This window comes from Peromyscus leucopus, chromosome 8b (genome assembly GCF_004664715.2).
Source record: "Peromyscus leucopus breed LL Stock chromosome 8b, UCI_PerLeu_2.1, whole genome shotgun sequence".
NCBI classification, from domain to species: domain Eukaryota; kingdom Metazoa; phylum Chordata; class Mammalia; order Rodentia; family Cricetidae; genus Peromyscus; species Peromyscus leucopus.
The window spans coordinates 924044-1062908 of NC_051086.1; the positions used below are offsets into that span (position 1 = coordinate 924044).

General features: G+C 52.4%; 5 protein-coding genes across 10 annotated transcripts in view; 3 read left to right on the forward strand and 2 right to left on the reverse strand.

The window, feature by feature from the left end:
* Positions 1-2967: 2967 nt before the first annotated feature.
* On the forward strand, positions 2968-59204 carry LOC114710637 (coronin-7). Of its 3 annotated transcripts, XM_028894869.2 has the most exons (28): positions 2970-3147; positions 5785-5881; positions 6965-7039; positions 12097-12167; positions 12609-12792; positions 13435-13511; positions 23156-23206; positions 30103-30189; positions 30641-30723; positions 50270-50324; positions 50662-50719; positions 50790-50935; positions 51011-51103; positions 51258-51389; positions 52010-52136; positions 52696-52871; positions 53367-53475; positions 53583-53669; positions 53750-53892; positions 53965-54069; positions 54358-54443; positions 55400-55541; positions 55627-55716; positions 56711-56827; positions 57071-57206; positions 57816-57907; positions 58381-58467; positions 58585-59204. In XM_028894869.2, the coding sequence occupies exons 1-28, from the start codon at positions 3088-3090 to the stop codon at positions 58588-58590; spliced, it is 2772 nt and encodes a 923-aa protein (XP_028750702.1). In that variant the 5' UTR covers positions 2970-3087; the 3' UTR covers positions 58591-59204. The 3 variants fall into 3 exon arrangements, 2 of the variants coding, with proteins under 2 accessions (XP_037057102.1, XP_028750702.1); XM_037201207.1 differs by lacking the exons at positions 58381-58467; positions 58585-59204 and having other exon boundaries at positions 2969-3147; positions 57071-57211; positions 57816-57904; XR_005090400.1 differs by lacking the exons at positions 57071-57206; positions 57816-57907; positions 58381-58467; positions 58585-59204 and adding an exon at positions 56538-56628 and having other exon boundaries at positions 2968-3147; positions 56711-56799.
* Positions 35074-45576, reverse strand: Vasn (vasorin). Its single transcript, XM_028894870.2, has 2 exons — positions 45416-45576; positions 35074-37718 (listed from the first exon to the last, which is right to left on the reverse strand). The coding sequence occupies exon 2, from the start codon at positions 37707-37709 to the stop codon at positions 35688-35690; it is 2022 nt and encodes a 673-aa protein (XP_028750703.1). The 5' UTR covers positions 37710-37718; positions 45416-45576; the 3' UTR covers positions 35074-35687.
* A 1740-nt stretch (positions 59205-60944) lies between the features above and the next one.
* Positions 60945-68334, forward strand: Pam16 (presequence translocase associated motor 16). Its single transcript, XM_028894875.2, has 5 exons — positions 60945-61051; positions 66711-66795; positions 67558-67694; positions 67913-67978; positions 68168-68334. The coding sequence occupies exons 1-5, from the start codon at positions 61049-61051 to the stop codon at positions 68252-68254; spliced, it is 378 nt and encodes a 125-aa protein (XP_028750708.1). The 5' UTR covers positions 60945-61048; the 3' UTR covers positions 68255-68334.
* A 573-nt stretch (positions 68335-68907) lies between these two features.
* On the reverse strand, positions 68908-89769 carry Glis2 (GLIS family zinc finger 2). 3 transcript variants are annotated; one of them, XM_028894873.2, is made up of 8 exons: positions 89706-89744; positions 78729-78806; positions 75765-75986; positions 74618-74790; positions 73671-73847; positions 73455-73588; positions 73254-73375; positions 68908-71537 (listed from the first exon to the last, which is right to left on the reverse strand). In XM_028894873.2, exons 3-8 carry the CDS (start codon positions 75934-75936, stop codon positions 70747-70749), a joined length of 1569 nt encoding a protein of 522 aa, XP_028750706.1. In that variant the 5' UTR covers positions 75937-75986; positions 78729-78806; positions 89706-89744; the 3' UTR covers positions 68908-70746. The 3 variants fall into 3 exon arrangements, with proteins under 3 accessions (XP_028750706.1, XP_028750705.1, XP_037057103.1); XM_028894872.1 differs by lacking the exon at positions 78729-78806 and having other exon boundaries at positions 89706-89769; XM_037201208.1 differs by lacking the exon at positions 89706-89744 and having other exon boundaries at positions 73254-73372; positions 78729-81125.
* A 33513-nt stretch (positions 89770-123282) lies between these two features.
* Positions 123283-138865, forward strand: part of Tfap4 (transcription factor AP-4) — a 17055-nt gene continuing 1472 nt past the window's right edge. Inside the window, exons 1-6 of one of the 2 annotated variants that reach the window (XM_028894859.2) lie at positions 123283-123705; positions 133339-133504; positions 133587-133685; positions 134049-134219; positions 135347-135487; positions 136907-137059. In XM_028894859.2, coding sequence (XP_028750692.1) covers positions 123617-123705; positions 133339-133504; positions 133587-133685; positions 134049-134219; positions 135347-135487; positions 136907-137059 — 819 coding nt within the window. In that variant the 5' untranslated portion in view covers positions 123283-123616. The remainder of the gene's footprint in view (positions 123706-133338; positions 133505-133586; positions 133686-134048; positions 134220-135346; positions 135488-136906; positions 137060-138865) is intronic. The other variant, XM_037200821.1, reaches the window with a different exon arrangement.

The window sequence follows — 138865 nt, forward strand, 5'->3', positions numbered from 1 at the left end:
TACAAATCCCAGCAGACCACACGGCGTCAGTTTCGCAGATTCCGGCATGCAGCTTGCGGCTGCCTTCCCTTGACCCTGAAAATTACATCTTATTGCGTGTTCTCTCAGAAAGCCTCTGCACGCGTTGTCGGTTGCAGTTTTTCTGTGTCTGGTTTCCTCGCAGCAGAACTTGAAGCATTCCTCTCCATCTTAAGTATGTTAGCCTTCTCCAAACCTGTAGCAAGAATCTGAGTATTGTAAATGCCCGTTATGTATCACGCAGTTACTGTTTGTTATCCCCGTTCTAGAATATGTTAGAGCAGACCCGCTATAGAGGAGCAAACTGACTTCACAGGACAGACTTCTTATGAAGTAACACCGATAAGTGCTACCAAAGCAGCACAATTATAAGCATACCAGTGTCCTAGATCTGTTTCTCAAACATGTAGGGCAGGGGGAGGATTGGACTGTTAAACTTTCTGAGCCATAATGTCCCGAGCTGGACTTTGATGAAACGTGCATTGAGTACAGATGGAGTATCCCAAGTGGCACGAACATCGAAAGCTGCCAGACATGGTAGCACACACCTGTAATACCATCACTTGGAAGATGGAGGTAGGAGGATCAGCTATACAGCAAATTCGATACAATCTGGGCTACCGGAGATCTTATCTCAGAAAACAAGGAGAAAATTGTTGGGTCCAAAGGAGACTCCAATTCCCCAAACTCCAAAAGGTAGTGCAAATATCCAAAAATGGGTTCAACCTGGGCATAGGAGAATTTCTGGTGGTTAGATAAAAGCCAGCAACCCCGGTGCTGCTGCTGCTGCTGCTGCACACCTATAATCCCAGTGCCTGGGAGGCAAAGGCAGGCAGATCTCTGAGTTCAAGGCCAGCCTGGTCTTCAGAGCAAGTTCCAGAACTACACATACTATGGAGCAGTCATGTTATCAGTTTATACAAAAAATAACTAAAAGCTTGTATCTGAAGATGTAAAAGTATATGCTTAAGCCTTAAATTTAGAGTATATAATTGAAGAGAAAGCTAGAAAGCTAGACTGGGCCTGGTTAGTTGTGAAAGTTAAATTTAAATTTTCACCACCCTCCCAAATAAGAGGAAGGTTATGATTATCAATGGACACACGGGGACACACACACACACACACACACACACACACACACACTGTCACTTTTTACTCCCAGTATTATCAACAAAATTTGTGTGTATGTTACCTTGGGTAGATAACCATAGTCTTCACCAGCCAAATTCTCAATGGATTCTGAGACTCAAAGGTTAAAAAACCACCAATCAAGCAAAGAATAGTCACCAAGCTATTGTAAAATGAAGGACAGCTGGAGAGTTTTGCTAGAGAGTAGAAATCAGTTATGTGAACAAAGAACATTTTAGTGAAACAAGGAAAAAGGTGCAGGGAGTGAGAGGTGGGGGAGAGAGTTTGTATAGTGCATTCAGCAGCAAAAGTATTTCAATGTCTCCAGCACAGTGGTTAAGAGTATGAGCTTGCCTGGACAGTGGTTGTGCATGCCTTTAATCTCAGCACTTGGGAGGCAGAGGTGGGCAGATCTCTGAGTTTGAGGCCAGCCTGGTCTACAGAGTGAGTTCCAGGACAGCCAGGGCTATGAAGAGGAGTCAGCCTACTCAAATCTCAGTTGAGCTGTATGTCCTATGGCAACTTCATCTATGCTTATATTGCCCAGGCTAATTTCAAACTTGTGGGCTCAAGCAGTCCTGCCACCCACCCTTGAAAATAACTGAGACTACAGATGTATACTACTGAGTCCAGCAAGAATTACTTGTATTCAAGCTAGAGAGATGGATCAGCAGGCAAGAGCTCTTGCTGTTCTTCCAGAGGATTTGGAGTTTGATTCTTGTATCAGGCAGCTCTTGACAACCTGTAACCTTGTTCCAAAGGTTGCAATGTCCTCTTCTGACCTCTACAGGCATCTTCACCCATGTAGTGCACATACAGATGAGTGGGCAGGAATACACACATAAATAAAAGTAAATGGCTCAAGAGTTAAGAGCACTTGTTCTTGCAGAAGACCCAGGTGTGACTCTCAGCACCCACACGACAGCTCACGACTGTCCATAACTCCAGTTCCGGAGGATCCAACAATTCTAACTCAGATTCTCATGTTTGCAGGGCAAGCACAGCTACCCGACGGCCATCTTCCCGGCCCTGCTCCCCCAGCCTTTTTTTTTTAAATTGGCTATTTTTTTTTATATGGGCTCACTTAGCAGCTTTAGGCTGTCTTGCAAACTTACTATGTACCCCAAGCTGGCCTCAAACCTAGCAGTGGTGGCACACACCTATGACCCCAGCCCTCAGGAGGCAGAAGCAGGCAGATCTCTGAGTTGGAGGCCAGCCTGGTCTACAGAGCTAGTTCCAGGACAGACAGGGAGGGCTACACAGAGAGACCCTCGATTAGAAAACAAAAAACAAAGAGCGAGAGAGATTCTCAGAGTAAAGGATTCTTAGTAGTCCTTATCCCCTCAGCCTGCCCTTTCCAAATAGTGATTTGCTGCAAGCTCTTGATCCAACAGTGCAAGGCCTAGTGTGACAAAATCTGCCTTCTTGACTCTGCTCCACCATTAACACGCTTATGGGGCCAGCTGCTTATCCTCAGTTTCTAGTCTAGTTAATTCTGTCTGTCCGGCTACTTGAGGAAGTAGATAGTGGGACAGATTGCACACAAGTCATTGAAAAGCCTCAGGGACTAGTAATACTGCAAATCTAATCCCAGGGCAATCTGAAGTGTGGTCTCTTAAGTACAGGACAGGGGCAGCTCACATGACCTCCTACTGGTGCTGTGGTCCCTCAGGCATCAGGGCGTGATTTCTCAGGGCGGCCTGGCAGCTATTGGCTGAGAGGTGAGGCTGGCGGCAGTCGCACGGAAGAAGGGCGATTCGGGGGCGTGCCCAGATGGGCCGCAGGCGCTTCCTATTGGCTGGTAGCATGTCGGGGCGTGTCCTCCACAAACTGCGGGCGGGTGGGGCTGCAGCCTGCGGGAGTCCAGGGTAGCTTCCTTTCGTGCACCTGAGAGCTGACACCCCTAGTCGTCGAGGCTGCGCTCACTCTGTCCCAGCCGCCATGAACCGTTTCAAGGTGTCCAAGTTTCGGCACATGGAGGCCCGGCCGTCCCGCCGAGAGGTGAGCCTGGCCCGCGGACCCCGCTCCCTCGCTCCTGGTCCCAGATGACTGCCATCCTCTTGTGCGAGCCGGCGCACTGCACACCCTGGGCTGCAGAGACCCTCCATCCGCCCCGCCCCGAGCTTTCCACCCGGAACCGCTCCCTTCAGCTGAGTCCCAGAGTCCAGGCCGCCCCTTCACTGCCTAGAGGACAGAGTCCGGAGATCTAGTGACGCGCCCTGGCCGTTGGGTGATCCGGGTAGGCCTGGCCGGTTTGCCTTGCCCTGGGACCCCCAGGAGGCCTCGCAGCCCTCCCAGCCACCTCCAGGCCTCTGCTTCCGGTCGGCCTTGCTGGGAGCCAGGCTGGGAAACTGCAGAAGTGGGGCTTCTCCTTCCTGCTGCCTAGGATTGCCTCTGCCTGGGGCCAGGCTGTGTAGAGATGCTCCCCTTCCTTGTCTCAGCGAGAGTGAGGGTGTCATCTGGGGAGGAAGCCCCTTGGCCAGGCATGCTTCCTCCCTTGGGTTTCCGCCGCCTCTTCCTCCTCTGCTGGCGCAAGCTCTTCTCTTACTAGGGTGATGCTGCTGGTGGCAGTTGGGGCCTGGAGAAGCTAGAGCAGGTGGATCCCACAGGAAGAGTCGAGAAGGACAGCATGTTTGATGAGTATGCTTCAGAGACCAGGCCGGCCCCGGCCTGTCTCCTCTGTTATTTGGAAAGCCTGGAATGTATTCGGATAAATGAGCTTAGGAATTAACCTCTAGTAACCTGTCAGTAGCCCAAAGCGAATTATGACAGCCATGGTCCATTTTCATTCTCTGGACAGTATCCTCTCTGGACTTACTGTGTGCTGCCCAGCTTCTCCAGCTAAAGCAGTGAACATTATGGCATTTCCCCTCCCCTGTGGCACTTAACAGCCTTAGGAGGAAGATGGCCAGCAAGCACAATATAAGTGCATTGAAGAACGCACGGGGGTGTGTGGGTGGGCTATGATGTAAAGTGGTGAAGTCGTGGTTAGCCCTACTGGAGTGGAGAACACTGCCTGGGAGGTGGATTTCGACTGAGGCCAGAAGGGTAAGAAGTAATTAAAAACCCCAGGGGGAAATGGAAAGTGGACCCAGGGTGGACAGAGGGCATTAGTTAGGCAAAGTATGGGGACGGATGAGTACAGGGCAGTCCTGCAGAGGAAGAAGTTGGGTTTTGTTATGAGTACAGTGTGGAGCCATTGAAAACTTGAGAGGAAGTGTTTAGTATTTCTATTAATTAAGACCATTACTAGGAGTGCAGTAATTACTAGTGGAGGGGTCTGGGGAGACCTTCAGGGGCTTCTTCCAGTGTGGACCTCCATCCAACAAGTTAAACAGACAGGCCCATGGAACTAGGGGCCTCAGGCAGAGCTTAAGACAGTTTATGTGATTGGAGGTGGGAGGGCAGGCTGTCTGTTCTCCATTGCAAAGCTACTGCCTGTCACTGTACAGTAACCGTGAATCAGGAGGGCAGTGATGTGTAGTGCTGATGTTCTGCTGGGTGGAAAATGGACGATAAAATAGAAATTTAGGTGGTGACGTGCACAAGCGATCGCGGGTGCTTTGTCACTGAGGCAAGATGGATCTCAGAACACTGCTTTGACATCAACAGAGGAAATGGGGACCTTGCTGATCTCAGTTGCAGGACAAGTGCTCTTCCTCTCCCCCACATGTGGGGGTGTTCACATCATTGCCTTTTCACTTGTCTAAAGGAAGAGCATGTTCTGAGGAAGCAGGTCTTTACCCTCTCCCTGCTGAGTGTTCGTGTTCTCAGGGGTCCCTGGGAGAGCCCTCAGCAGAGGATCTGCAGAAGCCAAGCCCGACTTCTGTGAGCTTGTCTCTTCTTTGTCACCTTCTCCATCTCTGAACTGAAATGTTCCCCCCACAGACACATGCACTTCCTCCTGACAGCTTCCTCCTCCTTATTAGGGAACTGATTTGCTAAATAAAATCACCCTCCTAGCTACTTAGGTTATTCCAAAAACATTTGGTATTTTTTTAAGGGACTGAGTGGGACAGACCCAAAAAAATCCAATTCCATATCCAAAGAAATACTTCTCTCATGGTGCAGCTTTAAGGTGGAGTCCCCTAGTTCTGAGGAACCTGCGTTCTGTGCATCCATGAAGGCATGAGTTTGATGTCCAGAACCTAGGTGATGATGTGTGCTTATAGTCAACACACACCTGCACAGACGGGTGGACATCTGGAGCTCATTAGTCAACCAGCCTCCCTGAATTTGTGAGTTCTATATTCTGGGTAAGACGCTGTCTCAAAAACCAAAGTGGGACCAGACAGTGGTGGCACACGCCTTTAATCCCAGCACTTGGGAGGTGGAGGCAGGTGGATCTCTAGGTTCGAGGCCAGTCTGGTCTACAGAGCGAGTTTCAAGATGGCCAGGACTACACAGAGAAACCCTATCTCTAAACAAAACAAAGTGTGTTGGCTCCTGTGGAATTACACTACAGATTGTCCTCCGGCCTCCACATTCACACACACACACACACACACACACACACACACACACACACACACACACAAATACACACCTACAGAGAAGATGGAGTTTCCTGTATTATGGCCCTCTCTTGGCACGAGCAGAGACCTGACACTAACCATGTTTCTTATTCTTCATTTGCAGGCCTGGATCAGTGACATTCGTGCAGGAACGACCCCAACATGCGGGAACCACATCAAATCAAGCTGCCACTTGATTGCCTTCAACTCTGACCGCCCAGGTAGGGAAGTAAGCATGGGAGAAAGATTCAAACATTGTCACTATAAACAGGTGAGGAAGAAGGGCAAGCTCCATCCACACTGGAGAGCTGGAACTGCCTGGGATGAAGGGAGGGGCAGGCCTTAGACGCCTCTGCACTGGTCAACATATAGCAGTCAGATAGATTTTGCGTAGTGAGTGCTTGTAAATCATGACGGTTATTCTAGCCAGGCAGGAAAGAAACCAGTGCTCCTGTTTCAGCCATCCGCACAGACAATTCCCCTCCTGTATTTGGGCCTTGGGTAGCTGGGATTGATCATAATGAAGATCTGAAAAGTCCTGTGCCAGGTGTGGTGCGGCACGTCTATAATCTCTGTGCTCCAGGAGGCCAAGTCTGGAAGATTGTGAGATGCAAGCTAGCCTGAGCTACCTAGTCCCCATCTCAAAGAAAAGAACCAAAGGAAAAAAATCTTTAAAAACCAGAAAAAAATTAAAACCCTGTGTTAGTTGGGCCTTCCTTGGCTGTTTGTGACAACACAGACAAACCAATTTAAGCACAGGATAAATACCTTTTTGGCTGACTCGGGACTTGAAGCGGAGATGGATCCAAAGGTTCCTAAGTGCTCTCCACGCCCACTTTCTTCCCCCACCCACTCTCATCTCTAGTTTTTTCAGAGAAGGGCTCACATTGTAGCCCAAGCTGGCTTCTGCCTCACAGGATTCTTCCTGCCTCGGTCTCCCAGGTGCTGGGATTATAGGTGTGAACCATCTCACTTGGTCTCCAGTTTTTCTCTTGATCCCCCCCACCTGGCTTGGGGTGCTGGCTTCCTTGTCTGGTGAAGATGGAAGGGATAGCAGCTGACAGCCCAAAGCTGACCTCATGTGATCTGCAGCGTGAGAAAGAAAACCTCGTTGTCCAGTGTTCTGTACCCAGTGCAGATAGTTAGGTTGGGGAAGAATCGAGACCCCTTCAATGTCAGGAACAAAAGTGACAACTGGTAGAGGCTTTCACGTGGTTTCAAGACTGGCTGTCTTGAAGTCCTTTGAAGGGAGGTAAGTGGCACCCGTGAAGCTCAAAGTCAGAACCGCTGTGTTTGTTTAATAGGTGTACTGGGCATCATATCTCAGGAAAGCCATGGGGAGAGCAAGAGGCACGTGGCCTACCTTGGCTGCCATTCAGGTGAGTGGTGCTTGATCAGGGAAGCCTGGGGCCAGCAGCTCACACATACTTGGTCCCTTTGCCTGTGGCTTCTTGTCCTCACTACGTGTTCTGCAGTGTAGGTGGGGTCAGAGGCTGCACCTGGTTTGGGATTCTGGCCTGAAGGAGGGAGGTTGGATGTTCTAGTTCATCAGCATGGCAGGAGAAGGCGGTATCAGTCCTGGGCTCCAGATCTCTTATCTGAGAACATGGGCACACACACACACACAGACAGACACAGATAGACAACTTTGTGGCTCCTAGCCCTAGGTTCTCTGGAGTCCAGCAGGACGCCTCTCATTTCCAAGGCCCCTTCCCAGCCAGGCTGCTAAAAGCCACGCAAGGAAGTGGCTGTGCTGGGCTTCAGGGTGGAGATGGGCCATTATAAAGGGCTCTTGCCTGCTGCAGCTGCTTCTGGGGTCCCCAGCAACCTGCCTGGCAGCCTGCCCACGTTGGGGAAAGTTTGCCATCCTCTAGGCATTGGTCTAGCTGGCTTTGTCTCCAGAGCTGTAACCCTATGGTCTAGATCTCTCTTGTTGAAGACCTGGGGTGAAGGAAGAGGATAAATCCTTGGTCCTCAGGCAAGATAAGGAAAGGGAGAATTGAAAGGAGGGGTACTGCTCAATGTCAGAGTTATGATGGTGACGATTAAGGTTATTAATAATAAAAGCCAATATTTATGTATAGTCCTCTGGGTGTTTTCTAATCTAATTTTTTTTTTTTTTTTTTGAGATAGTGTTTCTCTGTGTACCTCTGGCTGTCTTGGAACTCACTTTGTAGAAATCTCCCTGCCTATGCCTCCTGAGTGCCTGAGTTAAAGGGGTGTGCCACCACATCTAGCGCAATGTAAATTTTTGTTGTTGTTGTTTTGGTTTTTTGAGACAGGGTTTCTCCGTGCAGTTTTGGTGCCTGTCCTGGATCTCGCTCTGTAGACCAGGCTGGCCTTGAACTCACAGAGATCGGCCTGGCTCTGCCTCCTGAGTGCTGAGATTAAAGGCGTGCACCACCACCGCCCGGCAATTGTAAATGTTGTACAATTTTTTTATGCGTATGGGTGTTTTGCCTGCATATATGCGTACCACATGCATGTCTGGTGCCCGAGGAGGCCAGAAGTTGTCAGATTCCTTGAAGATGAAGTTACAGGTGGCTGTGAGCACCATGTGGGTGTTGGGAATTGAACCTGGGTCCTCTGAAAGAACAGCCAGGGCTCTTAACTGCTGAGCCATCTCTCCATCCCATTAATCCAAACTTTGAAAAGGATTTGAGGTGTCATTTGGATATGTAGTGCTTGTTTTAAGTGAATAGTTGATTTTTGGTTAGATTTTGTTTTGTTTTGTTTTGATGTGTATGGTTGTTTTGCCTGCATATATGTACCACATTGTTGTAGTGCCCTTAGAGGCCAGAAAATGATGTTGGATTTTCTGGAATTGGATGTAAAGATGGTTGTTAGCTGCCAGTTTTTTAGATAGTTGTGTGTACCAGCATCCTGTTTCTGAGCATTTCTGTTTATCTAGATCCTCTATGGTTAGTAGAAACCTTGGCATAGCAGTCCTAGGCGGCCGTCATTTTACTCCAGTTCTAAAGCAAGGGTCTGCACATTATTCTCATGGCCAAAGCCATTCAAGGTTGACAGGAAAGCAGGCAGGAAACCCTTGGACCACAGCCACCTTGCCCAGCTTATCCTAAGGTAGCACATCTGGCTGCACCTCCAGTTGTGGGAGGCTCCCAGGATTCACCCCACAAGTCTCTTTTTGGCTTAAGCAGCTGGAGTTGATCTCAAAATTTTTTTTTTTTTAACAGGGGGCGGGGAATGTGGTACAGGATGAACCAGAGCCAAGAGGGAAAGCATGGCTGGTGGTCTGGGATAGAGAGGAAATATGGAGGGTAGCGGGGAAGGATGGGGCTGCGGATGGGACAACAAGCCGGCATCACCAATGCAAGAGGCACCACTGCTGTCCCTACTGCTTGCCTTGAGGTGCGTGAGACAAGGAGAGTGGGGTGGACATGGACAGGCAGCCCTTACAGTGACTTTGGTCTGGATTTCTAGCCAGCAGGATCAGGCAAGAGCAGGCAGCTGGCATCTAACAAAGGAATGAAATATGGTAGTAAAATCGAGTCACAGGATGAGTCCTTGCACACATAGACCTCCCTGACAAGTTCTCACAACAACCCAGCAGTTAGTTCTGCAGTACCTTCCCAACTAGAAAATGAGGACCCCAAGACGCAAAGGGCAAGAAGCCTGCTCAGAAGTGCACAGCTAAAAGGAGAGGGCTGCGGTTAGTTCCTGCAGCCATGCTTCAGAACTGCCTGTCAGTGTGCGCGCGTCACTGTGGCATCGTGTGCCTTCCCTCAGTCGGAACAGCAGCAGGTCCCATGGCCAGCCCTACTACCCACATCTCAGGCTGTTCCAGGAGCCGCCATTGCTCTGCTCCTCTGGCTGCTAGGTGGCCCAGGCAGGCAGCCTCCAAAGGCAGGGCAGTAGCCAGGGTCTAATGTACCCAGGGTCTTCCATCATCAGCACTTATGTGGGCCAGTATAGCACTTAGTATCTCTAGGGCAGACTTTTTTCCCTGTACCTCCTTAACCTTTATATACGTGTGTGTGTGTGTGTGTGTGTGTGTGTGTGTGTGTGTGTGTGTGAAAGAGAGAGGCAAGAGGCAGTGTTGAGGTGCACATGTGTCACAGCATGTATGGAAGTCAGAACAGAAGACAACCTTTAGAAGTTATGTCTCCTTCACCATGGGTGCATTCTAGGGCTCAGACTCAGGTCATCAGGCCCACTTGGCAAGTGCTTTTATCTGCAAAGGCATCTCACAGACCCAGTGTGGGGTATTTAAAATTACTGCTGATCTAGGGAGATGGTTGAGCAGGTAGAGACACTTGGTTTTTGTCTTTTTCCCCCAAGACAGGGTTTTTCTGGTTAGTTCTGGCTGTCTTGGAACTCACTTAATAGACCAGGCTGGCCTCGAACTCAGAGATCCACCTGCCTCTGCCTCCTGAGTGCTGGGATTAAAGGCATGTGCCACCACTGCCTGCCTAAGTAGAGGCACTTGTATGTAGAGAAGCTTTTTTTTTTTTTTTTTTTTTTGGACAGGGTTTCTCTGTGTAGCTTTGCACCTTTCCTGGATCTCACTCTGTAGACCAGGCTGGCCTCGAACTCACAAAGATCCGCCTGGCTCTACCTCCCGAGTGCTGGGATTAAAGGTGTGCGCCACCACCGCCCGACTAGAGAAGCTTTTATGCAGGCTTGATGGTATTCATTTGATTGTTGGATCTCACAAAAAGACAATAGTGAACTTATTCAATAGTGTTGTCCTCTGATCCTCACATGCTGCCTTGACATTGCATGCCTGCATATTCATACACATACACCAACTAAAATAAGTGAATTCAAAATATGTATGTGCAACCACAACAATGCTTAAAATTAGGTGAAAAAACAAGTATATGATGGCATATACTTTTTTCTTTTTTTTTTTTTGATTTTTCGAGACAGGGTTTCTCCGTGTAGCTTTGGAGCCTGTCCTGGAACTCACTCTGTAGCCCAGGCTGTCCTCGAACTCACAGAGATCCACCTGCCTCTGTCTCCTGAGTGCTGGGATTAAAGGCGTGCGCCACCATCCGGCAGTGGCACATACTTTTAATCCCAGCATTTGAGAAAAAGAGATAGGAAATCAGTTTGAGGTCATTCCCTACAATATATACAATATATCAATCTGAGGTGAGCCTGGGCTACATAAGACTATCTTGAAAAAAGAAAGAAAGATTAGAAAACAGATTTCTTACATGTTACAACAAAAATTGATCTCAAAAAACACAAGAAAGAGAGGCTGGAGAGATGGCTCAGCAGCTAAGAGCACTGGCTGCTCTCACAGAGGATCCGGGTTCAGTTCCCAGCACCCACAGGCGGCTCACAACTGCCTGGAACTCCATTCCAGGGGAACCTGATGTCCTCCTCTGGACTCTGGGTGCTGTATGCGTGTGGTGTACGTACATATACACTGTAAGCAAAACATTCATGCACATTCAATGATAATCAAATTTTTTAAAAAGCAGAGAGGGGGATCAGAGAGGTAGCTTAGCACTTAAGAGCACTTGTGTCTCTTCCAGAGAACTGGGGCTCAATTTCTGTCACCCATGTGGTGGTTCACAAACATCTGTAATTCCAGTTCCAGGGGACCTGACATCTTTTGGCCCCTGTGGGCATCAGGCATGTAAGTAGTATACAGACATCCATCCATTGGCAAAGCATCCATATACCCTATAAAAATAAAAATTAAACATAAAAAAACAGACACTGGTCTAAATAACTCCATACTGCACTGTGTGATTCTGTGTTAATGTACAAAGTAAAGGCCATCAGACATTTTCTGTAAAGTTTAAGGCGGTGTATGTGTGTGTGTGTGTGTGTGTGTGTGTGTGTGTTAAGATTTATTTATTATGTATACAATGTTCTGTCTGCATATATTCCTACACCCCAGAAGAAGGAATCAGATCTCATTATAGGTGGTTGTGAGCTGCCATGTGCTTGCTGGGAACTAAACTCAGGACCTCTGGAAGAGCTGCCAGTGCTCTTAACCTCTGAGCTAATTCTCCAGCCTGGCAGTGGATGTTTCAGGATGCAGAGACTATACAATTTCTGTCCCAACTCCTCAACTCTGGGTAGCAGGTGCTTCACAGTGGCAGAGTGTGTGCTTAGCATACATGAAGCCCTGGGTTTGATCCTCAGCACTAAAAAAGAAAAAAAAAGAACAAAACCCCAACTGACCAGACCAAATAAAGTTACTTAGCTCTGCAGTTGTTGCTGGAAGCAACACAGACCACACAAGACATGCCAATGCATGTCCATAAAACACAGAAACAGCAGCCCAAGGACTCACCAAGACATGTGTTGTAGGAAGAGACCTACCTGTGTCTCTAGTGTCCAGAGGGAATGTGGCTTCTTAATGTGGGCAAAGGTGTGTCACTGCTGAAACTCTGGAAGGATCTTACTGGGTCTGAAAGGGACATTCAACAGATCCGATTGCTCCTCCATACAGATCTGGTCACTGACCTGGACTTCTCTCCATTTGATGACTTCCTCCTGGCCTCAGGTTCAGCTGACAGGATGGTGAGTGGGGCTGGTTGGAGGAGCTGCTTATGACCCCTGGACAGCCTGGAGTATCCGAGCCCTGGCCTCTGTTCATGCCCTTGCTGGCCCCGAGTGCCTGTTCAGGGCTGCTTTTGTGATCTGCCCTTACAATGCATGACTGCCCTGGGGAAGCAGGCTGGGGTGGTGGGTGAGGCTGGAGAGGATTGCAGAGCCATGCCCAGACTCAGGCCATCCCTGCTGGTCTCTGATCACACCTTCCTCTCCCTGGTTGGGCTCCCTCCTGTTCATGATGGGATATGTGGCTCCCAAACCCTAACAGGTAAGATGCCTTGACTTGTATTGTATCGGCCTTGTTTCAGCATGGGACCTTGCTTGCTAGGACCAGGATAGCTCTGGGCAGGCCCGACTGGAGCAGTGAGGCTCCTGGCACCTGGACCACAAACTTGGTCTTTCTTTCAGATAAAGCTCTGGCGGCTGCCAGGCGCCGGAGACCCCCTTCCCTCTGTGCCTGGCTTGGTGCTGGGTCCTGAGGAGCTGCCAGTGGAAGTACTGCAGTTCCACCCCACTTCAGACGGTGTTCTGGTGAGCACAGCTGGCGGGGCCGTGAAGGTCTGGGATGTGGCCAAGCAGCAGTCCCTGACAGGTACGGCCACTCTGGAGGGGCTGCCCTTCTCTGGCAGCCCCCGTCCGGACAACCCTACCCTTCTCTGTTGTTTTTAGTAGTGTGTGTGTCGGGGGGATGTTTCAAGGATGGGGTGCAACTCCGTGAGTGCTTGCCTTGCATTTCTAAGGCCCTAGGTTCCATCACCAGAAACCTAAAAAAAGAAAGGAAGAAAGAAAAAGTATGACAGGCATACAATATACATTCTAAAGCTTTGTAATAAATAGTATATCACTCTCCATTTCCGGTAGGCATCTATTGTGCTCCAAACCCCCAAATTGCAGAAAAAGGAGGGATATGGATGAGCAAAGGTGAGGGTAATGTAGTGGGGTATGTGTTAGAGTAAGCAGAAGTGAGCACGGAGAATGGGAGCCAGGCTGAGAAGCGGGGGATCTCAGAAGATTATTAAATAGAGGCATGTCCTGATGAGGGCAGGCTTAAAGAAGGAGGGCTCTACATGCATCTGTGGCATGTGTGGATGGAGCTGCTGTCCCTGCCCCTCCAGGCCGAAAGACCATCACTGCTGCTGGCATGGCTCCAGAGTGACCCCAAGGCAGGCCTACCCTTCTCTACATCCCTCGTGCCCTCATCACCTGGTGCCTGACCTTGGCTGTTTCCCTACAGAGCTGGAGGCCCACAAGGACCTGGTGCAGAGTGCTGTTTGGAGCCGGGATGGAGCCCTTTTGGGCACGGCGTGCAAGGTAAGCAGGCAGCAAGCAGCCTTAAAACTTAGCGTGGGGCTAGCATGGTCAGGGAGGCTTCACACCTCGTATGCTCTGCAATATGAGCCGAAGAACCCTGAGTCAGGATGTGTGTGTGTGTGTGTGTGTGTGTGTGTGTGTGTGTGTGTGTGTGTTTTGTTTTGGTTTTTCGAGACAGGTTTCTCTGTGTAGTTTTGGTGCCTGTCCTGGATCTCACTTAGACCCGGCTGGCCTTGAACTCACAGAGATCCACCTGCCGCTGCCTCCCGAGTACTGGGATTAAAGGTGTGCGCCGCCACCGCCCAGCTGGATGGGTGTTTTTGAGCTCCCTGCCCCACCTGAAGCTCTTTAAAGGGGCTTGAGGAAAGTTCCACGTTGCCTCCTGCTGGTCTGTGCTGTTTGGTTTTGGCTTTGTCTGGTATATCAGTAAAGCTGTACCAGCAGTCTGAAAAGTTTCTCCAAACAGCTTTCTATAACTTCCAACTTGCTTCAAGGACAGTACAGATAAGTGGGCAGTCGAGGCCTACAACTCACCTCTGAAAGGAACATGGTGCTTTGAACTGATCAGATTGGTAATAGGAATTTGACCTCGGCCAGAGGCTGAGAAGAGTTCCTTCCACGGGCAGGAATGGCAGAGTGACTATGTGTCTGTGGGACATCCAGAGACAGTGGCAAGCCTTCAGGAGTAAGTGCTGGTATTGTTGGAGTGGCAGTCAGCAGGCAGGAAAGTTAAAGCCAGAAGGGTGGGTGGTGAGCTGTCTCTGAGCAGAGTTTCCATTTGACACACTACTGTAGCCTCTGTGTGGACAGAACATGGCTGAGGTGGGCATTGTCCGCACTTCGTTTTGGGACTGCCATCAGGGAATGATTAAGAGGACTGTACTTGTTCCGGGCGGTAGAGATGGAGGCCATAGAGCTTTTGGTGGCAGATTGGATATGAAGAGCGGGGATTGTGAGTTTGGATCTTGGGTACCAAGAGAGGAGCCCCACACTGAGACAGACATGCAAGCAGGTCTTGAGAGTTGGAGACTGCCTTGTGTGAATGATCTAGACAGTACCGCTACCATGGTGCTTGGAGGTATATTGAGCTGGGGTACTTGGAGACATCCCAGCTTGTCTGGACCTGATGGAATCCTGAGCAGAGTTGAGCAGAGGATGGAAAGGGAAGTGCAGTTTGTGCCAGAGTCAGGGATATTCTCAGAAGGGAAGAAGCTAAGAGGATTGGGGCCTGGGATCCAGGCTGGAGGGGTCACCAAAGTCGCTGTGCACCAGGGTAGAGGAAACCTGGGGTTGGGACATTTTTGATGGTATCAGGGCCTGAAGAGACTTATGAAAAATGGCAACCAAGAATGATAGTGCATGCCTGTAGTCCTAACATAAGGCGGTAGAGGTCAAGAGATCAGGAGTTAAAGGCACACATGGACCATGTTATGAGTTTGAGGCCAATCTGGACTATATAAAATCCTTTCCTAGAAAATAACAAAAGGAATGGGGAGTCAGGAATGCAGGGATGGGGACCGATGGAGGTTTCAGGCCCTGAGTCCTTTCAGGCCCCTGGGCTATACACTTGAAGGGCCCTCACTTCCTGTGTTCTCATCTTCAATCTGCCATTTTTTGTTAGGCACATTGCTCAGTGTTTATCAAGTTTCCTTTCTGGTATTGCTCATTATTCAGTGAGTTCCAGATGCTGGCTTGAGCTCTGGAGATTGAAAAGTCATATGACCCCAAGACACACTCTGGTTAGTTTATTCGGGTTTAGCACTAGAGGATGGGAAATACTTCCCAGAATGGAGGCTTGGCCTTCATTCTAGAAAATGAGGCCTGGCTACAGACAAAATGGGTATCCCAGTCAGGGAACCAGCCCTGATGGCATATCACCTGAGTCAAGACCAGCCTCTCCTTCCTTTGAGAAACCTCTGTGCCCCTACCTCACTGATGGGATGGCCCAGCCCTTCTTTTTCTCTGCTCTGAGCCCCATTTGCCACCAGAATTGGATAGGAAAGACAAAGAATAATAGCCCAGTAAGTATGGACACTGCCTGGCCTGCTGCTATCTTTTTTTTTTTTTTTAAAGATTTATTTATTATGTATACAGTGTTCTGTCTGCACATATCCCTGCAGGCCAGAAGAGGCTCCATATCTGGCCAGAAAAAGGCGCCAGATCTTATTACAGATGGTTGTGAGCCACCATGTGATTGCTGGGAATTGAACTCAGGACCTCTGGAAGAGCAGTCAGTGCTCTTAACCTCTGAGCCACCTCTCCAGCCTACCTGCTGCCATCTTGCAAGGCAGTTAGAAGGAGAAAGCCAAGCCCAGGGGATTCATGCTAGTTCCCCACAAGGAGACATTTCCCCTCTAGACCCAGAGCCCAAAGCGCCAGGACAAGAAGTACGTGTTTCCCAGGCAGGTGGCACAATAAAGTTATGAACTTGTAAGGTGATCCCTGCTCCTCCCCCTCTTTTCCAGACCTAGGTGTGCCACCTGTGGGGACGCACCATCTCCTCCAGGCTGGCACCTGTTGGCACATGCTAGGACGAGTGGGTACCTTGATTATGTGCCCACTTCTGCCTTCCTTTGCTGGAAAGGTGTCTTGGGATCTCGGGTGGTACTACTGACCCTACTAATACAGTCCTGGGAGCGAAAGGCTACCCCTTGGGACCACAGGCTAGGTGGAGATGCCCATGGGTTTACATAGGATGCCAGAGTGTTGTTGGAGCGGTAAGTGAGCTCACTCCGTAAGAGAGAGTCAGCACCGCTCTTGACCAGAGGTTGTGGATCAGGCTCTGGCTTTGTGCAGTTGCTCCTTGTGCTGCTTGACTGGGCCAATGTGGCATGCCGCTTCCCATCAGAGGGACCTGGTTCTCGGTTCTGTCTTGCTGCTGCTGGTGAAGGGCAGGCAGCTCTGCCTCTCAGAGCACCCACGCTAACCCTAACTTCTAATGGCTGAGAAAGGAAACTAGAGACCACTAGAGGGCGAACGGGCACCACGGACGGTGTGCTTGGCCTGCTCTGAGCTCCTGGCAGGCCCCTTTGCCTGGCCTAGAACAGCCCCAAGCCTAGTCTGCTCTGAACCTGATTTGCGTCCAGCCTTAAACTGCTGCCCTTAGTGGCCCAGCCTTCTCTGTGAAGCTTGTTGCATGCCGAGAACAATGCTGCACTCCCAACTCCAGTGCCCTCCCTGTGAGAGGTCACAGAGCTGGTCAGTGGTGGGGTTAGCATTTGAATGTAGGCCTCCAGCTTTCCTCAGTAGCTCCCACCCTGCAGAGTGAGAAGTGATTTCTCTAGCCCTTCATCTTGGGAACTTTCCATCTCTTCTGTCCCGTACGTCTCTTGCTTCTGTTTTCCCCTGTCCTTAATCTCAAATTGTTCTCTGTCCTTTGTTGTCATTCTTCTGTCTGTCCTGTGTCTAGCTTTACTCTTACCGCCCCCTCCACCCCCCCCACCCCCCCCCGCCACATCCCCCCACCCCCACCCCCCACCCCCGTGTCTGATCTCATGTCATGTGGCCCCAGGGGTCCTGGCTGTGGTGCAGTGCTGCTCAGGGCCTGAGCCCTGGACTGTGCCTGAACAAAGTAAGGTGCACTTGGGCTAGCTTTTCCAGAAGAACCTGGGCCTCCCTGGCTGCGCTAGGCGGGCCTCGCTTCCCAGGCCTCTCCAGCCACTGCGTCTCCTGCAGCTGTTGCTGCCCATGGCCTCTCTACTCCCTCTGTCCGCTCCGTTATATGACTTCCCCCTTCACAGCACGCACTGGCAGGCTCCTACCTCGGCATCCTGCTTGTGCTTTTCCACCTTGTCTTGTGCTTGTCTTTTGCAGTTCAACTCAGGCTTCTTCCCGGTTTTCCTGTGACACCTCTGGCTAGAGAGTGCAGCTTAGCTGGGAACTTGGTCCTCACTGGGGCTGGCCATTCATTGTTCCATCCAAAGCACCCAGACTCAGGCTATGCACAGAGCAAGCATTAATTTGGCTTCCCTTATGTGTGGTCTAATTTTCTGACTGATTTATTTTAAATTTTTTGTTTGTTTGTTTATATATGAGTGTTTTGTGTGTATGTATATCTGTGTATCACATAGGTGCCTGGTGCCCTTGGATCCTTGGAACTGGAGTTACAGATGGTTATAAACTGCCTTGTGGGTGCTGGGAATTGAACTTAGGCCCTCTGAAAGAGCATCCAGTGCTCTTAACTGCTGAGCCATCTCTCTAGCCCTCTCAAAATATATTTTGAGATAGGGTCTCAGTCTGTAGCTTAGGCTAACCTGTAACTTCACTGTGTAATCTAAGTTGGCATCAAATTCAGCGTGCTCCTCCACCTCCACTGCTGAGTGCTGGGATTATGGGCATGAGTCACCCTTCTTGGCACAGTTTTATTTTTATTTAACAGACTATTTTAGAACTTTTATAGGAAAAATATAGCAGATAATACAAAAATTTCCCATATTTCCCCTCTCTCCAAATCCATTTCCTTTATTATTTTGTTGTTGTTATGTTTAAGACATTTGTTTTGAGGTGGGGGTCTTACTATGTAGCCCTGACTAGCCTGGAACTGACTATATAGACCAGGTTGACCTCATGGATTTGCCTGCCTCTGCCTCCTTAGTGCTGGGATTAAAGACAAATGCCCCCAGGCTCAGACCTGTTATTATATTTTTCAGAGAGTCTGTATAACCCAGGCTGACCCTGAATTTGGAAACCTTCTACTGCCTCAGCCTCCCAGGTGCCGGGATTACCAGCACACCCCACATTACCAGCACACCCCACACCTGCCTCTCCTCACTGTCTCTTGTACTGGTGGGATACACTGTGGCAATTATACAGTTGTTGACAAATTATTAGAAACTCAAGTCTAATTTTCGTTAGCTTGTTTGCCAGTATGCATACATGTCAGAGAGGGATATGTGTGTCCATACAGACCAAATGTTGGGTATCTTTTTCTGTTACTTTCTACATTTATTTTCCAATATATATTCATTTTCTTTTATGTATGAGTGTTTTGCCTGCATATTTGTTTTTTTTCTTTTTTTTTTGGTTTTTCGAGACAGGGTTTCTCTGTGTAGCTTTGCGCCTTTCCTGGAACTCACTTGGTAGCCCAGGCTGGCCTCGAACTCACAGAGATTCGCCTGCCTCTGCCTCCCGAGTGCTGGGATTAAAGGCGTGCGCCACCACCGCCCGGCTGTTTTTTTTTTCTTTTAAAATGATTTGTTTTTACTTATTTTTTTTACTGTCAATTTATTTATTTCTTTTTTCTTTTTTTTTTTCATTTTTTGTTATTAAGAAATTTTCTACTCACTCTACATACTACCCATAGATCCCATCTCCTCCCTCCTCCTACCTCCCATCCCTCCCTCCCAAGCCACCCCACATCCCCACATCGCCCAAATCCCCCAAATCAAGGTCTCCCGTGGGGAGTCAGCAGAGCCCGGCACACTGAGCCTAGGCAGGTCCAAGCCCCTCCCCACTGCACCAAGCCTGCGCAAGGCGTCACACCACAGGCACTGGGCTCTCAAAAGCCTGCCCATGCTCCAGCGATGGATCCCAGTCCCCCTGCCTGGGTGCCCCCCCAACAGTTTGAGCCGAATAACAGTCTTCTGTATCCAGAGGGCCTAGTCTAGTCCCATGGGGGCCCCACAGCCACCAGTCCGTAGTTCATGGGCTCCCACCAGTGTTTGCCTGTGTATTTGTATGCACCAAGTGCATGCTTGGTGCTCATGGAGGTCAGACATGAGCAATGGATCCCCTGCAACTGGAGTCAAGGATGGCTGAGAACCACCATGTGGGTGAAGGTTGTGGGGCATTTGTATACTGTGTGATGATGTATTGCTGTGATTGGTGTAATAAAAAGCTGAACAGCCAATAGGTAGGCAGGAGGTATAGGCGAGTTTTCCAGGGAGAGAAGGGAAGAGGAAGAGAAAGCAAGGCACTCAGGAGACACCAGGAAACACAGAGAGGAAACATGAGGTGCAAGATGGAAGAGAAGTCACGCTATGTGATGGAACATAGATTAATATAAATGGATTAATTTAAGTTATAAGAACCAGTTAGGAACAAGCCTAAGCTGTAGGCCGAGCTTTCATAGTTAATAAGAAATCTCCATGTTGTTATTTGTGAGCTGGAGACCCAAAGAAAAATCCAACTACAGGTGCTGAAAATTGAACCTGTCCTCTTCCACAGCAATCGGTGCCTTAACCACTGAGCCTTCTCGTCAGCCCTACCCCTGTTTTTTGTTTTTTGTTTTTGTAACTTAAAAAAAAAAGAGAGAGAGAGAAACAGGCATGGTAGTGCATGTTTTTAATTCCAGCAGTTGGGAGGCAGAGGCAGGGAAATCTCTGTGAATTCAAGGCCAGCCTGGTCCTACAGAGTGAGTTCCAGAACAGCCAGGTCTAATGTAGAGAGACTCTGTTTCAAGAAAAAAACTTACTTTGTGCTTGTGCTATGGTATACAAGTTGGGTAGGTCAGAGGACAACTTTATGGATTTGGTTTTCTCCTACCTTTACATAGGTTCCAAGATTCAAACTCAGATCTTCAGGTTTCCATGGTATCTTAGTTAGGACTGCTATTGTGATACACCACCACTGACAAACAAAAGCAACCTGGGGAGAAGAGGGTTTATTTCATCTTGTACTTCTAGGTCATGGTCATCACTGAGGGAAGGCAAGAGCAGGAACTCAAGGCAGGAACTGAAGCAGAAGCCATGGAGGACTGCTGCTTAGTTGCTTATATACTGGCTTGCTCTCCATAGCTTGCGTAGTCTGCTTTCTTTCTTTTCTTTATGTGTTTATTTATTTAACTTTATTTTATGTGCATTGGTGTGAGGGTGTCAGATCCTCTGGAACTGGAGTTACAGGCAGCTATGAACTGCCATGTAGTTGCTAGGAATTGAACCTGAGTCCTCTGGAAGAACAGCCAGTGCTCTTAACTGCTGAGCCATCTCTCCAATCTCTTGACTGCTTTATTGTACCACCCAGGACCACCTACCTAGAGGTGACACCACCCCTAGTGAGCTGGGTTCTTTCACATTAATCAAGAAGAATGCCCTATAGAATCACCTACAGGAAATCTGATGAGGGAGTTATCTCAAATGAGGTTCCTCTTACCATAACTCCTGCTTGTGTTAAGCTGACAAAAAACCAAACCAAACCAAACCAAACCAAACCAGCCAATCAGGATACAAGGTAAATGCCTTTATCTGCTGAGCCGTCTCATTCCCACCTCTTCCGGATTGTATTTATTTAGACAGGGTCTCACTATGTAGCCTTGGCTGGCCTGGAGCTTACTGTGTAGATCAGGCCAGCCTCGCCTTTATGGAGGTCCACCTGCCTGAGTGCTGGGATTGAAGGCATGTGCCGCTGTGCCCGGCCCCTCCGCCCTACTGTTTGTGACTGTCTCTCTCAGTGAACCCGAAGCTCACCAGTTGGCTAAACTGTTTAGCCAGTGAGCCCCCAGGTCTTTCTGCCTCCACCGTCTGGTGCTTGGATTCCAGATGTGCACTGCTGTGCCTGTTTTCTCCCAGGGTACTAGAGATACTGATAATGGTAATAACTCACTGAGCCATCTCCTCAACCCCACACTGACATTTCAACAATAAGAAATCTTCATATCTATAAAATGGAATATCCATCCATTTGTTTATATCTGTGGTTTTTCTTCATCAGCATGTTTTAATTTGCCTCATGTTTTGTTGATACATACTTTGTAAGATTTATTACTGAGCATTTCTGTTCTTTGGTGCTTATGCAAATGGTAATGTTCTTGGTTTGTAAGTCTAAGTATCATTTTTCAAAATATGAAAATAGGTGTCTGTGCTCATGGAAGCAAAGTTGAGCTATGGTAAAATATAAAATGGGAATGTTGGCCAGCTCCCCTTCCTCGCCCTTCATACCCAGCATTTACTCACCAGTCAAAGCTCAGTCCTTCTCTTTCCTTAGCAAACTCCCAAAGTGTACAAGAACACGGTCACTCAAATGGAGAGCTGTTTTATTTTGACAATAGTAGACCAGGCCACGTTGTCCTCATCTCCCTCTTTCACCTAATTTATTATGGCCAAACCTATAGATAGTGGATACAAACTCCACTGAATTGTTTTTTCTTTTAGTGATTGAACCCAGGGCTTTGTGTGTACTTGCGTGCTAGGCCTGGGCTATACCGCTAGGCATGTATCCAGCTTTCCAGGCACTTGTGCTTGTGCATAAAGACACCACACACGCACGCACGCACACTGGTGACCTTGCAGAAATGAGGACCTATGTATAGGACATGAGCATTTTATTCCAGGTGTAGATTTTTGTCTTTTCCCATCCTGGCCCTCATGTAATCTTGATCAGCTAGAGCATTGAAGAGATGGTTAGGGAAGATTAGTTTCTCTTTATCCATTCTTCGATCTGGGCTTGGTGGTACACATCTGTAATCCCAGTACTGAGGCAGCAGTGGGGTTGCTGCAGGTTCAAGGCCTGCGTGGGATACGTACACACCAAGACCTAGTCTCAGCAGCAACCATAAACCCTCAGTAGACTGAGGTCGGGGTTACTGAGACTAAACAGAAGGTTCTCTGTGTGTGTGTCTGTTCTGTGTGTGTGACTGTATGGGTGTGTGCATATGGAGGCCAGAGGTTGATTCTGGTGTCTTCCTCCATCACTCTCCACCTTACTATGTGTTTGTGTGTGTTATCCTGTTCATGTGGGTGTGTGGAAGCCAACGGATGATGCTGTGTCCTCCTTGGTCCCTATTTATTTATTTATTTGGGTGGGGGAACATGTGCCACGTGTGGCTCTCAGAAGACAACCTGTAGGAGTCCATTGTCTCTTTGCACCTTGTGGGTTTCAGGGACCAAACCCAGGTTGTCAGGCTTGGGGGCAAACACCGTTACCTGCGGAGCCATCTTGCTTGATCCCACAGTATATTCTTTTACTTTTTGAAATTTTTATGTATATGTGTGTTCTACCTGCACATATCTGCACCATACTAGTATAGTGCCCTCGGAGGCTAGTTGGATGGACTGGAGTTATAAATGGTTGTGAGCCACCATGTGGGTGCTGGAAAATGAACCCAGGTCGTCCAGCAAAGCAGCAAGTGCTTTTTAACCACTGAGCCATCTCTCCAGCCCTTCCCCACTGTATTTTTTGAGACAGTGTCTCTCTCTTATGGAACCTGGGTCTCGTTGATTTGGCTAGGCTGGCTGGCCGTGAGATTTGAGGCTGCTCCGGTTTCCATCTCCATACCCCCAGAGACAGGGCTACCGGTGCACACCTAGTGTTTCTGTGAGTGCCGGGCTCTAAACTCACGCCCTCATGCTTGCATGGCAGACACTTTATCAACTAAATCATCTCTCCAACCTCAGTGTGAAGTTTTTAAATGCAGAAGTATCATCATCATGTAAACCCTGCCTCAGAGGGAAAAAAAGATGTGGAGAGGGTGTGCATGTGACATCCTGGCAGATAACAGGGTGTCCTTGAGTCTAATCCTCTGGGAGTCTGGGAAGGAAGGGACCTGCCCTCCTATAAGAAGAAAGACCTCAGCTAGGGAAGTAGCATCTGGTCTGTGATGCCAGTCTGTGTAATATGGTACCAGCTGATGAGAGCCTGTAGTGTGAGAATCCTCCAGAAACCCTCAGGTTTTAATTGTATCCATTGGCTCTTCCTCCCTTCTTTTTCAGGACAAGCAGCTACGGATCTTTGACCCCAGAGCAAGAACCAAGGCCTCTCAGGTGAGTTATGTGTCCAGTGCTGGTGGGTAGTAAAAAAAAAAAAACCCTGTCCAGGACAAGGACTGCACAGCTCCAGCCTTTTGAGGGATCTGGTGGTGAGCGGCGCAGCTGCTGGTGCTGGGAGCTCTTTCTGAGACCTGATCTCTGAGTCCTGGGAGGCACTTAGCTTTGATCACAGGGTGGGACGCAGCCAGGCTGCCCACAGGCTGTCAGTGGAGACATTCTCTGACTTCAGGAATGTAATTTGAGATTTCAGCTTTCTCCCCTCCTTTGAACCCTGCTGTGTTTTCCTGGCATGGTCAGCAGTGACGAGCTACTGAGGACTCAGAAAAAATCCTCAGTCCAATATCCAGATCTTTTAATGGGCCGTGGGATGGACTGACTTCCCATTCCTGCAAGACCTGGGACTGTAGGTGTTTTGTTATTACCTCTGTCCTAGGTACCTGGAGTCTGTGTAGTCCTGACTTCCAAATGAGGCGGCAGGCACAGGGCCTCTGGACAGTCATCCATTCATTTCTCTAACAGAGACCCTGTAGGCAGCAGTCAGCTAGCCATACATATGGCCCTGTCCTCAATGATTGCTAAGGGCTTCTCTTTCCTGGAGCGCTTAGTGTCTGTCCTGAGAAACTGGCTTACAGATGAGGACTCAGTTTTACAATCAACCATAAGCAGATGGCCAGAGGTGGGGAGAGTTTGTTCTAGAAGTCATCAGAGAGGATATGAAGGGGAGACGATAGCTTGCTCTAGAAATCATCGAAAGGTCCAGAGGGGGGGCAGGCTACAAAGGGTCTGTCCCCTGGGCTGTGGGAAACCACCAGAGCGTTTTAAGCAGGAAGTGAGATCAGTGAATTTCTATCCCCCCCCTTCAAGATTTATTTAATATTTTGTGTGTGTGTGTGTGTGTGAGAGAGAGAGAGAGCCTAGGAGCACACATATTTACATGGGTGCCCACTGAAGACAGGAGATTGGACCCCTGGAGCTGGAGTTGCAGGTAGTTGTGAGTTACCTGATGTGGGAGCTGGAACTCAACTCAGGTCCTCTGGAAGAGCAGTAAGCACTCTTCACTGCTAGGCATCTCTCCTAACATCCCCCTTCCTTCTCTGCCTCCCACTCTCTCTTTCTCTCTTGAGTCAGAGTCTTACTGTATTGCCCTGACTGACACTCTATGTAGACCAGGCTAGTCTTACAGAGAACCTGCTTCTGCCCCTCCAGTGCTGGGATTAAAGGTGTGCACTACTATACTTGACATTTTTATATTTCTTTTACTTTTTTAAAAAGATTTATTTTAATTATTCTTTTTTTTTAAACATCTATTTATTTATTATTATATAGTATTCTGTCTGCACATATCCCTGCAAGCTAGAAAAGGGCACCAGATCTCATTACAGATGGTTGTGAGCCATCATGTGGTTGCTGGGAATTGAACTCAGGACCCTTGGAAGAACAAGCAGTGCTCTTAACCTCTGAGCCATCTCTCCAGCCCTATTTTTATTATTCTTTTAAAAATACTTATTTTGTATGTACAGTTATTTTACTTGCATGTTTGTGTACCCCTCATGCATGCAGTGCCCATAGAAGCCAGAAGAGGGCATTGTGTTCCCTTGGAATGGAGGTTACAAATGGTTGTGACCTGCCATGTGGGTGAAAACCCTGGTCCTCAGCTGGGCGGTGGTGGCGCACGCCTTTAATCCCAGCACTTGAGAGGCAGAGGCAGGCGGATCTCTGTGAGTTCGAGGCCAGCCTGGGCTACCAAGTGAGCTCCAGGAAAGGCGCAAAGCTATGCAGAGAAACCCTGTCTCGAAAAAACCAAAAAAAAAAAAAAAAGTGGTGTAAAAAAAAAAACCAAAAAACCCTGGTCCTCTGCAAGAGCAGCCAGTGTTCTTGACCACTGAGCTATCTCTCCAACCTCAACTTTTATTATTTTGAATTATGTATCTGCACGTGTGTCTGGGTAAGGCTTTGTTATGTGAGTGCAGATGCCTGCAGAGCTTGGAGGCATTGGATCCCTGGAGCTGGAGTTACAGAATTTTGTAAGGTGCCTGACATGGGTGCCGTGAAACTGGGTCCTTGGCAGGAGGATCATACAGAGTTTTGTTTTGTTTTGTTTGGATTTTGTTTGATTTTTCGAGACAGCGTTTCTCTGTGTAGCCCTGGCTGTCCTGGAACTTGTTCTGTAGACCAGGCTAGCCTTGAACTCAGAGATGCACCTGCCTCTGCCTTCAGAGTGCTAGGACTGCATTATGTACATTTAACCCCTGAGCCATCTCTCTAGTCCCAGGATTTCTATTTCTTTCTTTCTTTCTTTCTTTCTTTTCCTTTTTCTTTTCTTTCTTTTTCTTTTTTTCTTTTTTTTTTTTTTAAAGAATTAAGAAACAACACTTTATTTTATGGGCATGAGCATTTTGCATGTATGTCTGAGGCACCACGTGCATGCCTGCTGCCCTTATAGACCAAAAAAGGGTGTCAGATCCTCTGGAATTTGAATCACGTAGAGTTGTAAGCCACCATGTAGATGCTGGGAATCAGACCCCTGTGGGGTCCTCTGGACAAGTAGCCAGTGCTCTTAACAGTTAAGCCATCACTTCAGCCCCAGGAATTTGTAGTTCTCGATAGAACTAGAAGCTGATAAGACTTTTTTCCTAGGGGGGCATGGTGCAAAGTCTTGTTCCCTAGTAAAGACCTAGTCCCATCCAGAGTCCTCCTCTGTTCCCCACAGGGAGTTAAAGATGGCCTGGAGCTCTTGTACCTTCATCCTCAAAAAGCTCTTCACGTGGTACATTGTTCCTCTTGGGCCTGACTAGTTAGTTCTACTCTGTCTTGCTGAGGACTGAAAAGAGGCCCCATCAGATAGGTGAATCGAGAGCAGAGTTTGCCCCACTCTGGCCTTGTGTCCCCGAAAAGGCTGCTGATCTCATCCCACTGGGTCATTTGGATCTCAGGTCAATGAGGTGTGAACAGCAGGCCTTGCCTGATAGGCTTTCTCTGACCCCCAAGCTTCTGCCTAGAAAGAGGTACCCAGGTCTGTTTTAGGGTGAGGTAGAAGCCCCTTCTCAGGGTGCCTTGCCCAGGGTTCTGGGGTACACAAAGTACCTGCCCTCATGCCTATCAGGCATCACACTGAGCCAGCTCCTTGAGTGTTTTCTTTCTTCATCCCCCTTTGCAGTGGCCTCTTTCCAGCTTGCCTTCTCCCCCATTCCCCACCCCCCTTTTCCTCCCCTCCTACGCCTCCCTAACACCCCACAGAGGTGGTCTGTGAGTGAGGCTGAGGTGGAGCCGGTGTGGCTGCTAGCCAAGGGGCTCCAAGTTGTTGAAGAGTACAAGCAGGCGTTGAGGCTGTGGCTGGAGGGGCTGTAGCCAGGAGATCTGGGAAGAGCGTGGGCAGCTCCCCTGGCCGCTGGGATGGTGCCTGTGTTTGGCTCTGAGGCTATATGCAATGCGGGGGCAGCCGCAGGCCTGGAATGCTGCCCTCCAACCGGCCCTGCTCCCCCCAACTTCCGCCCAGGGCATCTGGCCCACACCTGGCTTCTATTAGGAAAACCACTGCTGACGGCCAGGGTGGTGTGAGCTGAGGGGCCAGCTCGGAGAGACTCCTTCTGAAAGTGCTTTCTCTGAGTTCCCCCTTCCTGTCTAACAAAGTGGGGGTGGGGTGGAATGTACCACTCTGATCCTACCTTTGCCTGTTCTGGGCCTCTCCTCATCTGGACCCCATGGTCCTCAGAGACCAGAGCCTGCACATGCCTCCAAAGTTGTCCTCTCTCCACTGTCCACTTTGGCTGTGTCTCTGGGCACTTGATCTTGGAGCAAGCGACCCTTGGGTGGCTCCCTACTGTATTTTATCCCTTACTTCGTAGGTATCTGCTGGTAGTTGTGGTTGCCTAGGAGCTTGCATACCTCCTGGAGAAGTTCCCTTTTCCTTAGAAAAGAGATTAGAGTTCCCTACCCTACACCGGGAGTGTTGCCATGGCATTGGAGGGGGATGTGACTGACTGCTCCTCAGCTGGAATGTGAACGTGCCACTGTCCCCTGGTTGTGTTTGGCTGGCGCAGCTGGACTACCGCCATTCCTGTTCTTTCCTCCAGACCAGAGATGGGGAGGATTGTTAGAGGACTGAGTGGCAGAAAAGACCTCCATGAGCATCAGTATGCTTAGTGACCCTACAGTTTAGGCCAGCCTTGGAGGTTTGCTGGAAACCGGAGGCATCTGGACTGGTGGTGGTCCCACCTCTGCCACCTATGATCCCAGGACCTCCTCGTGACAACGGGTCCTGGCTCACAAGGCTTGGGGACTTAAGGATCCCACAGCTGTATTATAGGTGATCAAAGCAGGCTGCCTCCTGTGTCTAGGCCCCTGGTTTCTCCATGTGTGAATGGGAAGAGAGAAGATGTGGACCAAGGTGCATTCTACTCTAGTCTGTCTCTCCCCATGGAAAGCTGCCAGTGGCAGCCGCCCCAAGCCTATGGGAGCTATAGAGGTTCTTGTGCTCACAAATAAGCACTAAGGGAACCAGGAATGTTAAACACACAGAGTTGTCCCATCAAAGGGAGGGATACATGACCTGTTTATCCAACCAGAAGTCTGGGAGCGGATGTGGTTAATAGCCTGATGACCTTTGAGCTATCTGTGTGGCTAAGACAACACCAGATCCTCCCCCAGACCCTTATCATGAGCTTGTCAATCTCTAGAACGCATCTTTATGATGTAGTCATGTCTTAAACTTTATTATATACACAATATTGATTTGATTATTACCAGGAAATTTTTCACCAAATTATGCTGTTCTTAAATATGTCTAAAATAAACTACTTGAGGTCAGATTCCCAAAGTTTGAACCATCACCAACTACTGATCGAGTTGTACCAAATCACCTTCTTGGCTCCCGTGGCTCATTGCTCTAGTGGCCATGGTAGTTGCAGAGACTCCTGCCCGGATTAGCCGCCTCCTTCTCCCTCCCTGCAGCTTCTTGGGCTCAGTCTCTATGCAGAGCTAGCTCTGTATGGATTATTCCATTCTAGCTCAAACAAAAAGTTACTTCAGTTACATTCTGTGCCCTGTTACCTTGTAAAAATACATATTTGCAGCTGGATGTGATGGTGCACATCTGTAAACCCAGCACTTGGGAGGCTGAGGCAGAAAAGCAAGTGTTCAAGACTGACCTGGACTATATGGCATGACCCTGTCTCAGAAAACCATGCCCCCCTCCCCTCCAAAAAAAAAATAAACAGGAAAACACAGGCACAGTGCTGAACATTCAGCCGATTTTAACGCCTAGTTCTTAGAGTAGCTGTCCAGGGGAAGATGTCATTGTGCTTTTCAGAGATGAAGAGGCTGAGGCACAGAACTCATCCAGGGCGGGGCAGTGGGGCAAGGGTGGGTCCGGTTCAGGGCTTCCTCGCTGAACCTCCGTTTGCCCCTCTGTGGCACTTGGTAGGGACTGCAGTGGAGTTAGTCTGTTCAGTCCGGCTGGCCTCCTGATGTGGGGCTGTCCCAGGGCCCGGGAGCCTGGTCTGCTGTTCTCCTAGCATAGCATATCCACATTGGGAAAGGAAGGATGCTCGGCTTCACCCCATTCCTGCTCTTTGAAACCCGGCCTGTCCCACCGTTGGCTCCTAGCACGGTTCTTGGCCCCTGGGAGCCTCGCTTGTTCGTTGGATGTGGATGAGTGAGTGACGTGTAGGCCGGTTATGAGCCATCTAGTCTCCCTCCTTCAGGAGGGACACACACGCTGGTGGAGGAGGGACAGCTCAAGTGACACTGCTGAGCCACAGTAGTGTGTCAGAGGCTGGCCAGTGGCTTGACCCTCGTCCCGACCCCCCAGCCCCTTTTACGTGGAGAGAGAAGGATGGGGCCCTAGTTCTCAGGCTCCAACTCCAACTTCCTGTGCCACTGTGGCTGGATGGGAAAGGAACAGTGAGAAAAGCCCCGTGAAGGACAGGCGGAGCGTTTCCAGTGGTCTCCCACGCTGGGGTCAGCCTCTGTGTGCTGGGGAGGGGGCCCTGGGCCAGCTTCTCCAAGCTGCTTCCCTGCCTCATTCATTCCCAAGGAGGAGATCGTGGGAAGTTTGGAGGAGGCTGGCCACATTTGGGGTGAGCTATTTTTGGTAACAGGGTCCTTGTCTCAGGCTCCAGGGGCAGGGTGACTGGGAGAGAGCTGTTTGCATTTCCTCTGGCCCATGGACTCCCTCCTGCCAGGGCCCAAGGGGGACAGGGCCATTTGCTCCGCCTGCTCTGTGAACTTCTTTTTCCTTTGGGGTGGGGGGGTCTCCAGCCTTCCTGTCTGTCAGATGCTCCAACACCCCGAAGGGCCAGCAGGGGCACTGCTTGACTCTCTCCAGGACGTTACCCAGAGCTTGGCCCCAGGCCCTGCCTCTGGCCTGCTGGCAGTGACAGGAGGCAGCAGTAATCCCTCTAATCCTGTGATTTGCACGGGGCTTTCCTCAAGGCCCGGTCCTTCCATGTGCACTCACGGTTGATCCTCCAGGCAGCTCCGAGGAGTGGGTGGCATGGGCACTGTAAGCCTCATTTATGAGTGAGAAGAATGAGCTGTGCAGGGGGTGTGCATTCCCCAAGTTCATACAGCTCTTGAATAAGGCCCCTCAGCTGTCAGCCTTCTCAGGGCACCTACAGGTGAGAAAGTGCTGCGGCCTTTGGCCCTGGAACACCAGCACTCTGAGGAGGAGGGAGGATGAACCTGAGCCTGGTGGCCTCTGGGTACCGAGATGCCTTCAAAGGTGGGGGCAGGGCTTCTTCCTATGGCACATGTGGCCTTCAGGACCTCTCCTGTTCTCTGTGGGTACTCCTACAAGTAGGCACAAATCGTCCCAGTTCCCAGCCTCTCGGGAGGTCCTTATCCCCAGCAGGGGGCCCTCATGGCTCAGCACTGCCTCTTGTCTCCTGCAGAGCACACAGGCCCATGAGAACAACAGAGACACGCGGCTGGCGTGGACAGGCATTCCGGAGCATCTTGTGTCCACAGGATTCAACCAGGTGTGTTTCCTCCGGCATTCACAGCAGTGCCAGCCAGGGACTTGTCTAGTCCTTTAGGAGCCTGCTTCAAGAAGGTTGGGTGAGGCCATTGGGAGGTGGGGTGCAGACAGCCAGTTCCAGGCCTGTCCATATACGGGCCGTGCAGCTGGGTCTCGGGGCCCCAGGGAATTGAGGACGTTAGAAAACTGGCAGATTCCATTTGCAGTAGCTCAGCTTGACCCCAGGAGCCATGGTGGCCCCAGAGGGACCAGAGTCCATGGAGAGAAACGCCCTTCTCCCTTGTCACCCAGAGGCTCTTAAAGGGGCCGGGCCTGACACGAAAACCCAAACTCACCCTCCTGTCACGCTGCCCCGCTGCTCTGAGGCAGGTGACCATGCCAGGCCGCACCCTCAAGCACTGGGTCCCAGGAGCAGGTGGACTCCTCTGAGCCTTTCTCTGGCTTCCTCACAGATTCGTGAAAGAGAAGTGAGGCTGTGGGACACCCGCCTCTTCAGCAGCGCCCTGGCCTCCGTCACCCTGGACACCTCACCTGGGTAGGACCTTTGACATGCTGGGAGCTGGGAGCCAAGAGTCGAGAGAGAAGGTGTCCAAACTGGCCATTGGTGACGGTCCCTGGCTGATCACTAGAGTGTGCCAGATGCTGAGTCTGGGCTGCACCTGGGCCCAGCACTCCAGGATCCCCGGCTTTTCCAGCAGGGGACGCTGAGGCAGTCTTAAATGGGCCAATGAGTGAACTTGTCCTGTCCTCTTGGGGCCCTGTCAGAAAAGTAGGCCCCTGGTTATGGGGCACCCTTCACTGCTTAAAGGTCCATTCAAGTGTGTTTTTGAATTTAAGGTAGGGGCTGTGACCTTGAAAATGTGTCATTGGGGTACAGGTGACAGGAATGGGCTTGCTTTTGCTGTGGATACTTTCACGGAGCTGAGGACCCAAGGACACTTGGGGTTGTGGTAGAAAGGTAGACACTGATGATGTGAGGCCATGGGGCAGGCGGCTGTGTTTGGAGGTGTGCGTTGGCAGGTACAGGTGGGCTTGGAGTCCACTGAGGGTTATGTAAGAAGTTTGCTTGGGACTTGCCTCACACATGTTCTTAGATAGCACAGGAGTATGTGGAAGAAAGTTTATGGCTATGCCTGGTGGGATGCCTGGCCAGGCCAAGCAGCTCTGTGTAGACATCGCCTTGGTCTGTAATGGCGTATAAACCAGTCACTAGCAAGCTGGCACTGAGGATAAGCAGTCTGCTGAATCTGCACAGCCATCATGAAGAGCTAAGACAATGGAGGCTCCGGGAGGGTCAGAGACTTGCCAGGCGTGGCTGGAGGGGAAGGAGGGAGGGAGTCCGTCCCTGCTCTGCACCTTTTTTTTTTTTTTTTTGGAGCTGAGGATTGAACCCAGGGCCTTGCACTTGCTAGGCAAACGCTCTACCACTGAGCTAAATCCCCAACCCTCTGCTCTGCACCTTTAGCTATGACTGATGGAAGGGCTGATTGGGAATCCTCTGGGTAGGCTGACTGGGGAAAACTAGAGACAGGAAAGGCCCTTGGCTATCATCCATCCTTTTTAGAATATATCAGAACTGAAGAATCTGAAGAATATATCAGCAGGACAAGGGCTTATCAGAGGTCCAGAAACAAGAGCATCATGTCAAGGGTCAGGGAATGTGGGGGGAGTTGTATTCTTTAGGCCCTCAGAGGGTGAGGTGTGGTCAAGGAGATAGACCTATATCCCACCCTTTAAAGTACAGGGAGAGACTGAAGTGCTGTTTTTGTTGGTTTGTTTTTTCGAGACAGGGTTTCTCTGTGTACCCCTGGCTGTCCTTGAACTCAGAGATCTGCCTGCCTCTGCCTTCCAAGTACTGGGATTAAAGGCTTGCGCCACCGTGCCCACCTGGGCAATATCTATTTTCTACATGAGGAAGGCAAAGCTGAGGCATCTTCAGGGTCAGGGGCTGGGTCTCAAGAGTGGGGGGCACTGCCCTGGAGGAGACAGAGGTGCTGGGCCTTGAGCTACTCAGCTAGCATTTATCTTGTGTCCCGAGGCCTGGCACTGTCTTTGCACCTTTTCTCCAGACCTACTCAAGCCAGATGACCTGTCCCTGCAGGCCTCCAGCAGAGTTGCTGTGGGTGTGAAGGGCACTGGCACCATCAATCAGGTACTTTTCACCCAGCACTTCCAGCCAATCAGACTGCACTCTCAATGGTAGTGTAGAGATGCTAAGTATCCCCTGTCCCCCGCTGGGCATCTCGTGCCTAGTGTTAGGATGGCCCCTGGAAGAGTTAACCATGCCCAGACCCCACGGTGCCACTGGCCAGGGCTGACCCTGTAATTACAGCAGTTAAGAATAGCCTCGAAGGACCAAGGAGGACTGGAATTTGTCAAATCACTCCCAGATGGGCGGCCCGCCCCGCATTCCTCCTCTCGGTCCCCCAGCCCTGGCCTATGCCCTGGCAAGCTGACACCCTTGGCATGGGACCTAGGACTCTCCAGCCTCCGCAAAGCTGGTGGACATTGATGCATGCCAGTAGCTAGGCTGTTCAGAGAGGCGGCAGGTCCCCATGGCCTCGCAGGCATACTGGAAAGCAGACCCCCCTCCACGCTTGAAGATGGAAAGTGTACAGAATGCCAACTCTGGGCACAGCCGTGGGGGAGGTTGGCAGCTGAGTCTACCCGCCACCCTTGATCTCTCTGTTACAGATTTTCCATCTTGGTTTAGGCAGGACAGTGTGTGCTCACAAGAGCTACAGGGCCCAAGGGTCAGGCACATGCCCTTCCCCTCCCTCCTCTCCCAGGGACCTTTGTCACGGTTCCCATCTCTGTCCTCCCCCTGCCGTTTTGGAGTGTCTGTAAGGATGCTTGCCACAGTGCAGAGTGGCAGAATGTTGCCAGTCGCCCTCAGGCCGTGTGGTGTGCTCAGGCTGCCACCCAGAGGGTTTTCCAGCACGTCCTGGGTGCCAGATCCCAGGTTCAGCACAGGGAGGAGGTGCAGGTTAGCAGGAGGTTCTGCGCAGTCAAGCGGTCCTCCTCCCGGGGTACTGAGGGGCTGCGAGTGTGAAGGCGGACGGCACAAGGGGGAAACTCAGCCCTGCCCTGTGGCTTGTCACCTCTCTAGACCAGGAAGCAGGTGTCGGGATCCCGTCCGTCCGTCCATCCGTCCTGCCGCTGTGAGCTCTTACTGCCGTTTCACATGGGGTGCCTTTCCTCTAAAAGGAGGTTGTTTGTCTTTTTTTGTTCTTGTTTTTTCGAGATGGTTTCTTGGTGTAGTTTTAGTACCTGTCCTGGAACTCACAGAGATCCGCTTGGCTCTGCCTCCTGGGTGTTGGGATTAAAGGTGTGCGCCACCACCGCCCGGCTGAAGTTGTTAGTCTTGGAATGTGAGTTTACGAAGCTCTAACAGTACACACTTCACACCCATCTAGCCTGACTTTGGTAGAATTATCTTCCGTGGAGGCTGCATCTTGGCCTGGTCCCCACCAAGGATGGGATGATCTGGAGACCTTTCCTGAGGGGCTCTTTCCTTTCTCTAGGCCTCCCCACCCTACCCTGCCGTCCCTCTAGACCAAGTTTGCTTTGCAGCAAAAACATTGACTCAGCAGTCGCCGCTCTTCAGCAGTGGCCCACAGGCCCACAAAGGCCCCTTTGATGGGGCCTCGCCACGCCTGCTGTCCTAATAGAACCCAGGCCTACAGGAAATCCACCTGGGCTGCTGCCGCCGCCACCGCCACCACCGCAGCCTCGGTAGAAAGGGGCCCCACCCAGGCCCCATGCTCCCACCTCCTGCCCCACATGACCCGGTCCACCTCCTCCCTCTGCCAGAGCCCTCAGCAGCCGCTAATTGAATCCAGAGCCTCTTGTGGCTGAGGCTGACTGGATGCTGGCATTGACACCCCAAACCACAGGGCCTGTTCCCCAGGCCTCGCTGGGCCTCCTCCTTCCCTCCAGGGGTGAGTCTTGGTACTGGGGCCATGACCCACAGGAAGACATTGATTGGCACTGGGACCTGTCAATGACTTGCTTCTTTCTGCCTTTGCTGAGCCCCTCCGTTCCCCCGGGGCCCAGCTCCTCTCCCAGTCCTAAGGGTAAAGGTAAATATGTCGTGTGGCCATCAGTTTTTAGAGCTGCTCACACCCAGTCCAGGCTCCAGCTGTCCTTGAATGTCGTCTTGCTGCCCCCACAGCCTGTAGTCTTCCTAGAAAACATTCCTTCCTTGGGGTTCCAGAATTGCTGGGCACATCCCCGGGGCCACCAAATCTGGCACCATCTGCAAGCCAGACAGTCTTTTGGTCCTGTCCTTGCTGCTAATGTTCTGTTCTGGCCTCCCCTCTGTCCATCAAACTTCTTGCCTTGGTGGATCCATGTTTCCCCCACCAATGACCTCCTTTACAGTGGGGCTTGTCCCAGGCAGTGTAGACAGCAGGAAGGAGCTGGGGCCACACATTCTTGGCCTGCTTAGGATTCTACGGTAAAGTCTGGAAGCCACCTGTCCTAGGATCAGCCATTATTAGGCCCTAGAATGAGGAAGCTCCAGGCTGTCTTCTCTAGTGAAGGCAGGGGTAGACCGCCCTTCAGAACACGCAAGGAGGACGTGACCTTCCTTGGAGTCCCTCTGCATCCATGTTTACTATGAGCCCCTTCCAACCTTCTACACAGGCACTGTGGCTCCTGCTGGCACAAGACTGGGACTAGCTAGGGTAAGTTGCCCTAACCAGTCCATTTTCTGCCCCACCCAGGTGAAGGTACTTACCAATGGGTCAGAGCCCATGGTTGGAGCTTTCTAATGGGTGAAGCTCTCAGCAGCAGACCTGCCAAGGCCCATGCCTGACCTGTGGTCAGTAACCATGGGTGTCCACAGAACACAAAGCTCATATACCCCAAACCCAACCAGAGAGACAGTCAATTCATTTTATTTTTTATTTTCTTACAAAAGGCCTTCATATCATCAATAGTCTTACAAAAACCAAAGTCCTTGTCACTGAGTTTGAAAAACACTTTCCCAGCATAAACGGGAAAAGATCTTTTATAAATACATTTAAAAAAGAAAGAACAAAACTAATCCATGTGTGCCCCGAGCACCTTCCTTTCCAGTTTCAAGTGTTCCTGCACTTTTGGGGCCGAGGCCACAGGCACAGTGCCTTCCCCACCCACTGCTTCTGGGGGCTTCCTTCACCAGTCACCAGACTCCATGGCCTGGGGAGCCCGACACGCCTAGCCACGTTACCAGCACATGGCAGGGCTCACACCCCAGGATTGCACACTGCAGAAGACAGCGGTGTCTGTATGGGACACGCTGCTGGCTGTGACAGGTCATCTGGGCTGTAGCAGCTCACAGATGCGATCCAGCCCAGAGGGTCAGGGGCTGGCTGCTCTCCCACGGCGCCCGCCGTCATGCAGATGCCCTGTGCTGCATATTGAGAACTTGCTCAGTGTGGCGTGTGGCGGCAGGAGGCTGGTGACTGAAAGCCTGGCCTCCTGGCTGCTCTCTCTCTCTCTCTCTCTCCTGGCTTAGATGTAGTGCTTAGCGGGGAGGGCCCCCTGAAGGCTGGGCCCTGGGTAGCCCATAAGGGGCACCTCACATTCAGGACCACCTGACAGGACCTCTCCACCTCCCTCTGTTGCCTTAGAGCTTGGCTCCAAGGGGGCTTTCACCCCCTCTAGTTCCAGGGGCCCAGTCCCTGGTCCCACCTGCCCTTTGTCCTCCGCCGCAGCCGTTGCCCTCCCCCGCCGCACACAGTAGGCGGCTCCTGCAGCGGCCAACACAGCCAGAAGGACAGCGGCCAGGGCAGGCGCGATAAGGAGCGGCAGATTGCCCTCGCGGGCCTGGGTGACTGGGGCGTGATTGGAGCGGACCGCCTGGGGGGTGCTGGCCTCCCCACAGGCCTCCTCACCTTCGGGTGTCCGCCCGGCTCCCAGGGGTGTGACACAGATGGAGTAGGTGGCGTTGGGCCGCAGCTGAGTGACCGTGTACTCTGCCAGGGAAGCAGGCAGCCGCAAGGTCACCAGCCGCTTGTCGGGGCCGGACAAGTTCCGGTAGGTGAGGCGGAGGCTGCGGAGCTGTACCGTGTCGCCCTGCAGGTAGCGCTGCAGCCCCACACGCACGGAGGTGGGGCTCACGGGCTCAATGCTGAGAGGCAGGGGCCTCGGGGGCCTCGGCGTGTCTGGTGTGGAGCTGGGCTTCATCCCGCGCCCCACTGGACTCTCACAGTACAGCCCAATGAAGCCCTCGGGGCACAGGCACTCCCGGTGGTGTCTGGCCCCCACGCGGCAGGTCCCACCATTCAGGCAGGTGGATGCTGGGCAGTCCTGGGGCTGAGGAGCAGGCCTCATGGTTGGTGGGGCCGTGGATGGTGAGATGGAGGCCTGGGTAGTTGGTTCTGTGAGGCTGGGCCATGTGGGACCTCGGCTAGAAGGCGAGGGTGTGGACTCCCTGATAGTAGGCCTTACAGTCGGGGCCGTGGCTGTGGTAGTGGTGACTGGGCAGCCAAAATCCGCATAATCCAGGTCCAGGAGCAGCCGGCCAGCATTCTTGGGTGGGAAGTGGCAGCGCGTCTCCTCAGGGCTGGCCAGCACCACGTGGCTCTCACGCACCCAAGGCCCAAACCAGCTCAAGGGGCACACGCAGTTGAAGGGGTTTCGGGCGGCTGCTAGGAGGCGCAGGCGGGGAAAGAGATTTGAGAGGTCACTGGGCAGGACCTGCAGGCTCAGGTTGCTCACATCCAGTTCCTGCAGGGCGGTCAGGCCGGCCAGGTCCTCGGGCCGCAAATGGGCAATGCGGGTATTGCCGGCTAGTCGAAGGCGCGTCAGGCCACGCAGGCCTTGGATCACAGGTGGCATGTGCTCCAACTGGTTGTCAGAAACATCCAGGTCGTGGAGGTTGCGCAGGCGGCCAAAAAGCCCCTCATCCAGCTGCCGCAGCCCCAGGCCAGCCAACCTCAGTGCCTCCACGTTGGCAGTATCCAGAACCCCGGATTCCAGGGCTGGGATGTTGTTGTAGCTGAGGTCGAGCAGCAGCAGGCGGGGCAGATGCAATGGAGGCAGCACCCGAAGCTCATTGTCCTGCAACTTGAGCTCCAGGAGGTGGTCAAGGGCGTCAAAGGCGCCAGGCTGGATGTGGCGAATGCGGTTCTTGCCCAGGTAGAGGCGCTCAAGGCGTCGCAGGCCGCGGAAGGTCTCATTGGAGATCTCATGCAGTTTGTTGGCAGTCAGGTCCAGGTTACTGAGGTTAACAAGTGGCTGGAAGATGCCACCAGGCAGGCTAGTGATCTGGTTCTGTGACAAGTCCAGGAGCTGCAGGCCAGGCAGGCCAGCAAAACTGCCCACATCAAGTGTGGTGATGCCGTTCTCAAAGATGTACAGGCCCACTGTGTCGGGGGGCACGTCTCGGGGCACCGTGGTTCCCTGGCGGGCAGTACAGAACACTGTCTGTGGCTGGCTGCACTGACAGCCGGACGGGCAGCCCTGGACTCCAGACGCCAGGAGCAGCAGGGACAACAGCAGGAGAGATGGCAGACAGCTCCTGGAGTGCATCTTCTGTTCCTAAGAGCAGAGCGTTTATGAGTCAGGGCTGAGGGCCGCCACATGAGGAAAGCCAGAGGGGAATTCTCCACTCCCCACCCTCAGATGCAGCAGATCCCAGAACTTGTGAGTCAGGTCCCTAGTGCCCCTGGCCAGTTTCTGGCCCATCTCTGTCATCCTTCTCTACGTGATCATATCATTATGGCATTGGTTGTCATGAATGAGCATCCAGAAAGCTGATACATGTAGAGGCTGGCTAGCTAGTACTAGAACCAACGGCCACTGGCGACAGCCCAGTGACATCAGTTTCCTCTCTCTGAACCCAGGCCTTCTTGCCCCAGCTGAGACCAGTCCCTCTAGCTGGCCGCATGGTCAGGGAAGGAGGAGAATTGTGGGTCCTGAACGCCCTCCCTGTAGAGTCTGGAGAGACAGAATGGCAGTCGGCCCGGGCGCGTAAGCAGAGAAGCTGGCTGTTGGGGCCGCTGGCCCCTGCAAAACACTCTGTGTCCCTCCCTTCTCCGAGTGAGGAGAGACCGCAGCAGGAAAACTTCACATGGAAACTATGGGACCCGTGTTTTTCCACTTGTGCTGTCAGACCTGCCCAGGGTGGGGGCTGTGGGCCGCCAGGATGTGGCCAGCGAGGAGGCTCCTAGAGGAGGGGTAGAGGCTGGCTGGCAGCCCTTGCTTGGCAGGTGTCCTTGTCTAGGGGAGAGGGGTGGCTGGATGAATTGAAACTCCTTTTCAGCCCCCATCATCAAAGCATGGATTGGAGATGAGGAACCCGTGGTTCAGGTGAGGAACAGTGTGATATCGTGACCCGTGACAGTGCCAGGCTAGACAAGTACATCAGGCTAACTCTTCAGATTGTTCTTGGGGATTCTGCTCTGGGCCAGACCCTTAGAATGAAGAACAGCACCGTCCCCCCAGAAGTGACAGTGGCCCACCCTTCCCACATGCCAGTACTTGCTCAGCACGCTGCTGCCTCCATTCCCTCAGCGGCCAATTTAGATGGAAGCTTCTTTTGTCGCCCCAGAGTCACAGAGGGGAAGGGGCTCTTGGAGGTACCAGTGAGTCTGAGCGGGAGCCCAGGGCTTGAGTATAGCCAGTGTGGCAGTGTCTGCCCCTGGGGCAGGCTCCATTCCCTCCAGAGCTCCGTGTCTTAGCCCATCAAAGGTGGGGCTCCTAATCTTATCCTGGGGTGAGAGAGGTCAACAGCTTGCTCATTTCACTCAGGCTCCTAGGAGAGCCTGAGGGCCACACCCAGGCAGTCCCCACCCTGGGTGTCCCAGAGCCCTGAACTTTGCATGGGATGCCAGGATGTCCCCAGGCAGGCAGTCCTGCTTAATGGCTGACAGTCCCTTCCATTCCAGGCCCCTGCTGCTGCTCACACAACGGCCTTTTGTGCTATAGGTAGCGCTGGGGCCTCCCTTTCCCCACGTGTGGCCACAGCAGGTAACAAGACCTCCACCCAGCCTGCCTGCCTTTACCACTACCCCATCTGTGGGTTCCCCTTTTTCAAAGCACAAGGGCCCCTTGTATGTGAAAGGGAAGAAGTCAGACTGGGTCCCAGGACAGGCGAGTTGGATGCCTGGGACTTTATGCTGGCTCTAAGTGAAAGAAAAAGCCGAGCTGCCCTGGTTGAGCCCACACGCCCCGTCTACCTTCAGTGCTGGGAGCCTTTAGGTAGGGTCTCACACTGAGAATTAACTGAGACAAGCACCAGAACCATGAGGGCCTCAGGATCCTACCAGCACCGTGGGGCTCTGCATCTAATGACCAAACGCTGTCAGCTGTACCCCTAGTTGCCTTACCCCCAGGATCTGTTCCACCCTCCTCAACTTGGAGGATGGCTGGTTTGGCCCGGCTTCCAGACACGGCCTTCAAATGACCTCCATCCACACCTGGCATCCATGTAGGGTGCGAGGGGCCTTCTCCTCAATCCCTCTTCTCAGTGGGCCCAGGGCAAGGTCAGGCAGGAAGAGACCCTACCCATGGCTAGCCTGGCCACTCTGTTGATTCGTCTCCCTGTGGGTCCAGACAGGCGGTCCTATGTTCAGTTGGCCAAGCTGTGAGGCCTCGGCTGGCAGCTGGGTACTTAGCACCTTACTTTCTTCTGTCTATCCTGGCTGTGGGGGCTGGGGTGGGCTGAATGTGTGTGTGAGGGAGAGGCCCCTTACTCTGCACTAGCAGCCGCTGAAGGGGAAGAAGGGGGAAGGGTATGCATGAGTTCTGATCATAGGATGGCCACTTGGCCAGCAGGGTGTAAGCTGGGGAATGCCCATACAAGTTGGTAGGCGAGGGAATGGAATTAAATCAGGAGGGACCGGGTCCTATGCCAAGAAGACCATACAGGTAATCCAATTCCCATTCCTCCAAGAATCATGCTAAGTTTCTTTGTCTGACCCCTGGCTCCACCCCTCCCAGCAAGGGGAGACTGAGGCAGAAGATGGTGCTAGAGCTTTGGAAAATTCCAGTTTGCAAGGTACAGTCTGTTGGCTGGAGAGAACAGTGTGGGCAGTCCTTGAAGGGAATCTGGATAGGGCAAAAGCTAAGCATGCTGGGAAAAAGGTGAAACAGTTTGGAGAGGCAGGCGATGGGCCTGACTTCAGGCCCAATTCTGTTGCGAACATTCCTGAGTCCTTTTCTTATTTATTGTTTGGTTGGTTGGTTAGTTGGTTTTTTCAAGGCAACTTACTATGTAGCCCTGGCTGTCCTAGAACTCACTAGGTAAACTGCCTTTATCACTACCCCATCTGTGGGTTCCCTACATTCCTTACAGAACTAAGGACCTGGCTCTTGATGTTAAACAGGGAGTTCTTTTCTTTTCTTTTCTTTTTTTTAGTGTGTAAGGTTGTTTTGCCTGGATGTGTATGTGCGGTACCTAAGGAGGCCAGAAGAGGCTGGAGTTACAGGTGGTTGTGAGTCACCTTATGGGTGCTGGGCATCAAATCGGGGTCCTCTGGAAGAGCAGCCTGTGCTCTCGACTACTACGCCATCTCTCCAGCCTCCAACAGGGAGCTCTTTTAATAAGTTCTGAAGACATTTAGCTTGTCTGGATCTGGGGCCTAGTGCCTGGTGTATGTACACGTGAGGATGGGTGGCTTCGCTAGAGTTGCTACTGCCCTGTGCTTTCAGCTGATTATGGTGGCTCTGACAGTACAGCGCCTTTGTTTGATACCTGATCCTGGTGGAGCTAAAAGTTGTGGGAAGAATTCTAGAGCAGCCCCTGGGGTCAGAAGGGAACAGTGATGAAGGGTCAGGCCTCCTCCTCCTCCTCCTCCTCCTCCTCCTCCTGGATTCCTCACCTACACTGACCTGATTCTACCATAGCCTGGTAGACAGAGGCAGGAAGGCCCAGCTCCCAAGGAGCCGGGATGAAGTGTTTGGGAGCCAGACCACAAATCCCACCTTAGCGTCCACTGGGGCTGCTCACAACATCTGCTTCCCAGAGCACTGGCCAAATGGCCAGTAAACATCAGTAGCCACTAAGGGTAGCCACCTGTACTCCAGGAGTCCTGTTTCCTCATTAGCAGGACCCACTGTATCACCTTCATGCTAATTAGAGACCCCTGGGCCCAGGTCAAGGCCACAGGACCAGGCATCCCTCCACTCTCAAGGCAATGGGAAAGTGGGGGTGGGGGTCCTTAGTTCTGTAAAGGAATGGAGGGGTAAGCTGTCCTTTGGCCCAACCTCCTGAAGCACATGACCTCCAGGAGGGGCTCTGTGAGTGAGGACAACTAAGGGCATTGGTCATCTAGCTCTCGAGGGCCCAGAATGCCCTCCACACCCAAGTGTGTGACACACTGTAGGCACCCACCCATACACATGCCTGAGGTCAGGCAGGGACGGGAGAGTGGGTGGGGTAGAACCCAGGCATTTGGTGAGCACATCAGCCCTGGAGCTGGTGCATCTCCCTGAGGCTAAGGCAGGCCATGTGCCCAGCGGGGTGGAGACAATTCAGACAGAATCCCCCCTCTTTGCACACTTCAGGGTAGGTACAGATAAGCTCTGCAAGTCTGACTCTCAGCTCTGGGCTCCCAGCCTCTGCCTCCTGGTGCTGGCCTGAATGGGCTCTACTCTGCTCGCCAGGCCTGGCAGCAGCCCAGCCCCAGGAGGCTGCCAACACCCCCCCCCAACCTCCTCCCGCAGGCGGGACTGTGCCGGCGGCCAGAATGGCTGGCTCCAGTTTCGCTGACGTGTCCGAGGCAGTTCTGGGCCCTGGTTGGGTCCATCCTGTCGCCCCGTCTCTAGAACACAGCAATCCTAGCCCAACATAGAAGATGGGCCAAGGGTCTCTATCATAAGTTCTTGCACAGAAAACGGGGGGCTGGGGGGCATAGCCCAGGCTGGCGATTAAGTCAGGGGATCCCAAGCCAGTTCTGTTCAGTCTGCTTTGTGACCTCACCCCGACTCCCTGGCCTCTTTTGGCTTCCATCTCTGCTTATAACTCAAAGGGCTTTTGCGTTTGAGCCACAGGTTAGGATTACCTAGGAAGCTCCCTTAAGACCTCAACTCTCTGGGCTGTGTTCATCCTTTTAAAAAGTCAGTTAAAGGAGTCTTCCTGTTGGGGAGAGCCAAGCAGCTCTGTTCCGAGGAAAGTCCTCCGGTGAGCCTTCTGCACAGCTAGAGAAGCTGTAAACAGGACAGTGAGGACATCGGCTTAACTGCTGTGTCTGTCCAGAAAAGGATTCTGGGTCTTGGAATATTTGTGGCCAGGGTGGCCTGTCCCCACCCAGGTGTCTTAAGTGGCCCTGTGGGTGACCCGGCTGCTGCCAGACCTGTCAGCCAGGGCAGATAAATCAGTGACTCAGATCAGTGTCTGGCTCAGGTGACCCCTTGGGTGGCAGGTGTGCCGTCTTCGGAGCCGGGCCACTTGTAGAGCAAGAACAGCTGTGGCCCCAGGAGCTGTGTGGTGGCTGTGGCCCAACCAGAAGTGGCCTAGCAGAATGCCACTGTCAGCACGCGGCAGGTGTGATGCCGCTGGGGCTCAGCCTCCTACTGCCCTGTCCCTGCCCAGGGCTTGGCACCCACTGAATAAGCTGTAACCCTGTAACCCTGCAATTAACCCCGAACCTACCAAAACACCTTAGTCACTGCAGAAGGCCATCCACCCCACGCCTCCAAAGCACAGGAGTCTCGGGGAGATGGGAAGGGAGTGACCTCAGAAGGGGTCTTCTCCTACTCAAATTCATCATGCCATTGTTCTACAAGTCACTCAGCAATCTTAGATGAACCCTTCAGCCACCGTACGGTACAAGAGGCCTCTTCTGGGGTCTACGAACTGGTCATTGAACCACACTTCTAACCCGCAGTTGTCACTAGTGACCAGTGGCTGTGGCTGAGGGCCAACAAGGTTCCCAACCTACCCCAGCCCGCTCAGTGCAAGCCAGCTCCCTCCTTAATGAAATCTCTCAGGCAGCCTCCAGGAATGCCAGAGCCTTATTGCATTCCCCAGGAGGAGTTGGCGTGTGTGTGTGTGTGTGTGTGGGGGGGGGGGGTTGTCCCCAACCTTGAAGAAGAACTGGCCTCTTGCCTCCCCCATCCCCCAAACCGAGGTGGCCTGGAGACTCCTCACACCCAGGGAGACTGGAATGAGGAAAAGCGGGGGAGGCCTGTGGCCGACAGCAGGCTTGGGGAAAGCAGCCCCGGCTGACTCTGGAATGTGGAAACTGATAAAAGGAAGGAGGTCCAGTCCTCCCCAGCCAACGCCAGACACCAAAGCACCCCTGCAGGCCCTGCTGCAGTCACGTGCACAGACACACACCCTCCGGGCCACACTCCTGTGTGCCTGAGTGCGTGTGTTCACACACACCTCTCCCTTCTTCTCCAAGAACACACACAAATTCCACAGCAGTGAGGGGAGCTGGTTTTCTTGGCAACACGAGGGCCTTGGGCCCCACAGCTCTGGGAGGGGCTCTGAGGGGTACTGAAGGGGAGCTCTGAGAGGGATGGCTGATCCCCTTCACACAAGGTTAGGACCTGCCAGTGGTCAAGAATGAACTGTCTGCCTGGGGTGGTGAGGGGGAGCTGCTTCCTGGTGCTGGCCAGAACCCCACTTTCCTGTTCTTAGAAGCTGTGTAGCACCATGAGGGCTCACTAACGATCCACAAAAACCCTGGCTCTTCTCTAGGACTGCCCAGCTAACCCAGGGATGGGGATATCTAGGATGGAAGTGAGAACCGGGGGTTATCTGCCAGAGGGGTCTAGCCCAGGAAAGCATAAGTCTTGGCTGTGTCTTGGGGGGCTCCTGTGCTCACCTTCTCTTCTGCCACTTCCAGAGGGTGGCATCCAAACGCCTGGGACACCAGCCCTCCACCCCATACCCTCTGACTCTGCACCCACAGATCTCAGGTGGCTGTTCCGACGACGTGCAACTCCAAAGCTTGGGGAGGTGGGGGCATCCAGTGCTCACCTCTTCCTCCCCCCCCCGGCTGGCGCGTGTACTCCTAGGTCCTTTCCTCTCTGGATGGGAGATGCTAGATAATGGTCTGGAGGGAGTCCAGCTGGGCTGCTCATTACCAGAGCCCTCTTCCTGCTTCTGACACACTGTTTACAGAAGTTCCTCAGGGGCTGATTCCCCTGGGAGAGGACAGTAAACTCTAGAGACTGCCCTCCCATCCCCCACCTGCCTGCCCCAGCTCTAAGGGGCTATGCTAACAGCTGGGTCCATACTGGCCTTCATTGCCCATACCAATGGAGCCCTGACAAGGCTCCAGCCCACCCACATCTCTGCTTTCCTAGCACCCAAAATCCAGCCTGGGGGAAGGGACCTTTTATATTTTGGCCAGTCCTCTTCCCTAAGGGCTCTTGGCCCAGGCAGGGAAGAAGCTGTCTTGGTGTCTCTTCCTCTCACCTACCATTAATTCATAAAGCAAGCAAGGGGATTCCTAGACCCTGAGGTTTCTTCTACCCTTCAGGCTCCACTCCTGGGATCCAGTGGAAGCGGTCAGCAACCCTAGTGTGGTAATCGTTAACTAATTGGGGGTGAGGTAGTGTGGTTGGCACCAATCAGCTGGCCTGCCAGTGGCCACAGGGAACCTCAGCAGTCTTCTGGCCCCAGAGCTTCGAGCCCAGGGACACAAAGGACTAGACTAGCTCTAGGCCATTGGGTCTGCAGCGGCGGCCAGCCCCTTCCCTGGGAGAGATGAGCTGCTGATACTGGAGCACCAAAGATTCTGGTCAAAGTCCATCCCTCACCTGGGGGCACACCTATCAGTCTCCCACCCCCACCCCTCTCTAGGGCTGCCAGAGTATTTGTGGGCCCCATGTGTGACAAGGCCCAGAGGACCCCAGGCGACCAGTCTGCACAAGGGCACCAGCCTGTCTGACCTCATGAGGGAAAAGTAACCAGACTACGGCTGGGCCATCCCCGAAAAGAGGTTTGATTCATAAAACTGGTCACGCCAGAGGGCCCAGCCGTGGGAGGAGGAAGCAAGGGAGGGGGGTGTTTATTTTGTCTACTCAGAGCCTCGCGGGTAGGTGAGCCATGTACAAATGCACACCCTGCATACCCTGGCTCTCCCGGGGGTCAAGGGAGGCCCCCGGGCCCACTCGGAGGGCGGGGGACAACCGGCCGTGCCTGCCCAGGTAATCGCCGAGGCCAGAGGAAGCCCTTCGCTCCCCCAATCGCAGTCCCACTGGAGAATGCGCGTGCTGGTGTGCAGGGCGAGTGTGATCAGCCCTGCCCGGCGCCCCCGCCCTCGTCCCTAGACACTCACCGGGAGGCGGCGGCCGAGGGAGCCGGGCGGTGCGGCCCACCGCCTCAGTGGGGCCTCGTCCTTCGCCTCCGGCCGGTCCCGAGGGGTCCGGGGTCCGGAGGCTGCGGCGTCCGCGTCTCCCAGCCCCGGGCTCCGGCTCCGGCTCCGAAGTTGTCTCGTAGGAGGCTGATCTTTCCTTAAGATGTGGGGGGTGGGACCATCTCTGCTGAGGGCGGGGCTCCTCCCCATTGGCCGAGGCGGGGTTTGGCCGAGCCTCCACACACTCCACACATACACACACACACACACACACCCCTCCGCTGAGCGGGTCATTGCTCCGAGCAGGCCTAGGCTGTACCTAGACACCTCTGAACCCCAGTGAGGAGAGATTTTTATTAGGCTGGTTTAAGTCGATCCTTAGTTTGCTGTGTGACACTGGACAGATTCCTGCTTTTCAACTGAAAAACAAATAGCGACATAAATTTTCAAGGGGTGACCATTAGGGTCAACGAAGATCTGGAGAAGCAGAGGCTAGGATAGTAAGGCCAGCTGGGGTGAGGACTTAGTCCCCATGACCAGCCCAGTCTGCCAAAGCTTAGGATTTTTCATACAAATCTAGATTTTTAGGTGTAATCTCTCAATGTACTATTGTTGGTAGCTAATCCCAATTTCAAAAGCTGGAAAGGCCACCCGAAGTGTTTCCAAGAGCCTCTTACATAAAGTCTCTTATGCTGGATTTGGGGTCCTTGTGTTCATGACAGCATCCCTGGTCACCTTCCCAGTTTTAAATGAAAGACTGAGACCTAGAAACAGATGTCTGCTCAAACCCCTCCAGTTACTGGAAGCTAAGCTTCAAGACCACATGTTTGGGGTGGGAGGTGGGGTTGGGGACTTCATCAACGGTAGGAGGGACCTGGGTGTTTGTTGACAGTGGCCCTTGACTGAGCGGGAGGGGCGGTGCCAGGGGCTAGTTCAGAAAAATCCCCTGCCTTGTAGGATTCCAGGAAAATGAACATTCCCCTCCCTTCCCCCTCCATGGTTTGTGGTTAAAATCATGCCTCAGAGCCTTTGGGGACCCAGCTCGGCTCCCAGATTTCACCGCTGTACCCCCTTGTGCCTGGCCTGTAGCCAAGGCCTTTGGCTGAGTCACACTAGCTGGAGACTCGTCTGGCCTCTGTAGGACTCCATCACCAGGAATGAAGGTGGTTGGGTCTGGTTATCAGGAGCTAATAAGCAGGGTGCTTTGTATTGTAAGTGCAGAGCATCAGCGCGCGCGCGCGCGCGCACACACACACCACTCTTGTGTAGAACTGACTCCAGCTGTTTGATTTTGTCTGTGTGGCAGGTTTGAAACTTTGAAACCATTGCCAGAACTGAAAAATCAGGTGGTTTCACATTAGAATGGGGTGTCCTAGCCTGTCTTGAACAGGAAGTCTTCTGAGGCTGAGTGGCACTGTCCCCTCTGGCCAGGGCTTGGGTTCACCAATTACCCTAGGCCCAAATGCTCTGTACACTAGGCTCCTTGATCACTGAGTGTTTGGAGTTAGCTCTGTCATCCAGCTCTCTGAAGACTGGGGTAGGAGGATCACAAATTCAAGGCCAGCCTGAATAACTCCACAAGACCTTTCTCAAAATAGAAGTCTGGGGTATAACTCAGTAGTAAAGCACTTAGGATAGATAGATAGATAGATAGATAGATAGATAGATAGATAGATAGATAGATAGATAGACAGACAGACAGATAGATTCACTACCAGCAGGAACACACAAGTGCTATGTGACTTCTAGTCAAACGGTCCCCAAGCCTCTCCCTGTGAACCATGGACGACCCTCTTGAGGCCCCATCCTCCCGGACTCAGGCAGCCTCCAGTGTACCCCAACTTGTCTGATCTTGTCTGATTTTTGCTCTCCGGATCCCACCCCTCAGAGCCCCCCACAAAGAAAGAGAGTGTGGGATACTTTTGACCCAGCCTGGGTGGCAGTGACAGATCCATGGGACCTGGACTGCTTTTGATAAGGGGCATTGCCACGCTGTCTGGGGTCATAGATGGAGGGGATACCAGCAGAGTTCAGAGCTGCTTTCCCGCAGCAAGTCTGCCCCTGTCCTTTCACAGGGCACCTGGCAGAGCTTAGGGCATTATCAGACCAAAGCCACCTCTCACCATCTAGTGAGTGCCACCATTTTCCTGTCTTCTGGTTAGGGACAGTCCAGGCCTTGGGCCCTCTCTGACTTTAGATTTGGGGTATACTCTGGACTGATGTCAGGTGAGAGCCCTTCAAGGTGGTAAGCCTAGAGCCCACAGCAGCAGGAAAGGTCCTGGCGATCTCCCCCTCCCCACTTGGCCTTCTGTCAAGTCAAGGTGTGCCTTCTGCATTCCAGACCCAGATACAACCTGGCTCTCTTCACCAGGCCTGGGGTCAGGCCCGTGCCAGCTGTTGACCGGTAGTTTTGGGTGCGCTGACCCCATTTCCCTGCCCATCCGAGCAGTGGGCAGCAGGATGCTCCTGCCTAGCTAGTAGAGATGCCCAGATGGCTGTGCCTGAGGCAAGGAGGGCTGACTGGCCTGACCTGTCAGAGGAGCCAGCCCTGCCCTCTGTGACTTCCTGCTCCTGCCACCCAACACCTGAGTCAGTGGGCAGGTGCTGAAGGGGCAGGATGAGGGGAGGCCCAGCCAGCCTTCTTCAGGAAGTAGTGTTAGAGAGCTGGTAAACTACCAGCGCCCCAGCGGGATTCACAGGGTTCTCCTGTTCTTTCCTGGGCCGTACAGCAGAGGTCATAACCCCCCCACACCAGGTCATTGCTCCCACTCTGCTCCAGGCCTGTGTTCCTTTGGTTCCCAATTTTCCCAATCTTTCCTTTCTTAGTAGTCTGTGTGAGCCATCTCGGGACCATCTTGCTCCCACCCCACTCTGTCTGAAGCACCCCCACACTGCTGGGCATGGTAGAACAATGCCTGGCATGTATAAGGCCCTGAGTTCTGTCCCCAGTTTCATAAAACAAACAGAAAGTAGTCACCATCTTCTAATGGTTTGACACCTACTGGAGTTCTGATTCACCAAGCCCTGTTTCATCTGGCTCTGCCTGCTTGAGTCTCCGCCAGCCCCCGCACTGCCCAGGCCACCACACACACAGCCTTGGCTATCCCTCAAAGGCCTTAATCCAATAGCTGCTACCAGCCCTTTGCACATAACCTTCCCCTCGTCTGGAACCCTATCCCCTGTGTTGATGTTTGACTTCTCCCCGACACTGGAGTTGAAGAAACACCCCCTCCCCAGTGGTCCAGCCAAGACCAACCAGTCCTTCCTGTCTACTACTACACAACCTCAGAGAACCCTTCTTTCATGTGTTTAATTGTGAGACTGTATCTGCCTTGTGCACCAGGCAACTATGTGACTTGAGGATTAGTATGGGGCCCGTAGCATCCTCCTTAATTCCTACCAGCAGGCCAAGCACGGATTGGTTCATCAAGGGAATGAAGAAATGATTATAAATGAATGAGGAAAGCCACATGGAAGGTGCAAGGGCTCTAATGTCAACCCCAGTCTTGTAGGGTGACCCTAAGCTACATACCACCTCATCCCTTACTTGCCTTGGTCAGGCTGAGTGGGAAAGGGCATCAGTGAGGCCAGCTCACCCTGCCATCCTGAGGTAATTAGAGCCTGTGTAACTCACAGGTTACCAACTTAGGGCCCTCCAAGAAAGTGTGGAGACACTCGGGGCCCCACCCAGCTCTCCACCCACTCTGTGGCTCCTGGAAGAATACTTATAGGCAGGGGAGGGGGGGACTGGACAGCTGACACTGGGGGACCACAGCAGGGATGGAGCTCTGCTTGGGAGTATGTCAGAGACAATAGCAAGTGGTAGACTCACAGTCAGGCGGCGGCTGCGGCGGCGGCGGCACACACCTTTAATCCCAGCACTTGGGAAGCAGAGGCAGAAGCATCTCTGAGTTTGAGGCCAGCCTGGTCTACAGGGTGAGCTCCAGGACAGCCAGGGCTGCTACACAGAGAAAAAAAAAAAAAGCAAACAAACCAAAAAGAAGTCTCCAAGTTCTCTTCTCCTGGATGCTTCTCCCCTAACAGGAGGCCACTGCAAGGTGGTGCTCTTGGGCCTGGGACCTTCATGTAAAGGACCTCCAGGGCCCAGAGAGGGAGGCAGGAGTTCTTGGCCAGTAAAAAAATTGGCCCTGGGCTGAGGCTGTCACAGTATCAGGGGCTCCCAGCCTACTCCAACCCTCTGTATTTCCAGACACCACTCCTTCCCACCATGACCTCACCTCAGGAATGTCCTTCCTACTGGCCTGGGCTGTAGCTTCGGGGATTCCAGGGAAGCCCAGCAGCTTCAGGGGCCCTTCTCCCCATTGCCTGGTTCAGCTGGGCTCAGGGAGTTGGGGTCTGCATGGAGGGCCATCTGAGCCTCTAAGATGTAGGGTGATGGGGTAGACGGTGCCACCCTATCCCTGGAGTGGTTAGAGTGGGCGCTACTGTGCCTAGGTTGCACTGGAGGTTGGGAGGTCCCTGGTTGGAGCATCTGCCCTCTTAATCTCCTTGACTGTGCTGCTCTCATAGGCTGGCTGAAGCATTACAAGACATTATATACGAATTAGTTTCTCCTGAGTGCCTGGGATAGAGGTCAGGCCTGAGTTCCCAATGCTCAGGGCCAGTGTAAGCACTTCAGGGAAGCAAAACAGCTGGATGTGTGGGCGAGTGCGCTCAGCACATGGGCAGTACCAGGAGAAGAGGCTGAGGAGTCTGGGGGCCACCAGATGTAGCCAAAAGGACCAAGTTACTGGTACCTTGTAGGTCCCTGATCTGCTGTCACAGGTTTGCAGCCTTCCTGCCATCACTTACTGGCCACTGGCCCTCTCTCCCCAGGTCTCTGATACCCCTGCTGGATCCAGACTCCGGGCTATTGGTCCTGGCAGGAAAGGTGAGCTGAAAGCTGGATCGCCCCACCCACTGCCCTCCGCTCTGTGCTGGTTTCTTCCTTCTGTCCCCTGAAAGAGCCATGGAAAACAGTGCGGCCAGTCCTGTGCCAGCCTCACCTAGGCGGCCAAGATGATATGACCCCTAGGTGGTCCTCAGGAGGACAAGACCACAGTGTTGGCATGCCATAAATGCTGGTGTATAGTATCCTTGGCGCTCGCCCTGCAATGTAATGAGCAAGCGAGGGAAAGCCCGTCGAAGGTGCAGCTCGGCACCCTCCAGGCTTCTAGGTGGTCACGGCAGGTCTGTGTCAGAGAGAACTCAGGCTGTGTGTGTTTCAGGGCGAGAATCAGCTGTACTGCTACGAGGTGACCCCGCAGCAGCCTGCGCTGAGCCCAGGTGAGTCCCCGCTCCCCCCCCCCCGCTGGTTTCCTTCCCTCGCTGACTGTCCCCTTGGTGTCCTTGGCAGTGACCCAGTGCATTCTGGAGAGCGTACTGCGAGGGGCAGCCCTTGTCCCCCGGCGAGCACTGGCTGTCATGAGTTGTGAGGTGCTCCAGGTCCTGCAGCTGAGTGACACAGCCATCATACCCATCAGCCACCACGTGCCCCGAAAAGTGAGAGGGACCTGGTGAAGGGATTGGGGACCCAGAGATTTGGGCCTCACTAACTGACCACCTGTCCCTCGCTAGGCTGTGGAGTTCCATGAGGATCTGTTTCCTGACACAGCCGGCTCTGTGCCTGCTTCCGATGCCCACACCTGGTGGGCTGGGGACAACCAGCAGGTAGGGCCAAGCCCGGCTCATACTCTTCCTCTTACCCCCTGGTCCCCGCAGTCCCTGGAGCTCACATTTGGTTCTCAACCCCATGTCCACCCCTCCAAGGATCTCCTTCACACCTGGCAGCATGTGCCTCCCTCAGTGGCCTGCCTACCCACAGGTACAGAAGGTCAGCCTCAACCCAGCCTGCCAGCCGCACCCCAACTTTATTTCTTCCCTGGTGCCCACTATGGAGCCGCCCCCGGACATGGCCCAGCCTGAAGAGATGCCCAGAGCTGACACAGACCCGAGTGTAAGTACCAGGTCACCTCCCCTACAGCTAATAAGACACCACAGGAGGGTAGTGAAGTGGTTCTGTTCACCTGCCACATAGGCTTTCTGATCTCCGTTAGCTGACAGGCATAACAGAGATGGAAGAATGATGCAGCACAGTAAAGAACTTAGCATCGTATTCTAGGCAGAGCAGGTGTTAAAGAAACAGGGCTGGCTGGGCAGTGGTGGGGCACACCTTTAATCCAAGTACTCGGGAAGCAGAGGCAGGTGGATCTCAGGGTTCGAGGCCAGCCTGGTCTACAGAGTGAGTTCCAGGACAGCCAAGGCTACACAGAGAAAGCCTGTCTTGAAAAAACAAACAGAAAAGCAGCAGGGTTGTTCTTGAAATGCTGGCAGCTGTAACTCCTGACATAGTCCCCCACAAACTGGGAGGCAAGAGTAGCCACCTCTGTCCCCTTGGCCTAAAGCTCGTTCTCTTCTTTCGATTGCCACCTGACTCATGCTTCAGAGGCTCAGGCTCAGCCCATTGTCCTGAGCCCAGAGGAGCCTGGAGCCATGGCCCAGGAATTGGCCAGCTGTCCCCCTTCTACTTGGTTAGTACACCCAGGGACTGTTGGCTGACCAGGTCCTTCTCTCCAGGAGGGCTTCTCTTCCCCTCCCAGCTCACTGATCTCACCCTCCACGCCATCCAGTCTGGGACCTTCACTCTCCAGCACCAGTGGCATTGGTACCAGCCCCAGTCAGCGGTCACTTCAGAGTCTGCTGGGTAAGCTGCTCAGGGCAGAACCCTGTCTGCCCTCACTCCTACCCCGATCCTGTGTCTGCCAACCCTGGGGACAGACCTTACATAGACCAACCCAGGCTCCTGCTGCAAGGACCATGCTTTTCGGGCTGTAGAGGAACGTGGGCAAGCTTTATGGGACAAGTTGTGTATGCCAACCCCACAGAGGCCTACCTGGGCCCACACCAGGCTCCTTCCAGTGATGAGGGCAGCAGGTGGCCAAGACGAGGTGCAGGATGCACAGGTGCAGCGTCCTCACACATGATTGTCAGGATGCATAGGTGCAGCGTCCTCACACGATTGTCAGGAGGCACAGGTGCAGAGTCCTCACATGTGATAGTCAGGATGCACAGGTGCAGCGTCCTCGCATGTGATTGTCAGGATGCACAGGTGCAGCGTCCTCACATGTGACTGTCAGGATGCACAGGTGCAGCGTCCTCACATGTGACTGTCAGGATGCACAGGTGCAGCGTCCTCGCATGTGATTGTCAGGATGCACAGGTGCAGCGTCCTCACACCTGATTGTATCCCCACCCCCCACCAGGCCCCAGTTCTAAATTCCGCCATGCTCAGGGCACCGTGCTCCACCGAGACAGCCATATCACCAACCTTAAGGGGCTCAACCTCACGACACCCGGTGAAAGCGACGGCTTCTGTGCAAACAGGCTGCGCGTGGCTGTGCCCCTGCTCAGCAGTGGCGGCCAGGTCGCTGTGCTTGAGGTGAGAGCCCTGCCCCCCAGGGTTGCCCTCCAGGTCCCTACAGTGGGCAGGAACGGGACACTCAGGGTCTACCCCAACTCCCTGAGCACAGACCACGTGCCAGGCCCCGGCCCCACATACCCTGTAACCACCAGCCCAGCTGTCTGTCTCGCGTGGTAAGTGCCGTTCTTATCCCCATTTTTCAGAGGAGTGAAGAAGTTTAGAGAGGTGTAGTGACCTGACCTAGTCACACAGCTTCGTAAGTGGAGCAGGATTCAAACCCAGCACCTGAGCCACAAGCCTGAGCTCCTCCACCCTTCCACGCTGCTACGCCCTCACTTCTGGGGCCTCGCAGTGGGCACTTGGAGCACAAGTTGTCTAAGGCAGAGAGCTTGGGCCGGCCAGCAGTGGGGTACCGGTGGTTCTGTTGTAGGAGGTGGGGCCAGGCACCTGTCTTCCTGGAGCTGACTCCCTTGCCTGGTTCTGACGTGCCGTGGGGTGGGCTTCCTCCCCCAGCTGCAGAAGCCAGGCCGCCTGCCTGACACGGCATTGCCCACACTGCAGAATGGGACAGCTGTAATGGATCTGGCCTGGGACCCCTTTGACCCACATCGTCTTGCTGTGGGTAAGGAGCCTGGGTGCCCAGGGCTGAGAGAAGGCTCCAAGCCCTGAGTGGGCAGGGAAGCCAGGTATCTGCAGCCCTGCAGTAAAGATATACTCTTCTTTCCATAGCTGGAGAGGATGCCCGGATCCGACTATGGCGGGTGCCCCCTGGAGGCCTCAAGAATGTTCTCACCACACCTGAGACTGTGCTCACAGGTTAGAGGGCCCTGATAAAGCCAGGTGGGGCAATGGCTTCCTAGACACTGACTCAGCCTTCACCTTCTGGTCCTCTCCAGGCCACACGGAAAAGATCTACTCTCTGCGCTTCCATCCCCTGGCTGCTGACATACTGGCTTCCACTTCCTACGACCTAACCATTCGCATCTGGGACCTTCAGGCTGGAGCTGAGCAGCTGAGGCTGCAGGGCCACCAGGACCAGGTAGGACAGCTGCAGAGGCAGAGCCCAGCCAGGAAAGGCGAGGCCACCTCTTATGCCCTTGTCTGTCCCCAGATCTTTAGCTTGGCCTGGAGTCCAGATGGACAGCAGCTGGCCACTGTATGCAAGGATGGGCATGTACGGGTCTACGAACCCCGGAGCAGCCCTGTACCCCTACAGGTAAGCGTGCATGGGCTGGGACAGGGACACACTCAAAGTTTATAAACCTCTGAACAACCCTGCAGGTGCACATGCATGGTCTGGGGTTGGGGGAATCTCAGGGTCTGCATGCCCATGAGCAGCAGGTACCCCTGCAGGTAAGCATGTAGGGGCTGGGCGAAAGGCTCAGGGTCTATGAGCCCTGGAGCAGCTCTGCATCCCCATAGGTGAGCACCTTTGGGCTGAAAGTGCCCCTTTTATCCATTTGGAGGGGGCTTTGACTGAGTTTCATGTGATATATCTCTACAGAAAGGTCCAGGACCTGAAGGTGGCCGAGGAGCCCGCATTGTTTGGGTGTGTGGTGGTCGTTGTCTGCTGGTATCTGGCTTTGACAGGTGAGGACTTAGGGACCCACCATCCCCAGGCTCTGTCAGCTACCTGATTTCCCTTTCTCCAAGGTCACATCTGTCAGGCTTGCCAAAGCTGTTCCCACAACCAGGCATGATGGAGCATGCTTTAAATCCCAGCTTAGGTGGATCTCTGTGAGTTTGAGGACTACATAAGGAGTTCAAGGACAACCAGGACTACATAACAGAGAAACCCTGTCTCAAAATGAAACAACAAAAACAAACAAACAAAAACTGTTCCCACCCCTCAGTTCCTGGATGATGAGTGGTTAAATGAAGAGTGGAAGAATAAGGGTTGGTAGAGATAGAGATCAATGGATCAGTAGATGTATGGAATGATGGGTAAACAGATGACTTGGTGAGTGACTAGACAGACAGACAGGCAGGCAGGCAGGTCAGCAGTTGGTTGGGAGAAAGTGTTGGGGAGGGAATATGTATTAATGGGATTCGGAGGGTAAGGCCAGGCCCAGGAACCCATGCCTGATGAAGACCAGGTAAAGCACAGGGAACCAGAGCCAAGCCTGCCGGAGAGGCTGGGGGAGGTGGGGGAACAGGCACTTCGGATGATGGACGGGGGAGGGCCTCCAAATTGAGGTATCCTGTGAACTGAGTCGTCATTCAAGCGAGAGAAGGAAGGCTGGACTGCTGGAGCTGAGGGTGCGAAGCGTAATGTGAGGGGAGAAAGGCAGACAGGAGGCTGTCACAGACCAGGACAGGCACCGAGGTCAGGCTTGGATAGAGGACAGACTGGGAGACAAGTGGAGGCCAAGCAGTGGGATGGACAGGGTTTCCCCAGCCAGGCCGCTTGTAAGGCCTGGACTCACCTTTGACTGCTGGCCCCCTGGCTTCCCAGCCCAGAAAGGAGCAGGGTCCCTGTGGGAATCTTTGCCTACCCCAGGCCTCTTCAGCCCTAAGGATCTGCCCTACCCCTGACTCTATGACAGCCGAAGTGAACGCCAGCTGCAGTTATACATGGCTGATGCCCTGGCGGACGGCCCCTCCGCAGTGTTGGGCCTCGATGTGGCTCCCTCCACCCTGCTTCCAAGCTATGACCCTGATACCAGCCTGGTGCTTCTCACTGGCAAGGTTGGCTGGAATGGACTGCCTGGGTGTGGGGCAGGGTCTGGTGTAGCTGGCTGCTTCACTTTCATACCCCACCTTTGTCCCCCAGGGTGATACCCGTGTGTTCTTGTATGAGGTGCTCCCGGAGGCCCCTTTCTTCTTGGAGTGCAACAGCTTCACATCATCTGACCCTCACAAGGTGATGTCACTTTCACCACTGAACTTCCTGTCCCCAAGTTGGACTGCAAGGTTCCCATGCCCTCTCGTGGCCATGTATGGAAGTGCAGGAGCCAAGTGGGGGTGGTGGTGGAAAGGGAGTCAAGGGCCTGTCTAGAGCTGTGTCCAGGAGCAGGTTTAGCTGACTGCAGTAATCTAGGAATTTTGAGAGCTGACTTATATTCAGCCATTACTAAAAATGAAACTATATAAACTATATAAGGTTGTTATATGAACCAGGCATGGTGGCACATACCTGTCATCCCAGCATCTGGAGGCTAAGGTAGGAGGATCATGAGTTGAGACCAACCTGGATGCTGTAGTGAAACTCTGCCTCAGTCAAACAAAGAAATCCAAGGAAACAAATTCTATTTAGTTCCTTGCTTACCTTAATGAGGTATGCACATGAATTAAACTCCTGCGGGGACCTGTCCCACAATGGCATGTGGGATACTGTTCTTCATCTCTTTTCAGCTTCTTAGAGTGGGACATGGTGGGACTCCGTTCTCTGTGGAAATAGGCCAGTGCTACATGCCTGGTCTTTTCCCCTTAAAAGCTAGTTGTTCCCACTGACAGCACATCACTACTGTCTTGGTTTCTGTTCTATTGCTGTGAAGAGACACCATGACCAAGGCAACTTATCAAAGAAAGCATTTAATTGGGATCTTGCTTATAGTGTCAGAGGCTGAGTCCATGGCAGGGAGGGTGGCAGCAGGCAGAGAGGGAGAGCTAACTGTGGACTGTCTCGGGTTTTTGAAACCTTAAAGCCCATCTCTAGTGACACATCTAATCCTTCCCAAACAGTTCCACCATCTAAGGACCAACCAGTCAAATACATGAGCCTATGGGGACCGTTCTCACTCACACCACCACAGCTACCAAAGGACAGGCCTAAGTGAGAAGTTCTGCTACCCTCGGATGCCCTGTGCCCAACCAGGAGCTCTTGGCTCTAGCTTCTACTTCCTCATTCCTCCTAGGGCTTTGTCCTTCTGCCCAAGACTGAGTGTGACATTCGGGAAGTGGAGTTTGCCCGATGCCTTCGGCTACGCCAGACCTCCCTGGAGCCTATTGCTTTCCGGCTGCCCCGAGTCAGGGTGAGTTTGGGTCAAGGACTCAATCTCTTCCTTTTTTGGCTGGCCAGGGACCCAGGAACTCGGGTTCTTATCTGTTCTTGCATCCAAGCCTCCCTACTGTCTACTTTTTGGAAACATCTACCTCTAGATTCTTCTGAAATTCAGCAAAGTATGTGATTGCCGGTGTGGTGGGGCCAGGTCTCAGGGCTTTTGTGTCCTGGGCCCCTGGTCAGTGTCTCAGGACAGCCCCTTTCTCCTCTACAGAAAGAGTTCTTCCAGGATGATGTGTTCCCGGACACAGCTGTGAGCTGGGAGCCAGTGCTCAAGGCCAAAGCCTGGCTGGGGGGTGCCAATGGACAGCCCCAGCTCCTGAGTTTGCGGCCCCCTGGCATGACCCCAGGTTGAGTAAGGGAAAATGGGGAGATAGCAGGGGAGGGGGAACCTGGACAGGAGTGGGAGGAAGGACCCAAAGGTCCAAGTACAGTCCTCCATTTCTGTTGCCACATAGAGACACCCCAGGCTCATCTAAGGATGGCTGGACATGTCTCCAGACCCAGTCTATGAACCCCTGGAGGGCAAGTTCTGTGGCCTGTGTTTTATCCTAGCATGCACACACACACACACGCACACGCACGCACGCACGCGCACACAAATGCGCACACACGCATGCATGTGTTACATACTCAACATGTGTATTCTTTTTTGTTTGTATGTTTGTTTTTTGAGTCAGGGTTTCTCTGTGTGACAACTCTGGCTGTTCTGGAACTTGCTTTGTAGACCAAGCTGGCCTCAAACTCACAGAGATCCTCCTGCCTCTGCCTCCTGAGTGCTGGGATTAAAGGAATGTGCCACCACTGCAACAGCTCACATGCATACTCTTACAAATACATACCCTGGTGCTTTGGGCAGGCCTGGTGAATGGGTCTTCGGTACTTGTTAATGCCAGAGACCTCCTGGGGGTTGATTCTAAACAGGGCCTTCTTTGATGTTTACCCTTGCTCCACCCTAGTGAGCCAAGCCCCCCGGGAAGCCCCTGCCCGAAGAGCCCCGACCTCAGCACAGTACTTGGAAGAGAAGTCGGACCAACAAAAAAAGGAAGAGGTGGGCGTGGGTGAGGGTTGGCTGTGCTGTGCAAACGTGCTTAGTTATCTGCCAGGTCACCAGCCCCACCAGATGGCAGGATGAGCCATGTGTCACACTTGTCTCCACACCAGACTTTGGGGAGGGGCCACACCCAGGGACCTGCTGCTGCCCTCAGAGCATAGCAAGGGGGGGGGGCCGACACACATTGTAACCAGGCCTGACCCAGCCAAAGTTAAAGATTGGAGATGTGAGCCCATGGTGATCCTGGGGTACATTTGAGCCTTGGAGGCAGTGCACCGAGATGGCAGTCTCCTGTCTCTGACACCTTCTTACTATCTTTGCCTCGTTTACAATGAAAACCCATCAACCTCGCCAGGGTTCCGACTGAAATGGCTCTTTTTCAGCATTATTGGTGTTAAACTGGGGTTTTAAGTTAAGTTACTGAGGTCAGAGAGTTGTTTTTTCAGTGCCTCCCCTATCTCCCTCCACAGCTGCTCAATGCCATGGTGGCAAAGCTGGGGAACCGAGAGGACCCCCTGCCCCAGGACTCCTTTGAAGGGGTGGATGAAGACGAGTGGGTGAGTGACAGTTAGATCGGGCTCCTTATCCCGCAGCGTTGTTCCTCCTCCAAACACTGTGCACACAGTTCCCTTCCTAGGCCCTCTTAACATCTGCCTCCTGGTTTCTCACCCCAGGACTAGCCTGCACTCCAGGCACCCCCGGCCTCAGCTGCCACCGCCACCTCCTAGGACCAGCTGCTGCTGCCCTCCCACCTAACATCTCTGCAAACTGGACAGTGCTGCTCCAGCCTGGCAGGCAGGCAGGCACATCCGGCCCAGGAGCCCTGGGTCTGCTGCAGGCCTCAGGCTCTCCACCGCTGCCGGCCCACTGCAACTCCAGGGACTGTCTGCTCCTCTCCCCTCGGGCCAGCTATTTGTCTTCAGCTGCCTGTTAGCATGTGCCACCAAGGGTGGGCAGCAGATGTCAGTAGCATGTCGCCGGGCCAACCCCGGATGCCTTGCCTCCTAGTCTTCTGCTGGCTTCACCTAACGTCTTCAGTTACTACATGCCAACCTCTCTTGCCTACTGCCCCAGCTCCAGTCAAGGACACTGGGGGCTGGTCCCCCACCAGGCTGTTTGTTGGGAGCAGCTTTATCCTCAGGGGCCTAGGACCATTTGCCCTGCTTCCCTTGGCTTGAGGCCAGGAGGAAGGGTCTCATGGAGCTAACAGCCTCATTACAGTGGTGTGAACCCCACAACAACCAGCCTATACATGCTTTGGATGTTTTCAGCAATTAAACTTTTCTAAGCTGGCTGCCTCCTGTGCTGCTCTGGTCCCTGGGAGTCTAGAAAGAAGGGGACCGAATATGAGCCAGAGAACTTTGGTTCTGGGCTCCTTCATGCTGGTTTTACTTTGCCACATTTACTTTGTAGTGAACAGGGAAGATGGAGCTTCAGCTGACCATAGCTTTGTCCTAGGGACCCAGACCATGCACAGGAAAGCAGAAGGGGAAACTGAGAACTGACTTGGGGGAGGGCATGTAGGGTGTCAGGGGCTGCCAGGAGATGCTTTTGTTCTGTGAAACTGGACACTAAGACCTGGAGGAGCCGAGAGCCAGTGAGGGCAAGTTCAGTAGTGAACCAGGGTGAGAGAGAATTCGGAGAGCCAGAGGAAGGGAGGATGGGCAGAGGTCTAGAGCAGACATTCTCAATCTGGGGGGGTCAAATGACCCTTTCACAGGTCACTTAAGACCACGGGAAAACACAGATGTTTACATTACGGTTCACACAGTAGCAAGATTATAGTTACGAAGTAGAAACAAAATAATTTTATAGTTGGAGATCACCACAACATGAGGAACTGTATTAAAGCATTAGGAAGGTTGAGAACACTGCTCTGGAAGAAATTGACTTAAATCCATTCACCAAATAACTATGAGTGTCCATTGCATGTCAGACAGCCTTCCAGGTGCTTGACAGCTAAGAGTAAAGACATAAATGTTCTGCCCACTCAGAGTTCATACTCTAGTGGGAAGGCAGAGCAATAAATAATAAAAATAAAAATAAAGGAATTATTATTATTAAAAATAGGACAAATGGAGCGTGAAGGGATAAACTAGTCACAAAAGACCACATGTAGTTCTGATTCTATGGGATGTCCAGAGCAAACCACAGACACAATGCAAATGAGTAGTCTCCAGAGTAGGGAAGGAACTTCTGGGTGGAAACACTCTCCACTATGGTGGTGGTGGTGGGACTGTTTGGTGTGTGAATTATGGGTGTCTCGATGGAACTGTCACGAACGCATACACACACAGACCACAGAAGAGCTTGTGAGGACTTGGAGGGAAGAGAGAACCCTCTGCAAGCCAATCAGAGAAGCTTAAATAAAAAACAAACCTGGCAACACGATCATCTTGGATGTAAAGATTCCAGATGGGCAGTGGTGGCACACGCCTTTAATGCCAGCACTCAAGGAGGCAGAGGCAGGAGGATCTCTGAGTTCAATGCCAGCCTGGTCTAGAGCTCCAGGACAGTCAGGGCTGGCTACACAGAGCAACCCTATCTCGGATCCCCCCACCCCCTTCCCAAAAAAAGGATTCCAGAACCATCAGAAAATAAAATAAAACATTGTGTTTAAAGCACACCTCAGCCCCTCCAAAGCAGAACAGAGTGGTGTAGTAGGGGAACCTGATGGACCCCACTGAGAAGATGGCTTTAGATTACAGATTTGACCTTGAGGTGAGTGGAAACAGCCCGTCCGGTAGCTAGGAAAGGAGGAGGACTCTGGAATTAAACCTATTTTTGTAGTACCTAGTTTTCTTAAGTATTCCAGAAAATCTGACATCCATCCCCGCATTACTTTGGCTTGTTTCATATGACGGCTTCTTCCTAAATACTCCGGGGAAATGATTGATGCACCAGTCCCAAGGGCACCGGAGGTCAGCAGCCGCCCACCGCTCGCCCAGCTGTCCTCCGATCCCGAGGCGGGCTCCGCCTACTTTCATGGTGCCGCAAGAGCCACGCCCCTGGAAGTGCGTCGCCGCCGCCGCGCACGCGCTCTGCGGTCTCCCTTGACCTCTGACCCAGCGGCCGCCGGTGAGCTGGTGCCCCTGGGTCGGGACGCGGCGCCCGTGCCCCTGAGGCGCAGCGGCCGCCATGGTGAGGCTCGGGAAGGGAGGGCGAGTCGGGGGCGGGCGGCCGGCTCCAGCCCCGCTGCCGAGGTCCGCCCGCGTACCCCTCAGGAAGCGGGGTCTGTGGCGGGTCGCAGGTCGTTGTCGCCCCGGCGGGGATGACCGCGGGCCTGGGAACTGAGGCTCGACCGGCAGGAAGCCCCCGGCGTGCCCCGCCTCGGCGTGCCCTGCCTCGGCGCGAGCGAGCCGTTCCGGGCGGCGGGAGGAGGCGGTTGTTGGGGGGCCGGCTCCTGAGTGGCGGACTCGGCGGCGTCGCTCGGTGTTTAACCGCGTTTGACAGTTGTCTCGTGCAAGGAATTGGTAGACGCGGGACCTGAGCTGGAATGAGCCGCGGAGGCAGAGTGTTTGTAGGAAACCGTGCAGGTCGCCTGTGCAACCTTTAAAGGGCACGTTCTTGAGGTTTGCCCGAGTGACTGGAAGGCGGTTGGTTGGGGGAGCCTATTTATTTGCTTATTTGAGACAGGGTATCACTATGTATGTAACCCTGGCTGCCCTGTAACGTCGTAAGTAATAGACCAGGCTGGCCTCACACTCATTGAGATCCACCTGCCTCTGCCTCCAGTGCTGGCATTAAAGGTGTGCGCCACCACATCCGGCTGGGGAGCCTGTGCTTTAGTAATCGGAAGGTGGCAGTTAACTGCTTACAGTTGTGCCTGGAGCTGGGGCTTCATGTAGATTGTCATTCAGTGTGCCTCAGTCGTCCCCATTTTACACGTAAGGGACCTGACGCTGTGAGAATTTGACTTTGCCAGGCTCTTCTTTCACACAAGAGCCAGAGCCTGGTTTTGGCCCAGTTTTGTTCATTTGCCACCATATTATTCCTGCCTTGTAACTGGATCATCAACATCTAATGAGGACCTGTGTTGATTCCTTGTGGGATTGTGTCTTTACCATGCATTCTCCACATTCAACTTTGAAATTAGTCACAGTGGCTTACACTTGCAGACCCAGCACTTGGGAGGCTTAGGCAGGAAGATCAGGAGTCTGGAACTAGTGTGGACATGAGTTCCAGGACAGCCTGCGCACTTTAGTAAAGAGGTCTGAGAGGATAGCTCAGTGTTATAAAGCTTGCCCACCACGGGAGAGGCCTTGGATTCAATCCCCAGTACACCTCCAAAGAGGAAAAGAAAAGTACTATGGGAAGGTATAAGTGGGAGGAGCCTAGGAAATTTTCACCTGGGAGTTGGATTATCCCATATTTTGCCAAGCCCTGAAGCGTGGGAAGGTTTTTGGTTTGGGGCATTGTCTTGCTTTGTAACTCAGGCTAGCCTCAAACTCTAGGGATCCTCCTGCCCCAGCTTCCCGAGTGCTGGAATTACAGGCTTGCGCCACCACCATGCCTTGGCAATGTTGAGTCTTGACAATATCTGGATAGGAAGGAGGGTATTTATAGTGCAGGAACTTGGAGCCGTGAGACATAAAGAAGTACGAGAGCTTACCAGAAGTAAGGGTGCAGCCGCAATGAGGAAAGGTAAGGGGGAGAAAATCCAGAGGACCAAGTTGAGACCAGAGGAGGGAGGTATCAGTGCCAAGCTGAGGATGATCTGAATTTGCAGGCGGCAAGAGAGCCCTAACTCAGCGTTGGAGGGGTGTGGAAAGCCTGCCTGGGGAGTGGGCATAGGAAACTGGCTTGATTCAAGTGTTGGTTCATGGACAGTCATGCTCCTTCAAATATGGACTGGGCACCTGCTGTGTAGGCTGCTGGGCACCCAGAAGCACTGTCACCGATGGCACCGTGTGGCAGTCCTGGCCTTGCTCCTGTCTAACTGTGACACCAGTAACTCACTATCCTCAGGCACTAGTGACAGCCCAGCTCCCTCTACCGTCCGTCCGGCCCACTCTCAGGGCCCGCTACCCTGTACTGGAGGAACGCTGTACACAGGCCTGAAAGTTGGGCCCTTCCTGATGCGCCTCCATGACTTACACCTCGCTTTGGGACCCTTCCCCACCAACCTTGTCTGAGGTCCTCTTGGGCCATATTGCTTCCCAGTTGGGAAAGGAAGTGTGTTGCTAATGGCAGATTTCAGGGTTGTAGTCCTGTGGTTATGACTCCTGCCCTCAGCTACTGCTTTGCTTGAAGGGAGCTGTGAGCTGGCTGTTCTTGGCCTGGGATCTTGAGGCCTGTCATTGAGTTAGAGTTGTTTGGGTGCTTTCTTATTTATTATTTCTTAGTGGTGGTTGTTTGAATCCCCTTGAAGCGGACTGTAGCTGGCAGAGCTTTGCACCACAGAAATGTTCAGCCGTGAGCATCGCCTGATTGCCAGATCATTAACACCAGGCAGGGTCTGGTCTGGGAGCAAGCCAGCAGTTGAGCCCTGTTTCCAGGACCCTCCCGTCTGTCCACTCAATTCTGTGTGTATTGCCTCCCAGGGCCTCACCTCCCTCCTGTGAGGAAATAGATCATTGTCTTCATTTTGCAGTTTAAAAAGCGGTGGTTGAGAAAAGTTAAATTTGTCGAAGGCTACACAGCTGGTGAGAAGCAGAGGTAGAATTCGAGTGGAGGTCAGGCCCTCCTTGCTCCTTTCCCCTGCTGCTGGCTTCCTAGCTCCTAGGAGCAGACTGTGATTTGTATACTTTCACCTCTGAGGCACCAAAGGGCCTAACTGGAAAAAACTGTTTGTTGTTTTAAAAAAACAAGGTCTTCCTATATAACCCTAGCTAGCCTGGAATTCACCATGTAGACCAGGGTGACTTTGAACTTGTGGCTGTCTTCCTGCCTCTACCTCCTGAGTACTGGAATTGAGGCATGAACTACCAGGCTAATTTTTATAAAAGCAGAGTAGTAGTAAGTAATACATGGAAACCAATACTTGCTCATCACCTGCTGGGTCATTTAGGCTCCATGCCAGGCATCATCTCACTCTCTAACAGCCATGGTGTCCACACTTGTGGTGTCAGGAAATTGAGGCACGTATAGGTTGAGACTGTGACCAGGGTCACACGGGCTGGGATGGGTATAGGAGGTAATACCAAAGCTGGCCTGCATAAATGCTGTTTCAGCCTCCTCCTGGGAATACCTCTGCAGAAACATGAGTGGCCCTGTCTGCAAATCCTAGGTGAAGCTTCACAGGCCAGCCTTGCCTTCCCTAATAGCGTCCAGGCCTTGTGGCTAAGATCTAGTGCAATTCTACCTTCCCCACAGCCATTGTACTCCAGATATCAGGACAACAGGCTACTTGTCACGTTGGCTTGAAGTGTACAGGGGGAAAGTCTCCAGTTATAGCTCCCATTTTGTTTTATTAGAAAGGGTCTTTATATAGTTCTGGCCATTCTGGAACTTACTATGTAGACCAGGAGCTGTCCATGAACTCAGAGATCCACCTGCCTCTGCCTCTAAAGTGATAGGATTAAAGGTGTGCACTATCATGCTGGCCAGCCTCAGTTTTGTTTTTTCAAGACAGGGTTTTTTTTTTTAGTCTTGGCTGTCCTGGAACTCTCTCTGTAGACCAGGCTGGCCTTGAACTCACAGAGATCTGCCTGTCTCTGCTTTCCGAGTGCTGGGATTAAAGCCTCAGTTTTTTTTTTTTTGTTTTTTTTTTTTTTGTTTTTTAACATCCATTATTTAGCAATAACTATGGACTTTTATCAGAAAAGTACATCATTGCTTCCAAGGCCATGTAATGGGTGTGTAGCTAGAGAGGCAGACTGTGTGGTGAAATCTCCTAAGGGGTGTTCTAGGCCCAGGGAACCTCTAGAACCAGTCATACAGAAGCTAAATTCCATCTCAGAGTTTCCTGCCTTACTTACTTGGCAATGGCTCTAGGTGAGCAAGGCAAGATCAGGTGAGATCACCGGTCAGTGAGCACCCTGTCACTCCTGTTACTACCACACAGCTGGCATTGGTCTTCACAGGAGAGCTCCCCTGGGCCATGCTTTCTGGTAAAAGAGCTAGGGAGGGCTTAGGAACTCCCAGCCTGCTGTGAGCCTTCTTCACTTCCCTAATGGCCCATAATCAGATCTGCTTGTTAGGGAAGGGCAGGGCCTGGGAGCCAGAAAGGCCAGCTCTGGAGTTCCTGACGCTGGTCATCTTGCCGTCATCTTCCCTTCAGAGTAGGGTCCTATGGGAAAGAGGACTTCAGCTTCCCCGCCCCTTCTCCCGAGCACCAGTGAGTCACTAAACCTCGAGTTCTTGGGATGAAATGGCACAAACACTAGAATGTGTCTGACACAGAGCCCGGTACACAGACTTAGTACTCGTTGACGGAGATTAGCCACAGGAAAGTACAAGGGAGATAGGTCCAGCTTTGTGCTGTGCCATGTGAGTGCTACAAGCTTGCAGTGAGCATTCATCAGGAGTGCTCTGCATGCTTCTTTATATCATTTAACAGACATGGGATCCAGTTTTATACATACTCTTTATACATCATTTCTGTTTCACAATGAAATCTTAATGTTTCTCCATTAATCCAACCTCTGGTCTTTTTCCAGCCGAGGATGCTCCCAGGGTGTCTGATGTTAGACTTACCTCCTTCACTTGTGGCTCATTCTCATGGCTTCACCTACACCTTAGGACCCAGCCTAGGAGAAATACTGTCTTCCCCAAGAACCTTTCTCCTGTTCCTTATTATTCCTAGTGAGGCTCCCCTATCTATTAGTAGTGGGATCTGGGTAGCCTTGCCCTGCTGGAGATGATTTCCCTGCTTGGACAGTGGCTGTGCAGCCTGCTCTGAGAGCAGGAATTGAGTCCTGTGTATCTTTGTCCAAAACTGAATTGACTGACTAGATGTGTAAACCCAGTAGTTTAACAGATGACTATATTCTTCAGGTGCTGGGTTCAAACCTTAGGGTGGTGTCTGAATTCCCTGTGTAGACTCCTGAGTATTATATTCTAAGTAGACCCTTAGTCCACCCGCTGTTGTTCATTTGCATAGTGTGTATAATGTTACTCACACGTGGGAAGAGGATTTTAGGTGTCCTTTTCTATCACTCACCACCTTATTCCTTTGAGGCAGGGTCTCTCTCTGAACCTGGAACACTTTTTCTGGCTAAGTGGTAGCCAGAAAGCCCTAGTGGATTTTTCTCCACCCCACTCAATGTTCGGATAACAGGACCATGCCTGGCTTACTACATGGATAGTGGGATCTGAACTTGGGTCCTGGTGGTTGCAAGAGCAAGCACTCTTACCTGCTGAACCGTCTTCTTGGCTCCCATTTGTTTGGTGGTTTTTTTTTTTTTTTTTTTTTTTTTTTTTTTGAGACAAGGTTTTACTATGAGATCCAGGCTCATGATCACCCTTCCTCGGCCTCCCCAATACTAGGATTATAGCCATGCACCACCACACCCAGACCTTTAGTGATTTTGTTGTATTCATGGACAGATTCCAAGTCATTGGACTTGAAGTCCTGGGAGAGTTAAGATGGATCTGTTTTCCCTGGTAATGTGAAGGCTAGGCCAGATGGTCTCAAAAGCACAGAGGGGCCATCAGTGACCTTGGAGTGCATTAAACTGGTGGCAGTCTGGGACTCTCAAGCCAGTTTCTTCCCACAAGTCAGTGTCAATTTTACCCCCCTACAGCCTTTCCAATCTTCATCGGGGAACTCCAACATATCTAGAACTACCAAAGGAAGTTTAGAGGAGTTAGCCCTTAGATCATCCCCACATGTCTAAGGTGTCTGTTTTGCCCACAGGCCAAGTACCTGGCCCAGATCATCGTGATGGGTGTGCAGGTGGTGGGCAAAGCCTTTGCCCGGGCCCTGAGGCAGGAGTTTGCAGGTAAGCCTCTATCTCTGTATGCTGGGAGCCCTGCAGTTTAGATTTTCCTGTGGGTTGTGTCAGTCGTGGATGAAGGGATCTCTTTTGGGTAGGACTCTGGCCTAGATGCCTGGAGTACTTTGCTGTGGTAGGAGGCAGTGCCAGACTTGGAGACATTCCTACATACAGGAAAGGTTTGTTTTCAGTTAGGCTTGGTTAGCACGAGCACCTGGGCAAACGGGCCCCTGTGACAGTCCATTTTGGTAAATAAAGTAAGAGAGTCACATCTTCTGGCTGCTCTGAAGGAGAGCTGAGTAATTCCAACACAGACTAATTGACTGTAAAGTTAAAATGTTTATTATCTGGCAGTTTAAGAGAGTTTGCTGGCTTTTGATTGTAAAGTCACCAAAGGAGAGCAGTCCCGTGGTGGTCTGCTGTGACAGGCTGGGCACTGGCTGGGCACGTTGCGGAGGCTGTGACACTACTGCTCCTCCCTGCCTGCAGCTTTACCCTAGTCCCCCAAGTCACTTAAAGCTCCCAATTTGCTAGGCCTCTGGGACCTAGGAACGAGGGAGGAAGAGGATCTAAGTCATCTTGTGGTCTAGACTGGTGGACCAAGAGCCTAGTTTGACCCTTCAGTGGACTGTTTACCCCTCCCTCCAAAAAGACGCCATACTAAAGAAAAGCTACTCCTGGGCAAATTGTTTCTTCTGTGTCACTTAGAAGGTCTAGGGGAAGCTCTGGGCCACCAAGGGGACTAAGCAGTCACCAATGTGTCCACAGCAAGCCAGGCAGCCGCTGATGCTCGTGGTCGTGCTGGGCACCAGTCTGCAGCTGCATCCAGCCTCTCTGGCCTCAGCCTTCAAGAGGCCCAGCAGATTCTCAACATCTCCAAGCTGAACCCTGAGCAGGTCCAGAAGGTGAGGCCCCTGATCTGTCATGGGGTGGTGGTGTGCAGAAGAGGGTGGGTGTAACAGCCCTGACCACAGCCAGTGGGAGCCTGAAAAGCCCCAGGCGGCACACAATACAAACGTGGCAGTTAGCTGTAGCAGCTGAGCCGCCCCCCATGGGGACTTGTCTCTCTCTTAGCCTTCCCTGATGTCACCCAGAGACTAAGGTTCACTTCTCCTCTCTGCAGAATTATGAACACCTGTTTAAGGTGAATGATAAGTCCGTGGGAGGCTCTTTCTACTTGCAATCAAAGGTGAGTGCTCTTTAACTCTGAGGAAAGGAAGCCGTGGGCTTCCCCTTGTACCCTGGAGTGCTCCTTAAGTTGTTTGAATCTCGGCAGTCTGCTGTCCTCTAGGGAGGTTGTTTGGGCCTGGGACAGGAAGGGGAAAGGTCCTTCATTCAGACAGAGACTGTCAGAGCCTGACCTTCCGCCTCCTCCTAGGTTGTCCGTGCGAAGGAACGTCTAGATGAGGAACTCCGAATACAAGCCCAGGAAGAGAGAGAGAAAGGGCAGATGCCCAAAACGTGACTGCTGGCCACTCCCCACCCCACCCATTGCCTCATAATTTATAGCTTGGTAATAAATGTCTTTTCCATGTTTCTCCAGTGCATCTATTCCTGTTTGAGAAGGTTTGTTCACTTCCTGCCTATTTGGGGTTGTGAGGAGTCAGGAGGCAGCAGCCTTTGACAGCCTGGTGGACGGGATGTTGGTGAACAGCTACACACCCACTTTAGTAAGCCTGTCCAGGATCTGTCACAGAGGCTTTGTTCCTCCTGTGTGTCCTACCACACAGTCCTGAGGAAACCAAAGGGTCTGCCTGTGCCTTCCCTCAAGATGAAGGAGCCCCGGCCCCAGAACTCCCAGCTGGGGTTGCATACTGCTCTCCGTGACTTGGGCAGAAAGTTCATGTGTAGCTGGGAAGGAGCTTTGGCCAGGTGTCAACATTTTCAGCAGGCAGTGGCAGATCAAGGCCTGAACCTTGTAGTTGAGAATAATTTGTACCCTCTTGTCCCTTACTGCCTACCCTTTCTAGTCCCAGGTGGGTGGGCCTTCTGATCTGAGTGAAGGTAGCCAGGGGCAGGTTGAGGGGAAAGGTCCAGGCCTTTAGGTGTCTAGTTGGAACGCCCATAGCCAAGATAGAGCAAGTGACCCAGTTCCTGGCACATCTACTATGCAGAAACCATCTTTGCAACTCACTTTTATTGTTTCTTTATAAACTTCCTCTCACATGGAGGAATATATTGTTATAGTCATTAGCTTATCTTTTTGTTTTGTTTTAACTCTATGCTAACAGCAATGGAGCCAAAAGGAGGAAAAACACAAGCTACAATAGAAAGGCACTTAGAACCTGTTAAAATACTGATGTCTGGGATGTGCGAGACGACGGACTGACAAGTACACTGGCCCTTCCAAGCCTGGTCTATCACGGAATCACATGCTGAGCTAATGTCGCCTTCCAGTGCCCGTGCTCTGCTCTGCGGCTCGAGTCTGAAACCCAATCCCCCAGCCAGGGACTTAAGGCCTAGGGCCCTAACGAGCCAGGAGGTTACTTGGATTATGGGTAGACCCGAAGACAGGAGACCAGCTCCTTAACTTGCTCACAGCCCCTTCAAGGGGTAGAGCCAGCACAGCCGAGCCCTATCAGGGCTGGGGTCCTAAGCCCAGCAGTTGGGCAGGTCAGGTCAGGGTGACCCTTCTGAAACAGAAGGGCAGTCTGGGGAAAAAGGAGAGTAGGCAGAGCTGCTCAGAAGAAGCAGAGCTGCTAAGGACCCCCTACCATCCCAGCAGCTTTTGTTCTAAGGATGGGGAGGTGAGGGGCTTAGTCACTCTGCAGCCGAGGACAGAGGACAGCAAGAGGCCGGAGCTGGCACACCTAGCCTTCTGAAGCTGTGGAGCACAGTCCTCCAATGTCCTTGGCTTAGTCTAGCCCTACATAAGTGCTGACCTTATTCTGAGGAGTGCAGGCCCTGGGGGAGCTGGCTCGGGGAGAGCCTGTGGGCCAGAGAGGCACCACCAACCAAGGAAAGGATTCAACTGGAAAGTCAGAGGAAACAACCTTGTCACGTGTCCAGGCCATTCTCTAGCCAGCTTTTCCCAAGCAGACGGTTGGTCCTCCAAATGCTGTGCTTGGCTGCCTAGCCTCCCTCACACCCAGGGGCTTCAGTGGTTTCTAGAAAGCTCCTTTCTGATGAGTCAGTCCTTCCCTGCATTCCATGACCTCGTAACCCCCAAACCTGGAGCCCACCTGGTATACACTGACACTTTGCAGACTTCTGCAGGGTAACAGTGCCAGGCCAAGCCAAGCTGGACCGGACCAGTACAATGATCCTTTGAACCTGCTTGCACACTCCCAAGGGAAAGCGGTGCTCAGCCACCCCTCCTCTTTAGAAAGCGTTGCCAGCCCTCTGGCGGTGCTGACTCGGGCAGAGGGGCACTGACAGCAGGCTTCTCTGCTAAGCAAGCAGGGAAGCACCTTGTCATAGCAGTAGACAGGGAAAGGCGGCTTTCTCCTGCGCCTTGGCCAGGGCCTGTGTCTGTCTTGCTCTCCCTCCAGGGGTGGGCCAGAGGGACAGGGGTCTAAGGAGTTCCCAGGCAGGGGCTCCCCAGCTGACAAGCAGGTAAGGTAGGGAGGAGTGTCAACCCGCCCAGACTGCTGTGGAGAGGAATGCACCAGAGCAAGAGGCAGAACTGAGTCCTTGGAGGACAGGCAGAGGAAGGCCTCACCCAAGCTACGGGCCGGGGAAGTGGAGGTGAGTGAGGCCTTAGCACCCAAGAGCATGGCCTCCTTGGACAGCAGGTCCAAGCCAAGTCCACTCTGGAGCCAGGAAGCCACCAAAGACCTTCTAGCACCATCCTTGCTACCCAGCTTGTCTGGGGCTGCAGCCTCCCAGGAAGCAGACACTTGGGCCCCTGGAGCAGCAGGATATTATTGCTATTTCGCAGAAGAGTTTCTGTTCGTCAGGGGATGAGCCCACAGTAGGTAGCTGGCCTGTCACAGCTGGTAGGTGGGTAACCCAGGTTCAGTTTACCACAGCTGGTTTGAGCAGCACAGACCCTGGTGGGATGACCACCCAGCCAGGAGTTAGCGCCTCTGGACTGCTGGCTGCCGAGTTGCCCGTGGACAGGTCCAGTACAGTGCCCGGGAGCAAGGGGAGTCCATCAGGGCTTGGCCGGGAGCGGCTGCGCTCCGTCCTCTCCAGGGGAGTCTTGTGGTCCTCCAGGCCCAGGACCCTGGCAGGCACTGACCCACGACCTTTCTCCCCCTCAGCCTTGCTACCAGCAGAACCACCCAGGAGAGAGACCACAGGCAGGCCTAGTCCACTAGCCCCAAAGGGTGAGGGCAACAGTGGGTTCTTGGCCAGATTGAGGGGTAGAACAGAGCCTGGCAGCCCAGGGCCCATGCCCCCACCTCCACCTCCACCACTGCCACAGGCCAGAGCACTGAGGTCAAGGGGGCCAGGAGCCAGGGGTAAGGGCAGGCCTGGCAGACTGGGGCCTCCAAAAAGGGCAGCAGGGTTTGGGATGATGATCTGAGCCCCACTGACATAGGAGCCACTGTCGGGAGTGGGCAATGGTGGTTTCGGGGGTGGGCGTAGCTGCAGGAGCTCCTGCTGTTCATGAGACACAAAGTGACCGTGGGCTTTGATGTGCTTGCGCAGTGAGCTGGGGTCGGTGTAGCGCTTGTGGCAGCCAGGCATCTTGCAGTAGTAGGGCTTGTCTACGTAGTGGGTACGGGTGTGCTTGAATCGGTCACTCGAGTTGGAGTAACGCTTGTTGCAGCCCTCATAGGGGCAGACGTAGGGCTTCTCACCTGTAGGGGTGGGCTGCATTGAGGGGTCTCAATTCTGCCAGATCTTTCCACCTGTCCCCTTGCCTCTCCCAAGCCCAGAGCTCCTGAAGCTTTCTGACTCTGATTTGGGAGACCATCCCTGTACCCGGATGAGGCTGACCCAGCTAAGGGCAGCTTGCAGGCGGAACTGCTGTGCACACATCAGATTCCTTTGCTATAGACCCCGTGAACACTGCTGGGCAGAATCAACCTTGGCGTGTGCGCCGATGCAGACCTGAGCCCTGGTAAGCACTAACAGTGCTGTCTTAGTCTTCCATGTGGCCTTGCTCAGAATGGCTCACAGTGTTCTTTGCTTTTGTTTTTGGAGACAGGGTTTCTCTATGTAGCCCTGGCTGTTCTAGAACATCTCAGTAGACCAGGCTGAGCTCAGAGATCTGCCTGCCTCCTGAGTGCTGGGATTAAAGGTGTGCACCACCTTACCTGGCTTGAATCACAAAGTCACTATGCTGACCAGGACAGGAGCCACCTGTAGCCACTCAGCCTTTGAAATGAAGCTGGGTCCAGAAGGAGATGTGCTGTGAGGCTAAGACAGACTACATCTCAAAGGCTTTGTGTGAAAGGAGGGCGTTTAATGTTCTGCTGTTTTGTTTTGGTCATTGTTTCTTTTCTTTTTTTTAAACATTTATTTATTATGTATACAATGTCCTGCCTACAAGCCAGAAGAGGGCAGCAGATCTCATTACAGATGGTTGTAAGCCACCATGTGGGTGCTGGGGATTGAACTCAGGACCTCTGTAATAACAGACAATGCTCTTAACTGCTGAGCCATCTCTCCAGCCCCATTGTTTCTTTTTAGAAATGGGATCTCACTGTGTTGATCAAGATAGCCTTGACCTTCTAAGTTTGCAGGATTGTGGCGCATGCTTTGATCCCAGCATTTGGGAGGCAGAGGCAGGCGCATCTCTGAGTTCAAGGCCAGCCTGGTCTACAGAGTGAGTTCCAGGACAGCCAAGGCTACAGAGAACTTGTCTCAAAAAAACACAATAAAAAACCCAACAACTTTCCCCCTTCCAGCTAATTATTTGGGAATGCAGACATTCATCACCATACCCAGGTTTGCTGACATGTTTTTAAAATATTAAAATAACCACACACACACACACACACACACACACACACACACACATTGGGTTTCATAGGACACATAATTACAATTAATTTCACCTATTTCCTTTTTCTTTTTTTTAATTTTGTTTTGGGTTTTTTGGAGACATGGTCTCATTATATAATTCTGGCTGGCATGGAACTTGCTCTGTAGACCAGGAAGGCCTTGAACTCACAGAGATCCTCTTGCCTCTTGCCTCCCAAGTACTGAGATTAAAGGTGTGTGCTACCATGCCCAGCTTGCTCTCTTTAATGGAGTAATGGAGTAACTTAAAATGAGGTGTGTGGTCTGTAGGGCTTGGGGCACAATGCGGAGAGACAGACCTGGTCTGCCAGCCCTAAGGTGGCATCAGATGATCATACCCATATAAGGGCTCCCCTAGCTAATGTCCCAGCACTTGGGAGATGAAGGCAGGAAGATTAGGAGCCCATGGTCATCCTTGGCTACACAGTTAGAAACCAGCCTGGGTTACATGAGACCCTGTCTCAAACAAGGGGAGCAGGGTATGAACAATGAGATTTGTCCCTCTTTCCAGCCTTTCCCTGGAGCCCCGGCCTCCAGGAGAAACTTACCTGTGTGGGAGCGGTTGTGGATCTTCAGGTTCTCCAGGCGGGAGAAGCTCTTGTTGCAGGTGGGGCATCGGTGTGGCTTCTCATTGGTGTGAGTCCGGATGTGGATGAGCATCTTGTACCTGCTCCAGGGAGGGCCCGGGGGCACACTCAGCTCAATGGGCACCCAGCCCCTCCCTTCCTGCCCTCACCCTGCTCCCTCACCTGGCATTGAAGCCACGGCCGTGGCGGGCACAGCCCTCCCAATGGCAGCAGTACCGAGCATCCTGTTCCGGCTTGACATGATGGTCATTGACATGGTCAACCAGGTCTTGGAGGAGCTCAAAGAGCTGGTTACACTGTGAGGCCAGGCAGACAGGGTTCTGATCCCAAGTAGGGTGCTGGCCCAGCCCTCACCACTCTTCCCAGCTCCCAACTCACCTTGGCCCATCGACACACCAGCTGCTTGGCCAGGGGCAGCTCCGGTGACAGGCACTTGTCCTTGGGGGGTGTGAGGAAGGAGGAAGCAGGTAGGTGCAGAGCTCCCCCAGAGCCCAGGGGCAAGAAGAACTGGAAGGAGCTGGGGACACCATCCAAATAGCGAAGTGTCTGGAAATCCTAAAGAGTAAGAGGTTAGCGTACCCCACTGGCAGGTCCAGACACACACACACACACACACACACACACACACACACACACACACACACCACTGCCACTTTGTTTTGTTTTTCCACACAGACTTTCTCTGGGTAGCCCTGGTTGTCGCCCAGAGATTCACCTGCCTCTGCTTCCCAAATGCTGGGATTAAAAGAAAAATGTGTGCCACCACTGCCAGACCAGACCTCTCACTTTTACCCTCATATGGACAGTGTTAAATTATATCAATACAGCTAGGTATAACACGCCTTTCACCCCAGAACTTGGGAGGCAGAGGCAGGGAGATCTCTGTAAGTTTAAGGACAGTCTGGTCTACATAAGGAGTTCCAGGACAGCCAGGGCTATATAGAGATCCTGTCTCAAAAAAAAAAAAAAAAAAAGATATCAATCCAAAAGACACCCTGAGTACTAATCCAAGGCACCTGTGTATATGACCTTGTTTGGAAATAGTCTTTTTAGGGGTAGTTAGTTAAGGTGAGGTCCTACTGCAGTATGGTGACCCTAAATCCAGCATCTTATGTCTTCATGGCAGAGGAAGGCCTAGACACAGACACACACGCAGGGGAAAGGACCAGCTGATGAAGATGTCACGTAGAGGTGACAGATGTAGTTAACAGCCTGGGAATGAGAATCCCTTTCTCTTGTTTCAAACCACCCAATTTGGTGGCACCTGCCTAGGAGCCCTAGGCAGCCAACATACCCTCTGTCTCTAGAATCTCCCCCCTCCTTACCACAGCAGTCGGCAGTGGAGGCAGGTCCCCATTGCCCTGGCGCTCAGGGGACAGGGAGCTGCTGCCATTTGGGGAGTCCAGTCCAGATGGTGGTGACAAGCTGAGGTCCCCCAGGGGAGCTGTGGAAAAGCGTCCATCCACCTTCTCAGGGAACTTGGGGTTCAGCAGGAAACCTGAAGAAGATCCTGTTTCAGGGAAGCAAGCTAGAGGCCTGTTGGACCAAGTCCCACCACTTCGGGATCCCTACCACCATTTTCGACTATTCTGGGACCCCAGATACCCAAAGAGCAGCCAGGACAGTTATAGTCATGACATCATCAGTCTGACCTTCGCCAGGAGAGCTGGCTGCCAGAAACAGGGAATGGGGCTGGCATGGTGGTTCATACCTGTAATCACAACACTCAGAAGGCTGAGGCAGAAGGATCAAGAATTCAAGGCCATCCTGGGCTATATAGTGAGTTCAATGCCAGCCTGCACTACACCAGACCATCTCAACAACAACAAAAACAACAAGATGAGACTTATCTGATACATGGAACTGGAACACAAGACTACCTCACTCCCTGTCATGTTCTACCTTAGTGTTCCTTTCTATAAAATGGGAAAATTGGGATGGGCTGACTCTTTTATCTCAAGCATGAGATAAAACTGGTTCTCAAGTCCAGTTGAAGGTACAGCAGATGAGGTGAGTACCACCACACTACAGGGAGCACAAAGCATCTTTAAGACACATCTGCCTAGCTCTGTCCCCAATCGCCACCCAGTTTAACCAGCCATACAATCTTGGAATCCAGAGACAATCCTGGGACTTTTGCTACTGCTTTGCCCCCCTCTACCTCTTTCCAGATCCTTCCACAGGCCCTGGTTGGAGGTATTTGTTTGTTTGTTTGTTTGTTTGTTTGTTTTTTGGTTTTTCGAGACAGGGTTTCTCTGTGTAGCTTTGCGCTTTTCCTGGAACTCACTCTGTAGCCCAGGCTGGCCTCGAACTCACAGAGATCCACCTGCCTCTGCCTCCTGAGTGCTGGGATCAAAGGCATGCGCCACCACCACCCGGCTAGGAGCCAGTTTTAAATGCCCAGTGAGTAAATTGGGCAGGTCTCATAGGATGAATGGACAAGCATGGAGGTGGTACTTTCAAGCACAGTACCTGGTGGGGGGGAGCCTGGGGAGCCAGGTGTGGGGCTATCATCCACCAGACCCAACTCCCTATGCAAAGGGTGATGTCGGACCACACCCAGTGTCCTTTCCCGCTTCTCTCTCGCCGCCCGGAGCTTGGTGATGCTCAGCTTTAGGTCAAGCGGCTCGTCCAAGGAGTGCATGGTGATGGGGAAGGTCAAAGAGGGTACCCAGCTGGTCTTCAGGCAGGAACCTGGGGAAGGACACAGGCTGCATAGTGACACTGTACCCGTAGGTTTCTCCTTCCGCTATACCCACCAAAACCTGAAGAAGCAGAGGAGCAGAGACAACACCCTGAATGGCCTGGCTCACAGATCTCACAGAGGGTCACCATCCACCCAATGCAAGATTCCACTGCCACGCCCTAGAAGCCTTTTGGGATAGGCCAAGTTTATGATCTCCACTTAATGGTGAGAATAAATGTTCGAAACTGACTCTGGTGACGGTACTCACAATCTGGCAGAACAGCCAGACTTGAAGCTACGTCTCCCAGGACCTAGCTGGCTAAGTCCCAACTGTCACTTCTGATAGAATAGGAAGCTATGCTTGGGAAGCCTGCCAGTCTGAATTCAGAGACCTAAAAGCAGGCTAGGGAGCAACAAGCATCCTCCAAGATGTAGGTAGCATTCCTCAGTGGCCAATTAAGCACCCAGGTGCCAGAAGTGCCTGTTCAGGGCAGGGAACTACGTCACCTCCGAGGGAAGCAGGCTGAGGGCCTGTCCCAGGCAGGCTGTGTAAAGCTTGGCCATGAGAGTAAGGCAGAAAGAAGGTAGGCCTTCACAAGCCACCAGGGGGCAGCTGGGGACTGTGGTCAGGCCAGCTCTGCAGGGTCTGTTGGACCAGCAAAGGACAGTAGGTAGTATTAAAAAGCAAAAGCTGGTAGTGATATTCTTCTAATTTCGTTCTGTGATGCTCCTCCTGTTTGCACAATTTCTCACTGGTGTCACCTCCACACATGTAAACAGACTCACAAGCCCCCCTGACCTAAGAATAAGGCCAGCTCTTCCCCAGCAAACTTCATTTTTCCAGAAGCAGCAGACTCTCCACCCATGAGAAGCCTCCTAGCTGTTTCCTCCACCTTTGTTCACACAGACTGTCACACCTTCAAAATCTTTTTACTAGACACCCACACTATGAGACTCTACCACTGTATTTAAAACAAAAAGCGGGCATGGCGGGAAGAACCACGACCTGGGACATCCTTGGAACCAGAGCTGCCCAAGTGCCCTTACAGGGGTGAGCACGCCAGAGAGGACAGTGCTGTGCCCCAGCCCATCTCTCCTCCAAGGCAGCTTCGCCTACACGGTCCTTGCTTGCACCCCAGCCCGCACATGCTTTCTACTGATCTCCCACAAGCTCCAGCTTTCAGGGCGTTCCCTAGGTACACAGGATAGTCCCTTCCTTGGCCTGCGACAGTGCTAGTGAGGACGTATCTCCAGCTCCCACTACATGTGGCTACACGCGATCTGGGCACACTAGGCCGCATCACTGGAGCACAGGAAGCCCGTCTTCACTGTGGGATTCAGGTCTGCAACTTGTCTCCACGGAAGCTGTCGGATGCCCTTGTTATGGCTCAGGCCATGCCTGGACTAGAGGCCCTCATTGACACCCCGGTGACCCTCTGAGGATTCCCAAACCCAGGTAGTTGGGCAGGTGACAGTGATGGGTGGCCTGTCTAGGCAAAGGCTGCCCTCTGCTTGACCTGCAGCCCATTAGGTCTGTCTGTCTGTCTCTCTACCTGTTTATTTTTAGACACAGGCCTAGTTCAACCTCCCTGAAGCTGCTCTATGCTGGGAGCCTGGAAGGGGAGGAAGGAAGTAAATATTTATGCTGATTAAGAATTCAGGAGCCAGGAAGGGCTGGTGGCCTAGTCCCTCTTCTGGCCCAAGGCCACAGGCCTCCCTGCCCCCAACACCCACCATGGAGAAAAGAAGACCACTGGCAAGGTGCCTGAGCTAGAAGAACCAAGTGCTGACTCGCAGTCACAGTGCCAACTGAGCAGGAGCCTCTGGCACCTGCCCCGGTCTCACGTGGTCCTCCCACCAGAGGGAGCCTGGGAGGAGGCACTAGTCTGTCACCTGGTTCTGAGGACCTCAGGGTGAAGTGTTCACCTAGGGCTGAGAAGGCCCCAGCAGGAGCCCATCTCCCTGGGTGGAGCACCCACAGCAGGAAAGGGGACTCCAATGACTGCCTCCCACCATCAGTGAACCCAGTCTCCAGGGACACCCCTTCACTTCCTGTCCCTGGGTTCTGCCCTGGGAGGTAGGGGTTCATTTTGGAAGCCAGAACTCAGCCCAGGCGCCGCAGCCCCTCCTGGGAAAGGAAGAAGGAACCGCCCCAATGAGTCTCGCTAGTTTTCCTACCCATAGCCCCCCAGGGAGTAGATGGCCTATGACCCCACTCACGCTCTGACCTTGGCCAACCTCAAAGTCCTCACCCCTCTCCCATTCCCAGCCAGCAGCAGCCAGTCTGGGCTCAGCTTCGCTCTTTGTTACAGAGCTAGGTGAAAAGCAAGCGAGAGGCGGGTCCCTCACCCTTCTAAACAGTCTCTGCAGCTCAGCCCCTCCAGAGCTGGCCCTGTCAGCACCAGCCAGACTGAAATGCTTAGAACAAGGACCATGGGGGGCTGTGACCCAGAAAAGGTGAAGAAGCTGCCTCCCTAGCCAAGACCTGGCTGCTTGCCCTTAGAGTTCTGGAGATCAGTAGGTAGAAGCTGGTAGTCCACAGGAGCAGGGACCTCACCTATCCCAGTCAGGTGTTCACGGTGCAGTGCTATGGGCAGACCCCACCAGCCCGCTACAATCCCGACCTTGCTGGGGAAACCACCAGGGCCTCAGTTTCCCTACTGGTCGGGATGGCCAAGTGCCTCACACCCCATTCTGGCTGTGGGAGAGCTCACTTGCCGTAGGCTGGGTGCACCCTGCGACGCACCTACCTGCATGGGCCCGAGAAGGGGGCCCACATGGAGGTGGTCGTGTGGTCGCATGGCCCAGGCCCCACGAGGCTCCTCCAGCTGCAAAAGGAACTAATTAGAACAGAGGGAGCTGGAGGGAGCGGCGGTAAGGGAGGAAGTGCAAGAGGGGCTGGCTGAGCAGGGACCACCAGGGCGGCAGAGGTGGGGACAGCCCTCCCACAACCCGGGGCGGGGGTCACCCTGAGGGTGGGCTGGGCACCCCCGCCCCCCGGCCAGCCATGCCAAGACAATGACTGCCATTGTGCGCCTGCCGCAGACCCTGTGCAGACAGCCCCCAGCTGCAGCTCCTGCAGGGCACCCGGCCCCCTACAGACCTATCTGCCACCACCCCTCCCTCTTGGGGAAACCGAGCTTCAAAGTCACCAAGCTAATAGAAGAGGACCAGGACCCTGCTCAGGATGACGTCCTTCCTTCCCTGCCTCAGGGAGGGTATTTGGTTAGCCTTGAGTCTGGAGGGGTTAGAAAGGGAGGCCTACCTATGCGAGGTCGTCCCTCGGTCCCTGGCAAACGTTTAAGTACAAGGACCCAAGCAAGGTGGGGACTGTATCCTTGCCCATCTACCCCACAGCAGTGTAGCTAATGTGATGAAGAACACCCCATTCGCCAGGAGTAGTCTTGAAACTGTCCATTTGGTGAGCTACAGCAAACCCAGCCTAGAACTTACAGACAAGGGCCCAAGATGCACCTCTCCATGTAGTCAGTGATGGTGGCACATGCCTATAATACCAGCACTTGAGAGATGGAGACAATTAGATCAGTAATTCAAGGCTAAGGTCAGCCTGGACTCACACACAGACACTCACACACGTCACGGTCTCACTGAACAAAAGTTAAAACCAACTTGTCCCTGATGTGTGTCTCCAAATCTGGTAACCTGGACCATCACTTTAGCACTCTGGTCTTACAGACTGGAATCTGAAGGCTGGGGGAAGTTCCTACCCCAGGCTGCAATCATGGGTGGCAAGACCAAGACCAAAGCCATGGTGCCTGTCACCGTGACTGCCCTAGCCAGTGGCTGACAGTCCAACATGCCAGCATCAGTTACAGCAGGTGATACTTCATGCCACTTTCCAGATGCAGAAACGGAGGCTCAGGAAGGTGGCCTGCCCTGGTCACAGGGCTGCTTAGGTTGGTCACCACCTCCTCATCCCGAGGGCTTACGGAGCTAGGGGCAGAACCAGGAAAGGCAGCAGGCAGGCTGGGTGGGCACTAGAGGGGTGACAGGGTCGGGGGCCACCAGAAGGCTGGGAGAGCTGAAGCAGAAACGCTGCCAAAGCAAACTGCCCACAACCCCACATTCCTGGGAATCGGCTGTGCGCCGTGCCCTGGCCAAGAGCTCCACCCGCCTTGGCCGCCCAGTGAGGGAGGCTGGAAGGAACAGGACCTCTCGGGGGCCCCCTTCCCAACCAGGCAGCAGGCAGGGTTCCAAACACGGGTCAGACAACATGGTCTGCTCGGCTGCTTCCTGCCATGTCCCCTGACCCCCCTCTCCTCTTTCCTAAGGTGGGATGTAATATTCAACACACAGAACAGAGTTAGACACACAGTAAGCACGTAGTAAAACTCATTCTAAGTGTCACCACTGAAGTCCCTAGTCTATAAGGACAACCCTGAGGAGGGACTGGCCCTCCCTGTGTACCCACAAACATTAAAATCTCATTCCAGACCAGAACTTTGGCTGGCCTGTACCCCTTGGAAGAACCTTGGCCCTCTACTGTCCTGTGCAGTGACCACAGAGTTGGGGGAGCACCCACCAGCAGGGAGCCCTCCCTGTGGAGCCTGACTGAGCACTAAGTGGCCCTGGATGGAGGGTGCAGTGGCCAGAGGCACGTCCTAGAAGGGTTTGGGGTGTGCCTTCCTTGGAAACCCATGATTAGGTATAGCCCCATGCCAGTCCAAGAGGGGCACCTAGCCTGCATATACCACCTCAGTAGAAACTCAAATGTCCCCAGACAGCCAGTCCAGATCAAAACACTTCTCGCTAGAGGGCACTGGGGACTGGCTGAGCAGCAGCCGAGCACTCGGTTTGTAGAGAACTTGGCTACGGCAAGTTCCCAGAGCAAAGCTTGCATCAAACTTCCTGGCCGTAGCCTCCTCTGGCTGTGTGGCCTCCCACAGGTCACTGTCACTCTCCAAGCCTCCGGACGACAGTTTCCTCATTGGTACTCAAGCACTACAATAATGATCCCAGGACATCCTATAGGACTAGCCTTGGCCCGGTGCCTGCCCCATGGAAGATGCTGGTAACTGGGGCTAGTCACAAGCCCTAAGGGTTCCCATTTCTGCCCCGGGCTGAGGGTGACCCACACAGTGAGTCTCCCAAGGTCACCCAGAGCTGAAGCAGAAAAAGCCAGCAGGTGTGCCCCCATCACCCGCACCCCCCCCCCAGAGGCACTTCCTTGTCCTGCACCAACAGGAGCAGTGACGAGGGCCGGGAGAGCCTCAACATCCCCGGACACTCATGCATACATGTGGCCCTCCAGCTGCAAGGTCTGTCCGGCCAAGAAGCCTCCAAATGTTCTGGTGGCTCTGGGCCCCTTCTCCGGCCCCCACCTCCCGCTGCCTGCCTGCCTGCAGCCACCTTTGAACAACTATGTCTGGTATTTTCCTGTCTGCCCAGCTTTGGGGGGGGCAGGTATGGGGCCATGAGCAAGGCCGCACCTGGGCCTCAGCCAGCGGCAAGCCAGCCAAGCAGCCCCCACACTGCCTGCCAGGCTGGAAGGGAAGGACACAGGGCTGGGCAAGGCCACCAAAATCCCTGGGAGGGGTGGGCAGCAGGGAGCCAGACGGGGCACACACCCAGCAAGGCCGAGCACAGGCAGAACTACCATTCGGGGACTGGAGGCGTATGTAGCCTTTTTGGTAGAGTGCTTGCCTAGCACACACAAGACTCGGGGCACTGCACAGACCAGGTGTGGTGGCAAAGGCCTGTAATCCCAGCATTCAGGTCAGCATGGGCAACATAGTAACACCCCGTCTCACAAAACAAAAAAACAAAACCTGCCACACTGCTGTTCCGGGGAGGGGAAGTCATGTGCAGTGGGGGTGAGGAATAGCCTACGTGCACTCACTGGAGTGCCGAGGCCAGCACAGGTAGCGCCAGTATTTCACCGATGGGCAGTCGGTGGGCAAACATGCGTCTCACCCTTGGGCACAACAGCACCGAAGCCTCGCCTCGGTCTCAACGGCAGGTGCCACTGCTTAGGGGACCGGATAGGTATGGGTGACCAATCCACAAAGGCAAGGAAACTACTTCCCACGCCCAGCAAAGCCCATAAGCACATCAGGAGGTCCACACCTGAGGCCCACTCCTCCCACTCCCCTGGGGCAGACACCAGGCCACTGTGACCAAGCACACCTGCCAGCTCCCCAGCGGGAGGGTGGAGGCGGGCTCTGGACTTTGGCCCTTCCGGGCCGCTTCATTTGTGCATTCCAATGCGAGACTCTCTGCTGGGGTCCAGGATAAGTCAGATGGAACAAGACCTGAAGGTCGTGGCTATGGAGGCAGTGAAACAATGTCAGGGGTACCCAGCTCTGCGGGGGGCGTGGGGGGGAGGGGGGCAGATCTGATAAGGCCAGGAGGACACAACAAACCTGGGAGCTAGAGCTGGTGTCACCTGCCTGTACTTCCCGCTACTTGGGAGGCTGAGGCAGGAGGATTACAGATTCTGGACTATAGGGTGCATCCAAGGCCAGCGTGGACAACACAATAAGATCCTGTCTCAAAAAGTGAAAAGAGGAGAGATCCCTCCCATGGAGGCCCTCCTACTCTCGGGAGCTCTTTCTCACTTAAGTCTGCATTTGCTCTAAAAATACAAGTGGCTCAGGGGGAGAGAGCGCTTGCCTGGTGTACAGGAGACCCCGGGTTTCATGCTAGTACCGTAAGAAGAGCAGAAAGTCTGGGGACAAAGGACCAAGTACTCCCTGGCCAGGGACAAGCCAACAGCCTCCCCGTGGACTATCCTGGTTTAGCCTGCCACTCTTCAAGTTAAAGTAAACTGTCAAGGTCACTGCTTGCAAACCACGGGGAGGCTGGGATTCAAAGCAGTCTTCCTGGCCCAAGGTTGCACCAAAGCACCAAAGGAATGCCCCTCCAAAGCCCACAGTAGGTCTGGCTGTCATTCAGGAGAGGACAAGGCAGCAGAGGAAGAGGCCTGTCAGAGGGACTGGACCAGGAGCTGAGGAGCACTGGGGAGCCACAGCCTGTTCTGCACAGAGGAGTGCCACTTGGCCCTTCCGCTCACAGCCTCCTACCCTTAGCCTCTCCTTAGAATCCTTGCCTCCCGAAAAGCCTGAGGCTTACTTATCAAGTGGACAGCTACCCATACTCCCCTGCAGCTATCAGCTCCCTGACCCCTCCTCCGGCATGTCTTCTGTGACATACCCTCTCCAGCCTCAGCCTCTTGGCTCACCTTGTCCCTGCTGCTGCTGAAGGCCGGTGATTCACCAAGCCCAACAACAATGCCACAACAGCCCTGGGTCCAAGTCCTGGCGAATGCATCACTAACACCACAATGTCGCCAACCCTCAACTGTGCCAAGTGTGCCTGGCCCTTTCAGTGAGTGTCCTGGGTAGTGGCACCCAACCTTCGGCCTCAGGCTTTCTCCAGGCAGAAGCCTCCTTCCAAGAAAGGCCTGAAGTGGGTAGAGACTAGGGCTCCCGGGCAGCTCCGAGCCCACTGAGGAAGAAAAGGGGTGACCAGGACTAGAGAAGACGGCTCAGTTGGTAAAGTCTTGCCAGGTAAGCATAAGCACCCGAGTTCAGGCCTCAGAACCCATGAGACAAAGGCCAGGCACAATGATCCATACTTATAATACCTATACTGGGAAAGCAGACAGACAGATCCCTGGAACTCAGCCGAGCTGAGGTGAGTCCAGTGAGTCCAGGGCTATCAGACAGCTTCTGAGGAATGACACCCAAGATCAGCTTCTGGCCTCTACATACACAACACACACTCACACATGTATGCACAAGCATGAAGACACACACACACACACACACACACACACACACACACACACCAAGGGAAGGTCATCCAGCAGACCCTCGCCCTGCTCCTGCTGACCCAGAGCCCAATCCTCTTCCCATAATGAACTGAGCAGAGATGTGAAGTCCTGAGCTATGGGGTGGAAAAACCAGTTATGTCTTGATTTGATATAAGGCGAGACCCTGGGTCTCAGCTTCCCCACTGTAAAAGAATGGGGCTGGCCTGGACACCTGGGAGCTGGGACACCCCAGAACATCCAGACTGGTTTCCTCACGTGGCTCTGTCGCACCCAAGCTTCACGTCTCCCAAACGTTTGGTCTTGGGTGGGTGTTTGTTGAGTGAGTGAGTAAGTGAATTCAGATGCATGTCTATTATCAGGTGAGGTGGTAGGTACAGGTGCCTTAAGCCCTACAAATGGAAGTGTCTTCCAAGGTCAATGTTGGAAGCAGGACCCAGTAGTCTTTTCCTCCTGTCTGGGGCACACACTGGGACCAGGTAGACTAGAACAAGGGTTGAGAGGGGAGAAATGGTATTGCCATTACTGGTCAGCTAGGAGGACTAAAAGGACCCAACTCCTCAGCTTCATCCCTGGGACTCCCACCTACCCTAGCCCATACTAGTATTGCTGCTGGCCTCTACCCTTCACCCTTCCTCAGAGTCATCCCTTTCTGCCTAGCTTACCCACTCAGCTCCACAAAGCAAACCCAGAAGCCAGGGAAGCCTTCAAATCCATCCTCACTCACAAGGAAATGCCCATCAGAAGGGGCCTGCCAGACCCAACCTGATCCAGGGTCTGTGGAACAGAGCAGGATAAGGTATCCTTGTGACTCGGCCCCCAGCACACAGGAAGGAGGGAGGGACTTCAGAACAGGAAAGATGAGAAAAGGTCCAACAGCCTTCTCAGAGGAGGGGCACCACAGCTGGGGGCCAGGGCACCTGTACATGGCAGTGTGGGCTCTGAATGAAGACCAGTGTGACTCAGGGAGCACTAGCCCAGGCAGGCTGGACTATGCCAGTCAGATGCAGAGGGCAGTGGAGGCAGAGAAGACAGGCTTCCTGGGTGGGATACGGGCGTAGACTTGGGAATTAGGACTGGAACCGAGCAGGTTCCAGTTGAAGTGGCATTTCATGGCCCAGACAGTTCCAGACGCCAGGATACCTTACCCTGCTCAGTTCCACAGACCCTGGGCCCTCAGAGACTTGATCAGGTTGGGTCTGGAAAGGTAAGATAGGCCTGCAGGCCTCCCTGGCTTCTGGATTTGCTTTGTAGAGCTGAGTGGGTAAGCTAGGCAGAAAGGGATGACTTCTGTCCTCCCCTCACTCCAAGAGACCACAGGACAAGTCACCAAATCTCTCAGAGCCTCAGTTTGCCCCCACTAGCCTCCCCAAACCCTTTTTACTGCTGAGATCTCAAGGAGATGGTGGGCAAGATTGGTGGGCATGGTGAACCACAGAGACCCTGTCTGGTGGGCCGGACTGTTGTCTCTCAGGCTCCCAGCTAACTCAGGAGGCTCAGCAGCCTCCAGGGTCCTCTGCTGGGTTTCCAGCCACTCCTGGTCCCCTCTCGTAGCCCTCTGCTAAGGCACACACACTTCACAACTGCAAGGCCCCAGACCCTCCCTGTGGTGGGAACTACCTGGCCTCTCAGGCATCCAAGACAAAGGACTTGAGGAGCCCTTGCTGCTCACAGTCCTGGCACTGGAAGATTCTCAGCCCCTTTGCCCATCCCCCACCAAGGGCATCTGGAGCAGATGGGAAGCCCCTGCTCCTGAAGCCGACTCATTCCCCTCCCAGCCCAGCCACCAGCTAACGAGGGCCTCCCCCTCCCGTCTGGGGGATGGGGAGTGAACAGCCACAGTCAAGGACTGTGCCTGCCCAGCCTGGAGGAAGGTGTCCCAGCTGCAATGCCAGAAGGGTCACCCAGGCTGGACCTCTGGACTCCCAGGGGATCAACCAGTGATAAAGGAGGTTTCTAGAGGCCTTCTTAGGAAGACCTGTGAGCACCCCCTCCAGGGCAGGAATGGGGAGGAGAGCCAGGCCTAACCACTCATCCATCACACTTCTCCCATGGAGAGGTGGGGTGAGGCAGCTCCAAAGGAAAGGGAGCCAGGGGCTCAGGGAACCCAGCTGAGGACAAGGCCCCAGCTACATCCAGACTGGGAAGCTGGCTGACACGCCCCCTCCCACAGATCTAGATACCCACTGGCCCTTTTCCATCCCCAGCCTCAGTAGTTCCTCATTTATCAAATTGGGATTAATGGGTCTGTCCCAGGTTTGGCAATTTCAGGTGAGGGTGCAGTCTCTGTCAAGTTGGCCAGGCAGTGGAAGGCATGTATGCTGGCTGGATTTTTCCAACGGGTACTCAGGAGGGATTAGCGCCCCATCCCCCAACAGCACCGGTCCATTGCTGTCCCAACCCAACCTACCTGGGGACTGCTGCCACTTTTTATTATCCAGAGTAGGAGGGATGTCTCTGCTAAGGGGAAGATGTGGGGGCACACATTCAGGCACAAACACTCGACCACGAGCACCAGCAGGCTCCGTCCTGTTCCTGAGATCAAAGCAATGGCTCAGTCTGTCCAATCAGCAGTGGAGGTGCTTGCTAAAAATGCCCAGTTCCCATCCTGGCCACACTTGTATTAAAACTCCCCAAGGTAGGGCCCAGTGCAGCCACCTAAGAGAAACACGGGGTGAGCAGCTTCGTCCCAAGCCTCACGAGGACTACAGTCCATCCTCCCAGAACTGAGACAGAGTCACCTGGCTCTGGTGTCCTCGGAGAGGTGAATCTCCATATGTATGCTGGCTTCTAACTCAGCATGGGGGTATTCCACAACTCCTGAAGGCGGCTTCTAAGCAGGATGGAGAACCTCAATGCTCTGGCTAGACCCAGAGACCCTTGCAACAGCTAAGAAAGGGTCCCTCATTGCTTAGCACACACCCATGTCAGCCACAGGGTCCCCACCATCCTTGAAAAGGGCCTCCCCACTCAGTACTTTATAATAACCGCTGTAAGTGAACAGAGAAGGGATTCAGGGGCAGCCTTGGGAAAGGCTTAGCCCCTCACTCTGCCCTGATTGAGGGTCTCTCCTTTGAAATCCAAATTTCCCACTTGGGTGAAGAGCCCACCTCATTTTCCCCCGGGATGCAGGAACCCTCAGCGGATCTTGCAGAGAGGCACATGAAGCTGGGGGATCAAGCCAGGAGCATAGCACAGGCACACCCCAGCCCTCCTTCTCGGTTAAAGAGCCCCAAATGCATCCCAAAAAGCAGAACTACAGGCCCCAGCCTCAACATCTGGTCCCCCAGCCACAGCTGTTACCCTCCTCCTTCATCCTGGGATTGCCCCAAACCCTGCCCAGCACTGGCACCGCCCTCTCCCATAAGTGGGAAATTCAGATTCCAGGAGAATCCAGCTGGGGAGTCGGAAATGTGCATGGGAAAATGTCGTGAGGAAAAACACATTCTTCACTCTACACCGGAGCCAGCACAGACCCTGGAACAATTTAGGTGGCCAGTGGACCCTCCCACGGCACAGGGCCAAGGCTGGGCCAGCCTTGGAGGGGAGCCTGAGACGCAGAGGTGAGGTCCAGCTTCCCTCCAGCCCTAGGGAGGGGCCCTGGCAGACCTCTGTCTGCCTGGGGTCCGGTTTGCCCTCTAGCCCCTCACTGGTACTCCCACTAAGGAGAGGGCCAGAGAAGAAATGGCTATGGCTACCCTTTCGCAGCTGAGCCTTTTAGAAACAAAAGCTCTGTGGGGATGAGGTTTGCACGATTGTTTAAAATGAGGTTTTGGGATGTCTGTGGCATCCAGTTATTCATACTGGCTCCACCCACGGATAATTGAGAGTTGGCTTTTGTTGGACGTATCCTTTCTCCCTGCCCCCACTGACAGGCCAACCTAGTCTTAGGACTCAGAAAGCTCACCTTGCCTGACCCTAGAGTTTACAGATGAGGAAACTGAGGCCTGGACAGAGGAAGAGCCAGGCCAAAGAACACCCAAAAGCTGGTGGTTATGCCAAGATTTGAACCCAAGACGCAAAAAGTGTGTTTTGGCCAGGAGCTTTTTCCCATTCACTCTACACAGCTTGTGTCCTGGCTCCAGCAAGTCCCCAAAAGCCACTGACCCCAAAAGCAGTAGTGCCTGGAAGTGGGGTGACTCATTGTCTGGCTTCCCAGCCCCCCCTATCTATGAGGGAGGGCTGGCAGGTGTCCCTGTATAGAGAGAGCCAAGAGGGAGAGTTGCCCCAGGGGGCCGGGGCTCGGGTCACTCTGGGGACGGAGAGCCCCAGCTGGAGGGATTTAACACCAAAGGTCAGGGGTCACAGACAGGGAAGGGCAGGCAGGCACAGGGGGTCAGGGGGTCAGCACTAATGGTAGCTCCGGAAAGAGGGGGGAGGGGGAAAGGCTAAAAAAACAGGTCTGCTTCCAAGGGGTCCCCACCCCACAAAACCAATGCTGGCACAGTCCCGGGCTTGACTGGCAGCAGACAGGGACATACTGAGCTAGGAATGAGCTGGGAATGGACTAGACTACAGCTCAGCAAGGGGTGTCTTAGGAGACCCCCCCAGGTGCAGCCCCTCCCCCAGTACAGTCCAGGGCCAGCTGTGAGGCCCAGCCTGAGCCCAGAGGGAAGAAAAGAGGAGGCCAGAGGGAGGGCTCTGAGGTCACTAGAGAGGGATGTGTGGGCTGGGATGAGACAGCTGTGGTACTGTGCCACCAGAGTGGGGTCTGGGGAGAGGTGGGCACACTGAAGTGGTCCCTTTACACCCCCTGATCCAAGGGGCTTCAGAAAGCTGGCAAGGAGAGCAATTGTCTCCCTAGCCACTGCCTCAGACCCACCTTCCTTCCCGGGTGCCAGGACAGCTGAGAGGCTGCTGTGCAGAGTACCTGCCACGGAGGACCAGACTCAGGCCCTAACCCTGTCCCAGACGAAGACCCATGGGAGCTCAGGCCTTGGTAGGGCCATTGGCTGGCCTGGCTGCCCCCTTGGTGTCAAGCATTCCCTCCAGAGCCAAGATCTTGGGCTGCGATGGCTGGGGGCCCAGGGCTCCTCCCAGCATCCCTTCCAGCTTCCCAGGCCCCAGGGCAGGGCTGGGCAACTCCCTGCAACCAGTGCTTCCCGGCCACCCTCCGGCTGGGCTGGGCGGGCCCTCCAGGATAGGCAGCCAGGCAGCATGCTGCCCTGTTGTGGCCTGAGTACCCTACTGGGCAGGGCAGTGTGCCAAGGCGTCCAGGTGCCAGCCTGGACTCCAGCCCCATCCCAGGGGGCCTGCAGGAAGACACAGGAATCTTCCTGGTAGGAGGAGGATGCACCTGCCTAGCCCCCTCCTCCAGGCCCACCCTGAAGATACAATCACTCACCCTCCCCATCCTGCCAGGTCCCTCACCTGCTTCCATCCACCTCGCAGGAGTGGACCAAACGCTAGACAGTTCTCCAGCTCCTGGTGCTGAAACAAGGGACGCCCCACTCCCTGCCTTTCCCAGGGCTTGCAAAGGGCAGCAAGAAGACTTCCCCCAGGCAGGGAGGGCACCTTCCAAGCAACCTGAGCGCACCGGTGAGCAAACGGGGCTGCCTGATGCCCCTTACAACTTCATGCCCGGGCTCCGGGTGCCCCCCTCTCACCTCGCAGCGCACCCCCACCGAGACCGCCCAACTTCCCCACTGAAGTTTGCGCCCGCCCCGAGCCCGGCCGCAGTTCGGCTCGGCCTCCAGACAGAAGGAGGGAAGGGAGGAGAAAAGACTGGGAGATCGAAGGACCCAGCCAGGGAGCAGGCAAGGGAGGGAGCGCGCAAACCAGCGAGCGCAGGGGCCTCAGCGAGGGCTCACAATGGCCCGGGCCGAGGCGTGGACGCGGGAGGGGGAGGCGACCCTCGGGCCCCGCGGCCCCTCACCGCAGCAATGTCCCCGGCCCGGTCCGCGTCCTCCCGGCGCGACCCCGGGGGGCTTCCTACCTCGGCGGCCGGGCTGACTGGCTCCGGCTGCGGGTTCCGGCGGTCGGGGGACAGCGGGGGGCGGGCGAGGGGGAGGGCCGGGGCGGGCGGGGGCCCGGGCGCTAGGCTCACGGGGCGCGGGCTCCCCTGGCGCGGCGCCCGGCGCCCGGCCGCTCCGCCACATCTGCAGCTCGGGGCAGGGAAGGTGGCCGCGGCGGCCCGGCCGTGCGGGGATGTCTTTGCGAGGGAGGGAGGAGAGGGGAGGAGGGAGGGGGCGGGAGGAGGGACCGTCGGCCGTGGAGGAGGGCGAGGAGGAGGGGCGCGGGGGGCGGCCCCCTCCCTCGCGGCTCACTCGCTCCCGCCCTCCCTGCAAACCCCTCTCGCCACCGCGGCCCCAGGCCCGGGGCGCCAGCTGCCAGGCGGAGCGTGCGCGTCGGGGGGGAGGGGGCGGCCGGCTGGGCCGGGGGAGGGGAGGAAGGGCGGACAGCAGCGGGAGCGGGCACCGGGAAGGAGGGAGGGAGCCCCGCCGTGGCCGAGGCGTGAGTTCTCCTCGACACCCCCCTCGCCTGCCGCGGTCCCGCCCCCGGCCCGAGGGCAGCGCTAGGACACGGCCCGGAGGTGGCCTGGGAGGCGGGGGTGGAGGGGTGGGGGGGAAGGACGAGATATCCCGCCCCTGGGGAAGCCTGGGAGAGGGGCGGGCGCGCCGGCCTGGAGGAAAAGCCCCAAGGACCGGGAAGATGGAGGAGGCTGCAGCGGCCGAGGGGTGGGGACCCTCGCCTCCTCCTGCGGGGTCACCTTGGCCAGGGCCCCCTGCAGCCCTGGGCAGCCGGGAAGGCGGTAGGAATGCCTCTCACAAGGCCCTGATTTCTCCGCCCAGCCCAGTTCCAGGAATGCTCAGGCAGAGGCCCTTTCTGATTCTGACAGGTTCGAGGCCACGCTCCGCACTTCCAGCTCTGCCTTGTCTTCAGCCTCAGTTCCCCTCCTGGTGAAATAAGCACAAGGCCTGGCCCCAACAAATCCAGGATTCCGATATCTTGGTGACTGCAGCCGAGACAGCCTGGGTCCCCCAGCCCGAGCGCCGCAGCGGTCACCACACTTGGGGTCAGTAAGTTCAATGAGTTGGACACTGAGAAGTGGATGCAAGTCAGTGACGTTTGCACACGGCAGCTAAGCTGTTTTCTACCTTTTCTTGGGAAGCTCGGGCTTGCATTCTTTAGTGTTTTCTTTAGGCGATTCCTGAGTCCGCGCCTAGGATCTTCCTACCTGTCTTCTGTCTGGTGATAAATCTGTGTTCAAAAAGACAGTCCTCCTGATCCGAAGCTGGACTTGAGCACAGGCACTTCAGATCAGCACCCCCAGTAGGTGAAGTACTGACTCCGGTTTGGAATTCTGTTTTCATTCCGGCATTTGATACCGCGGTCTGCGCCAGAGCCACATCAAGATGTGGGTCTTGATCACAGGGCATCCCCATCACCAGGCACTGCCCTTGGCACACGCTCCTGATCAGGTGCGCAGGTAGGCACATAATTGGTGCTCCTGATGTGAACAAACGCACACGTAGTCAGTACTCTTAACTGATTATGTAGCCATGATGTTGCTCCTTACATTTGTAACGAAGACACGTATTAGCTGCTTATGATCTTTCAGTACACGAAAGGGGTTTAGGAAGGACGGTTCACTAGGAGCAAAAGCCGTAAGGCAGGGATAAGGTTGCTCTCCCCATCCCCATTTCTCATGTGTAGATAATGTCACAGTGCTGCCCGGTTAAACATTAGCTGGCAGATGGACTTGGGGAAGGCCAGCTCTGGGACCTAAAGCTTCCAGGAGGGGGCTGTTAAGGGCCGACTGTCTGGATCCTTCCACTAGCGGGACCTCATAAGAGTTAGAGGCGAAGGGCTGCAAAGCGCCCCCTCGCGGCGTCTTGAATCTATGATTCAAGCTCTTCTTTTAACCTAGTCCCAGCGCCGCATCTCAGCCCAGCTAACTGCAGTCCTGAGACGCCTCGGTAGTACTAAACCGGCTGGCTAGTTTAAATCTTAACTTAGAAAAAAAAATGCTCATTGAGGAGCTGGGAGTATATCTCAGTAGTACAGTGCATGTTCCTAGGTTCAATCCCTGATACCAGAAAAGAAAGTATCAAGTGCTTGTAGGACACCAGGCACTGTGTAATTGTAGGGACAAAAGGCCAACAACCCCAGCTGGGAGAGACTTGGCCCTAAGAAACTTCACCTTCAAATTTTATTTATTTATTTGTTTGTTTTGTTTTGCTCCCAGGAAGAACTCAGACCCAGGATCTCGAGTGCCTGGGAACATGGAGGTACACTTATGTTAATATAAACTAATACCACCATTAAATGGCAAGCCTGGCCCGATTCCAGGACCTAGCTTGTGCCCTCATAACTACCGAGGGTCGGGAGGGGGAACCTAAACAAAATTTGTCTGTTTCCTACAAAACAACAAGATTAAAGAAAGAAGCCCGGAATCCAGCACTCGGGAGGATCACCGCAAGTTGGAGGTCAGCCTGAACTATAGAGTAAATTCAGGGCCACCTAGGCTACAAAATGAAATCCTATCTGCAGCATTTAAAAAATAAAAGTGTTTGCAGCCAGCCCAGTTCATACAGCAGGTCCCAGGACAGCCAGGGCTACACAGGACGACCCTGTCTCAAAATCAGACAATAAGAGTGAAGATAGATTGCTAAACTAGGTGTGGTAGTAGCTCGGTCCACAATCAGAACCTGGATTTTAAGGCTGGCTTTGGGGCCAAGATTCTATCTCAAAACCCCAATCCTCAACTAGACCAATTCCTTCTTCACCGTTTTCTTTATACATATTCACTATATTCTCAACAACTTCAAGAGTGGGCCCCATTATTCTCATTTTACAGAGGTAGAAACCAAGGCAAAAGGACATTAACATAGCCAAAGTTTTTTGTTGTTTTTGTTTTTCGAGACAGGGTTGTTTTTTGTGTGTAGCCCTGGCTGTCCTCGAACTCGAGATCCGCCTGCCTCTGCCTCCTGAGTGCTGGGATTAAAGGCGTGCGCCACCACCTAGTGATAGCCCAAGTTTTACAAGCTAGTGGGAGGCATAATTCAGGTTGCAATCTCAATGGATCTGAGGCTTGATTCCAAAGCCTGTACTTGAACCCACTGCCTCCCTAGGACATCAGATATCTGAAAAGGTAGGGGACCAAAGCATTTTCTTGGGTAAAGGGGACCATTCCTCTCTGGTCTCAGTCTCTTGGTGGGGGTTCTCTGCTCCCTCGGAGCCCCTCTTGGAGCAGGCATTCTTCCTAGTGGGCCCAGAACTGAGAGGAGGGTAGTTTTCCCTGTAGATGGTACGCACCCCCCCCAAGGCTGGACTCACTGACATTGCTCTGAGTTTTCCCTTTCGGGGGAGTAAAGGCTCCCTAAGAATGACTGGTTGGTATATTTGAGTTTGGTGTCCTAATCCTTTACTAGTAAACATATATTGAACCGGGGTATGGTGAGGTTGTGCATCACTTGTGAGTGTGAACAAAAACAAAACAAAACCAAAAATTAAAAAAAAATGTATTGAACATGTCTTCAGTTCACATCCATTCAATAGATACTTACTTTTTTGTTGTTGTTGTTGGTTAGTTTTTTGAAAGGGTCTCACTGTGTGACCCTAGCTAAACTGAACTCATTTTGTAGACCAGGCTGGTCTTGAACTCGAAGAGGCCTGGAGAGATGGCTCAGCAGTCAAGAGTACTCTCTGCTCTTGAGGAGGACCCAGGTTCAGTTCCCAGCACCCACATGGTGGCTCACAAACATCTGCAACTTCAGTGGCAGGGGGATCAGATGTCCTCTTCTCACCTCCACTGTCACCAGACACTTATGTGGTACACATACATACATGCAGGTAAAACACATGCACATAAAAAAATAAATCTTTAAAAAAAGAAAAAACTCAAAGATTTGCCTGCCTCTCCTCCTCAGTGCTGAGATCAAAGGCTTGTGATACTATACGTAGCTGATTAGTAAGCTCTATGGGCCCATTTGTTGTTATGGAAGGTTGGTTGTCTGTTCTGGGCTAGGCAACACCACCCATGCCTTTAAGGAGATCACTGACTCTAGGGGAACCTCTGACCTGCCATACCCCCCAAAGGATCGCTGCTCATGATCATCACGTACATATGAGTGCCATGTACAATATAGGAGTTTCTGACTCTTCAATTAACACAAGGGGTTAGGTCTATAAAGAAATCAGAGGCATAGGGAAGATTCTGTCTTTTTGGAGTCTGAGGCAGAGTGTAAACGATGCAAACAACAAAGAAATGAGTCTTGAACTAAGGATGGAGCTCAATGGTAATGCATTTCCCTAGCATTGGCAAGGCCCAGTTCCAGCCCTAGCACCACGAAAAAAGAATTGAAAAGTTGGTGTAGAGGCAGGAAGATCAGAGTTCAAGGTCATCCTCGGCTACACAATAATTTTGGGCCAGCCTGGTATGTATAAAATCTTATCTTAAGCCGGGCAGTGGTGGCACACGCCTTTAATCCCAGCACTCGGGAGGCAGAGCCAGGCGGATCTCTGTGAGTTCGAGGCCAGCCTGGGCTACCAAGTGAGTCCCAGGAAAGGCACAAAGCTACACAGAGAAACCCTGTCTCGGAAAAAAAAAAAAAACTTATCTTAAGAATTAAATGTGTGCTGGGCAGCAGTGGCACGCTTTTAATCCCAGCACTTGGGAGGCAGAACCAGGTGGATCTTGGTGAGTTCAAGGCTAGCCTGGTCTACAGAGTGAGTTCCAGGACAGGCACCAAAACCCTGTCTCGAAAAACAAAACAAAAAGAATTAAATGTGGCGGCGGCGAGGGCGGGGGTTGGGGGAGGGGGAGGACAACGTCTGGGTACTGGAGAGATAGCTCAAAGGTTAAGGGCACTGGCTGTTTTTTCCAGAGGTCCTGAGTTCAGTTCCCAGCAACACGTTGTGGCTCACATCCATCTATAATGAGATATGGTGCCCTCTTCTGGCCTGCAGGGACACATGCAGGCAGAACACTGTATGCATAATGAATAAATAAATCTTTAAAAAAGAACTAAATGGGGATGGGAGGAGGAACTGGGAGGGAGGGGAAACTTTGGTAGGATATTAAAAAAACAAAACCAGAGAATTAAATAGGTACTGAAGAGACCCACAGCAGCTAAGAGCACTTGTTGCTTTTGCAGAAGTTCTGGGTTCCATTCCCACAACCACCCTTAGCTCCAGTTCAGGGGGCACCAAACATGCATGCACATGGTGCACATGCATACAAGCAGGGAAAATACGAATAAACATGAACTAAAATAAAATGAGCCCTTAGGCTTACGTTGCAAAGCCAGGTGTGGTAGCATGGACCTTTAATACCAGCACTCAGAAGCAGGTAGATCTCTGCAAGTTTGAGACCTTATGCTGAAAAACTGAAGAGACCATAGGACTCAGGATGAGTAAACAGGTCTCAAACCACTGCTGCCTGTACCCAAGCAGGCTTTCCAAGCCTCACTCCTAACCCGTAGGACAGAACGCGGTCTGCAGGATCCTTTATGGGGCTGTATGAGGCTCATGGTAAAGGCTTCCAGTGTGGCTGGAAAAGAATAGGAAACAAATGGTAACATTATTGTTCTTCTTGAAGCTACAGCCGGTGTTGAGCAAGGCCTGGGTAAAAGGAGTGATAGGAATGAGAGCAGGATGACTTATTAACCTTGAGCTATGGGCAGTGTGAGCAGGGAGCAACAATCCAGCAGTCCGTTGAGTAGCACTGGCCTTGCTGAGCCTGCAGGGCTGGGGCTGCCTATGGGTGGGGTGTTTATTCTGGAAGTGGTCCTGGTCGTTCCTTACACCCTTCTCCAGGAGAAAAAGCAGGCCTAGTGTGGGAATTAAGGCCCACCCTGGGCCTGGCTATACAGTGCAGTAGCCCCTTCCTACAGGGCCAAGGGGGAAATGTCCAGGACACACACTCCTAAATCCTGGCGAGGTCTGGCAGTTTGAGGACACACTGGAAGATCCGTCCTACAGAGCCTCAAGTGCTCATGTTTCAGAAGTTGGGACTAGGCCCTGGATGCTCCGGGGGAAGAATAACACTGCAAGTGGGGATATCCATTCGGGCAACTCCACCCTTGGAAAAGTCCCTGCCTGGATTCTTTCGGCAGTCTGGCTTCGGGGACAGGCAACCCTGCAGTTACACTGAACTGGCACACTGAAGTGACAGAGCGGTTGGAATGTCTGGCTGTCCCCAGGGCCTGCATTTTATTTTGCCTAAGAAGTCTGTCCTGCCTTGGAACTTTGGTTTCCCTGGGACTTAGCTTCTCCCTCACATGTCGAAACCCCCAGCTGCTGAAGGGCGCGGTAGAAGACCAGCCACCCGGAAGGTCCACTGTGTCATCCCATCGAATCCCAGTTCTTGAGTTTGTGTCCTAACACTGTCCATCAGTGAAATAGTGGAGAAGTTGTTAAATGTAAATGTTGACTCCTTGTTGGGAAGTTTTAAAGGTAGTCCATATAGAGGGCACAGAGCCTGACAAGGAACACCTGCTCAGAAAATCCGAACTATCATATTCTCCTTTTGAAGCATGTGGCCAAAGGTCTAGCTCAGTTGAAGAATGCTTGCTAGCATGCTTGCGGTACTGGGTTTGCAGCCCACCCCCTGAAAAAAAGAAGAAAAACATCTATCTACAGGCACCAAGAGGGAGCTAGCAGCCGGTGCCCCCTCATTTCTACGGACCTTTCCCAGGGGAGAGGAGCAGTCCTTTCCCTGGCCTCTGCTCCTTCCCTCGCAGGGAGGAGACCCCACAGACACACCCTGGGGCAGGGAGGAGCGGCCGCGACACATTTTTGAGTCGTGACCAAGTGGAAACTCCCTCCCCAAAGCGGAAGCCGGGGGCGCCCCACTGGGGCCTGAGCCTCCGCCGGGGCGGGATCCCAGACCGGGGGGCGGGGCGCTGCGGGCGAGCCGGGCCCCGCCCCCGTCACTTCATGAATATGATGACTATGAATGAGGCGACTGGGGGCGGAAGTGCGAGCGGACCCCAGCTCTGCCCACGCCGCGGGAGCCGTGCGGCTGGAGGCGTGGCTAGCCTGGGACGCCCCGCCCCTCCCGCTGTGCCGGGCCTCCTTCCGGCCCGGCGCGCCCGAGAGGTGACCTCGCGGGTGTGCTCCACTGCCGAGCGCGGGGAGGAGCTCGCGGCCGCCGGTAGGTGTGGCGGAGCTTTGTCCCGCTATCCGTGGTTCCCCCAAGTCTCCGGAGTCAGGCTTGCAGGAGAGGCCAGAGGCATTCCTTTACCGGCGTAAAAAGTAGAACAGCCTGTCTTCCTGGGGCTTTAGTTCCAGTTGCAGTGAAACACCCAACAAAGTCGAACCTGTAGGCTGTCTGATGAGTACAAGGAATAGACATAAAATGGAGAAAGTAGTTGAGAAGATGACAAGACCTGAAGGAAGGGGCTTAGAGATGTAGCTCAGTGGTCAAGTACCCAGCACCACATAAAACCGGGCTTGGCCGTGCATACCAGTAATCCCGTCACTCTAGAAGGTGGAGGCAGGAGCATCACGATTCAAGGTCAGTCTCAGCCTACATAGCGATTTTGAGGGCAACGTGGGCTACATGAAATCCTGTCTCAAACACCCGAAGGAAGCAAAGGAACAGACCATCTGAATGCATTTGGTCGAGGATGCTGCCCGTTGTGGCTGGAGTGGAGAAAAAGAATGGAGTTACAATGGTAATGGCTCATAGTTTTGAGCAGGTGACATGTTAAGTGATATATATATATTCATCAGGGTAGCTGGAAGTGGGTGGTCTCCTGTTATCTGCAGGAAATCAGGCTCAGGGAGGTCACCCAGCTTGGCAGATAGGCCTTGGGGACTGAGACTGATAGCTGTCCTCACTGCCTGAAAAGATTGTGAAGACCAGCTGTGGATGACCTTGACCAGAGAGAGATCCTCAGGGTTGGTCCTCCCTTTCCACCCTCATTGCTAGGGTTGGGGGCCAAGACTGACCTCCAGAGGTGAAGGATGGGCAGCAGGGCCTTTGCTTCTATGACCCAGCCAGCTGTAATGAGCACCCTACATAGAACAAGGGTGTGCTAAGCCATCGTGGATGTCTTCTGCTGAGAGATGCTTTTGTTGTCTGGAAAGCATGTGTCACCTCTCCAGCCTAGGCAGTCAGTGACAAGTAGCTTTGGAGAGGGAGGGCAGAAGGGTGGTGGTGGAGCCCATCTGGGTTTCCTGGTGCCTTTGCCCAGCAGGTCTGCAAAAAGAGGATGATTGGACCACGGGCCTGAGTATCAGGTGTTTGGAAGGGTCTACGCTTGGCTGTATCTCGCAAGGGGGAGGTCTTTGCTCCTCCCCTGGGCATTGTGATAAAAAGTCCTTTGGAATAAAGTTCAGGGCTGGTGGGTTGAGGCCCAGGCCCTCCGGAGGCTATTCTCTCTGTTTTCTGTTTTTCCTTGTCGGTTTTACCTCCTTCTAGCTCATATTTCTCACTTCTCCCTACTCAAGAGTACCCTGGGTCATAAAAGTGGCGGCTGGTCGTCACAGGGTGGAGATAGGGAAGGGTAGAGGTGGTGAGGGTAAAGGGTGTGGGTGGAAGAGCCTGTATGGCTGCATGCTTTGAAGCATTAACAAAGACAGTGTCAGCAGCTGAGGAACTGGTGGGATCACCCAGGCATCCCTCACAGCCTGGAGAGGTTAAACCCCTTACAAAACCTAAGACTCAGTGCTGGCTGCTCATGGCGGGTGGGAAAGGCCTGCATTGCTGAGGGCCCCTTACAATGGGAAGTGGGAAAGAAGCAATTTCCTGCTGTGCCCCATCCGGGGCCTTGTCTAGCTCACCCCTTTCTCAGCTTGGTGCAGCTATCTCTCCTGGCCCCTTAGGCGCTCCTGTGAAATGTAGCTAACTTAGGAGCCCAGGCTAGCTCTCCATTAGAAGAGTTTGGCTTGCTATATGCACCTCTGCTTGGCATCTCTAAGAAAACTGAGATACTGGCAGGAAAGGACCATAATGGAATTCCTTATCAGGCCCATTTGATGAGGAGACTGAGATGGTTTATGATTCTCCCAAGAGGACACAACTATTAAAGAGACAGGGATGGTATTCAAGTCCAAATTTGACACTAGAGCCTAAGTAGGATATTTACTTAAAAAAATAAAATAAACAAACAAACAAACACCCTTTCTCCCAAACGCACTAGGGGTAGACCAGATGATAGATGAGGCATATGACCAAGGGGAAGGAAGGCACTTTCTGTTCTCAGTTCCTGCTCCTTGTCCCCAGGCTTTGGTGTCTGAATGAGTCAGCCAACCTTTCTTAGGGCGGCACAGATAGAGGTGGTGTCAGGGGCCCCTTGGGGGGCAGCTGGTGGTGTCATCTAGTCAGGCTAGGCCTGGGGCTCTGTCCTAGCTGGGCACATTCGGCTCTTGGGACACTTTCTCTTACCCAGGTTTTGGATTACTGGAGCCACTGTATGGGTCGTCACTGATCAGGTAGGCATCAAGAATGGGATACTTGGGGCTGGAGAGATGGCTCAGTGGTTAAGAGCACTGACTGCTCTTCCAGAGGACCTGGGTTCAGTTCCCAGCACCCACAAGGCAGCTTACAACTGTCTGTAACTCCAGGATCCAACACCCTCACACAGACATACATGCAGGCAAAACACCAATGCGCCCACCTGCACACACACACACACACACAGACACACACACACAGACAGACACACACACACAAACACAGAATGGAATATGGAATACTAGGCATGCTGGGCAGTGATGGCACACACCTTTAGTTAGTCCCAGCCCTGGATGGGGGTGGGAGGGACAGAGGCAGGCAGATCTCTGAGTTCAAGGCCAGCCTGGTCTACAGATCAAGTTTCAGGGTGGCCAAAGCTACACAGAGAAACTCTGTCTTAGGGGAAAAACAACAACAACAACAAGAAGCAAACAAAAACCAAAAAGCACCCTTTCTCAAAAAACCGACTAAACTGGAGGCCAACCTGGTTTACAAAGCATGTTCCAGGACAGCCAGAGCTGTTATATACGGAAGCCCTGCCTCAGGGGTGGGGGGTGGGATGGGGGGTGGGGGGGCAACTAAAAAAAGAATGGGATGGCTAGAGGGATGGCTAAGTGGATAAGAGTTTTGGCTACCCCCCCCCCCAGCTGAGTACCAAACCGAGGACCTTGCACTTGCTAGGCACTACCTGCACTACCACTGAGCTAAACCCCAACCCCATTGGCTACTCTCTATAGGAACTTCACCACATGGATGATCCCAGCACCTATGTGGCAGCTACAGCTGTCTGCAATTCCAGTTTAAGGGGATCTAACACCTTCTAGCCTCTGAGTGCAACAGGCATGCGTGTGGTGCACAGACATGCATGCAGACATAGCACCCACACAACAAAACAAAAAGAAATTAAGAATTTGTTGTTGTTTTTTCGAGACGGGTTTTCTCTGTGTAGCCCTGGTTGTCCTGGAACTCACTCTGTAGCCCAGGCTGGCCTCGAACTCACAGAGATCTGCCTGTCTCTGCCTCCCGAGTGCTGGGATTAAAGGTGTGCGCCACCACCGCCTGGCTTAAATTTTTTTTAAAGATTGTAATACTAGGAATGGAGGAGGCAGGGATCTCTTGGTAGCCACTGAGAGGTTCAAGGCTACCCAGAGGAGTCATGGCCTCCTTGGAGAGGATGGTGGAATGGAACACGCTGTGGGAGGGTTGGTAAGATGGATCTCTCCGAAAAATGATAGTACTTGGAATCTCTCCACTGGGGAGATAAAGACAGACCAGGGGCTTGCTGGCTAGCCAATCAAAGACTCAAAAAACAAGATGGGGCCAGCAGGGCGGTAAGGTAAGGGTGCTTGCTGCTGGGCCAGAAGGCCTGAGTTCAACATCTGGAACCTAAGTGGTAGCAGGAGAGAAGTGAGCTCCATACTCAGTTCTCCAGTCTCTATATCTGCGCTAGAGTATGCGCACATGCACACCATATACGTGATAAATACATGTTTAAAATAACATGAGGTAGATGTAGAGGGTACCTGAAGAACACCTGAGGCTGACCTCTGGCCTCTACACAAGTAAACACACAGAGAAACTGTGGAAACAGCCCCTAGGTACATCGTCCCTCATGTCCCCCAAGAGTCTTCACTTCTCTGTCCACATCGTGTCTGAGCTGAAACCCAAGTAGTCACACACAGGCTGGCAAATCACCCATACACATAAAAATAATAAATACGAAACACGCACATAAAATCTAGGCTCTCATATAACCCAAGCTGGCCTTAAACCCACAGAGACCTGCCTGCCTCTGCCTCTCGAATGCTGGGACTAATTCATGCGCCACCATGCCCGGCTTGGTTTTGTTTGTTTTGGGTATATGGGAACTTTGCTCCATGTGTGGCTGTGTACCACCCGAATGCAGTGCCTGAGGAGACATGGATTCCCTGGAACTGGAGTTGCAGAGGGTGGTCAGCTGCCATGTAGGTGCGGGGAGTCGAACCCCAAGTCCTCTGGAAGAGCAGACAGTATTCTTGTGTTTGTTTGTGGTGGTTTCTGTTTTGTTTTGTTTTTCTGAGACAGGGTTTCTCTGTGTAGCCCTGAGTGTCCTGGAACTCACTCTGTAAACCAGGTTGGCCTTGAACTCAGAGATCTGCCTAGAATATGAGTTTGGTTTCGTTTGTGTTCTAACACAATTATTGTTAGTTAATATTGGTCAAACTCAAAATAACTAGTTAAATTAGTTAGACTCAAAGTAATCATCCTGCCTCTGCCTCTTGAGTGCTAGGATTACAAGTGGAGTCTAGACTATCTCTTGGGGATGATGAAAAATGTTCCAAAATAGATTGTGGACACAATACTGTGAGGATGCTGGAAAACCACTGAGTCCTATAGTGCTATGATTGCAAAGTGTAAAAACGTGTGCATTCCATGGCTTAGGAACTGTCTCACTGAAACTCAAAGAAAATGATTCTTGGGGGCTGGTGGGATGACTCAGCAGTTAAGAGCCACGGCTGTCAGACGTGGCGCACACCTTTAATCCCAGCAGAGGCAGGTGGATCTCTGAGTTCAAGTCCAGCCTAGTCTACAGAGTGAGTTCCACTTCTACCAGGGCTGCACAGAAAAACCCTATCTCTAAAAACAAAAATAAAAAAAGTGCCTTGGCTGCTCTTCCAAAGGTCCCGAGTTCAATTCTCAGCACCCCACGGTGGCTCACAACCATCTGTAATGAAATCTGGTGCCCTCTTTTGGTGTGCAGGTTCACATGCAGACAGAGCACTCTGCATAAAATACATAAATAAACCTTAAAATTAAATTCATATTGGCTGGTGAAATAACTCTGTAAGAATACATATTGTCCTTTCAGAGGACCCAGGTTCAGGTCCCACTACCCACATTATGCATCACACGACTTTATATTTATTCTGTTCTCCACATAGTAGGTGCTCAGTTAATACATGTTGAAAAAATCTTCAGGCTCACGTATACTGACATCGTTGGAGGGGGGTCATTCATACAAGTAAATCAAGGAGTCTCGCAGCTCAGGCTTTCTGCGTGGTCCGGTGCCAGTGGAATGCAAACCCAAAGCGGCAAGAGGGAAGGCATTGAGGCTGCTGGGTTTGAGAGGAAGACTGCAGCCCCAGGCTGACTCAGGCCTGTCCTCTGCCTTTGCACCTCTGGAATGTGGCCGATTGACTCCTGGGGGAGAACGTGGGCCTCTGCTGCTGTCCACGGCAGCCTTGGATCTGACATCTGGAAGCTGAATTCCAGGAGGAGAAAGGATTTCTGCCAGTGCTGTGAGCTGTGAAGGTCAACAGAACACTGGACCTGCTCTAGAAGAGGAATGCTAGGCTGCTGACTCCCGCCAGGATGAGACCTTGTCCCAGCCACAGAGCCACCACCAGTGTCTACTGGGACAGCCTCGGGAGGGGACAAGAGATCAGGAGAGCCCGAGACAGGCTGGTTTCTGCATTTGCTTTGCTCTCATTCCAGCACTGCCGAAGGAGAGGCCGTGACGTCACAGGCCTGCAGATTTCAATGGCTTTCAGCAAGCTCCCAGGCTGGCCTCTCCCTAGCTTGAGTCAGCCCCTAACTCATCCCTGAAAGGTTCTCCAAGCAGGTGATTGGACTGCTGTGGGACCAGAAGCTCACTCTAGGGTAAAAGCTGGCATCACCTAGAGAAGGGGAGTAGGGCCTCCATGAGTGACACCCAACTCTGTTAGCTGCTGCCTTGGACTGGCTACTATGGGAGCCTGTCCCCAGCACTGTGCCCAACTGTCAGCTGCTTTTCTACCACGCTGCTATACCTTCCGCTAAGTCCCTAACTTAAGTTCTTAGCTCACTTTCTTCGTCCATGACATTTCCTGGGATTGAATGAGACAGTGCATCCAGATTTCTTGGCCTATGCTTGGCCCAGAGGAAGACACAGTGAAAACTAATGTTCGGCTTTCTCTCCCTGACTTACATCTGGGTTGTATACAGTCTGCAAGGATGTGCTTCTGTTCTGGAGTGTACGTGCACACCAGTGGCAGCCCTCTTTCTGTTGTCTTTTAATCTTTCTAATGTGTGTGCTGTTGTGTCTGCATGTATGTCTTCGTATCATACATGTGCTTGTTGTCCTAGGGAGCCGGGGTGGAGCCCTAGAGATGGAGTTACAGATGGTTGTAAACTGCTGTGTGAGTGCTCAGACTTGAACCTGGGTCCTCTGCAATAGCAGCCAGTGCTCTTAACTACCGAGCCAGCTCTCCGGCCCCTATGCTTTTTTCTAAGATTTTATTTAGTTTTTAGTTATGTATATGGGAGGAGGTGTATATGTATAAGTTCAGGTGTCCAAAGAGGCCAGAGGAGGGCATTATATCTGGAGCTGGAGTTACAGGCAGTTATAAATTGCTCAGCGTAGGTGCTGGGAACTAAACTAGCACCCTCTGCAAGAGCAGCAAGCTCTCTTAACCACGGAACCATCTTTCTAGCCCAAGCTCTCTTAACCACTGAGCCATCTTTCTAGCCTCTACTTTTTTTTTTTTTTTTTCTTTTTCTTTTTCAATACTGGGCATTGAACCCAGGGTCTTGTGCCTTAGAGACAGGCAGGCACTCTGCCACTGAGCGACATCCCCTGGCCCCATCTCCTTTTGTAAATTAAGGCAGGGTTTCATGTAGCCCAGGCTGGCCTCAAATTCACTGTACAGCCATGGGAAGTGAAGCCAGGAGGCTTCAAGGTAGTCTGGGATGGTAAGTGTGTGCTGTCGTACCCAGTTTATGCTGTGTTCAGGATCAGACCCAGGGCTTCATGCTGCCTAGGCAAGCTGTCGTATACCGGGTGTGAGTATTCACATGGGTCCGGGGAATCAAGCGACAGAGGCACCTCAAGGGTGATTTCAGCCTCTCCTAGCTGCAGGGGGGATCCGTCTCTACAGACTGGTCCACTGTAGCTTAGCAAAGGGCCTATTGTTCTCAATTTACATCTTTTACCGAGTTAATCTTCGTACCCCAGCACCTCCCCAAAGAGACAATGCCAAATGCAAATTCTAAGCTGAAGAATGCCTACAGTGTTCCAGGCTCTTCCTCAACCAAATTTGCATAGGCTTTGCACCTTCAGGAAACTCTCAGACAAGATTCACATAGAAGGTACCGGAAAACCAAAGGTAGCAATCACAAAAGGCAGATTAAAGCTAAGTGCTAACGCTCAGAATCAAAACAGGTATAGCTCTGTGGGAATTCTCCCAACGGTAGGCATTCTACCAACCGAGCTCCATCTCCAGGCCCTACGCAGTCCTCTTTTTACTTTTTATTCTGAAACAAGGCCTCAATAAGTAGCCTGGGCTGGCTATGCGTCACCAGGCCCAGCTCAGCTTCCTTTTGAATATCCCACGAGTTTTGTCTGACTCCCCAGGGGGAAAGCTGATGGAAGCAGTGGGACAGGAAATGGGTGGGAGCAGAAGAGGACAGTCCCAGCTTGGGCACCTCAGCTGCAGAGCCCTGGGGCTGGAGGCGGCCCAGGGAGGGCCTTCTGCACCCCAGGCTTCACCTGGGGTCCTCGGGAGCTAGTGCTCTCAAGCCCCTTCCACATCAGATGCACGTGTGGCCACTGAGTCAGCATTCAGGCCGCCTTGGCCTTCCCTCCTGGACACCTGAGGCTGGTGGTAGGTCAGAAAGGGGAGGATGCTCCAGGGCCTGGGCTTCGGACTCAGTGCCCAAGCGGAACCTCTTGGATGCCCAGTAAAGAGTCTAAAGCAATGTTTCTCAACCTTCCTAATGTTGCGACTCCTTAACACAGTCCCTCATGTTGTGATGACCCCAACCATAAAATTATGTTTGTTGCTACCTACTTCATAATTGTAATTTTGCTACTGTTATGAATCATAATGTAAATACCTGATATGTGACCCCTTAGGGTCACAACTCAGGTTAAGAACCACTGGTCTAACGCTTCAAGGAGTAAAAAGGACAGGCTTCTTCGAAGTCTTGTTTTGTTTGTATTCCTGTTTTAATTTCAAAATAATGGGCTTTCTGGTTTTGCTGTTTTGAAATCCTGAAGCAGAGCACCTCCTAGAATTTGCTGAAGGTAGGTAGAGTCTTAGAAGGAGCATGCTGTCTCTGAGCTCAGTGACTTTTTTCCCCCTGAGGGGCTGGCTAAGGCTTAGCACCTACTGCCCTTGAAGAGACCCTGTCAGTTCCCAGCACCCACAGGATGGCTCACAACCCTCATAACTTCAATTCTAGGGCCTCTGACACCCTCTTTTGACCTCCAAAGATACCAGGCACACATATGGTGCACAGACACACATGCGGACAAAACACTCATACACATAAAACAAAATGAATAAATCTTTAAAAATATTATTGTATTTTAAATTATGTATATGTCTGTACACTCATACACATAAAACAAAATGAATAAATCTTTAAAAAATATTATTGTATTTTAAATTGTGGGTATGTGTGTGCACGAGTGCAGGAGCCCAAAGAAGCCTAAGGCATTGGATCTTCCAGAACTGAAGTTACATGCAGTTGTGAGTCATCTGAGGTGGGTCCTCTGTAAGAGCAGGACTCATACTGGTAGGTGGTAGCACATGCCTTTAATCCCAGCACTTGGGAAACAGAGGCTGGTGAATCTCTGTGAGTCTAAGGCCAGCCTGGTCTACAGAGCGAGATCCAGGACAGCCAGGGCTACACACAGAAACCTTGTCTCAAAAAACCAAAACAAAAAGAAAAAGAAACAAACAAACAAACAAACAGTACTCTCAGCCCCTGGCCCCAGTGATTTTCACCTGGGCTAGCCCTTCTCCTTGTCACATCGCTGACATGCTTCAGGTGCAAGGGTGCTAGCCTATCCCAGCATCCCAACCAAGTCCTTCCTCCCAGTCCCAGTGCTCACTTCCTTCCTCAGGAAAGTCTTTCTATAACCATTCACACTTGTGCTTAATATTGTCTCCATTGCTGGCTCAGCGTTCACTTTGTCCGTTTGGACCTTAATGGGGACACTGGAGCCGTCAACACAGCAGCCATCTGGTCACTCAGCCACATCCCCAGTGCATGGACATTAGATACTAGTCTCTTTAGGGTTTGCCAGATCCATCCTGTTCATTCCTCTTCTGGGTATCAATTTTATTTGTTTGGTTGGTTTTGGGTTTTTGAGACAAAGTTTCTCTGTGTAGCCCTGGATGTGCTGGAACTTGCTCTGTAGCCCAGGCTGGCCTCAAACTCACAGAGATCTCTTCCTGTCTCTGCCTCCCCAGTGCCGGAATTAAAGGCGTGTACCACAATCACCTGGCTCAAATATGTGTGTGTGTGTGTGTGTGTTTAGCTGGTCTGTTCTTTAAACTGCCTAGGCATTGGAGGACACTGTTATGACAGCCACATTTTCTAAGCTTTTAAAGTGTTTTTTTAATACTTGCCTGGGACCTGGAGAGACGGCTCAGTGGTTAAGAGCATTTGCTGCTCTGCAGAGGACCCAGGTTCACTCCCTGCATTCACAACCATTTGTGACTCCAGCTCCAGAGGGTCCCAGTGCCCTCTGACCTTTGAGGGCACCAGGAATGCATATGGTGCACATATATACATGCAGGCAAATACATATAACAATACACATCTTTTTGTTGTTGTTGTTGTTTTTCAAGACAGGGTTTCTCTGTGTAGTTTTGGAGCCTGTCCTGGATCTCGCTCTGTAGACCAGGCTGGTCTCGAACTCACAGAGATCCACCTGCCTCTGTCTCCTGAGTGCTGGGATTAAAGGCCTGCGCCACCACTGCTGGGCAAATAAATATACACCTTTAAAATCCTGACCTGGAAGCTGGACTTCTAGCTTGCCTAGCCCTGAGTTCCATCCTCAGCAAAGCAAAAAGCAAACAACAACAGAAGAGGAGAAGAGGGAACTTGGAAGCCGGCTCGGTGGATGAGAGCCCTTCCTCTGTGTAATTGTTAGTCTCGGTTGTCAGGTGATTGGAATCGACTCAGAGATAACTGCTGCGCACACTTGTGAGAGACTGTTTGATAAGGTAGGCTGACTGGGAAAATGCACCCAAATGTGGGTGGAGTCTTCCACTGCAGTTCAGATAATAGGAGGTGTGTAAGGGAAAAGCTTTCTTTCTGCCCCATTGCCTTTGTGTCTGGGCCCATCTGTTCCATTGTCGATGCTACCACATTCCTTCACTGACACCAGAACTTGGCTTCTTCAGGCTTCCACTGTGGACTGAAAACCAGAGGCTCTCCAGGAATCCTCCAGGCTTTTTTTTTTTTTTTTTTTTTTGAGACAGGGTTTCTCCGTGTAGTTTTGGTACCTGTCCTGGATCTCGCTCTGTAGACCAGGCTGGCCTTGAACTCACAGAGATCCGCCTGGCTCTGCCTCCCGAGTGCTGGGATTAAAGGCGTGCACCATCACCCAGCGAATCCTGCAGGCTTTTAACACCAAGTTTGGACTACCGAGGCATCCAGCCTCATGTATTGAACAGCGATGGGATTCTCAGCCTTTCCAGTATAGACACAGCCATTGTTGGGTTACCCAGACTGTACTGTGTGAACTGCCAATCTAATAAATCTCCTTTTAACGTTTATTCTAGGAGTCTGTTCCTCTAACATATGGTGACTAACATGACTAACATATGGTGCATGTGGACCCGAGTTCAGTTCCCCAGCACCTGAGTATAACGTTGGGCATAGTTGAGTGTGCCCGTTATCACAGCATTCTGGGGCAGAGACGGATGGATCCCAAGAACTCAATGGCCAGCCAACCTAGGCAAAACCTCAAGCTTCCTTCAAATTCAAAGAGAAAGCTTATCTTAAGGCAATGAGGTGAAAGTTAATAGGAAAAGATGCCTGATATCTTGCTCTGGCCTACAAATGGGTACATTCACCCACACACTCATGTGTATGTACCACACAACACACACACACACACACACACACACACACACACACACACACACACACGATTCAAAAAAAGAAGTAGATCTCAGAAGGACCCGCGGTCAGCTGAGGAAGGAGGAGCCAGGTTGAAGGCTTCCTGAGCTCCACGGTGAGTTCAAAGTCAACCCGAATAACTTAGCAAAAGCCCAACTTTAAAAGGGTCCGGAGATGGGAATATAGCTCACTGGTGGAATAATGGAGAGCAAACATGAGTTCCTAGGTTTGGTCCCCAGGAGAGGGAGAATGATAACCCCACCTTGGAAGCTGAGGTCAAGCTAGGCTGTCTAGGGAGACCCTGATTCAAGTAATCCCCACCAGACTAGGAAGATTGGGGACTGGGAGAATTTTGGCTGCAGCTTAGTTTTTGGCTTGGTTTGGTTTTGGTTTTTCAAGATAAGGTTTTAGCACTGTGTTAGCATTGGCCATCCTGAAACTCGCTCAATAGACCAGGCTGGCCTCAACTCAGGGATCTGCCTGCCTCCTGAGTGCTGTGATTAAAAGTGTGCACTACCACCACCCGACTGCCTATAATCTTCTTTTTGTAATTTTTAAATTGACTTTTGTTTGATGTGTATGTGCACCACATGCATGTAATGCTGAGGAGGCCAGAAGAGGGCATTGGATCCCTGGGACTGAAGTCACAGAGGGCAGTAAGCGGTCATGCACTTGCTGGGAACTGAACCCAAGTCCTCGGAAAGAGCAGCCAGTGCTCCTAACTGAGCCGTCTGGCCAGCCCGCTGCTGGTGGTGGTGCAGGCCTCTGATCCCAGCACTTGGGAGGCAGAGGTTCCCAGCCACCTTCCCATATAGCCGCTGGTACTCTCTTATCTACAGACAAGGAAGAAAGTGATGTTACTGGGAGTGAGTCAGGTCACATAACAAGGTAGGCAGGCACTGGAGCTGAGATTGTCTGCTTCAGGATGGCCGTGAGGCCTAGGAAGACATTTCCTGTCATTTCCAACACTGGCAGAGTGCTACCCCACAGCAAGTGTGGCATTTCTGGTCATTTCCAGCACTGATTGGCAGAGTGCTACCCCACAGCAAATGTCCCTGAGTTTTCAAACAGGATCATGCTAACCCCAGACTTCAAAAATAGCTGTGTTCTCTACAGACGGATGCTTGTCACCTGCTCAGAACTGATCTGCAGGGCTGGGGATGTGGCTCAGCTGTTGGTTTAGCATGCACAGAACCTTGGGTTCGATCCTCAGCATTGCACAAACTGGATGTGAGGGCCCACACCTCTAAACCATTCCCAAGTGGAGACAGAAGAATGAGAAATGCAAGGTCATTCTCAGCTACATAATGAGTTTCAGGCCAAGCTGGGATCCGTGAGAACCTGTCTAAAAGAATAAAAATTAAAGAATGTGTTGCCCCAGGGGATATGTGAGGGGGAGAGAGGTCCCTCCTGGTGTGGAGTCATCTCCCTAGATCTTGGTCCCAGGCTTTTCTTACTTTCTTTCTTTCTTTCTTTCTTTCTTTCTTTCTTTCTTTCTTTCTTTCTTTCTTTCTTTCTTTCTTTCTTTCTTTCTTTCTCTCTCTCTCTCTTTCTTTCTCTCTCTCTCTTTCTTTCTCTTTCTTTTTTTAATAAAAGATTTGTTTATTTATTTATTTAAAGTGCAGTGGTGTTTTGCCCACATATACTCTGTGTGAGGGTGTTGGATCCCCTGGAACTGGAGTTACAGACAGTTGTGAGTTGCCATATGGGTGCTGGGAATTGAACCCAGGTCCTCTGGAAGAGCAGCCAGTGCTCTTAACCGCTGAGCCATCTCTCCAGCCCCTGTTCTCAGCTCTTAAGGACAGATACCAGGCTCTTCTGTTTGTCACTGACCACTTCTGGCTTCCAGAACTGCTGTGTTTCATCCCTCGCCCCCCCCTTTTTAAATTTATTATTATTACTTTTTAACATATGAGTGCTCTGTCTTCATGTACACCTGCATACCAGAAGAGGACATCAGATCCCATTATCGATGGTTGTGAGCCACCATGAAGTTGCTGGAATTTGAACTTAGGACCTCTGGAAGAGCAGCCAGTGCTCTTAACCACTGAGCCATCTCAACAGCCCCCATTCCTTGCCTTCTTGGATTCGGCACAAAGACCTGTGCTTCCCTGTGATGTGAGCTCACCTGTCAAACAAGGCCAGTTTCAAATAAGTTTTGCCAGCTGTCTGTCTGACTGCGGTGTTCAGTTTCTGAACCTCTGTTTTCCATTTGTAAACTGGGGTCATAAACAACAGTCTCTGTTCGTGGACTGGCTTCAGGATTAGCTGGGAGAAGAGGGACGAATGCTCAACTATGCCTAGCACCTTGAGCTTTTAGTTGGTTCTTGCTTCATGTCCAGTGTCCTTGTGCAAAAGTATGCCAGCACCCAGGCCTGGGATCCTCGTGTTTCTCTTGAGTGGCAAGAGGTTTGGTTGCCCAGGAGATCTCCCTTGTCTCAGTTCTGCACCATATGCAGGGACCTCAGTGCTGGGTCTGAGGTCAGAACCTTTGAGATGTCCCTGTCCTCTTCAGCCTTGGAGGAAGCACAGCCCATTGCCTCTGTTACAGATCTGCAGTGTAGCGCTGTTGCCCCATGGTCAACAGGGTTAGATACTGGCCATGACTCTGAACTGCCCCGAGTGTGTGCTAGAGAAGTCAGCTTGAGGCAGGAGGGGCAGCGGTGTGGTAGGGCATGGGCCAAAGAAGAGAGGCTGGAGCAGCCAGCTCTGGCTCCTGCCAGGGAAGCCCTCTTCCTCCAGCTCTGCTCTCAGCCTTTCCCAGGCCAGCCCTGGCGTCCAGCTTCTCACATTTCAGCTCCTGAGTTACTGGCTGCACACAGCTACTGCTGCCTTTGCTTCAGCCGGCCTCTGCAGCAGGCAGATGTTAACTCTTTATGTCCTGGTGGCAATGGCAGCTCCTCCAGGAACAAGCAGCAGGGACCCAGAGCCTGGAGGGCTAGAGCGAGGACAAAGCCGTGCTAATACTGTTCTCTGCCTTTGCACAGTTCTCCACTCAGTGGTCCACTTTGCCTCCTTCTTCCTCATTGGCCAAAACCCCAGGACCTTGACATTTGGACTACAGAACATAAATTATGTGTCACCTTGCACTTTATCTTTTATTTCACACACGGTGATCACTTTCCCTTCAGATTCCTCACTGCACCCAGCTGGACACTCCTCTGGCACCTGGCTATCTCTGGCCATGGCTGGTGACCCAGCACCAGGCGAGCCCTTGAACTTAGGAGTCAATGTGGAAGGTGTTCTTCAGGGCACCTACCACGCACTGAAGGGGCCTGAAAGGACCTTGGCTTTGGCACTGACCAGCTGTAACAATGGACAGCAAGTTGCTTGGATCTGGCATAGGACTTGGGATATGTTTCAAAGGTGAAGTCTGAAAACTGGCCAGAGCGGTCTTGGGTTCACAGGTGGTTGTTCAGATGCTGCAGCCTCTACACCCGAATGCCTCCCAGGATGCCTTGGGGTGTTGAGCCTGTCCCTCCCCAGGGAAAGTGCCTCCTGGTTCTCTGGCTCTCTCTCCCACTCATCGTGACGGCAGCCCCCTGTCACTTTCCAGCCTGACCAGTTCTTGGTCATTCTGTCCCAGTCACCACTTGCCTAATATGAGCAAAGCTGTGGGTTCTCCCTCCTCAGCACTGAAAAGAGGAAAGAAAGAAAACAAGAGAAAAAGGACTCCGTATTGTGTCCCCTACCTTTGCCCACTCCATGAGAGGGCAGTCAGGTGCCTATGGGACCTGGAAACAGCACCCCAGTATTTCTTTCCTGTCCCCCTCAGCCCCCTACCTTTCTTTTGAACTCAAAACACAGACCCTTCTGGTTTCTTGTGGGCTCCTTGGTCTTCTCCAGCCACACCCCACTGGCTCCTTGGCTGTTCCGGCTTCACTCACAGAGGGAGGGGCGCAGTTGGGGGTCAGGTGCCTCAGTACTGACCCATCTTCACTGCTGATGTTGATTTTGAGTCTTTGATATTTACATGCTTTGGGTTCCTAGTCTACCTCTTAGCATTTCTTTTCCTTTGTGTGTGTGTGGGGGGGGGGCGGTGGGGGGCGGCGCAAGATCTTAAGGTAGCTCAGGCTGACCTTGAACTCAAGACCTTTCTGCCTCAGCTTCCCAAATTTGCTGCGTTTACAAGCATGTGGTACTACATGCAATGACTCCTGGTGGAATTATTCTAACTATTGTAACTGCTCCCCTGCTTCCTGAGAATCAACCGTTTCTGACTGAATCAGGAACAGTCTAGCATGCGGCTATAAACCGAATTAAAAAGGGGTTGCTCCCAGGTGATGTAGCCCAAGAACCTGCTTGCATTGCCTGTTGGTACATTGCGAAGTAGAGACTGTCCAAAGGGGAGAAATCACTAAGGGACCCGAGTGTAAGGGGAGGGGCTAAATGCTCAAAAGGAGGGTAGGCAGGGTGTGGCTGATAGAGACGAGGGGCATTCTTTAGTCAACCATGGCAGAGGGCGAGACACAGATGAGTGGCTGGTGTCGAGGTCTGGTTTATGACCAAAGTTAGATGGAGGTGAATACACAGAGCTCAGGGCTTTTAAGGCCTTTAGTCAAGCTGGGTACTCCCTGGATCTGAAGGGCTTTGGGGATGCCAAAGCAGCCACCCCAGTATGAATGTTCTGGTCAGCCCCAAACGTTCCTGGGTTGTTGTCCACAAAGCGGCGTGTGTGCCAGGCGCCCTCTAGTGGTTTGGGGTGGCAGCTTTGTTGGGCCCGGTGACTGGGGTATTGAGGATACTGGATTTGCTCCTAATCCCAACAGGGGCATTTAACCCTTGTCCCACTCAGATTGTCGGGTCCTTTCCCAGACATTGATGTCTTAATTCTTTAAGTCTCATCCTTGCTCCATTAATTGGTGTCCTTTTTAAAAATTTTATTTTGATGCTTTTGAGACAGGCTGTCTCTACAGAGCCCCGGCTTTCCTGGAACTAACTGTGCAGTCCAGGGGGCCTTGCATTTACAGAGCTCTACCTACCCCTGCCTCCCGAGTGCTGGGATTAAAGGCGTGCGCCACCAGGCCCTGCTGGGGTTCACTTTATCCGCAACAGATTCTGTTTTCCCACAGAGCACACCAGGGTTTAACTGGTCCATGCCCATCCCTACTCTTGTTCCTACTATATATAGTGCACATACGTACAAGAAAAGTGGTCACATTGAAGCTAGGGACAATCCTGCTGGTGTAGTCTTAGTTTCATTTCCTCTTGCTGGGCGGTGGTGGCGCACGCCTTTAATCCCAGCACTCGGGAGGCAGAGGCAGGCGGATCTCTGTGAGTTCGAGGCCAGCCTGGTCTACAGAGTGAGTTCCAAGACAGCCTGGGCTGTTATACAGAGAAAGTCCATCTTGAAAAACCAAAAAAGGAAAAAAAAAAAAAAAAAAGCAAGTTAGGTGAGTAAGGGTTAATTTCAGATCACAATTCTAGGTTATAGTCAGGAGTCAAGGTGAAGTGCTAGTCACTGCATCCCCAGTCCAGAGCAGAGAGAAACTGAATTAACTCATGCATGTGATATTCAGCTCACATTCTCTTTTATAACACACACACACACACACACACACACACACCATATGTATATAAAATCTAGTACCCAAACACAGGGATAGCGCTGCCCACTTTTACCCTGGGTATTCTGATTTACTGTCTGTCATTGTAACAAACATCCTGACCAAAATCAGCTTGGAGAAGAAAGGGTTAATTTCTGTGCCTACTTCCAGTCATAATCCATCACTGAGGGCAGTCAGGGCAGGAGGCAGGAACCACACAGGAAGGCTGATGGCAGACACGCTCCCTCTTTCATGCTCAGCCAGCTTTTCTTTTTTTTTTTTTTTTTTTTTTTTGGTTTTTCGAGACAGGGTTTCTCTGTGTAGCTTTGCGCCTTTCCTGGAACTCATTTGGTAGCCCAGGCTGGCCTCGAACTCACAAAGATCCTCCTGGCTCTGCCTCCCGAGTGCTGGGATTAAAGGCGTGCGCCACCACCGCCCGGCGCCAGCTTTTCTTTTTTTCTTCCTTTTTTGAGACAGTTTCTCTGTGTAGCTCTTGTTGTTCTGGAATTCGTTCTGTAGACCAGGCTAGCCTCAAACTCACAGAGATCCTCAGCTATCTTTTCTATACAGCCCAGATCCACCTGCCCAGGGACATACTGCCACAGTGAAGAGGGTCCTCCTACATTGATTAGCAATTGAGAAAATGCCCCACAAACATGCTGACAGACCAATCTGATTAAGATAATCTCCCGACTGAGTCTCCTTCAGATACCTGGGCAGCAACAGACTGACAGGTGATGCTATCTAGGGGACTGGATCTTCCCACATCAATTAATGGAATCAAGACAATGCCACCCAGACATACCTGCTGGCCAACCTGATCTAGACAGTTTCTCACTGAGACTCCCTTCCTAGGTAATTCTAGATTGTGTCAGGTTAACGATTAAAATTAACCATTACAGATCCATCTCCAGTTTTCTGTATGCCCTTAGAAAGTCTCTTAATTTGCTGTTTCTTTTTCATGTCCCCCTTTGTGTAACATGTAACAGAATATCTATGATTCCCAGTGTGGTGGTTTGAAAGAAAATGGCCCCAAAGGGAGTGGCACTATCAGGAGGTGTGGCTTTGTTGGAGTGGGTGTGGCCTTGTTGGAGGAAGTGTGTCACTGTGGAGGTGGGCTTTGAGGTCTCAGATATGCTCAAGACACTGCCCAGTGTCTTAGACCACTTCCTGCAAGCCAAGATGTAGGACACTGGGCTACTTCTCCAGCACCATGTGAACCTGCACACTACCATGTCCTACCATGATGATAATGGACTGAACTTCTGACGTAAGAGAGCTACCCCAATTAAATGTTTTCCTTTGTAAGAGCTGCCGTGGTCATGGTGTCTCTTCACAGCAATAGAAATCTTAAGACACCCAGTGACCCTCATGGCTGCTTCTCCTTTTCTTCTTTCATCTTCTTTTCTGAAACAGGGTCTCGGTTGCTGTGGGATGGTCTGTATGTCAAATCTGTTGCTCTGATTGGTCAATAAATAAAACACTGATTGGCCAGTGGCCAGGCAGGAAGTAGGTGGGACAAGGAGAGAGGAGAGTTCTGGGAAGCAGAAGGCTGAGGCAGAGAGACACTGCCAGCCGCCGCCATAATCAGCAGCATGTGAAGACACCGGTAAGCCACCAGCCACATGGCAAGGTATAGGTTTATGGAAATGGATTAATTTAAGCTATAAGAACAGTTAGCAAGAAGCCTGCCACGGCCATACAGTTTGTGAGCAATATAAGTCTCTGTGTTTACTTGGTTGGGTCTGAGCGGCTGTGGGACTGGCGGGTAACAAAGATTTGTCCTGACTGTGGGCAAGGCCGGAAAACTCTAGCTATACTTGGTATGTACAGGTTGGTCTTAAACTCCCTATGTTGCCCAGGTTATCCTAGAACTCAGGGTGCATCTGTCTCAGCTTCCCAGGTATCCCAGGTATGTACTACCACGCCTAGCCTCTCATCTTGTTTTAATTCCCTGGGCCAATGTGGAGGAGCTATGAATCTATGACTCCTGTGGTTGGTGATCTTGGAGAGATCATTTGGCGGGCCTGACCTAGTCTAGTGGTGCAAGCTCTCCACAAGCAGGGCTTTCTCCAGCTGTTTAGAGATGAGGATGTTATCGAGTCCAAGCAAGAGAAGGCTTGGGCAGACACAGGAGTGGGTACCCGCAGGCCCAGCGACCTGGAGAGAGGCAGGAGGACCACGTGAGTCCAGAAATTCAAGAGTAATGCCTGGGCAACTTAATATCCAGCCTTAAAGAGAGCAGAGACAGAGACACAGAGAAAGAGAGGCTGCAGTGAGGGAATGTTGCTTACATGGAGGGGACCCTGGGACAAGGACTTGAAGAGGACAAGGACTTGAAGAGGTGAGAATGGTCCCTAGACAAGTCATTGAGACAGTGGGTGCCTCAGCTCTACAGCCAAAAGGAAGAATTCTGCAAACAACAATCAGAGGGCTTGGAGGAGCATCCCAAGTCTCAGAGGCCTACACTCTGATTTCATCCACTAAGGTTCCAAACACAGAGTCTGGCTTAGTCACATGGCCTAAAGTATGTGACCTAAAGTATGACTTGTGACCTAAAGTATGGCATAATTAAAAAAAATTAATTATATTTTGTGGCACATGAAAATGATGAAACTCTAGTTATGGTACTGATTGTTGTGTAATAATTTAATCCTAGATTGAAACATCCCCTGTAGGCAAGCTCCTTAATCAGGAATACAAACAACTCAAAACAGCTTCAGGAAGTCCCTGAAACTGATTAGATTCTCTATGATCTGCTCTGCCAGAATAATAAAAACTGAGAATCCCTTTCTGAAGATCAGAAAACTTGCAATGAAAACTCTTGAGACTGTTATACCTAGCCCGTCATGCTCCACGAGGAAGGAGAGAGACAACACTTGTGGGTTTCAAAGATTTTAATAGTTCACAACATAAGCAAAGCGGGTCACTCATTGATCAGGGTTGCAAGACAAGGACTCGGGAGCCTTGCTTCTCCTGACAGCCCCTAGTAGGGGCAGAAGTGGGGTTTACAAGCATAAAACTTGCAAACATTTGTTGCCAAGTTACAGTTACAATTTTTGCCATTCAGGATTTAGAAATTAGGGGCTTCCTTGCCTGTTCCATCATTGTTGACTGATATACAATGTAAGCCTTTCAGTCCAACCAATTGGATTCATTTGTTTCTTCTGTTGTTAGGAACAGCCACAATGTTTCTAAAGAACTAAAGATGCCTAACGACTATTTTATTGGTTGAGGAAGGAGGTTGGTCTGTTCTCAGCTCCCCTAGGACTTGAGAATCCGAACTAAACTTCACCCTACAGGCAAAAGGGAGTCTGAAGTCAAAATGGCAGTACTTAGGCCAAGGTGCTTTTGGCTGCTCCCTTCAAGACCAGACCTGAGAGAAGCAGAAACCAGTCTAACAGCCTGGAAGGGGCTTAGACCAAACCACTCAGGACACTCTTCAAGCTGTTGAACTGTCTGCAGGCTGTGCAGCGTGCTCTGGGTTTCCCGGATGTTGTGAGCTGGGGTGAGTCTTGGTAATGCATCCATCTGTCTTCGAGTCACTTCTGCTCCTGTAAGTACCCCTCACCCACATCCCTGTAAGTACCCCTCACCCACGTTCCTGTAAGTACCCCTCACCCATGCTCCTGTAAGTACCCCTCACCCACGCCCCTGTAAGTACCCCTCACCCACGCCCCTGTAAGCACCCCTCACCCATGTTCCTGTAAGTCCAGTAACACTCATTGGTTCACCAAACTGGACTTCGGTGGTATCCATACTTCGGTCTGTCGTGGGCTTCCCTATCTGGGGTAAGCAGATGTGTGTTGTGTCTACCCCGGGAAAGTTTAGTCACACAACACTGGCACACAGCTACTCGTTTATTATAATGGATATGTGGGTATAGGGTTTTATTTTTTATTTTTATTATTTTATTTTTTTGGTTTTTCGAGACAGGGTTTCTCTGTGCAGCTTTGCGCCTTTCCTGGAACTCACTTGGTAGCCCAGGCTGGCCTTGAACTCACAGAGATCCGCCTGCCTCTGCCTCCCAAGTGCTGGGATTAAAGGCGTGTGCCACCACCGCCCAGCCTGGTTTTATTTGTTTTTAAGACAGGCCTTGAAGCAAAAAGATGACCTTGAGTTTCTGATTTTCCTGCCTCCACCTTTGGAGTGCTGGCACAAAAGGCCTTTGGTTTGTGTGGTACTAGAGATCAAACCCAGGGCTTCATGCATTTCATGCATGCTAGATAAGCACTGTCCTGAGGTACATCCCAAGACCTGATACTTTTTTTTTTTTTTGGTTTTTTGAGACAGGGTTTCTCTGTGTAGCTTTGCACCTTTCCTGGAACTTGCTTTGTAGACCAGGCTGGCCTCGAACACACAGAGATCCGCCTGGCTCTGCCTCCCGAGTGCTGGGATTAAAGGTGTGCGCAACCACCGCCTGGGGACCTGATACAATTTTAACCCACTAGCCTTGTGGAAATTTGTTATGTAGCAATAGGAACTCAAAAGAACAGTACCCTTGACACATGTAGGGCAGCTGTTTAGAAACAGGAAAAATCTATCCCTCCTCCACCGGGATTAAAACATACAGCAGGTCTGGGGAATATGACTCAGTAACAAAGTACTTGCCTAGTGTGTACAAAGTCCCAGTACTGCAAAATAAAAAGAAGAAGAAGAAGTGTAGGGGCCAGAGAGATGACTCACCGGTTAAGAGCATGCCCTGCTCTTGGAGAGGACAAAGTCCAGTTCCCAGCGTCCACATTTTGTGGGTCACAACCATCTGTAACTCCAGCTCCAGGAGATATGACATCTCCTGGCACTGGAACACATGTACACATACCCCCCTCAAAGACACACAGAGACATAATTTAAACAATAAGAAAAGTTGGGAAGCCAGGCAGTGACGGTGCAAACCTGTAATCCCAGTCTTCGGGAGGCAGAGGCAGGCAGATCTCTATGCGTTTGAGGCCAGTCTGGTCTACAGAGTGAGTTCCAGGACAGCCAAAGCTACAGAAAAACCCTAGCCTGGGGTGGGGAGGGTTGGAGAAAAGAAAGATTGGGAAGAAAACCGTAGCAGCTCTGAAGCTCTTCCTCAGGAATAGGATTTTTGTTTGTTCTTTTTTTTTTTTTTTTTTTTTTTTTTTGGTTTTTCGAGACAGGGTTTCTCTGTGTAGCTTTGCACCTTTTCCTGAAACTCATTTGGTAGCCCAGGCTGGCCTTGAACTCACAGAGATCCGCTGGCTCTGCCTCCCGAGTGCTGGGATTAAAGGCGTGCGGCGCCGGCGCCACCACCCGGCCTGTTTGTTCTATTTTTTTTTTTTTTTTTCTCTTTTTGGTTTTTTTCTTTTGTTTTTTTGAGACAGGGTTTCTCTGGGCAGCTTTGCACCTTTCCTGGAACTCGCTTTGTAGACCAGGCTGGCCTCAAACTCACAGAGATCTGCCTGCCTCTGTCTCCTGAGTGCTGGGATTAAAGTCGAGAGCCACCACCGCCCGGCTGTTTATTCTATTTTTCAGACAGGATCTCCCACTGTACCACAGACTGGCCTCGAACCCAGTCATTCTGCCTCATCTCAAGTGCTCAAATCTCAAGCCTAAGTCACTACAGTAAGTGTGGTTGCAGTTTTTATTTTTTTTAAAAGATATTTTTATTATGTATACAGTGTTCTGCCTGCAGGTCAGGAGAGAGCACCAGATCTCATTACAGATGGTTGTTAGTCACCACGAGGTTGCTGGGAATTGAACTCAGGACCTCTGAAAGAGCAGCCAGTGCTCTGAGCCATCTCTCCAGCCCTATTCTTGTTTTTTAGCAGGGTCTCACTTTGTTACCCTGGATCTCACTATGTAGATCAGGCTGGCCTCGAACTTGCACAGATCTACCTGCCTCTGTTTCCAGAGTGTTGGTATTAAAGGCGTGCACTGCTATGCCCTATAAACCTTACTATTGGTATTATTGTGTGCATGTGAATACACACATACACCAACCGTGGTGTGAGCATGTGTAGAAATCCCCCATAGGGTCCAGGGATTGAAATCAGGTGGTGAAGTTTATACAGCAAATGTTTTTACCTGATGAGTCATATTGCCAGTCTTTCAAGTTTTTTTTTTTTTTTTTTTTTTTTTTTTTTTTTTAAAGATTTATTTATTTATTATGTATACAGCATATATGACTGCAGGCCAGAAGAGGGCACCAGATCTCATTACAGATGGTTGTGAGCCACCATGTGGTTGCTGGGAATTGAACTCAGGACCTTTGGAAGAACAAGCAGTGCTCTTAACCTCTGAGCCATCTCTCCAGCCCTCAAGTTTTTTTTTTAATGAATGTTTTTCCTGAAAAAAAAAAAAAAAAAAAAAAAAAAGAATGTTTTGTCTGTGCACCAGGTGCGTGCCTGGTGCCCAAAGAGGCCAGACGAGAGCACTGGGTCCCCTAAACTGGAGTTATAGATGGTTGTGAGCCACCATGTGGGTGCTCTCAATCAAATCTGGGTCCTCTGGAGGAGCAGCCAGTGCTTTAACCACTGAGCCATCTCTCCAGCACCCACTTCCCCCAACCTCCCACTTTTTGAGGCAAATTCTCACTATGTAAGGCTGCCTGGCCTGGAACTTGTTACATAACTCAAGCTGTCCTCAAACTCACAGAGATCAGCCTGCTTCTGTTTCTGGAATGCCGGGATTAAAAGTGTGAGCTACCACGACTCCAGACACTATTTTTTTATTTTTAATTTCGTGTATGTGTGCATCTGCACATGTGTGTGGCACCTGAGGAGGCCAGAAGAGGGCATTCAATCCTCCAGGTGGAGTTACAGGTAGCTGTGAGCCAGCTGAGACAGGGGCTAGCACAGAACTCTGGTCCTCTGGCACACCAGCAAATGCTCTTAACTGCTAAGTCATCTCTCCAGCATCCAAATGTCAACTTTAAATTCTGACATCTCAAAGCACTCCAAGAATTAGAGTCTTTGTGGGTCCCCTCCATCATGTCTTCTCTTTTGGAAGGAAGGGGCCGAAGTACACTCCCTCTTCTCTGGGAGACAAACCTGGACCAACTCAAGGTCACACATAAGCAAGGGTGACAGGAGGGGTACATTTTCAGAAGAGTACTTGGAAGTCTAAATAAGGCCCTGATTATAGAGGGGTGGGAGGTGGTTGTAGGATATAAAAGTCTTGGGTGGTGCATGCCTATTATTCCAGCTCTTGGGAGGAGGTGTTTGAGGTCAGTCTGGAATACAGGAGACCCTGTTTCAAAAAAACAAAAACAGCCCTTTCCTTTCTGCCGCCGCCACGCCATCCAGACCGAGGAAGACCCGGGAACTCCGGGACTACGTGAGCCACGGCTGCACTGGTAAACACCACAAGCACCCACGAGGCCATGGGAATGCATCACCACGGGATCAACCTCTCAAATACCATCCAGGTTCCTTTGGGAAAGCTGGTATGAGGCATTACCTCTTCAAGAGGAACCAGAGCTCCTGCCCGACTGTCAACCTGGATACATTGTGGACACTGGTCAGCGAGCAGACACGCGTCAACCCTGCAAAGAACAAGACTGGGGCTGCTGTCATCGTCGATGCTGTGGGCTGGGGCTACTCCAGAGTTCTGGGGAAGGGACAGCTCCCTAAGCAGCCTGTCATCGTGAAAGCCAAATGCTTCAGCAGATGAGCTGAAGAGAAGATCAAGGGTGTTGGAGGTGCCACCCAGGGAGGTGAATTAAATGCTAACATTTTCCAAGTGGAAAAAAAACCTGCCCCCCCAAACAAAAACAAACAAAAAACCCCCCAAAAAACCTAAGGGCTGCAGAGACGACTCAGCAGTTAGCCCTGGCTGGTCTTCCAGAGGATCTGGGTTCAATTCCCAGCACCCATATGGTGCTCACAACCATCTCCAACTCCAGTTCCAGGGCCTCCAATGCCCTTTTCTGGCCTCATAGGGCACCAGGTGCACACCTGGTACACAGATGTACTTACAGGTGAAACATTGATACACATTAAAAAAAATTGAGCTTCCCAATGATTCAAAGATGCCTCCTTTTCATATTCTTTCCTTCCTTTAAATTTTCTTGAATTAATTTTTTTATGTATGTACATCTGTGACATGGCACACATGTCAAGGTCATGGGACAACTTGTGGGAGTTGGTTCTCTCCTTGTACCATGGGGGTTCTGGGAATGGAACACAGGTCATCAAACTTGACAGCAAACATCTTTACCATGGGGCCATTTCACCTACACTCCTGTTTTCTTCCCTTCCCTTCTGTCTCTTTTAGAGACAATCTCTACAGCTATCCTTGGATGCACATCTTCCATCTTTGGTCTCCAAGTGCTAGAATGCTGGATTACAGGTGTGCACTGCACAGACGGCTAGGATGTGCTGCATCGTAAGTCTCCCGGGGAATTAAATGCTAACTGGTCTGAGATCTAAACTTAGAGAAATTGCTTAATAGGTTTACCTGAAGACTGACAAACACGCTCTCACAACTAACTAGGCATGTCCTGGATGTTGGCAATATCGAATAACAATGTTTCCTAATAATAACTAACAATTGTTATTAATAGAAGTATTTCAACTAAGAGGCGCGATTTGGGTGGAACCTTGGAAGGCGGATGGGGCTGGGAAAGGCGCTGAGCAGGAGTAAGGACATTCCAAGGCAGGCGTGGGTTTCCTGAGCCTGGGGCCAAGCCCTCCAGGAGCCTGGAGAGGGCCTGGGACCGGAAGGTGGGGGCGTGTTAGAGGACGGAAGCTCACCCCTAAAGTGTCTCCTCCTCCCCTCCCTAGACCATCACGCCCCCCAATAGTAGAGCGCGCCCTCTGGCGGTGGAGCAAGTTCCACCCCGCCTTCCGCATGAATGAGAAGCTGCAGCCCGCTGCGCGCGAAACCGGAAAGTAAGGTAGTGAAGGAGCCAGGACCGGACCTGGCAGCCACCAGCAGACCTCTAATGGATCTTCGGGCCGCGCTGGCAGCCTGCCCCCAGGGGCCGCTGCTGTTTTGGCTTGCCTCCGCCCTTCCCTCCCTTCCCTAGGGTCTTCCTTCCTAGGGCAGCCCCAGCGTCCGAGGTGTCCTACACACCTGCCTTTGCCATTTGTACCCTTCGCACTCTGTAATTCCTAGGCTCCAGCCAGAGTCCGGGCCGGGAAGCCAGCTAGGCAGAGACCAAGGGAGGAGGCTGGTGGGTGGTCAGAATCAGCCCCAAGTTACTTGTGGGAAGCGGTGGCTATGACGCAAGTTTCCAGGGGGCCCAGGTCGGCTCGAAAGGGAGAGCGCCAGAGCAGCTCCGCTTCGTGCAGTGGCAATCATGAAAAAGCAAAAGCCCGAAGCACGCACCCGAGGGAGCCTTCCCTTTGCCGCTGCAGCCCCGCCCAGCGCGCGTCCCCCAGGGCAGCGGTGCGCACAGACCCTGCGCTGGGCAGTCCCCACTGGACCCTGGGCTGCACAGTCTGGGATCCCGCGCGGTGGCTGGCCTTTTTTTTTTTTTTTTTTTTTTTTCTTTCCTTTTTAGCTACGCTTGCCAACCTGTCAGCTGATGGACCTCATCACCCATAGTGGCGCATGTAGCTGGGCCGCTGCTCACTCCATTCACACCGTGTCCCTCACAGCCAGCTGGCGACCGGGAACCCCTGATCCCTGGGTTAGGTCTGCAGACCCAGGTTGCAGTCGTTCGCAAGGAGCCTGCGCCCTTCTCGCCCCGGCATCCAGCCGCCCGTGGGGGGGCGCTGCAAATAGTCCTTTGTTTACATGCAATTCCTTACTCCGCGGAAGGAGGCCGGGGGAGTGCTGAGTTTTCACCAGCTGTTTCCCGCCTTGAAACAGACATCTGATCAGCTGCAAACACACACACATACACACGCCCGGGGAGGCAGGCTGGAGAGACCTCCCTCCCGCCCCTCCCGCCCGCCTCCCTCCCCTCGCCGCTGCTGCTGCCGCCAGCATCTGGGACCGGCCGATTCTGCACCTCCGTCCGGCGCTGCCCTTTGATTCGGATTTCCATCTTGCATTCTCCGGCTGACCGCGAGACCTGGCTCGTGCAGAGGAGGGGGGCCTATCGCTATGGAGTATTTCATGGTGCCCACTCAGAAGGTGCCCTCTTTGCAACATTTCAGGAAAACAGAGAAAGAAGTGATAGGAGGGCTCTGTAGGTGTGTACTGCTCCTCCCCCCAACCCCTTCTTCCCATTGCAGCCCCCGGCCAGCCCGCCCGGGCGGGTGCGCGTGTGCGCACGCATGGCCCGCGCCTCCGACCTCGCTCGCCTTTCTTAGCCACTGGGTCGGCTGCAGTCTCGTGTTCCCTGCTCGCGCTGCTTGGGGACATTCTTCCCTCAGAACATGGGGACCCCGAAAGGCCCTGGCCACTTTTGTCCGCTGCAGGCGGGCGAGTCGCGACGTTTGTAAATTGCAAACAGACCCACGTGGTGCTGCAGCAGTCCCGGCCATGCTTGCTGCTGGTGGCTTTCACCCCGCGCTTCCTCCTCCCCCCCGCCCGCTTTGGCTTCCTTCCTTTCCCTGCTTCCTCGCGCTTTCTGGGAACCCTCTTCTAAGGAGGTTTTCTGGGGGTCCGGGGCGTGCCTGAGGACAGCTACAATGCAGCCATGCCGCGGCTCCAGGCTGGGGGGGGGGCGGGGAGCCGGGTGGTGTGAGCGTTTGCAGAGAACAGGGCTGCAGCAGGGTTGGGGGCGTGCTCGCCTGGGGCTGCGGGCCGTACGTGGACCCTTAGTGGCCGCGCTGCCAGCAGGGAAGCCGCGGTCCCCCCACACGTTGGCAGTCACTAGCTCGCTTGCCCGCCGCCCGCGTCCGGGCGCTGTTTACTAGCGAGGCCTGGACGTGACTCTGCAGCCCTCTTGGAGTAGGCGGACCTCTGCGCGCGTGGCCTCGCGGGAGCTGTAGTTCTCCATGCCGGGTCGGTGCTGCATTGTGGGACTTGTAGGCGCTTCGGGGCCACGCTTTACTTGCACAAAGCTCAGCCGTAGCCAACTGGGTGGGTTAGGGAGGCCAGGTGGGGGAAGCTTTTTGGGAAAGGAGTACCTGAGGCTGCTTCTAGGTTCAGGTCTATTCCCTGTTGCATGTGGGTCTCTCTTGCAAAGTTTGCGGTCCCACGTCTGTTCCCTAATCATAAACGCAAAGCGCTGGGTCTCCTGGCCGGGTGGGTGGTCGGAGGTCTGCAAGCTCTTCCAAGAAACCGCTTAGTGAGCTTGGCCCTACTTAGGTTGCCCCAGATCCATCCTCTACCAAATCGCGGCCAACCAGTGGCCGAATCACCCTGGACTCTTGTTAAATGCTTATGCCTGGAACTTCCATTGCCGGCGCTGGCATCTGTTCATTGAACCCTGCAAGCCCGCTGGGTCGGAGCGGGGATGGTGGTGCACGCAAGGAGAGGTTTCTGCAGCGCGCTTAAGTTTGAAACCTACAATCCCTTTCCTGCATGCCGCGCTGCTCTAGGAGCGTAATGGCTCCCCAGGGCTGGGGCCACGTGCTCCGACACCCCAGTCAGGCAGGGCTGGGATTGAAGGAGGAGGAGCCCGCTGAGTGGCACGGGCTGGTAGACAGTAACGCCTGTGGGGCAGGTGGCTGCATGGGTATAACATCCAGGCAGGTATCCCACTTTACTTTCAAGTTGAGAGCCAATACCTAGGAGATAGATGGCCTGTTGATGGCTCTAGCAGCTGGCAGTCCCCCTCTGGTCCCCCTTCCCCACCCTCAGTTGGCAGTAAGACAAGGCCCACCTGTAGGGCCCAGCAGTGGTACAGAGCAGCAGCAACAAAACTCTTGGATTCTAATTATTCTGGGGACTCACTCGCTAGGGTTTTCTCATCGAATCGTCACAATCTTACTATGGGTTGACTTGTTTTCTGGCTTCTTTGTAAAGATGGACGCAGAAGCTGAGAAAGGGACCAGTTAGAGCGAATGGTACGGCCGGACTGGAACCCTGACTTTGCTGTAGGTGCTGCCTTCTCAGAGCTGGGCTGGGTCGTGGGGAGTGAGGCGTGATTTACTCCAGACTGTCCGGAGAGGTCATCCTAGTTCTGATCCTGCGCAGGTGTGAGGCAGTAGGGGCCCCTGGTTTCACGCCGGCTCTTTCCAGCCCTGTGTTGGAGGAAGGCAGTAGACCCCTGACCCCCCAGGAGCACTGGTCGTTGTCAGGTTTAGTGATTGAAGTACCATACCTCGACTGCACCGGTTCTCAGCCTGTCCTGCACTGAAGCAGTTGCTGGCTGTTCGTTGGCACTGTAGCTTCTCTCTGTGTGTTCATTTTCAGCTGGAGCCACAGCTGGGAAGCCTGTCCAGGATGGAGTGTGGGTTGGGCAGGACCTTAAGGCGGACTGACTCTGGCTTGTCTCAGGTTATTGGACTTTGCTCCACCCCTCCCATCTAGCTGGGTTCTCTCTGACTCCTATGCTTCCTGGGTCATCCAGAAGGAGCCATGGGGCACAGCGGCACACTTTGAAGTTTTGGACCTGCTGCCTAATGGTTTTGTGAGAATTAGATATAGGAAGTGTCCAGAAGGTGATATTCAGACTCTGAAAAGCAGGTGCAAGGTGCTTTCTGTCCTTGTAAGTGTGCATGTATGCAACTGTGTGCGTGCATATGGTGGCCACAGGTCAATGTTGAGTGACCTCCTCAGTTGTCCCTGTTCAGCACCAGATGGATGAAAAAAAAAAAAAAATGAGGACATGCCTGCTCCCAGGTTTATTGTAGATATGAAGGAGAAAGCCAGAGGCATCTGGAAAGGTCCAGACTGAACCAGGCCATGAGAAAGGAGGATGGGGGAGTAGGCGAGGAAGAGAAGAGAGGGAGCAAAGAGAGCACCAGGTACCCAGAGACCAAGAGGCGAAGAGGCTGGTAGCCAGCATGGCTGAAGTTATATAGGGATAGGAAGGTGGGGAAGGGAAGCCTAGCCTAGGGACTCAACTGGAGAGTTTAGGGTTGGGGGCGGGGTATACCAGCCTGGATGACTCTAATAGGCACTGAGATTTGCTGGGAGAACCTGGTGGCCAACATCCGCTTTATATGTTAAATAGGCACCTCAGCCTTTTGCCCTGAGTTTGAGACCTAACCTTATTCCCCACCTTTTTGTTTATTTATACTTTTTATTTAATTTTTTAAATTCTAATTTTTAAAAACGTGTATGTGTGTTTTGCCTGCATGCATATCTGTGCACCACATGTGTGCCGTGCCCTCAGAGGCCAGAAGAGGACATCAGATCCCTGGAATTGTTGCTACAGACAGTTGGGAGCTGCTGTGTGGGTGCTAGGAATTGAACCTGGGTCATCTGGAATAAAGTCTGTCCTCTCAGCTGCTCTCAACCATTTCTCCAGCCCAGATGTGTATCCCAGGCTGGCCTCAAACTTGGGATTCTCCTGCCTCCCCTTTAGCATATCCTACTGATGTAAATGACCACAGCCAACATCTTGTCCTTGATTTTTAGAAGAGGTCTTTAGCCGAACCTTGAGCTTACCAATTTGGTGCCCCTGGCTGGCTGTTAAGGAGCTCCAGGGATCCACCTGTCTCCACCACACCCCCAGCTCTGAGGTTGCAGATGCACTGTGGCCAGCATTTATGTGGATGCAGGGGGTCAGAATTCAGGTCCTCATGCTTAGGACGCTGAGCTATCTTCTTAGGGCCCCACCCCCTTTAATAAATGATAGGTTCTCATTTAGTCCAGCTTGGCCTCCGACTTGATTTGTAGGCTAAGATGACCTTGAACTCCTGATCCTCCTGCCTCTGTCCACCAAGTGCTGGAGCTTCAAGCATGTGCTGTCACCCTGGGTACCATAAACGCTTTAAAGCTCCTTTAGGGGCTGGCAAGCCGGCTTTTCGTAAAGGTCCCTGTGGACAAGCCTATAGTGACTACCTGAGTTTAACCCGTGAGTCCTGCAGGTAGATGTCTCTGGGTTTGAAGCCAGCCTGGTCTACATAGCAAGTTCCAGGACAGCCAGGGCTACATAGAGAGATCCTGTCTTAAAAGAAAAAAAAGTGATGTTGTTAGAGAGTTTAAGAACTTTGGCAGGGACTGGAGAGCTGGCTCAGTAGTTGAGAGCACCGACTGCTTTTCCAAAGGACCAGGGTTCAATTCCCAGTACCTACATGGCAGCTCACAACTGTCTGTAACTCCAGTTCCATGGGATGTGACACCCTCACACAGACATACATGCAAGCAAAAAAAAAAAAAAAAAAAAGAAACAAAACAAAACACCAATGCACATAGAAAAATTATGAAAAAAATAAATTGCTTTCTTAAAACAAACAAAGAAGTTTGGCATGGCTGGGTGGTGTGCACACCTTTAATCTCAGCACTGGGGAGGAAGCAGCAGGTGGATCTCTGAGTTCGACGTCAGCCTAATCTACAGAGCACATTCCAGGACAGCTAGGGCTATGCAGAGAAACCTTGTCTCAAACAAAATACAAAACACAACAACAACAAAAAGAACTTTGGTATGTTTGTTTGGTCTCTGGTCATGTATTTATGAAGCACCAGCTTGATGCTAGGGTTAAGGATATAGCAATGAGTAAGTCCTGGCCCCTGTCCATGGCAGTCACCGATTCAGGATGCTGAAGGGTTTTGTCAGTTCCCTGAGATGCTGGGTACCTGAGTGAAAACCCCCAGGGAAGCAGGTCATTCTTTCATCTTCTTGTCCTATTGCCCATCACCTTTCCTTTGATTTCGACTAAACTTTACCACGATCCTGCATACAGCAGTATTGCCAGTCTAGGAAAGTGGGGGAAACTGAGACAGGGAGATTTCTGTGGCTGGGGTGCCACAGTTAGCAAGTGTCAAGGCTGGTGTTGGCATTTGCACCCTGTGCAGCTTCTCTGTGATGGTCTGAAGTTGCTAGGGAAGAGATGCCTCTGACACACTTGGCATGGGTCAAGGGGAGGGTGGTAGGGTGGTCAGGGCTGTCAGGGCTGTAGAGTCATTTGGCCTGTGATGGAAAAAGAAGGCTGAGCATGCATGTGTGGGGTACACTTGGTGGGAGGGTCATCTCTCCTTCTCCTCCTCCTCCTGGCTATGGGAGAATTCCCACGTGGCCTTTCCCACTTTTTGATTGTGGATGTTTTAGGGATGTTAAGTGGGTTCAGGCCATGTGAAAAGAAAGTTGTTGGTGGCCAGTTAGAGGGTGGTGGGGATACTTGGCCTTAGGCTGGGTAGGAGGATCAGGGATCCAGATGTGAACCACCACCTGCCTTGTGCTCTGGAGCATCTGGATACGGTGCTGCCAGTCTTCACTAGGGATGGTGGCCCTGCTCTTAGAACTCAAGGCCGGGTGCCCGGCCGAATTCTGTTCCTTGGCCACAGGCCCAGCAATCTCGCTGCCGTCACACGCCAGTGCCCCCCATGCCAGGGGTCTCAGCAATCCTCACTGCTTGCCGAGTGACTCTGTGGAGGGTTTTTTTGGGGTGGGACTTTTCCATATGATTACTCACTGTGAACTTGCTTTTGCAAAACCAAGAAAGAGCTGTAGGGAACTTCCAGGCACTTTTTCTAGTGCAGTATCACCTGGAGGTGACCACTGGGCTAGTCAGTGATGAGGATTGCCGATCGCATCCCACCAGTCGTGATTGTGGATCGGCTCACATTCTACCCACTAGAGCACCTAGCTCGCTTACACTCCACCAGTTATAAATAACCACTGGTCAGTAGTCGTAGCCTGTTAACTATCAGCTGGAGCTTTCCAGGCTGTTTAGACAAGTCACTGAGGCAACCCCAAATCCCCGTGCAGAATTGTAGCTTTGCAAGGACAGTTTCTTTCCTCAAAGCCAAGTCCAGGGATGACCATGTTAACCAGCTTGGAGGCTGGGTGACACATTTGGAAGAGTCTGGCTAGGGACCTGCTCACTGTCTGGTACCCAAGGTCTCTTCACGTGGGAGTTCTGCGATGGACTCCTTCAGGGTGGGGCTCTGAAGTTTCCCCTTCCCAGTTAGTGCGTGTCCTGGGGGATGGGGAGGCTGAGGTTAGCTCTCAGGGCTGCAGTTTCAAGGGCGGCAGAGTTGATGGGAGCTGCAGGGGACTGCTTGCAGCTGCCCCCTGTCCTGCCAGCCCACCAGGTGTGACCTAGGTGAGTCTCTGCACCTGGGTCAGTCACACACACTTAGTTGTGCAGCCTCTGGTTGTGTGTGAGCCCTTAACAGAGGGCACAGCGAGTTGTAGGAGCCAGCTCTGCCCTGCTGTGGCTGTCTGCACGGCCCAGGACCATGGCTCGGGCTCACTGCTGCAGTGAAGGCCAGGGAGAAAGAAGTCTGAATATACAACTAAGCTAGGCATGTGATGGCACCTAATCCCAGCACTTGAAGGCTGAGGCAGGAGGATGCCAGTCTGGGCTATAAGAGTGAAACCATGTCACAAACAAATAAGAGCAGCAACAAAAAGAGTCACCTGGGCTGTGGTGGCGCACACCTTTAATCCCAGCACTTGGGAGGTAGAGCTAGGCAGATCTCTGTGAGTTCGAGGCCAGCCTGGTCTACAGAGTGAGTTCCAGGACAGGCTCCAAAGCTACGCAGAGAAACCCTGTCTCAAAAAAAAAAAAAAAAAAAAAAAAAAAAAACCAAAAAGAGTAAGTAAATAACTGTCATGGCGCCTGGTCCTCCTTTACTGGGAAGCTGGTCAGTCCATGGGATGGTATAGAGTCTGTTCTGCCCTACTCTGGGGTCCCAATGCCATCTTCTACTGTGTGGCTGGTCCCTTCCTCCTTTTCACCTGGGAATCAAGTGCCTTTAGCCTACTTACTGGTTCTTTGAAACAACAGGGTCTTGTTATATGGCACAGGTTGTCCTTGAACTCAGAGATCTGCTTCTTCCTAGTCCTAGGGTTACAGATGTGTGACACTATGTCCTTTTTATTTATTTATTTATTTATTTATTTATTTATTTATTTATTTATTTATTTATTTGGTTTTTCGAGACAGGGTTCCTCTGTGTAGCTTTGCGCCTTGCCTGGAACTCGCTTTGGAGACCAGGCTGGCCTCGAACTCACAGAGATCCGCCTGCCTCTGCCTCCCGAGTGCTGGAATTAAAGGTGGGGGCCACCACCGCCCGGCTTATTTTATTTTTTTAAATGGAGTTCTGGGGCTTGAATCTAGGACTTTGAGCATGTTAGGCAATCACTCTGTCAACTGAACCACAGCCTTAACCCTGTTTATTTATTTATTTTAAAAATGCACTCCTGTATTCTGAGACCCTTAAGACAGGCTAGCCCTTTGGGTATCCTGAGGGTGGTTCCATGCTGTTTTGAGACTGGTCTTGGGTCAGTTTTAGCCTTTGGTGTATAACCAGCATGGCCCAGAGACTGGGTGAGTTGTGGGGGAGATTCCCACATTAGTCCTAGGTGGGGTGGGGATTATAATTCCCGGGTAGCTTACTCCCTGTGACCTCTCTCATGTATGTATGTAATTATTTATATTGCTTGTATGTGGGGTGCCCACAGAGGCCGGAAGAGGGTGTTGATCCCCCGGAGTTGCAGTTTCAAGCCCCCTGACGTGGGTTTTGGGGATCGAACTGAGGCATCCTAGAAGAGCAGCAAGAACTCTTAGCTAGCTAGCTATTCAGCTCCCCACCCACCCACTTTTTAATTTTGAGACAGGGTCTCATGTAGCCCAGGCTGACTTTGAACTTGCCGTGTAGTTGAGGACGCTCTTGAACTTAACTTTCTGCCCTTGCCTCCCAAGTGCTGGTATTACTGGTGTGTTACCACTGTGCCCAACGCCTCACCTGTCTTGTCTGGCTTTTTTGAGGCAGGAGTTTTCCTTTGTAGCCCAGGCTGGCCCGGAAACTCCCACTCTTCCGGCATTAGTCTCCGACGTGCTGAACTTACAGGTGTGCGCCGTCACATCCTTTCTCTTCCTGCCCCCAGAGACCTGTGGTGTTAACTGCTTCCCGCAGAGCATTCCTCTCACAGGCCTGCTGGCTCCAGAGTCGGTGTGTTCAGGCTCAAAGGACGGAGGAGCGGTACCGGCTTTGTCCTGCCCGACTCCCTGAGTCCTTGTCTCCTTCCAGATGCCCCGTCGCTCCCCTTTTGGGGCTGGGAGAAGCATCGCATCCTGGCCTGGAGCAGGGAGGCTGGACCTCTCCCACCCTAAAGCTGCGTCTCTCCCCACCCCAAGCTCTAAGTAGGGAAGTCTCATCTGTCAGGTGGGAGACCTGGGCCCCTTTAGGTCCTGTGGGGACCTGAACCCCGGGAGAAGGGGTCATGTCCTCTGGGTGCTCGGGTCCTCTGGGGTCCTGGGCTTTTGGCCCCGAATGAGGAGACCTGGCTTGATGAAGTGGGAAGGGGGATGCTCTGCCTCCAAACCCCGTGCAGTGGCCGACAGGGAACTCATTCCCAGCTGTCCATCCTTTCTGCTGGGAGAGGGAGCTGGGGCCCTGGAAGGGGCAGGGATGCTGCTAGGGTCCTTTAGGGAGCTGAGGCAGGACAGATGGGGTAGGCTGGGTGGGGCTGGACAGGCTTCAGCTGTTTCCAGCTGCTGCAGATGTGTTTCCCTCCTGGGCTGCTGTGCGGCCGTTTTCCCTGGGGATAGAGGCGGGAGCCAACTCACTGCCAGAGAGTTAGATGTGGCACCCCCTTGACCTGGGACTCCACATCAATGAGGTGAGAGGTGTCGGAGGTCTCTCTTCCCAGACCCAGGGCTATGAGCTTCCTTAGCTCTAGCCTGCAACAGGTCACCCTGGGAGGGCCCCCTCAGGAAGAGGCCAGGGCTGTGGCTTTGGGTGGGGCTGAAGACCTCTGCTGAGAGCAGAGCATCTGGAAGCCATCAGGCCAGGGGCGGGAGGGGGAGTTGCAGGGGAGGGCAGAGAAGGGGGGGCATACCTCCTCCAGGCCACACACAGGCCCACCCCTTGGGAGCAGTGGCGTTGGCCCTCCACTGCTGGCTGCCTTCCTTCTCACCCTACTGGCTAGCTGCTACTTCTGCAGCATGCAGTAACATCCTCCACAGCATGCGGGGAGCCTCATTTTTTTTTTTAATGCAAAGTGAATCTACCTTGGAGTGGGTCATATTCAAGTAGAACTGCCCCAAGGGGTGCTTGACCTGGCGTCCCGTCTGGAGTGAGTGCTGCCTGTCTTTATGCCGCCTTAGCTCCTAGTGGCTCCTAGTGGCTGGGAGGGTGGCGTTAATTCTGCCTGGAGACAACTGTGCCCCTGGGCAGGGCGGTGGGGTGTCTCCTCAGAACTGTGGTGACAAAGTATGAGCTACTGAAGGAGGTGGTCCAGATACACAGCAAGGAGCTTTGAGGTGTCGCAAGAGCAGGTGTCTCTGGTTGCTGTCTGGGGTCCTCTTGCAGTAGAATCCTGGGGATTAGCCACGCAGGTTTCAGGGCCTTCCCTGCCTGGCTAGGGAGACAGTGGAATGGCCGGTGAGACCCGCAGAGTTGTGAACCCCTGTGTATTTTGGTACCCAGGCACGGCTAAGAATCTCTTCTAGAGGAGGGAATTCTAGAAAAGAAGCCTGGGGGCTGGAGAGATGGCTCAGGGGTTAAGAGCCTTGGCTGCTCTTCCAGAGGGCCCAGGTTCAATTCCCAGCACAAGTCTTTTTTTTTTTTTTTTTTTAAAGAAGAAGCAGCCAGGGGAGGGGTGGGTTCTAAGCAGACCACCTGTGTCCACAGGCAGCTGATTCAGTCCACTGGGCATCCCAGGGTCCCCACAACCCTATGTCGTCTTCAGGGTGATCTGCCAGAGTGCCTCAGCACTGTTTGTAGTAGGGAAGTGATGCAGGTTATATCCAGGGTCGTCTGGTGATGAACTCTGAGGACATCTAGCCTGAATCTACTCCTGTTCTCCCTGGCAGTCTTGCCAACATTCCACTGACCCCCGAGACCCAACGGGACCAGGAGAGGCGGATCCGGCGGGAGATTGCCAACAGCAACGAGCGTAGGCGCATGCAGAGCATCAACGCTGGCTTCCAGTCCCTCAAGACCCTCATTCCCCACACAGACGGAGAGAAACTCAGCAAGGTGGGCAAGGGCAGGGAGGCCCTCAGGGGAGGTGCTCTCATGGGGAGGACCATCGGTCTGATTCTTTCCCTCCTGCCCTCAGGCAGCCATCCTCCAGCAGACAGCAGAATACATCTTCTCTCTCGAGCAGGAGAAGACTAGACTCCTGCAGCAGAATACACAGCTCAAGCGCTTCATCCAGGTACGGGACGGACAGTCCTCCCAGCAGCGCCCCTCCTTCCTCTTCTGTGTGTGTGTATCCTAACCAGGCCATTAGCTTGGGATGCATGTGTGGCTATCAGTCTTATCTTGCCCACAGAAACTGCCTACTTCTTGCCTGGGCCTGTTTCTTCATCTGTGAAGAACAGTGGAGCAGGCTCTGGAGGAAGCAGGCGACTGTTCTAGAAAGCAAGTCCGTTCTTCCGTTCCTGGTATATGGCTCTGGATTCCCCAGTATGAGCCCACCTGTCTTGGTAGCTTTGGAGGGCCTGCAGCAGAGCCCCCCGGGACCTCTGGATGTGTTATGAGCGTGTAGGCTCACTCACCAACCTCTTGGGGTCCCCAGGAGCTGAGTGGCTCATCCCCCAAGCGGCGTCGGGCAGAAGACAAGGATGAGGGCATTGGCTCACCTGACATCTGGGAGGACGAGAAGGCTGAGGACCTTAGGAGGGAGATGATTGAGCTTCGGCAGCAGCTGGACAAGGAGCGCTCTGTGCGGATGATGCTGGAGGAGCAGGTGAGGCAGCGCCCTCTGCTGGCCAGTGTGATGCCCAGGCATAGAGGATGGATCTTTTCTGTTCAGTTCCTCCCTTCAAGTGTTTATTTACAAGAGTGCCTGCTCTGTACCTGGCCTAAGAGTAGACTCTCCAGAGTTTCCATTTGCATAGGAATGGAAAGCATTAGTCAACGGTTCTTTCTTTCTTTCAAGTATTTATTTATTTAATGTATATCTATGATCTGTCTTCATGCACACCAGAAGAGGGAGTCAGATCCTGTTACAGATGGTTGTGAGACACCATTGTGGTTCCTGGAATTGAACTCAGGACCTCTGGAAGAGCAGCCAGTGTTCTTACTCGTTGAGCATTTCTCCAGCCCCCCCCCCCCCATTTTTTTTTTCCCTTTTAAGTCAGGGTTTCTTCATGTAGCTCTCTGGCTGTCCTGGAACTCGCTCTGTAGACCAGGCTGGCCTCGAACTCACAGAGATCCGTCTGCCTCTGCCTCCCAAGTGCTGGGATTAAAGGTGTGTGCCACCCGGCAAGGGTTCTTTCTTTCTTTTTTTTGGTTTTTCGAGACAGGGTTTCTCTGTGCAGCTTTGCGCCTTTCCTGGAACTCGCTTTGGAGACCAGGCTGGCCTCGAACTCACAGAGATCCACCTGCCTCTGCCTCCCCGAGTGCTGGGATTAAAGGCGTGCGCCACCACCGCCCGGCCGGATTCTTTCTTAAAGGTGTAAAAATGCAGCAGAGGGCGGGGTGTTTAGCTCAGTTATGGAGTGCTTAGTATGTAAGTTCTGGGCTCAACTCCCAGCATGCACACTCCAAAAACTGCCACTGAGAAAGACGGCGCAGGAGCTGTGGCACCAGGAAGGGTTTGACCTGGTTCTCCAGGGTGTGCTGCCGGGCTTCCATAAGGAAACTGGCCGGCAGACGAGAAGGGAGGAGGAGGTGGGAGCAGTAGAGACTGAAGTTTAGAGGTGAAGTGGGGCGAGCCTCTGGTCTGCCCTAAGGGGGCGCTCTCTGCCAGCGTTTTAGGTTTAGGCTTGCCCTGTGCCCAGCATTGAGGTTTTAGTGAGTAAATGGCCTTTGCGGTGGCAGAGCAGGTGTGGTCTTGCCCCACCTCTGAGTGCTGTGCCGTTTCATTTACAGGTGCGCTCCCTTGAGGCCCACATGTACCCGGAAAAACTTAAGGTGATTGCCCAGCAGGTGCAGCTGCAGCAGCAGCAGGAGCAGGTGCGGCTGCTGCACCAGGAGAAGCTGGAGCGGGAACAGCAGCACCTGCGGACGCAGGTGAGCGGCAGACTCCAGGCGGGGCCCCTACGGGCTGCCTCCGGCCCGCAGTGAGGGCTCAGACTGGATAGCCGCAAACAACAACGCGGGCATGCTGGGTTGGGTCCCTTGAGAGCATCAGAACTTGGAATCCTCACGGTGGCCCTTTGAAGCTTGAGCTGCTATAGTGTTTTATTGCTGTGGAAAATGAGGTAGGGAAAGGTCAGATAACCTGCCCAGGAGCAGGAATTTGAACCCCTCTGTCTTAATCCAGGAACTGTTCTTTTTTTTTGTGGTGTTGACTGACTCCAGGGCCTTGTACATGTCGTGCAGGCAAGCATTTTACCACTGAGCTACATCCCAGCAAGTGCCAGACTCTATACTTCTTTTTGTTTGTTTTGAGACAGGGTCTCCCCGTGTAAACCAGGCTACCCTTGAACTCACAGAGACCTGTCTGCTTCTGCCTCCCAAGGACAGGGATTAAAGGCTTGTGCCACCATGCCCAGCCAGGGTGTAAACCCTTGAAGAGTTAGTTATTAAATTCCGAAGTGCTTCTTGTCACAGGGAATGAATGAGGGTCTGGGCTGCCCAGAAGCCGCTCACTAGGCTGCCGTGTAGGGTATGGTGGGGTTGTGAATTGGCTGCCCCTTTGCTTGTCCACTTCCTCCCCCCCCACCCCCCGGAGCTGAGGACCGAACCCAGGGCCTTGTGCTTGCTAGGCAAGCGCTCTACCACTGAGCTAAATCCCCAGCCCTGCTTGCCAGCTTTCTATTAGTGTAACAAGCACCCGAAACAATCAGTCTATAAAGAGAAAAGGCTTTGGCTTAAGTTTTGAAGGCTTCAGATTATGGTGATTGGACCGTTGTTGAGTTGATGTATCATGGCAGGAACAAAACCACTCGCCTCACGGCTAGGAAACTAAAGAGAAAGAGAGAAAGACGCAGGGCTCTTATTGTCCCCTGCCCATAGAGAGCTTCTGTTTGGCTCTGTTGTTATTATTATTATTATTTTCTGAGACAGGGTTTCTCTGTGTAGCAGCCCTGACAGTCCTGGAACTCACTTTGTAGACCAGGTTGGTCTTGAATTCCACCCGTCTCTTGACTCCCTAATGCTGGGATTAAAGGCATGCTCCACCACTGCCTGGCACTAGGCTCCATTATTATTATTTGATTCTCTTAAGCCTTGCTATGTATCCCATGTGGGCCTTGAACTCACTATATAATCCCAGATGGGCTTGAACTTGTCCCCAACCTGCTCAGCTTCCTGACTCCTGTGATTAGGAATGTGCACACCACACTCTGTCTTCTAACTGCCACACCAGAGACCAGCCTTTACCGCATGGACTTTGGGGGGACATTTAAAATGCGCACTAACAGATAGCCTGTGAGTAAGGGAGGGGGTGGGTGGGAGAGAGCTGGACCGAGGGCTTCTGTCTTGCAGCTCCTGCCTCCTCCAGCCCCGACCCACCACCCCACCGTGATCGTGCCTGCACCGGCCCCACCTTCTCACCACATCAATGTTGTCACCATGGGCCCCTCCTCAGTCATCAATTCTGTTTCTACATCCCGGCAGAATCTGGACACCATTGTGCAGGTATTTGGGCTCAGGGGAGGGTGGCTTGTGCTTGGAGTTGACTCTTGGGGACAGGCTTTTTCCTGGAGACTCAGGAATAGGAGATGGAAGAGAAGCAAGATGGAGCTTGTGTAGGAGGAGTAACAATTTGGATGCCTGGATCGGTCTCCTCCCTGTGCCCGGGGAAAAGAGACTCCTTTTTTAAAAAATTAAATTAAAGTAAAATGTATTTATTGTGTGTAGATGTGTATGTCTGTATGTGTGTATGTGTGCCATGGAACCTCAGTGGTGATCAGAAGACAGACAGCTTGGAGGAACAGGCTCTCTTCACTATGTCAGACTCGGGTTAGAAGGCTTGGTGGCAAGTGCCTTTACCAACTGAATTACCTTGCTGGCCCTGTGAGGCTTCTGTTCTCAGAGCTTCTTGGTAATGAGTCAGTCCCGTGTGCGGCCCCCCCCCCCCAGACAGGGTTTCTCTGTGTAGCTTTGCGCCTTTCCTGGATCTCACTTTGTAGACCGGGCTGGCCTTGAACTCAGAGATCTGCCTGCCTCTGCCTCCCAAGTGCTGGGACTAAAGGTGTGCGCCACCACTGCCCGGCTGTCTGTGGTTCTTTGTGTAGGAGTGAGGCCTCTTAGGCTCGTCCTTGTCCACTTGGGCATGTTTATCGGTGTTGTCTCTGTTCAGCACGTGTTTAGGCAGACATGTTGGTGAGCTTCACGGCAAGCTCCCTGACCCTCTGATCTCACAATCCTTCCGTCTCCTCTTTTGCAATGATCCCCGAGCTTCAGGTCTGGGAGTTTTATTATAGATGCATCCTTTGGGATGGGTTCTACAACTCTGCATTTTCATTCATTGTGGGTTTTTTTTTTTTTTTTTTTTTTTCCCCTGAGCTATGTAGCCCTGGCTGCTGGAACTTTCTTTGTAGACCAGGCTGGCCTCAGAAATCTACCTGCCTCTGCCTCCTGAGTGCTGGGATTAAAGGCGTGAGCCACCATGCCTGGCAATTGTGGGCTTTTTTGTTTTGTTTTGGAGACAGGGTGGTTTTTTTTTTTTGTTGTTGTTGTTTTTTTTTTTTTAAATAACAATCTCTATCTGTTGCAGAGAGGTTTCCTTGATATGAGGGGTGAGGACTACACTTAATGGGTTAGATGCTGGAGAAAGATGTCCACTGTTTTATTTATTTATTTTTGAGAAAAGATTTGTATGTATCTGTGTGCATTTGTGTGTGCGTGTGCGTGCGTGTGCGTGTATGTGTATGTGTGTGTGTGTGTGTGTGTGTGTGTGTGTGTGTCTGCTACTATGTTTTTTGAGCAAACACCTGTCGATATATATATCATAATGTTCTCATTATGAAGGTTTACATTATTGACCTCTAAAATATCTTTGTCTCTCTATTTTTTTGTTGTTGTTGTTGGTTTTGGGTTTGGTTTCTGTATTTATTTTATAATTTTGAGATATTTGTGTCCAAGGAGAAGCCACTACATTGTGTTAAGAAAGTGAGGGTGGGGAGCCAAAGAACCAAGAGGCAGGAAACTTGCTGGAGCTTGTTGCTTACCATAGGTTAGGATAGGCTGGCTGGCCAGTGAGCCTTAGTGATCTTCCTGACTCTACCTCCCCAGCCCTCCAATTACAGGTTCATGCCACTGTGCCTGACTTCAATGGGTCTGGGGACTGGACCCAAGCCCTCATGCTTAAAGGCAAGCACTCTGCAGACCGAATTGTCTCCCCAGCCCTTGCACTTTTCTGTGGGTGGGCAGTGCGTAGGCCCCTCTCAGTGCTGTGAGCAACATTTACAAGAATCACTTAGTTGATAAATTGTAAATAAC

Coding starts and splice junctions, on each gene's coding strand:
- LOC114710637 (XM_028894869.2), top strand. CDS start 3,088: ATGAACCGTTTCAAGGTGTCCAAGTTTCGGCACATGGAGGCCCGGCCG. Junction 30,724..50,269: donor ACCCTGGACACCTCACCTGG/GTAGGACCTTTG, acceptor CTCTCTCCCCAG/GTCTCTGATACCCCTGCTGG. Junction 55,717..56,710: donor CATCATCTGACCCTCACAAG/GTGATGTCACTT, acceptor CATTCCTCCTAG/GGCTTTGTCCTTCTGCCCAA.
- Vasn (XM_028894870.2), bottom strand. CDS start 37,709: ATGCACTCCAGGAGCTGTCTGCCATCTCTCCTGCTGTTGTCCCTGCTG.
- Pam16 (XM_028894875.2), top strand. Junction 67,695..67,912: donor ACCCTGAGCAGGTCCAGAAG/GTGAGGCCCCTG, acceptor TCCTCTCTGCAG/AATTATGAACACCTGTTTAA. Junction 67,979..68,167: donor CTTTCTACTTGCAATCAAAG/GTGAGTGCTCTT, acceptor GCCTCCTCCTAG/GTTGTCCGTGCGAAGGAACG.
- Glis2 (XM_028894872.1), bottom strand. CDS start 75,936: ATGCACTCCTTGGACGAGCCGCTTGACCTAAAGCTGAGCATCACCAAG. Junction 73,848..74,617: donor CTCCACTGCCGACTGCTGTG/GTAAGGAGGGGG, acceptor CTTACTCTTTAG/GATTTCCAGACACTTCGCTA. Junction 73,589..73,670: donor TGGTGTGTCGATGGGCCAAG/GTGAGTTGGGAG, acceptor CTGGCCTCACAG/TGTAACCAGCTCTTTGAGCT.